This window comes from Polypterus senegalus, chromosome 10 (assembly GCF_016835505.1).
Source record: "Polypterus senegalus isolate Bchr_013 chromosome 10, ASM1683550v1, whole genome shotgun sequence".
Classification (NCBI taxonomy): domain Eukaryota; kingdom Metazoa; phylum Chordata; class Cladistia; order Polypteriformes; family Polypteridae; genus Polypterus; species Polypterus senegalus.
Window position 1 is genome coordinate 3,362,177 of NC_053163.1, and position 142,898 is coordinate 3,505,074.

General features: G+C 41.4%; 9 protein-coding genes and 1 long non-coding RNA gene across 16 annotated transcripts in view; 7 read left to right on the forward strand and 3 right to left on the reverse strand.

Annotated features, from left to right (window-relative positions):
- Positions 1–1,425: 1,425 nt before the first annotated feature.
- LOC120536517 (tripartite motif-containing protein 16-like) lies at positions 1,426–11,450 on the forward strand. The gene is made up of 6 exons (XM_039764912.1): positions 1,426–2,032; positions 4,120–4,215; positions 7,969–8,202; positions 8,296–8,449; positions 8,558–8,617; positions 9,012–11,450. Exons 1-6 carry the CDS (start codon positions 1,445–1,447, stop codon positions 9,620–9,622), a joined length of 1,743 nt encoding a protein of 580 aa, XP_039620846.1. The 5' UTR covers positions 1,426–1,444; the 3' UTR covers positions 9,623–11,450.
- Positions 11,451–13,454: 2,004 nt separating this feature from the next.
- LOC120536348 (tripartite motif-containing protein 65-like) lies at positions 13,455–21,445 on the reverse strand. Its single transcript, XM_039764674.1, has 6 exons — positions 21,416–21,445; positions 20,682–21,302; positions 17,381–17,521; positions 16,671–16,890; positions 16,403–16,462; positions 13,455–14,765 (listed from the first exon to the last, which is right to left on the reverse strand). The coding sequence occupies exons 1-6, from the start codon at positions 21,443–21,445 to the stop codon at positions 14,221–14,223; spliced, it is 1,617 nt and encodes a 538-aa protein (XP_039620608.1). The 3' UTR covers positions 13,455–14,220.
- A 2,871-nt stretch (positions 21,446–24,316) lies between these two features.
- On the forward strand, positions 24,317–34,874 carry LOC120536518 (tripartite motif-containing protein 16-like). The gene is made up of 6 exons (XM_039764913.1): positions 24,317–24,914; positions 27,479–27,574; positions 30,860–31,093; positions 31,186–31,354; positions 31,448–31,504; positions 32,570–34,874. Exons 1-6 carry the CDS (start codon positions 24,327–24,329, stop codon positions 33,082–33,084), a joined length of 1,659 nt encoding a protein of 552 aa, XP_039620847.1. The 5' UTR covers positions 24,317–24,326; the 3' UTR covers positions 33,085–34,874.
- Positions 34,875–35,889: 1,015 nt separating this feature from the next.
- Positions 35,890–44,722, forward strand: LOC120536524 (tripartite motif-containing protein 16-like). Its single transcript, XM_039764923.1, has 6 exons — positions 35,890–36,696; positions 38,921–39,016; positions 39,897–40,130; positions 40,216–40,375; positions 40,490–40,546; positions 43,234–44,722. Exons 1-6 carry the CDS (start codon positions 36,031–36,033, stop codon positions 43,746–43,748), a joined length of 1,728 nt encoding a protein of 575 aa, XP_039620857.1. The 5' UTR covers positions 35,890–36,030; the 3' UTR covers positions 43,749–44,722.
- Positions 44,723–45,513: 791 nt separating this feature from the next.
- Positions 45,514–62,127, forward strand: LOC120536521 (tripartite motif-containing protein 16-like). 5 transcript variants are annotated; one of them, XM_039764917.1, is made up of 6 exons: positions 45,514–46,517; positions 49,349–49,444; positions 50,338–50,571; positions 50,657–50,816; positions 50,931–50,987; positions 59,716–62,127. In XM_039764917.1, the coding sequence occupies exons 1-6, from the start codon at positions 45,852–45,854 to the stop codon at positions 60,294–60,296; spliced, it is 1,794 nt and encodes a 597-aa protein (XP_039620851.1). In that variant the 5' UTR covers positions 45,514–45,851; the 3' UTR covers positions 60,297–62,127. The 5 variants fall into 5 exon arrangements, with proteins under 5 accessions (XP_039620851.1, XP_039620852.1, XP_039620853.1 ...); XM_039764918.1 differs by having other exon boundaries at positions 50,934–50,987; XM_039764919.1 differs by lacking the exon at positions 59,716–62,127 and adding an exon at positions 55,639–56,593.
- A 1,935-nt stretch (positions 62,128–64,062) lies between these two features.
- Positions 64,063–81,725, forward strand: LOC120536530 (zinc finger protein 721-like). The gene is made up of 3 exons (XM_039764928.1): positions 64,063–64,401; positions 69,075–71,489; positions 80,095–81,725. The coding sequence occupies exons 1-3, from the start codon at positions 64,272–64,274 to the stop codon at positions 81,135–81,137; spliced, it is 3,588 nt and encodes a 1,195-aa protein (XP_039620862.1). The 5' UTR covers positions 64,063–64,271; the 3' UTR covers positions 81,138–81,725.
- A 706-nt stretch (positions 81,726–82,431) lies between these two features.
- LOC120536520 (zinc finger protein 665-like) lies at positions 82,432–91,463 on the reverse strand. Its single transcript, XM_039764916.1, has 2 exons — positions 91,115–91,463; positions 82,432–87,509 (listed from the first exon to the last, which is right to left on the reverse strand). The coding sequence occupies exons 1-2, from the start codon at positions 91,209–91,211 to the stop codon at positions 85,159–85,161; spliced, it is 2,448 nt and encodes an 815-aa protein (XP_039620850.1). The 5' UTR covers positions 91,212–91,463; the 3' UTR covers positions 82,432–85,158.
- A 1,564-nt stretch (positions 91,464–93,027) lies between these two features.
- LOC120536528 (zinc finger protein OZF-like) lies at positions 93,028–103,203 on the forward strand. Of its 2 annotated transcripts, none has more exons than XM_039764926.1 (2): positions 93,028–93,429; positions 101,319–103,203. In XM_039764926.1, the coding sequence occupies exons 1-2, from the start codon at positions 93,396–93,398 to the stop codon at positions 102,959–102,961; spliced, it is 1,677 nt and encodes a 558-aa protein (XP_039620860.1). In that variant the 5' UTR covers positions 93,028–93,395; the 3' UTR covers positions 102,962–103,203. The 2 variants fall into 2 exon arrangements, with proteins under 2 accessions (XP_039620860.1, XP_039620859.1); XM_039764925.1 differs by lacking the exon at positions 93,028–93,429 and adding an exon at positions 97,530–97,885.
- An 8,114-nt stretch (positions 103,204–111,317) lies between these two features.
- LOC120536519 (piggyBac transposable element-derived protein 4-like) lies at positions 111,318–121,978 on the forward strand. 2 transcript variants are annotated; one of them, XM_039764914.1, is made up of 2 exons: positions 111,318–111,721; positions 117,552–121,978. In XM_039764914.1, the coding sequence occupies exons 1-2, from the start codon at positions 111,502–111,504 to the stop codon at positions 120,335–120,337; spliced, it is 3,006 nt and encodes a 1,001-aa protein (XP_039620848.1). In that variant the 5' UTR covers positions 111,318–111,501; the 3' UTR covers positions 120,338–121,978. The 2 variants fall into 2 exon arrangements, with proteins under 2 accessions (XP_039620848.1, XP_039620849.1); XM_039764915.1 differs by having other exon boundaries at positions 111,318–111,715.
- A 10,420-nt stretch (positions 121,979–132,398) lies between these two features.
- Positions 132,399–142,898, reverse strand: part of LOC120536536 — an 11,766-nt gene continuing 1,266 nt past the window's right edge. Inside the window, exons 2-5 of the long non-coding RNA XR_005635129.1 lie at positions 137,671–137,754; positions 136,594–136,721; positions 136,204–136,354; positions 132,399–133,784 (exon numbers count right to left, since the gene is read on the reverse strand). This is a non-coding gene — a long non-coding RNA (uncharacterized LOC120536536). The remainder of the gene's footprint in view (positions 133,785–136,203; positions 136,355–136,593; positions 136,722–137,670; positions 137,755–142,898) is intronic.

Genomic DNA, 142,898 nt, shown 5'->3' on the forward strand with positions numbered 1-142,898 from the left:
GCTTGCGTCGTTCAACACTATGACACTGGAAATACTCCCAGGTCCTCCATAAAAGAAGCTGCTCCACTAAGGAATGGGAGCCAGTGCTGGGCGACCAGCGGGAGATCAGACGAAGAGGACGGTAACTGTGCTGCTGATTGTAAAGTTCAAAACCTGTACAAGGTATTCTGTTAAATAAAACGTCTTCTGAACCTGGGACTTGTGTCTACATCGCTGTGTCTGGAGTTTGGGATACTGTTAAACCCCCTAGTTGTCACAATTTATAAGGTAGGTACCTAAAGGGATGGGACTTCTGAGAAGGTCCTGAAGTGAAGTCAGTGCTCTTCCCTTGGCTTCTCCTCCACTCTGGGGCTGGAAGAGGTAAAGTGAGGGGAACAGAAAGGTTCAGATTGTAAGCAAAACAACAGAAACAGTTGCAAAAAGCAAACAGAAATGTCTTTTCAGATTTTATCTCAATTCAACTTGCGCCAAGACAGCGGCAGAGCCGGTTCTCACACTGGATGACAAGAAGAGGCGGGTTCAGGTGTTTGGGCATCAGATGTGACGTCATTGGGGACGCAACTGTCAATCACGGCTTTCTGCAGAGGGCAGAAGAGGAAAGGCATTAGGCAAGAGCGCCAAGCCCTGGATGGGAGTGTAATTACATTTATATGAGCCTTCCAAAGCGCTTGTGTGCGACACGATCAACATGCAGCATGTCTAATGGAAAGTAACCAGGAAGAACAGGAAGCAAAAGGAGCAGGCAAAGAAGGATTTGTTCAGATTTGTCTTTTTGTAAGTGAACACTAGTGGTTTTTCACATTTTATCACTTTTTGTCTGTGTCCCAGTCTATCTATCACTGGTCTCAATCATGAAGAACAAGATGTCCAGGGTTCAAGGTAGTGCTGTGGATTGTAAGGGACAGGATGTCACAGGAGGATGGGGACACATGTGTCTTCCCAGTCAAGACATCTTCCTATTCTGCTGTGGTCGGGAGCTGCCACAACGACGGCTCCTTCATGTTCTGATGTTTCTAAACTGACGTCAGCAGGTCTCAGATAAGGTGAGATCTGATCCACTGACGCTAACATGGCAGGTCCTCTTAGTTAACAAGTGAGAGCATCTCATGTGTTCCAATACTTTTACTCTTCTTTAAAACAAACCCTTTTCATTCATCCCATATATCAGTAATCCAGGACAAACGTCCACTCAGCTTTGATAGATCTGTGGGGAAATTAACAGCCAACAGGAAATAAAATGTCATTATTTATTTATACAGACTGTCAACCCTGCCAGCAATGTCAGAAAATGGAAGGAATGTTTTGGGACGCTTACTGCTTGAGACGCCCTTGACTGTAATGGACTGCACACGTCATGCAAACAGGCGTGTCGGCATTCTAGTCGAGTCGCGTTACTTTCACTTCCTGCCTTGAGAGTCAACGCCTGCGTGTCTGACTGTGCACAATGGCAGCGGCTAATCTCTCTGTGTCTGCCGATCAATACACCTGCTCGGTGTGCCTGGAGGTCCTGAAGGAGCCGGTCACCATCCCGTGTGGACACAGCTACTGTATGGACTGCATTGAGCACTACTGGAACCAGCTGGATACCACAAGGAGTTACAACTGCCCTCAGTGCAGACTGGAGTTTGAGCCTAGGCCAAAACTTTACAGAAATATAATACTTAAAGAGCTGATCGAAAATCTGAAGAAAATGCAAGTCAGCCCTACTGTGTCTGCCAGCTGTGCTGGACGTGACGATGTGCTCTGTGACTTCTGTATTCGGAGGAAAGTGAGAGCTGTGAAGACCTGTCTGACCTGCATGGCCTCTTACTGTGAGACTCACCTGCAGCCACACCGGCACTCAGAGGTTCTCAAAAGACACAAGCTGGAGAAGCCGACAAGAAATCTCGAAGAGAAACTCTGTACGACACATCAGGAAGTGCTTAAAATGTTCTGTAGGACGGATGGGACCTGCATCTGTTTAATGTGTGCGGCAGGCGAGCACAAGAACCATGACAGGGTGACACCTGAAGAAGAGACAGCTAGAAGACAGGTATGGCATGAGCCGAGAGCTTTGAAGAGATCGGTTGTCCTTGGATATTTCCAAATGTCCATAGATTTAAAACACTGGGCCATAAAGTGTGTATTCTAGTGGTCTCACAGCTCTGGGCACCTGGGTTCAAGTTCCTGCCAGTGGTTGTCTATATGAGTGCCATTCTTCCTTTATCCCTGTGCGTTTTCCTCTATGATTTTCTTCAACATCCACAAAACATGCAGGTCTCTTGTATGGGTAACTCTAAATTGGTGGTCTCTCAAGTTAATGGGAAAGTTGAGCATTTTTGAATTCAAAGTTATTTCTTCACATTCGTATTTGTCACATGAAATAGTCATCTAAAATGAAGCATTTTTAAAATCAATTTTAAACAAATGAAAGATGTTGATTTCACAATTTCTGAAATGCAAAGCTCACTGAATTTTCTTTCAATTGGTGTAGAAAGCAAGGAATTTTGCTCATTAAGGGATATTCTTCTGCCAAAACTATTGTTTCAGTTCTCAGCCACCTTCTAAGGCCGCTGCCACCACCATCTGACCCCATGCTGCTCCACATCTGCAACATTAATACCTCAGGCTCCACCTCACACTACTCATTTGGGGTCTGAGGTGACACTATCGTAACATCATGTCCCCCCAATTCCATAAGCTGATCCGAGCCAGGATCCATCCAGAGATTTTCCAGCAGCCACTCACCCAGTCCGATGGACTGTAAACAGAGAGGGGCACACCCAGAAGTGGTCTTTATTTCTATGCCACTCTCCAGTTTCTGCCAAAGAATAAATCTCCTCATGCTTGTGCACCTGGAGGGGGGAAAAGGTAGACGAGATGAGAAGAAATGGGCTAAGATATTTGTGATTGATTTTTGCCCAAAATGAAGCCAAAAGTTTTGGACTTCAGTTTCACTTATCACTAAACATTGTTATCCATCCATCCATTATCCAACCCGCTATATCCCAACCACAGGGTCACGGGGGTCTGCTGGAGCCAATCCCAGCCAACGCAGTGCACAAGGCAGGAAAGAAACCCCAGGCAGGGTGCCAGCCCACCGCTAAACATCATTATATCTCCTTCATAAGCATGTCTATGTGTCCTTCTTTCTGTGCTCTTGATCCTGTTACTGTCTAACACAATGCCCCTTACGTCATTGATCTTTTTTTTTGAGGGGAGGATTTTGGGGTCACCTTTCCTGAAGTGTAATTCCCCTTTGATTAAATTCATAGATTCCTTTTCTGTAGACTGCAGTTTTATGTCCCACCTCTGTCACTGCTCCCCTTCTCTATTCATACATTTACTAACTTTTAGGGGTGCACGGTTCACAGATACAATACTCTTGAGCCCAACACCGTAGTCAACTAACATCAGACTTCAACCAGGTATGACTGCCACTGTACACCCTTGAGTGACCTAACTGAGAAGTGAGCTCATACAGGCACAAATAGAACTAAAGGGCCACAAAGGTGTGAGAGATGTCTACATCAACAGGTGACTGAGGTTATAAGCAGTGTCATGGAACAACAGCATAAAGAGATGTGGCTCTTCACACCAGCTCAGCCTCGACCATCCTGTAGTTCTAAAAGCAGACGAAGATCAGCACACATTCAATTCCAGGGGCCCCCTTATAACCATAGTAGTTACACAAAGTCTCGGGTCAGGTCATCATCTCTGGCTAACTCTCTTTGTACCCGGATCATCATCTCATCTGATTTATATTCATCTCTCCCTTATATGCACTTTCATAATCCAGAAAATTCCAAAATGTCACATCTCCCCTTATTAATTAAAAAAACAAGAGCACACTGTGCAATCCCATAAATCACTTCATATATATTGTTATATAGTTGGCATATACTGTAAATCTGCATATCTGAATTTCAGAGAACTTTCTTATCTCTGTTTTTTCAGTGATCTACACCCACTTCAGGATTTTCTGGTCCTGTCATCTCCTTCAACATCCTGACTCTGATCCTTTCCTTCCATTCCTAATTCACTTTCTGATGTTTATTTTCAAATGATTCCTCACCAGCAACATCTTTTAATCTCTGACAGCTCCTTCTGAAGTTCCTCTACCCCTTTGTTTCCACACAGGATGAGTTGGAGAAAACCAAGGCTGAAATGAAAAACAGGATCAAGGAGAAAGAGAAGAAACTGGAGGAGATGAAGGAGGCCATCGTGAGAATTCAGGTGAGATTCATGCCACTTTCAGAGGGGAACCAAATGACAACCGTGTGTGGGCTGAGGTTGGTGTGAAAGAAGGAAAAAGAAAAGCCATCTTTCTGCTAACGCAACCATCTGTAGGTTGAGATAAGGAACCAAAATAACAGATTTGAATCCGCAAATGTCAAAACTTCACTTCAGTGTACTCCTTGAGGATAATGTGTGATGTTTAATGTGTCTTTCTACCATCTCATCCACTTGGTACATACTTATCTTTGTGTGTTTTGGCTGGAGAAAGTGTCCTTGTGGCGACTCTCCATATGTTCATACATGGCCCAAAGTATGTGGACACCCCTCCAAATTATTAAGTTTTGGTGTTTCATTGTTAAAAGATGCATACAATTAAGTGGATAGCCTTGTAATCTCTGTTGGCAGTAAAATCGGTGGCCATGAAGAGCACAGTGAGTTTAAACAAGCAACTGTCATAGACGTCACAGACGACATTACGTCCCACCAAAGGCAAAGGCACCTTTACCTTAAGTCAGAACGTGAAATCTCTGCTCTCCTAGTACCCCCCCACAACCCCATCTCTCAGCTCTAATTATATTATGAGATATTGTGAAGATGAAGCGTTGAGGAGCAACAGCAGTTCAGCCACACTTGGTAGACCTCACAAATGAGTATAAAAATGGCCTACGTCTGTGGTGTCACTCACAGGAAAATTTCAAAATACCCCTGGAAGCAACATTAGCACAACAACTGTGTGTTGGAAGCTTCATGAAATGGGTCTCCATGGCCAAACCTAAGATCACTGTGTTGGCCGGAGTGGTGTAATGCATGCCACCATTGGACAAGGGACCAGTGGAAACGTGGAGTGATGAACCACAATTCATTATATGGCAGTCTGATGGACCAATCAGGGTTTAGGAGATGCCAAGAGAATCCTACGTTGTTGGTCATTTATCTTTACAACCCAGAGCCTCCACCCTGGAGCTCCAAGTATCCTGGAGTTGACTTAATGGCCAGCTGTCATTATTTGAGTCAGATAACCCACCACAACTGTAACCTTGACCATAGTGTGACCAAGTGGAGCTCTGGAGGTCTGCAGCTGGACACCATTGATGCCCGTTGTAGTCAATGCCACCTACTTGGAGGTGCAGGGAGGAGGTTCCAGGACCTTCAGAGAAATGTACTTTTGTTATTTTCACTCTGTCTTGGTCTTACTAACTAACCCGTATCCTTCCTGATCTTATCCGGACAGTGAGTCATAAAAGCAGCCATCGAAAAGAAGCCATGCATGCTGGCATAGTGCTTCACTACTTTGGTTTTTAAGTTTGATTTTTGAAGCGCTTATGACCATGTTGATGTTTTGGCCTGTTTTGTAGAACTCATCTGACATCCTGCACGACAAATTTATTGTAACATGTCTTGCTAATGTAAGGACAGCTGTGAGGAATGGGAAGCAGGGTTGAGGTGGAGTCCAGCGGGATGCACTTTTTGTGAGAACTTAAGGCACCTCCATAGGAGGAGTTGAGTGACAGGGGTGAAGGATGAAGCTTTCATTCCAAACAGGCTGAGCAGCTTAAGACTTGAGCCCCCAACAGTCCTTGGACTGAAAACAAGATGGCTTGCAGATATTTCGCTCTTATAGGGTGCAGCTGCTCAGGATTTTTGGCTCTAATACTTAAATAACAGTTGTCTAACATTGTAAGAATTTATTCATTTATTTATTTATTTTTTCCATTGGTGTATATTCTTGCTGTGGACATTAATAATAATAAAAATAAATAAATAAAAATAATAATAATAATAATAATAATAATAATAATAATAATAATAATAATACATTTTATTTATATAGCACCTTTCCCATGCTCAAGGCACTTTTCAACAATTATAATAATAAAGTATCCAATATATTGGAATATTTAGTCATTAGCATAGCAAAATGCCCGTTTATTAAAACAGACTTATTAATACAATAGTAAGTCCATCTGTTTCATTTGTGTTGTGCGTTTCCGAACCCAATATGCCTCACATCCCTCTCTCTTTGTGCTTCTTGTTGCCTTTCTCTGTCATTATTCCAAAGCACTCCAGCTGCAGACCTCCAGAGCTCCACTCCACTTGTCACCTTACATCATACGTCAGTGACTGGCCTAATTACACTGTGGTTAAGATTAGGGTTTGAGTCAGGGTTATCTGAATCAAGTGAAGCATACCAGGTGACAAAAACCCGCAATCCAATTGGCTATCCAGTGGCGCTACTGAATCATGAAGCTGCGGAGGTCTGCAGCTGGACCAATCTCTATTATTCCAGCCCTGTGGTGGACATTGAATGACATGAAGCCCAGACGTACACCACAAAGTTTAATGTCTTTCACCAGCCACTTGACTTTGTTCATCGGACATTCATGCCCTCTTGTGGACACCAGATGACATTACAACCAGGCAAAGGCTCAGGTGCCAGACAGATGGATCGCTTATTAATCCATATTGAAAGAGATTTTTAATTTGAATATTCCATCCTTATTTTTTGGCCAATTTGACAGCTGCACTGTGATGTTGCTCCAACTCCCCTGGGAAAATATTGCCAGTCTGGCTCGCCCTATCAATCAATCAATCAATCAATCAACATTTATTTATATAGCACATATTCATACAAACATCCTGCCCAGGATTGGTTCCTGCCTTGTGCCCTGTGCTGGCTGGGATTGGCTCCAGCAGACCCCCATGACCCTGTATTCGGATTCAGCGGGTTAGAAAATGGATGGAAAATGGATGGATGGATATTCATACAAAAAAAATGTAGCTCAAAGTGCTTTACAAAATGAATAGAAAAATAGAAGACACAATAAAAAATAAACATAAGTCAACATTAATTAACATAGAATAAGAGTAAGGTCCGATGGCCAGGGTGGACAGAAAGAACAACAAAAAACAACTCCAAAAGCTGGAGAAAAAAAATAAAATCTGTAGGGGTTCAAGACCACGAGACCACCCAGTCCCCTCTGGGCAATCTACCTAACATAAGTCAAACAGTCCTCTTTGTAGTTAGGGTTTTCATGGAAGGACCTGATGATGATGGTCACGTAGACTTCTGGCTTTCAGTCCATCAATGTTGGTGCATCATGATGCTTTGAGTAGGTGGTGGTGGCTCAGGCCACTAAATTTGTGTGAATGAATGCAGGTCCATAAATGTTAATTAAAAGTCTTAATCCCAGCTGTGCACCACTTTTCAAAAGAATTGGCAGTCACTGCCCAGCGCCAAGTTTGCAATTAGGTGATGTTGTTTTATAATGAATGATTTTTAAAAACTACTAAAAATCACACAGACCTCTGGTCCTCGTAAGATGAAGGTTCCAGCGTCAGTAGTTGTATGCAGCTGATGCCGGCGCTGTCATTCTTCTTCATATTGCTAGTTGGTACTCTCCTTCACAATTTGCTTTACACTCAGCAGATGTTGCTGCTCTTCTTTATTTCTGCTTGATCAGTTTGCCTATGAAGTTTGCCATGGGAAAGGAGTACATGCTGATCATTTTGCCACATTTTTGCTCCACCATTGGGTATCATGTCCTTAGCTTTGATTAAGACCACAACGTCCTGGCCCCAGTGGTTCATGAGTTATCACGTGACAGACAGACATAACTCTTAGCATCTTATAGACAGAGATGAAGTGAGTAGCATTTGTTAATTCTGAAGGCAGTATGAGTGCCTCCATACTTTGAGCTCCTAAGTAGTATTGATGTTTGAAATGAACTCCTACCTTCCTCTTCTAATCAGAGCTCTGCAGACATAGAAGAGCAGGAACACGAGCAGACCTTCAGATGTCTAATTCAGTCCATTGAGAGGCTGAAGTCAGAGGTCACTGAAGCCATTAGAGACTACAAGCAAAAGGAAGTCAGAAGGACCGAAGAGCTCATCGAACAACTGGAGATGGAGATCCAGGAGCTGAAGAGGAGAGACGCTGAGCTGGCCGAGCTTTCACAAACAGACGACCACATCCACTTTCTAAAGGTGAGAGCCCCTAGCTGATGGAGTTCTGCAGGTTTATTTGACACACAAGTCTTTGTCTCTCATGTTCTGATTCCTTCTGTTCTCCTCATGCAGAAATTCCCCTTCCTGTGTGTCCCACCTGGCGATGGAGGTACACTCAACATTACTGTGGGTGACGATCTGAAAACTCTAAAGAAAAATCTCTCCGATCTGAAGATGAGTCTGGAGGAGATGAGAGGCTGGGAGTTGATGAAGACAAGTGAGACCGGTGGGTTGTGTGTCTTCATGTGACCGACCTGTGAATTCAGACAGACCCCAAAATGGGGGTACACGACTGCTTGGGGCTCACATTTTACTTTTCTCTTTATCTACCCAGAGGTCGACACGCCAGATTACATTCTGCAGAATGTCAGGAATAGAAATTATTTCGTAAAATGTAAGTTGTTCCTATTTATCATTGACTGTAAATGTTCCATTTACAATGTTACATGCAAAAAATATTTGACTAGTGATTGGCTGGTTAGCCTTGACTACTCTCATTGATTGGAAGAATGAAGCCCCGCCCTTACCTTGCTGCTCTCACTCTCAAATAATCAAGAACCCTGCCCAGAATCACGTGACCGCAAAACCCTTGCCAAGTACATCACTCGCACCCAACATGTGACTTGGGCTTGTTGAATTGTAACGTGGCACTCGGACAAGAACGCTTGGCAGTAATCTCACTCCATTGCAGTGAATGAAGCGCTTTGTGTTTGATGCCCTCTGCAAGTTCTTGTCAGTGAGTCTGAGGAGGCCCTCATGTGTTTTGCTTTATTTTTCTGTCTTTTCAGTTTCCTGTTCTGTCACATTGGACCTCAACACGGCAAACAGACACCTTATCTTCTCTGATGGGAACATGAAGGTGACACATCAAAAGACGGAGTCCCCGTATCCTGATCATCCGGACAGATTTGACTACTGGCCCCAGGTTCTGTGCAGAGAGGCGCTGAGCGGGACTCGCTGTTACTGGGAGGTCGAGTGGAGTGGGACGTGGGCTGTGATCGGAGTGACGTACAAAGGAATTAGCAGGAAAGAGAGCGACAGCCTCCTTGGATTCAATGACAGGTCTTGGCGATTGTTCTGCTGCGATTCCAGTTACTCTGCGTGGCACAATAAGAAAAAGACTGAAATTGACGTCCCTGCCAGTCATAAAATCGGTGTGTACCTGGACTGTCCTGCTGGCTTCCTGTCATTTTATAGTGTCTCAGACACCCTGACCCTCCTGCACAGATTTAAAGCATCACTCACTGAACCGGTTTATCTGGGCTTTGGGGTTGGACCCAACTCCATGGTCTCAGTCTGCCCCCTAAATCTCCTGTCCTCCGTGTCTCGGTTAAAACAAAACCTTCTTGGATTTTTGGGTGGAGTGGTAAAGAAGAACAATGCTGGAGGCAAACAGTAGGGCGGGGTACACACGGGACCCCACTAACCTGGACAGCGGAGATGCTGAGTCCTTATTAATTCAGTCCAATGTTCTCCACAGAATCGTTTTGTGCTGCAGTGTTGTAAAGCTGCTGACAGGCGGTAGTTGGGCTCAGCAAGGGTTAATGTTGAGAGGTGGTCTCACCGGCTGCAGGCAGAGACCTCACTAGCCTTTATGAGCACCATTTTGTGGAAACTACTGAGAGTGTGTCAGCTGCCCAATGTCTCTCTGGGTTTCTGCCCTTAAGAAGATGTTTTCTTATTGCACATTTGGAAGATCTGATCTTGTGAGGTGGTCAGTGGTGGGCACTGCTGATTCATTACTGAAGAGTTGCCTGGCTGGTTACTGATTTTGTTGTGGTTGCATTTGTGGGTCCTCACCCGAAGGACACAGAAGGTTAGATTGACTGGAAAGTCAAAATTGACCCAGTATGGGTAAGAGGGGGGCACCCTGTGATGTCTTGGCATCCCACCCAGAATGGCTTGCATCTGATGGGGATCTCTCACTGTTTCCATTTCTGGAAAGTTATTAGATACTGTGGATGGTGCAGCATGGTGGCACACTGGCTAACACTGCTGTGGCATGGATCCACATTCCTGGGTTTGAATCTTCCATCTGGATAACTCCTCGGTGGTGTCACATTTTCCTACTTTTTTCACAATTTTTTTTTTATTTTCAAAGGACAGAGTGGCAAAGTAACCACACTGATAATGGAAAAAGGAAAAATCCCCAAGCGTCTGGCACCAACATCCCCCAAGGTTTATGTTCTCCAAATGTCTGCATGGATTTTCCTCTAATATCCCAGTTTTCCCTCTCACATCCCATAGGACATGCAGGATAGGATAACTGGTCATTTCCTATCTAGTCCTGTGATGGACTGGCATCTCTCCAGGGGTGTTTCCTAGTTTGTGTAGAGTGCTGCCAGGATTGGTTGTGGACCCCCATATCCCTGTACAGGAAATGCTGGGACACTCTGGCTGGAGCTGCACGGTAATACTGGTGTTAGTACTGCTGCTTCCAGTATCCAGTGTTCTGTGTTCAAGTCGTACCTCCAGATGAAATCCCTGTACCCACATGAGTTTTCCTCCTACAACCTCAGCGATTTGCACATTTTAACTGGTAAGAACAAATTGACCTCTTAATTGACTTTAGTGCCACACTGTGCCACCAACAGAGGCTCTAGTAACCCTAAATTGTTTAAGAATGGATGACTGAGTGTGGAAGGACCTTTCAAAGTCCATCAGACTCTCTCTGCATTATTAACAAATCACCAAAGGACCCCAGCAGAGTCACGTGTAACCATGGCAACCCAGAGCTGAAATGAAGCTGTGCCTCCACTTTACCAGCAGGGGGCGCACCGTGATGATTGTTGCCATTTGTTGAATCTAACGTTTTGTAATCCTCTTTGTATCTTCTGTATGGTATACCAGAATTGGTTTTAAGCACTTTTTGAACATCACGGCTTTGTCTCTGTGGTTTGGGAAACTCTCATCCAATAAAGCTTTATGGAGAACAAAAGAAGTAATGAATGGAGAACTTAAGAGAAGAAGGAAGAGTGTCCTTCATAAAACACAAACAGATGTGAGGCCAGGAGAGACAGAAAGACTGCGAAGAAGTCCTACACATGGAAGAAAGAGCATAAAAACTGAGGGGATATACAGTATAAGGGTGGAAAGTCTTTATGAAAAATGTATTTTTATTGTGCTGTTTTTGCCTGGTATGATGGATTCCACTATTCCATGAGTTGATTGTCCTGGATTAAGGTGTCAGCTAAATACTAATAATAATAATAATAATAATAATAATCTCCTTGGTCTCCTTGTCTCTGCAGTTGTTTGTGAGTAATCACGTGACAGACAGACAGACTTTCACATTTTACAAGCAGTATATATAGGTAAGAATCAGCTGATGTGTCCTGTGGTGGGTTGGCGCCCTGCCCTGGATTGGTTCCTGCCTTGCACCCTGTGATGGCTGGGATTGGCTCCAGCAGACCCCCGTGACCCTGTGTTCGGATTCAACGGGTTGGGAGATGGATGGATGGATGGATCAGCTGATGTAGCACAATGAAAGCCCAGAAATAAAGGACAAGTTCTGTCATTAGCCAAAAAATAAAGAAATTATGAAAGAACAAATACGCCCGGCCACTGTGGCCCTGCAGGACCCCTGCACTAGTGAGGGTGTTCTCCTGAATGTCCGACATTATTTGCAGTGCCCGATGTTAACACCAGTTAAGTTAAATCTCTGGCCTCAAAGTCTGTAGGGGCCACACAAAACTCAAGTATTATTTTCTTATTAATAAATATTTTAGGACGGAATAATTAAAGGTCTGTTTTTAAAGTTCTAATGGAGAACTCCTTCCCTGACTCTGTGCAGGTACTTCACGTGTTTTTACTGCATTGTTGCCAACTTCAGTGGATTCAGAAAGTCTTCTGACCTTTCACTTTTTTCACACATTGTGTTATTGATTTCATTTTAAATGGATACATTTGCCATTTTTTCCCCCATCATTCTCCACTCAAAATTCCACAATGACATACTTGTTTCCAGAAAGGTTTGCAAATTCATTAAAATCAAACACTGAAATGTCTCATTCGTAGAAGCATTCAGGTAATTTGCTATCGCACTCCAGATTATGATCAGGTTCATTCCATTTGCTTTCATTCTCCTTGAGATGTTTCTAGAACATGATTGGAGTCCATCTGTGGCAAATGAATTGACTGGTCATCGTTTAGAAAGGCACACGTGTACCTGTAGTATAGAACATGTCACAATTCACTCCTCATGACAGGACAAAAGCGAAGCCGTGAAGTCCAAGAAACCCTCTGTGGACCTCTGCAATCAAGTTATGGTGAGGCAGGGATCAGGGCAAGGAGTTCAAACCATTTCTAAAATGTTAAATGTTCTGAGGAGCACACAATAATTGTGAAATAGGAGAAGTCTGGAACCATCAGGACTCTTCCTAAAGTTGGCCATCCAGCCAAACTGAGTAACCTGGCAAGCAGGGAAGGGTCAGGGAGGTGACCAAGAATTTAGTGGTCACCTAGCAGAGCTTTAGAAGTCCTCCACTGAGATGGGAGGACCACCTGGAAGGAAGACCATCTCAATCAGGCATTTATGGTAGAGTGTCCAGACAGAAAACACTATTGAGTGAAATGCATATGGCATCCCGCTTGGAGTTTGAGAACATGAGGAGAAAGATTCTCTGGTGTGATGAGGCAAAAATTGAACTCTTTAGGCAAATTCCAGGTGCTATGTCTGGTGAAGACCAGGCGCTACTCTTCTCCTGGATAAGACCATCCCTATAGTGAAACACGGTGGTGGCATCATCACACTATGTGGATGCTCCTCAGCAGCAGAAACAGGGAGACTGGCCTCGGTTTAATTTCTTAGCATTATCACGCATATTTCCGTTTAAATAAGTAAATATTCTTACTAATAAAGATTTTACTTTGAACTTGTAATTGCTAGCCAGAGGTGTTTCACTTCCTCACCCTAAAACGGTATTTTTGTATATTTTTCATATACTTTGAAATTATTCTAAACTTTAAAAAGCCAGAGTATCCTGTGGGGTTTGGGGTCAGACTGCCTTGGGAAGGTCTCATTTCTAGATGTTTTGGAGGCCTTCACCCCCTCCGTCCAAACTGTGCATTACAAACATAACTGTAGCGTTTGTCCAAAATTTCTAAGGTTCTGCAGCTTAACTTACTTCATAGAACAATTCAGGCAATAGTGTGAGGCACGGTCAAGTGATTCCACAATCCAAATATCTTCATTTTAAAGGCTTTATTAAAATTCAAAGGAAGGAGTTCACACAAAAATAGAGAAAAAAAAATTGATATTACAAAGGAAAGCAAATGAAAGTTCTGTTTAAAGACTTACATATCTTATCTTGTTACATCTCTCTCTATAGCCACACTTTCACATGTTCCTGTGCTCTTTAAAGGTTTTAGAAGCATCAGGAGACGATCAGAAAACTGCCGGCCAAAGTATTTGGTTTGTAAGTTAATCTAACAGTCCGCTCTTCTAGCAGTGAAACGATTTCCTAACTGGCTTAATTAACACTAAAAGGTGACACCATCATTTAAGTAAGTATGAGAAACTGATATCCTATTGAAATCAGCAGACATTTATGAGACTTTTGCATGAACTATAACTTTCTAAGATTGCCTCTTACACTAACAGTTGAAAGTTTAGATTGACTTTGTCATTTTGTCACCAACCAGACCTTCCTACCATTGCAAAAACAAAAATGGTGCCATGGGGATATGAAACGTGAATTTCTTCACATAAAATGAAAGCCAAAACTAAGAATTAATGATAAAAATGGATTCTCTTGCATACAAAGGCTGCAATGAATACAAAATATACTAGAGAAAAAAAACCACAGGAAGAGTGAACAGAATATACTGAATAAGAAAGCCAGATCATAACAGGAAAAAGCAGGATGGACAAATGAACGATAAAGCCGCAATCTGCACTCATTTTCAATTCTTATCTCTGAATGTGAACCTCATTCTGCCCTTCCTGCCCTCCTGGCATCTCAGACTTCACGAAGAAGACTCAGAAGACATCCCACGTTACGGGGTGATGGTGCGGTCAGCCAGGCAGATTGTTACACTCGAGTTTGGACCGATATAAAACCCCGGATAGAGCGGCTCCGTAAAAAAGGTGTTGAACTTGTGCAGGAGGACCATTCTGTCTGAGATGCTATAAAATGAGAGCGAGCCAGCAGGACAGTCCAGATACACGCCGATTCGGTGACTGCAAGGGTCACGAATTTCAGTTTTCATCTTATTGTGACATGCGGAGTTGACGGAATCAGAGCAGGACATACTCCAGGACTTCTCATTGCTCCCGAGGAGACACTCTTGACTCTCTCCTTTCCTTGCTATTTCTTTATATGCCACTCCAATTTCAATCCAGCCTCCACTCCACTCGACTTCCCAGTAACAGCAGGTATCGCTCAGAGCCTCTTGGCACAGAACTTGTTCCCAGAAGTCAAACCTGTCGGGATGATCAGGATGCGGGTTCTCGTTCTCCTCATATGTCACTTTGGTGTTTCCATCAGACAGGGAAAGACGTCTGTGTGCCGTGTTAGGGTCCATGGTGAGCAGGCGGGAGTCTGAAGGGAGAAAAGAGAAAACGAGTCAGGAAACCTGCTCTCCTCAAACGCAACAAATTTGAGCCTACAGAGGAACAGAACATCATCCATCCATCCATTATCCAACCCACTATATCCTAACTACAGGGTCACGGGGGTCTGCTGGAGCCAATCCCAGCCAGCACAGGGAGCAAGGCAGGAAACAAACCTCGGGCAGGGCGCCAGCCCACTGCAGAACAGAACATCAGACACAACAAATTTAATTCAGTACGTGATTTCTTGTCTTGCCTTTTGTCATTGTCTGCAGCATTTTTCACTTTCTCTTAACAACCCTAGCCTGTATGTCTGACTACTCATGATGATTACAAAGCCTGTCTGTCCATCTGCAGACAAAACAGTTTACGAGATTTCCATCTCCTGGTCTTATTTTTCCATTTGTCCTCATGGCCGGCCACTTCAATTTCTTTTCTTTTTCATAATACGTTCAGCCACTGCCATCTCGTAGTGGCATTAGTCCAACTCCTTTTCACTCTCTGTCCTTGGTTGAGTTTTACAGTCTTCCACCATTTAATTTTACTTTTAGATATTTGATTTTTTTGGCTTCATTTTATGATTTAAAAATAAGGATTACAGATTACGGCTAAGTTATTAGAAGATTTGTTACAGTTTACATTTTTTTTGGTGCATTACTTATCGTCATCATGTCTGTCTGTCTGTCCACAAGGAACAACTCCCTATAGACCAATTTACCTGAAATTTGGCCCATTTATTCCTCAAAGAAATTTTTCTGAAAAAACTCAGTCATTTTCATTGGAATATCGCAAATAATGCATGCTACGCATATTTTCAAAATTTCTAAAACTCCTCAAGACCTGAAATTGAACAAAGTCAATATCAAAATCAAATTCCTTTGCTTCAGAAACTCCTGAATAGCCACCAAGATGTAGAAGAGCCACAAAAAATAAATTAAAAGCACCAATCATAGCAACAACGGGTGATTCATTGTCCTGGATTCCTTTGCTTACCAAGATGTCTGCCTTCTTTGTCGATTCTGTGTTGACCCCTGTGAAAAGGTGCTATATAGGCACCCGACCTGACATGGAGGCACATGTAAAATAGATAAACTATTTTATTTTTCTTCGCCTGTGGGCGTACATCTTCCCCGTGTCCCACAGGCAGTACACAATCCCAAGCACAACACAGCAAAGCACTCTTTTCTTCCTCCACCACTCCTCCCAGGCAACCCTCGTCCTCGTCCTCCTCCTCCCGATTCTGGCTCCATGAGTGGTGGCTGCTGGTCCCTTTTATAGTCCACCCAGAAATGCTCCAGGTGCTTGATTGCCGAGTTCTGGCAGCACTTCCAGGTGTGGTGAAAACACTGTCCACAACGGCTCAGGAGTTCCAGCTGCAGCCCCCCCTAGCGTCACCTGTGGGACCCAACAGGGCCGCCCCCAACTCCAATTCCCATGGAGCCCTGCGGGAAACCGAGGCACCGGTCCAACCCAGGGGGGCGGCCATCTAGCGTCCAGGGGGAGGTTTTGCACTGTCCAGGGTGTGAAGGAGTGTCCCGGCCAGGGTCTGCCACACCCCTTACCTCCACATGAACAAAAACTAACATTCTGAATATTTAAACTTCACAAAACGAAGAGCAAACTTACATTTTATAAGCCCATTTCTAATTTTCAGATTCCGCTGGATGACAGGTGGAATGATGGCCTCTGTGGAGAGAAAAGCAGAATGAGAGTCACCAATAATTGAGCAGGATGGCTTCAACTTCCACCTCAAGGTCTCAGTGGGCGCTCTGGGGAGGTCACATGGAGACACTCCGCCTATAAGGCTCTTTGGTGCTCCAGACCCCCAGCCTCTTATCCAGTCTGCTGTTCAACATGGCCACATCATTTCTCATTGTCTCTTCTGGTACCTCACCTTGAATACTAACGTTGGGTTTGTCTCTGTCTGCGGTGGCTTGGCGCCCTGCCCGGAATTGCTTCCTGCCTTGTGCCCTGTGTTGGCTGGGATTGGTTCCAGCAGACCCCCGTGACCCTGTGTTCGGATTCAGCAGGTTGGAAATTGGATGGATGGATGGTTTGTCTCCGTCTCCATCTTTGGAGGCTCCCTCCAAAGAATGACATGGAGAGCGTGGAGCCTGTAATCAAAAATGAGAATTGAAATGATGCCCATGAGCTTTGAATTAATTGTGGTGGTCTTCAGTTATAACTGATATGCTTTGAGCCAGGAATGCATCTAATTAGCCCACACTTTGCTTTCTTGAATGGCAAGTTTGTTTTAAAACACTGAATTCCGGCTAAATTGACCTGATGTGACGCAGTGACAAGAGAGACTAACATTCCACCCCGGATTTGTTCCTGCATCATACTGAGCACACAAAATGTAAAAATACATTTAATTAAGTTATATTGTACTAGAAAATGAATGAATTTACAGATTGGTGAATTATTTGACTAACTAAAGTAAAGTTGTGTGGTCACTAAATGTAAATGTGTTCAAACTGAGTCATTTCTGAAAACAGATTTCATCTGGAATTTCTTCTCATTAAGTATAAATAGATGACGCTGTCTAAGTCCTGACTGTGGCTGATTTGTCGACTTTAGTTATTTCACGTCACGCACCCTTACCTCCCTTCTGTCATGTGTGGCCAGGAGAGAGGACTCAGCCTGACTCCTCTCTGCAGTCTCTTCCATCGTCGTGGCTCTTCTCCGTCCCCACCTATTTTGCTTTCTCCTCTTCTTCTTCGAATTTGTGTTCTGTGTCTGAATCTGCGTGGAAGGAAAAAGAATCACAGCCATAAGATGTAGTGAGCAGTAATGTGACTGTCGGTCGGGGAAAAGAGATCGAGGAAAAAGAAAAGAAAGATCAGAGAAGGAAACGGAGGTTGGAAGCAGTGTGGAGAGAGAAAGAGAACACGAACAAATCGGTGTAGCAGGCGAGCAAACGCTCGCAGGCAGCTGAAGGCAGCCTGGGTATTTGGCCAACACCTGGGAGAAGCGGTTGTGGTCGCCCCCGCAGAAGTTTGTTTTGTAGGGAGGGAGTGACCGGGAAGGTGCAGGACTCTCCGCAGTCGGGACTTGGGACGCGGTGTCCCTAACGTGAGAGCCTTGGCCGTTAAGGGATTCCCAAGTCGCTGTCTGGAGGAGCCAACCGGAGCCAAGGATCGGTGAGGCCACTGACAGCAGAAGCAGAAGTAGGCAATAAGAAGGTCGGCTGCATTGAGAGCGTCTCACCTGTTGCAAAGCCCAACCGGGAGAAGCAGGTGAGACGCCAACGTAAGACGCTAGATTTAAAAGAAGGCCCCGGGCTTGTTTTTAAAGTCTGTTTCCTGATCGTCTTTGGTTTTAAAGGATTGGTTTTTTTTTGTGTGTTTTAACCTCCACGTTTTTCTTTTACGGATTATTTATTTATTGAATAACTTTGATACTGCACTTTATTTTGAACACCTGTTTTGTTTGACTGTTTTTAATAAAAGCACTGTTGCACTTTTTGAACCACCCCTTGCTCAATTGTTATTTGCCTTCACTGACTAGCTCACTCGGTGACATTACCGACGGTGTTGGGTTCGAGTGCTTCCAAACAGCAATGGGAGTGTGGAGCCCGAACCCACATCGTCACAGTTGGATAATGACATGTCTGATTTTTCCATTTTTTTATATTATCACGTTGATAATTTTACTTACGGTATTTTGGAGAAGATCTCTGTAGCATCTGAAACCGCATTCTAATGAAGGCAACCCAACATTCAAAAATGAAACGGCTCAATTATTTCATTAAAAACTGAAATTAATATTATTAAAAAATAAGTACAAATATGATGCAACACTCCAGAAAACACAAACACCTATGAACAGCAAGTCTTTTTTAAAACACAGAGAATCATAATAAAAGCAGAATGAAATGAGAACGAAATAGTGGCAAAAAGAATTGTGATCAATACCAAGGCTATGAAGACGGATGTGTCCGCTAATTGTGTTTAACAGTAACCTGCTCCTCATTTCTTTTGAAAGCTAATCAGCATGCTGCCTGACAGCACTGGCGGCTGTGTGGATGTTTTCCAGGCATGGCGAGTTCATCCACAATCTCAGCCTTTCTTTTGCCTTTTCCCAGTCTGTCGTAGAACGACTGCAGAAAGACGAGCCTCTCTTCTGATTATCCAGTCCAAACATCCGCCTTCCTTCTTTGGTCCTGATCACAATGTATGCACCGTGCTTTCAACTGAGTACTCATTGGTTATCAACTCTCATACACATAAGAGCCCACTCAATATTAAATGCATTCACAAAATATGAAAAACGAAGACAAGCCTCGCAGATTTAGGCCCAGACTTAAAGTCTACTGTTCATAAAGGGCTTCCCCCGACTTTAAAGTAGGCTTTGGCCTACACAGGCACAAAAGTGGCCAGTCTTGTAACAAAATACCACTTTATCATCAGAAAATCCCAGGATCAATTAAAGACAGAGGAAGAAACATTCAAAAAGCTTTGCAAAATTAATCATTTGCTATAAGGAATAAAGAAATATGTAAATATATAAATAATGAGGAAATAAAGCTATGCCTAAGAATTGTTAAAACAAACAAAGCCAAATCCATAATCAAACATGAAAAACAGCAGAAGAAAATCCACAAAGCAAAATTCTTACAGTTAAATTCTCCAAAAGTACAATTCCAATCTGGAGGAACTGACCTTCTGCCTGTGATTTTATAAGCATAGGGAGGACCTCCCGGTGTATATTATGGTGGCCCCACCCCCTGAAGCTCAGATTTAAAGGGGCACAAATAATAACAAATAAAAAAATATTCAACACGCAAAACACAAAATATATAACAACACATAAAAATACCACTTGGAAAACTAATTTACATTAGCCAAGGTTATGACCGAAAAAACTATAAAACTCACCACCAGGACTGAGACAAACTCAAACCTACTTGTCTGTCATGTAGCACTATGACTGAAGTAGCTGGGGACGTCACAGTACCCAGCTTGTGGTCATGGACACGCACGTTGCCGGTCTCTGATTCGATAAGATTGTGTAAATGAAGACTACAACTCCAAGGCAAAATAGGTAGGAGGCTTCCAAAAACAAGCCAGGGAGCAAAACAGAATCCTACATGGTCTTCTCAAAAGAGGCTCACCTGAACTTCAGCCAAGCCCCTATGGTAGCCTGCTGGCTTCAATTGGAGAAGGGAATTGACAAAACAACTGCAAATATCCAAATGATGTAACTAAACCCAATAAGATTAGGGATAACCATAAACTCTTCCTTCTATTAAAAAGACAATATTTCATATGTCAAGGATCTTTTCAATGAAAACAGAAAAATACAAAGAAAGTCTCACAAGCAGTTGCCTAAAAAGAAATCCACAGCAAACAAAGTCCCAATTTGACATTCAAAAATCACAATCCTTAAAACAAAGTGAGATATAATCAAAAATCCAGAAAATATAATACACACTGAAACTCCTGATTCCCAACTCCTGAGCCTTCTCAGCCACTTTTAAATAGCCTGACGTAGGACTCAGCAGTGGTGATGTCAGAGGGCCCCTATCTCTATTGGCTCCACCCACAAAAAACAAGGACAGTAACTACATTGAAAGTGACAATACACAATTATAAAATCACAATGAAAGCCACAAAAACAACATAAAGATAAAAAAATAATAACAAGCGGTCATCCATCCATTATCCAACCCGCTACATCCCAACCACAGGGTCACGGGGGTCTGCTGGAGTCAATCCCAGTCAACACTGGGCGCAAGGCAGGAAACAAACCCCGGGCTGGGCGCCAGCCCACCGCAGACAACTGATCAGCATTACTATAATTAACTGAGGATTATTATTAATAATAATAATAATAATAATAATAATAACCCAGAATAACCAGTAGACTTCTTGCCCTACAAGCCCAATCCTCTCCTCCTTACCTGTCTCCCAGCCGTCTCCTCCTCAGGTGTTACCGTGTCATGGCTCTTACATTCGTTAGCTGCACACAGTAAGCAGACGCAGGTCTTGTCAGTCCGACATATCATTTCCAGGTCTCTCTGGTGTTTCCAGCAGAGTTTCTCTCTGAGGTCTCCAATCCCTTCTTCCCATTTATTTCCCTTCAGATCTTCAGGCTTCTTGTGCATTTGGATCGCATCTTCGCAGGACAAGGCCTCAAAGTTCAGGGAGCCCTTGCTTGCTGTCGGTTTTTGACAAGTTAAGATAAAACAGGTTGCATCATCGGCGCTTGTATAATTTGGAAACAAAGGATCTTCACCCATCACTTTTCCTAATTTCTCAAGGAGGTTTGAAAGTAAGGCATTTCTATGAAGTTTTAGCCGTGAAGGAAACTCCATTCTGCACTGAGGACATCTGTAGGCCTCCTCTGTATCCAGCTGATCCCAGTGGTCATTTATGCAAATCATACAGAAGTTGTGTCCACATGGGAGGCTGACCGGCTCATTCAGGACATTCAGACACAACAAGCAGGAGTAGCGATCCAAAAACATGGATGGTTTAGCTGCTGCCATCATGAGAGGAAAGCCTGCCTGATAGCACGAGGACTGTCGATGAAGAATAGAAAGAGAAACTGTTTTGGATTTGCTCTGTGAATGCCAAGGGCTTAAATCATCAATGTACCACCGTGCTGGCTGGAGTCCCAGGGAGATGGGCCTACACAGGCCTCAGCAGTAAACTCACTCTCCATGTCTCCATGTATAGCTGATACCTTCACGTATATTTCACTGTAAAATATCCCCTTTCTGTTTTGCTATAAATAAGCCCACTGCTTTGCACCAGTTCATCATAAGACGGTCCAAATGTCTGCCAAATCACACAGCAGTCACAAAAAGACAGGCAGTCACTTCCACACAGCAAAACCTTCATTAAAAGTTTACATGGCGTAATGGATGGATAATAACGCAAAGGTATGGGGACCAGCAGGGTGACCCTCTTTAATAACGAAGCTGAAAACAGTCAAAAAATAGTCAGCTGACCACAGCTCAACAATTCATTAATGGTGGATGTCTGGTTCAAACCAGGCCAGGGTAGCATGGCAGCTGGTGCCAATGGCAGCAGGCACCAGGCAGAAACAAAGCCTGTGTGTTAATCAGTTGCAGATACTTTTTCTTAATGTTCATTTAAACTGGGGGACTTCGCCTACCTGCACGCTTCGCTCGTACAATTTAAACAGATTTTTATTTTTGGGAATTGTTACATATGCATCAATGCAACATATAACTGCCTGTGATTGAATTTCGTTTCTTTCTCTCTATTAAATAAAATAACTTTTTCAAATGTTTGTCCCTGTGATTGTTAATTGTCTTTGAGAAAGCTATTCTAACTGGAAACTGTTAATGTTTTAATATGAATGGCATATCAAGATCTCCTTTGTTGTGCAATGTTATTCGCGGAAGATGCACTACATTACCTTTCTTGGATACATCCTTCTTTCTACAGTAATTTGTGCTTTGTAAGACCAGACGGTGTTAACGGTTGTAGATATTCTTCATGATATTGTAAGTTGTTGTTTTCATCTTCTGCACCATCACCAATTTGACTTCCTCGTTTCTCGGTGCTAGGATTGTGCGTGTGCTCATTTTTTATGTTGATAACCTTCATGGTGACATTCTTCAATAAGATTTGGACATAATACGTCTTCTTTAATTAGGAACTTAAAGTGAGGAAAACTTTAAAATGTATAAGAGCTGAGAGCGCAGGAAGTGTGTCTGACAAAAGCATTCATCCAATGAGAGGTGAGGTCCTCTTTGAAAATGTTTGAGAGGAGGGCAAAAGTCTCGTCTCGCGGGTCTTGAAAAAATCTCTCTTACAAAAAGTCTTGTCATGTCGAAGGATATATAATAGAGAGACAAGTCTGCATCTTTGTGTGTTCATTTAGTGTTAATGTTATTAAGATTCTGAATGGTTTTACATTTACATTTTGCATTTTTTTGCTTAGCAGACATTTTATCCAAAGCAATCTACAGAATGAAGTCAATATACTGGAGTAAAGATCAGTCTGGGGGCGTTTTAGGACCAAGTGTTACCAGACAAGGGTATAAAACTGATCATCACAAGTAAAGATCTCAGAACATTGCACCTGCTGCTAACCTATCAGCTGTTATCAATTAGACACAAAGTCAGCAAACTGAAGAATCTTCAGATGTTTCTTAAACACAACGAGGAAGTCAGAAAATGAATGGAGGTGGGCTAAATATTCCACCAGCTAGGAGCTTCACATGCAACAAGTCCGGACTGAAGTTTGATACCACGCAAGGATAACATCATCAGACGCCATTCACCACCATTCAGCAGAGCTGAGTAGGCAAGAAGTAGCAGAGGACCTCAGACGTGTCTCCAGATAATGTAAAATATGAGGTGCTGGGCCATTGACTACTCTGTAGGCAGACATCAAGGATTCAGACTTAATACGTGCCGCTACGGGGTTGTCGTGTAGTGACCTGGAAAGAGGACTGACACCAGAAGTGCCACCGTACTTTGAATTATCTGTAATGGCTTGGTGACACCTGACATGCTCCTTCCAGCATAGAGGTGCAGTAGTCCTGACATCACAAGACCAAAGTCTGGACCTGGAGTTGTACTGCATGCTCTGTCGGATACGATCTCATCGTGTAACAACAGTGCGTGAAAGACGTCGTCCATCACCAACCTAAGGTCATGTACAGACTTGGCGGGTGTTAGCGATAATGAGTCGAGCTGAACAGAAATGTGGTCTGGTCCACCCCGGGGGCTACAAAGATACGAAGGTATGTCAAAAATGATCCCCACGCATAACGCTACCAATATTAAGAAAAGAATTAAAGAGAGCGTTTTTTTTTTTTTGTTTTTTTTTCCTTGAAAAATCGTGCCTGTTTGTCACAGTATAAAAATATATCATGTTTGGGTGGAGTATTCAAGATTTTTAAACTGCCGCCTTTGGGTCGCAAATTAATGTTGTATTTAATGGTAATGGATCGCGGATGGTACGCGAATTGGGCCGTGGTGAGCCGCCGCGGGTTGATTGCTCCGACGATCGTCCTGGATTCTTCAACTGGGAACCGCACAAACGATCGCAATCACTAAAAATGGCAAGATTTGCAAGATTTGTTCGCAACAAACAAATAAAAGAAAAGGACTAAAGTGAAACTGCTTTAAGACCACCTTTAGTTCCATCTTGTGGTTAATAAAAGGTATTGCAGTACAAATGGAAACCAAACACCTGTTACAGGTATATCTGCAGTCACCTAATCTGTTAGGCGATGTGAAACTCTTCATGTTAATATTTCCCGGATCTTTCCTTTCTGTCTGCGTTCATGCCGGGATGTCTACTTTTTCACTGTAAAAATCTAAATTTCACACTCTTCAAACCAGCGCTGGCAAATCGTTATACTGTATAACGATTTATGACACTAACATCTGTAACGACAGACAAGGCGCATGTAACGTATTTCAGAATCGAAGGTTTTGTTTTAGCGACACAGCCGCGATGGAGTTTAGAACGTCCGCTGTTTCCGCATTCCTTAAACCGAATGAATTCCTTCTAAGTTTCGATTCCCGGCAGCGCTCGTCACTCGGCGTATCCGTTCGCTATGGCAGCAGCTTGTCCTTCTCTCTCCGCGGATCACTATGCCTGCTCGGTGTGTCTGGACGTCCTGAAGAAGCCCGTCACTATCCCGTGTGGACACAACTACTGCCTGGACTGTATTAATGACTACTGGGACCAGTCTGACACCGTGGGGGTCTACTTCTGCCCTCAGTGCAGACGATCATTTAACGTGAGGCCAGAGCTCAACAGAAACACCATATTGACGGAAATCATAGAGAAACTGAAGGCAGCAGGAAGCGATGTCGCTCCGTCTCAGAGTTACGCCGGACCTGACGATGTCCCCTGTGATGTTTGTCCGGGGAGAAAACGGAGAGCCGTGAAGACCTGCCTGACCTGCATGGCCTCTTACTGCGAAAGTCACCTGCAGTCACACAGAGAGTTTGAAGCTCTGAAGAAACACAAACTGGTGGAGCCGACTGGAAACCTCAAGGAGAAAATCTGCGAAAAACACCTGAGGGCCTTGGAAGTCTTCTGTCGGACCGACGAGACCTGCGTGTGCTTACTGTGCGTGGCGACCGAGCACAAGAGTCACGACACGGTGACACCTGAGGAGGAGAGAGCGGGGAAACAGGTGAGGAGGAGCAGGGAAAGGGTCGGGACACAGGGTCTTAATGCGTCCACCCGATGAATGACAGTATGAATGAATCAAAATGAGCGATGTTAAGTCAGTCAGTCAGTCATTTTCCAACCCGCTATATCCTAACACAGGATGATGGGGTCTGCTGGAGCCAATCCCAGCCAGCACAGTGCACCAGCCCACCGCATGGCACACACACACACCAAGCACAATTTTAGGATCGCCAGTGCACCTACCCTGCATGTCTTTGGACCGTGGGAGGAAACCGGAGAACCCTGAGGAAACCCACGCAGACACAGGGAGAACATGCAAACTCCACGCAGGGAGGACAAGGGAAGCGAACCCAGGTCTCCTTACTGTGAGGCAGCAGCGCTACCACTGCGCCAACATGCCGCCCGGTGATGCTTAGCACTTAATAAAATTAAAACGGTCCATTTCCATTGCCAGTACTGTTTGACGGTTAATCTCACATAGGTCTCTTACTGTTTACTTTCTGCTAACGAGCGCGGTGTGGTGTGGTAGTTAAAGCTTTGAACATCAAACCCTGAGGTTGTGGGTTCAAATGTCCTACTGACGCTGTGTGACCCTGAGCAAGCCACTTGACCGGCCTACACCCCAATTGGAAAACCTAAAGAACTGTCACCAATTGTGCCATAAATACTGTAAGCCCCCTTGGATGAAGGCATCAGCCAAACAAGTAAATGCAAATCTTTATGTAGCGTTATGACATCATTTGGCGTGTTTATGTGAATTAAAGCCCCAGTTTCAAAGAGCCCAGTGATGGGTGTGTTGGCTCAAGACTGGGGAGACCAAACGTCTGCTGTATGAGCGCACATCCAGTCAGGCATCTAATATACAAGCTGAAGCACCATACAGTTTGCACAAGTGTATATATATATATATATATATATATATATATATATATATATATATATTGTAACAAAGGTGCTATATTGGCTCCTGACCCGACACAGATGGACACGGAGGCACGAATAAAAAGCACAAAGACTTTATTTGTCTTCAGCTGTTAGACACGTCTTCCCCGTGCCACACAGTCCAAACACAGTCCCCAAAGCACAAACACAAAACAATTCTCTTCCCTTTCTTTACCACCACTCCTCCTCAAGCTTCGTCTCCTTCCTCCCAACTCTGGCTCCTCGAGTGGTGGTGGCTGGGCCCTTTTATAGCCCACCCGGAAGCATTCCAGGTGATTGACCACCTGGTTCTGATTGCACTTCCGGGTGGGGCTGAAGACTTGTCCAGCCGGGCTGTTGGAAGCAGACAGCCCCCCCTGGCGGCCAACCCGGGCCCCAACCAAGCTGTGGAGGACTCCATCTCCCATGGAGCCCTGCGGGTGGTTGAGGAATCACCGTCGGCCAGGAAGGCTGCCGCCAAGCATCCCAGGGGAGGTATTGGACCACCCATGTTGGCTCACCTGGAACATAAGCAGCAGGGGCATGGGACCCGGCTGTCCTTCACTATATATATATATATATATATATATATATATATATATATATATATATATATATATATATATATATTGATATGGCATCACTGTCAGACAAGTAGGAATCTCATTGCAGTTTGGATACATGGCAGTAAACCTAAATTTAGATTTATCACATTTCACAATTTGGAATGAAAGCAACACAAAAAACAAGTGAAGTAAATCACGATGAACGGTCACACAGGTAATACACAAACGCACACACTATGTGTTTATAAGAGGGACGTTCAAAAAGTTTCCGCACTTTTATATTTTTGTTGGAAACAATGAAGGCGGGAGGAGCAGTGATTGGTTGTGTCTGAGAGTGTCATGTGACTGGGAAAATTGCATCGCAAAGAAAGGTGACTGTAGAAAAATGATGTCATTTGTTTTTGAAATTCTTAATAAACAGAGTTAAAAAAAATTTTTTGAACGTCCCTCGTACATGAACTATATAAAATATATATGGACCTGGACATGGACCTTTACAATTAAACAAAATGACTGCTTTCTATATGGACCATTGACAAACCGCACATGCTAACCCTCAGGGCATCCACCACCAACACTTTACACACAACAGAAGTGCTCAAGGGAACAAATCCAAACTCCGTACATGGACCCCTAAATGGCCAAGATGTCCAAAGGCTGGATGTGATCGGCTCAAGAAAATTAAACCCATCCAGTCTCTGTAGAGTAGGACATCTGAGCTTTCACTTACTCTTCTCTGTGTCCTGTCCAGTTGTGTTTTCAGGCCTGGTGATGGGTGCTGCCACATATTGGTTGGTGGGGTGAGAATGTCAAACAGAGATAATACTGATGGCTGTAACATTATGGTCTGTTCCTCTGCCACATTGCTGAAGTACACTGCACTGCCATTACATCCTTCTTACTAAAACAACTTACATCCCTTGTGTGTGTCCATGTCCTCTAAACGTCTACACACTCTTGATCTCATTCCTCTTCCTTTCCTCGTCTCTCCTTTTGTTGTACGTAATCCCCTCTGGACTCTGTTTTTCCGTCTCTGCCCATTTCTCAGACGTCTCTCCTCCATTGTCTGTCCTCACAGTGTCAGCTGGCTAAAATAAATGAAAAACTGAGAAGAAGAATCAAGGAAAAGGAGAAGAGATTAGTGGATATCAAAGAGAGCATAGTGAAGATTCAGGTGAGTCTTGTGTCCCGTTCAACGGGAGCGGGCTTTACGTTTTATTTTTTTGTGATTTTAACCTTCTATGCAGTTTTACTTTATGAAAAATAGGCTCTGATGTTTTTCAGGTAAGTAAGAGAGAAATTTTGTCTTTCACTTCACAAATCTTTGCCCTGCAGAGTGCTCACCAGTGGCCTGGTCTCCCCATCTGCTGGGGTGGTGTAGCCAGTCATTACACTAATATAATGTGTAGACAATGATGTTCCTTATTATATGTAAAATTATGGGATTTCAATCAGTTTGCAAAATGTTTCTATTGTTGAATTGTTTAGTCAAGTCTGAATGTTTGTGACCTGATGGACTTTATCACACCAGGCTTTTCATATCCAAAACCGCCTCTCTGAGGTCCTCCAAGGTCATATGTAATGCTGTCTATCTGTCTTAGTCTTTGTCTTCCTCTTCTAATTTTGCCTTATACTTTCCCCACCAAAGTTCAAAATCATTGATTCTTTTATGTTCAGGGTTAGTGGGAGTCCAACTCTCAGAGTCATACGTACATTACTACTGGAAACCTGACAGCCTGAACGATACGGACCTTTACTGACAAAGTGATGTCTCTGATTTTCAGTGTCCTATTTTGAAATTTAATGTAAGTAAATGTAAAGTATGACTCGCTGGAATTAATAATGTTAATGGCAGGTCTGAAATTTGAAAATAAACCTTATGTGAAGGATTTAGGAGTCGTAGTGGACTCGACCCTATCAAGAGCCTGATAGTGTTTAGAAGCCATTAAGAAGGCTAACAGAATATCAGGTTATATAGCGCCTTGACATGTGGAGTACGAGTCCAAGGAGTTTCTGCTCAAGTTTTATAACACACTCGTGAGACCTCATCTGGTGTACTGGGTGCAGTTTTAGTCTCCAGGCTACAAAAATGACATAATAGCACAAGAGAAAGTCCAGAGAAGAGCAACGAGGCTGATTCAGGACTACAGGGGATGGAAAGAGTAAAGTTTAAGCAAAAGAAGATTAGGAGGAGACCTGACTGAAGTGTTTAAAATTATGAAGGGAATTAATCCAGTGGATCGAGACGGTGATTTTAAAACGAGTTCTACAAGAACAATGGGACACCATTGGAAACTTAAGGGTAAATTTTCAAATATTAGGAAATTTTTCTTCACATAAAGAAGCACAGACACATGGAGTAAGTGACCAAGTAGTGTGGTAGACAGCAGGACTTTAGGGACCTTCAAAATTCAACTTGATGTTATTTTGGAGAAATTAAGTGGATGGGATTGGTGAACTTTGTTGGGCTGAATGGCTTGTTCCCATCAAAAAATATTTTGAATGTTGTAGCCAAATCCCTGAGTATGCCTGTAATTTATACATTTGGATTGATTTCGGACAGACACATCATTAAACATAAATTAAAACAATCAGAACAAGTTCATTTAATTAAAAATGAACAAAGTAGTGGGCAAAAGACCCATGTTGATGAGCACATTCAAGTAAGAATTTCACTGAATTCTGTGCACATGATAATAAGGACCTATAAAGCTATAAATCCACGTGTTGACAGTGTAGTGAAAATAATAATGATAAAAAAGCAGGCTTTTTCTAACATTTCATTTCCCAATTTTAATTTGGTAAAATCCGAGGTTTATGGGTAGAACCGGACTGGAGTGAAATGTATTTATACCGAAACTACTGTAACAAATAAAGAGAGAAATCATGAAGGGTTGGATCCCCATATAACTGAAATCAAAATTAACAAAAACAGTTTGTACAACAGAATGCGATGAGTTTTTCCAAATATGACTCAAAATATTGACTTCCTCAAGATGATGGTAGAGCTCGGTAAAAGGTGGAAGAGACGTATTCTGGGGAGCTGAACCAGATCTGCAGGGGAAATGAGAGGAGAAGCATTAGGCAACAGCACCAACCCTCATCTTGGGGTGGAATTAGCATGAAACGAGCCCTGGAGTTGTCTTCCAAGTGCACATATGTGACAATAACTACATTAATATAATAGAAAATATAACAATATAACAAATATGTTTAAGGACTTATGAGGTGAGACACAAAAATAAATATATATTTATTGATGAGTTACAGCATTCTAAACATTGTCACCTTCTCTGTACTCCCCCTCCCAATCTCCACACCGCTCCATACGTGTCTTCCATTGATTGAGACAGAGCTGGAAGTCTTCTTGTTTGAGGCTCTTCAGCAGGCTCACCATTTCTATTTTACTTTATCCATTGAAGAAAAATGTGTTCCCTTCAGGTCACTTTGATTTTCGGGAACAAGTAAAAGTCACAGGGAGCTAAATCGGGAGAATAGGGAGGATGATCAAGGACTGGAATGTTTTTGTCAGTCAAAAACTGCTTTATGGAAAAATAGAAAATTTGAGAGTTGATTCACTGTTCGATTTTTTTCACCCGACATTTTCGCAGCTACTTGTGTAGCAATTGTCGTGCAAATACCGCGACAATTGACACACTTCACAGGATATACCTGACCGGTCGGCGGTTTGAGAGGGTGTGTTGGAGGGGATACAGTTCTATGATTCATGTTCGTCCAACCTCCAGACAGTTTTTCAGGAAAGCGACCAAGCCCAGTCCGGTTATTTTTGTGTCTCACCTCGTATTTAACCATCTCCAAAGTTAAAGCATTTTAAATCTTGGCTCATTAAAGAGATAGATATCACATTTTTGTGTATTAAATATTAAACTTAGAGTGTGTGAAGGAAATCAGGTGTTTTCCGCACAAATATAAAAGAGGATTGTCTTTCTGATGTCTTTTGTTTGCTGTACCACAAATGAATGGAAAAAGCAAAGAGATGAGCAGAGTCTATGGGTGAGCTCACCATACCAGAAAAACATTCATCCAGCCACCAGAGCTGTCTGGCAGAACATTAAATGGCTGACAAAATGGAGCAAACCCAAAATTTTTGAAACTATGAAACTGTGCTGAGAAGTCCTTAGGATGTTGTCTAATTTGTCATCCCTAAAATTCCTAGTCATATAATCCGACATCCTCAGGTCGATGAGAACCAGCAAGTGCAGTCATTACGTTTGATGTATACTAGAAGTCACATAATGTGACACTGCCTTACAACCAAAAATGGAGTAAAGCAAACTTCAATGGATGAATAAATGATTTGTTAGGATTGAGAGTTGAACCCAGAAGTATGAGGCAGCCTCTACTGTGACTCTAGTATTAATGTTTCATGTAATGTCTCCATGTTTCATAACTCCCTTAAACATGTGACTAAAGGAAATTTGCCCCTTCTTCTGCTTAGAGATCTGCAGAAAAAGAACTGCAGGAACATGAGGAGACCTTCACATTTCTGATCCAAACTATTGAGACTCTGAGGTCTGTGGTCATAGAAAAGGTCAGAGATCATGAGCGGAGAGAGCTGAGAAAAGCTGAAGAACTCATAGGGCAGCTGGAGAAGAAGATCAAGGAGCTGAAGAACAGAGACTGTGAGCTGGCTGAGCTTTCACAGACAGAAGACCACATCCACTTCCTGCAGGTGAGAAGATCCATCTAAAACACACCAGAAGTCCTGTTTGGCACACAAGTCCCTGGCTCCCATATTTATCTTCTTCTTTGTCTTCTCTATAGAATTACCCATCCCTCTGTGTCCCTCTGAGTGATGGAGTCTCAACTAACATTACTGTGAATTCAGATTTTCTCCCTGAGACTCTGAAGAAAAACCTGTGTGACTTAAAGAGGCAACTGAAGGAGATGAGTGGAGGGGAGTTTGTGAAGAGCAGTGAGACCAGTGGACTGGGTGAGTGAACAGAGGACTTCAGTCATTGAAGAAGCTGTCCTATCGGCTATTAGAATGTGGGTTCACATTCTGTTTTTCTCTTTCTCTTTGCAGGAGTCACAACTCCAAGTTACCTATTGATGAACATGAGCAGAAATTCTTTTTTACAATGTAAGTTGAGTTTCTTTGTTCCAAATGGAAAATTATTGGAATTTCATCCCTATAAGAATGTCTGAAGTGTTTTCATGTTTAGCATCAGTATCCTGCTCTAAATGCCTGATTGTAGTTTTGACATTAGGTCTCCAGGTGGCACTACTAGACAAGGAATATTCTACCCACCTTTGTTTTTCCAACCTATTTATTCAAATTTTGGGTCACATGGGAGGCTGGTGCAGTTTTGATCCTAGACGTAGTCAGACCACTGCTTAGCCCACCCACACACAAAATAATAAAACAACTCTTGTAGGCTTGCATGTACCGCTAGCCTTCCCAACACTAGATGGCGCTGCTCTTTTGTTTGCCTGCTTGACCTCAGGACTGCCACATCAATGGCTTAGAAGTTTTGAATTGGCCTTCACAAAGTCCTGACTTTAACCCAATAGAGATGACTGGAAACAGTCACAAACCGTTTGGCTTTTCACGTGGCCTTTTGTCTGATCTCTCTGGTTTTGACCACTTGACCGTTTTTCTACTTTCCACTCCTGGTCACTCTCAAATGCCAGCTGCTTTGCAATCCTAACCCTCCCTGTCTAATTCTATTCATGTTATTTTCCACCATGTTCTCTCATCTTTTTTTGGGTAGCTGGGCTGTTTTTGTATCTCTCCTTTCCACCACCATGTCTCCTGATCTGCTGGGGGTTATCTTTCCCATTCTTCTCGCATGTTATACCCACATGTCTCTATCCACCATTCATGTATGGAGGCCTCTGGCCATAACATTTTTTTCTTAAACTGCTTTAGAAGTCCTCTTTGTTTGAGTCACCATTACTTAATCTTTGGTGTTACCTCCTCCGGTTATTCTATTATCTAAATGTCTGAGGAATAAAACAGAGAGGTGATTAGGAAGGGGGCAAATATTTTTTCACAGCAGTGTCCACCCCAGTCTGACAGATGTGTTCAGTAACTTTCAGAAACTTCACTCATCCAGTGGATGACATCACAGCAGTCACATGACTCTCGCCATTTCATTAAATTCTCAGTTTCTGGTTTACTCTTTTGCTTTTTGTCTTCATCCAGATGCCTGTCAGATCACATTGGACCTGAACACGGTACACAGACGCATTCATCTGACAGAACAGGGTACAAGGGTGACGTGTAGTGAGATAGAGACCCCGTATCCTGATCATCCTGATAGATTTAATTGGTGCACTCAAGTCCTGTGCAGAGAGGCCCTGAGCGGCAGCCGCTACTACTGGGAGATCGAGTGGAGTGGAGATGGGGTGGCAATTGGGGTGACATATAAAGGAATCAAGAGGAAAGGAAAGAGTGACGAATGTTGCATTGGAAGCAATGACATATCCTGGCGTTTGCTCTGTTTTGCCCCCAACTGGGTCAAGGAAGGTCCCCCGCCCTATAGAGTCGGCGTGTTCCTGGACTGTCCTGCTGGCACTGTGTCATTTTACAAAGTGACAGACACAATGACCCTCCTACTCAAGCACAGAGCCTCCTTCAAAGAGCCCCTCTATCCAGGGTTTCGCATTAAGCTTAACTCCAATATGAAAATCTGCCCTCTGAACCCCTCTGGTCTGTAACTGGTATCCCTACAGATGACCTCTGAACTTTCACTGGAAACAAAAGAGAATACGTGTGTAGAAGATGACACCTGATTGAATTAATCTGGAGAAGAGACAACATAAGACATGTCCACACTACTACATCTTCTTTTAAAAACAGAATTTTTAAAGGCAAATGATCTCCATCCAATCTAGCAGTTTCACATCTTTTCGAACATCTTCACCAACACTGAAACAACTGGAAATGAATGTGGTGTAACTGCTCACCCACATGGGGCATTCACACAATGGTGGAAACAGACAGAAGAGGAGTCGTCGTTAAAGGGATGGTAACACCGTCGGCCACGGGATTTGTAATGACTGGTAAATTATTTGACATCTGTAATGTAGGAAACGTTCAGACTGAACAAAAGGCAATTTAGACGCATTCGAATAAGCAACACGACAAGCATCATGGAAAGCAGCTCCACTGTGGCTGCTGTGTTTTCAACTGTGAAGGATGACCAATCAGGGAACCAGCATTTTCAGAACATATCAGACGCTGGTGAGAGTTTTTAAGAGTCTCCATTTTCAGCGGTTAAAATTGTTGGAGTAATATGGATGAAATGTGAAACTAATGTCTACGTTTTTACACAAAATCATGGACATACAGTAGGCATAGTGTGAGCTGCTCTTCAGGCCACCATTATCATTCTGACTTTATATTTCAATCAAGTCTGTGAATTTCCATTCAAATGATGGAGGCGGGCAGGTCTAGTGAGAGCAAAATGAAATACTTTGTATAACGTATTAGTATAACTTTGCAAAAAAAAAATCCTGAATTAAATTGTATTTTAGTTCCAGCGAAATATCTGCTATTCACACAAAAAGAAAGGTGTATGATTCCTTTTCAAAAGCATTTTCAGGCATTAATTCCACATGAATTGCCTGTCATTAAGAATTTAAATTAATTTCACTGATGGAGAAAAAAAAAACACTTAAAGCTCAACTTGGCTAAGTAATGGCAGAAGGGCGCCAGAGTTGGAGACGTTTGACACCAGTGGATTTTTGTGTGGTACGTTTACTTGTGGAGAAAAAAAGTAAAGTGCACATTGGGCTGTTTTAATGGGTCTTCATATGGAAAATACGCATCTCGTCACATTTTCAGAAAAACGTACTGCAGTCCTCCACGGTGAAGCGAATGAAAGTTTAGTTACACATCTCCAGAAAAAGCGGGAGTGTGAATGAGACTTTTGGAAGAAATATTCCTTGTCCCCCAACCTCCCACAAAAACAGCTGTTAAAAAATCCATTAGAAAGTTTCATATTTTGCAATTGTGAAACAAATTTTCGTGCAGGTTTCTTGAAACTGAATGTGCGTTTTAATATGTTAACATGGTCACAGTTGAGAAAAAGCCACATTGTTACGCTTCAGACAAGGTTCTTCCCTCGATTTATGTTTTTTTGTTCATATTTTGTTGTTTAAATATTGTCATTTATGGTTATTATTTATAATGTAATTGTGGCAGTTTTAATTACTATCTACTTTCTATGTATGAGATTTTGTTCTGCTCGTTCCTTGTCACTTGTGGGTGTTTCCTCAAGAGGCGTGGCCACCTGTCAATCTCTGTTCACAGTACAGTAAAGGCTGATGGGAAATGCAGTCCATTGTGTGCCCTTGGTGTTAATGAATTCTCCGTCTGTATTGTTATTCATAGGATTTTCTGACATTTTTTGGTTCTGTTTAAGAGTTTTGACTTTTGATTACCATATTGGATCCTGGAAACTTTGGATTTCCTTTTTGGGCAACTTCTCATACCTCTTTTTTATTTTTTGTGCTTTTTTTCCTTTTGATATTTTTGTAAATAAATCTTTTATTTAAAAAGGTGTTTTGTTTACCATCTCTATTCATGCCATAGTTACGGTCACCAGTTCCTTTGTGGAGCTCTTGTGAGTTTTCTGAGACATTTACAGTTGTGTGAAGAAGTAAATAAACCCTGTGGAAATTGTTGACTTTTTCAACGTATCTGAACAGACAAACAATGAATATTTATGAACCTTCGTATAAAGATACAGTTTAAATGGAGATCAAATCTTGAAATGTACAAAAATATTTAATGGGATGTGCTTACTTTTTCACACGACTGGTTTCTCGCCTATGAAAGTCACCGCCTCTATTCTCGAATTTTCCTGGGTGCTCCCTGTCCCTGTGTGATTGGATACTGTCACTTAGCCGCGCCCATCTTCAAGACGGCCCACTGACTACACCACTTTTATCAAGTTACCACTAATCTACACCTATCTGTTTTCACAATTTTTTTTTTGTTTATATTTGTACATATGTTCTTTGAAATGAAAGTATTGATTGGTGTGCATTTAATTGATATATTTATGTATGTAGGTATGTATGTGTTTTTTATTTTATTTCTTTATTTAGAGCCAGCTCAGATCTATTTTTCCCCCAATTCCCTCAAAATCATTTGTCATCCCCGGGTTTAATAATGTAGATTTTGGTAAATAGTGGAGAGGCATTCATATGGGAAGAGGCAGCCCAGAATGTTTTTTAATTATAATTGACTAGAATTGTTTAATTCATTCATAATTAATTCCATCTTGTGGATGAAAAAGGTACCGCAATGAAAACTGCCCCAAAACGTCTGCGGCAGGAATTTGCACCACCTTGATTCCGTATTTGCGAAGCTCCCTGGTCCTGTTTTGTCAGTTTTTCTAATTCTCTCGCTCTTCTCATTTCATAAACCGCACGTTTTATTTACAGTTGAGTCTGAATTGCTACGGTGACGATCGTATTTACTTTTTCTTGCACGCTGCCTGTGATTTCGTCCAATCAGCGTGACACAAATAAGACACTGCAATGTCAGCTGAGACTGAAACGAGATGGAATGAAGGTCGAAGATGTTTTAGAGCCACACTCGTGACCGACCACACGCATTCTGAAGGGCACGTGGGCCCGCATTCCTTTACGTGAATGAAGCGACTTTCAGTTTCGATTCTTCAGAAGCACCGCTCGCTTGTCACAGTTTGTCACAGTGGATCTCCGTTCACGATGGCAGCAGCTCGCCCTTTGCTGTCCGCCGATCAGTTCACCTGCTCGGTGTGTCTGGAAGTCCTGAAGAAGCCCGTCACTATCCCGTGTGGACACAACTACTGCCTGGACTGTATTAATGACTACTGGGACCAGTCCGACACCATGGGGGTCAACATCTGCCCTCAGTGCAGGCGATCATTTAATGTGAGGCCCGAGCTGAACAGAAACACCGTACTGGCAGAAATAATAGAAAAACTGAATGAAATGCAAAGCGATGTCGCTCTGTCTCAGAGTTACGCCGGACCTGACGATGTCCCCTGTGATGTTTGCCCGGGGAGAAAATGGAGAGCCGTGAAGACCTGCCTGACCTGCATGGCCTCTTACTGCGAAAGTCACCTGCAGCCACACAGAGAGTTCGAAGCTCTGAAGAAACACAAACTGGGGGAGCCGACTGGAAACCTCGAGGAGAAAATCTGCCAAAAACACCTGAGAGTCCTGGAAATCTTCTGTAGGACCGACGAGACGTGCGTATGTTTACTATGTGTGGCGACCGAGCACAAGAGTCACGACACGGTGACACCTGAGGAGGAGAGAGCGGGGAGACAGGTGAGGAGTTGCAGGGGATAAGGGTCGGGGAAAGGAGCTGCAATGGTGGGTTATGAAACAAATAACAGGCTTCCACCATAAAGTCACCTGACTGAACAAATGAATAAACAGCAGCGGCGTCAAGAAGTCAGCTGACGCGTTAAAACTGAAGCGCTCCATTTCAGCATCTCCGTCCCTGTTTGACAGATTGTCGCTACACACTCAAGTCGTGCCTTACTGTTTTATTTCCCAGATAATCAAGACGGTTTCAAGTTTCACAGTAAATAACTTAATAGGTTCATTTTTATTCTTGCTGTTTTGTGCACTTGAATGACAGCCCAGTTTAAAAGAACTCAGTGACGGGTGTGTCACCGCGGGCGTAACGGAACAGGAAACGTCCGTCCAGACTGCATGGCCTCACATTATTAAAGTTCAGCACTGCGCCTTTTGTAAGAATTTAATACAAAACTGTGTACACATGTGTGTGTGTGTGCATTAATGTATTTGTGCGTGTGTACCAATGTGTGTGTGTTTGTGTGTAAATATGTGTATACATGTATGTGTATGGTGTAGGGTTAGGGTTGCATATATATGAATATATACATATACACTGTATGTACAGTATGTATGTGAGTGTGTCTGTAAATATATTTAAAAAAAAGGAGACAAAACAGTTCAGACACCATCTTGGTTACCTCATATTATTTGAAAGAATGCACAAAAATGAAACACGCATCAATTTTGAACTCAGAACAGAACTGAAAACAACACGGCAGTGTGACTACCCGATTTGAACTAGAGACTCGATTTGGACAATACACGCTCAGCAAAGGTGCATCATTTCCGTTATCATGTTACAGTATTCTTTTACGATGTATTTTTATGACTTTTTACGATGTATTTTTATGACTTTGACAAGTATGAAATGCTAATATAAAATTTCAAAAGTGTGAATGTAGAACTAAACAAATATTTTTGCTATTTAAAACCAAACACATAATTAAAGACACAACTGAACAAATTAAAAGATGCAGAGTGCCAGTTCTATTACTACGTTGTCATCATCTGCCAAGAGAAGAGATGAACAGTCCCGTTCAGTAAGGAAGACACACAAACCAGGCTACTTCTTTATTGCCACAAAACAATTTTGCAAACGTTACCTCCTGTATAAACAAACTTATGTGAACAGAATTACAACATTATTAAAATAATTCATTTTCACTAACTTAAAAACAATGTCACGCATGTGTTGTCCGTATCAGGCAGCTGCCATGAAACAGAGTAACGGAAATGACGTATTTTTGTGCATGTGACAGGCGGGTATAGAAGGGCAGACAAGAGAAGTGATGTTGGGGTGGAGTGGCAGCCAGTCTGCTCTTCTGCAGAGGGAGGAAGACAGATGGCATTAGGCCTGGTCTGGCATGGAGGTAATTATCATCACCAGAGCCCTTAAGTTGTGTCTCATACACACTTGTATGTGTGAGCTGTGTACACACATGTGTTTCAATACATATATACATCTACATATACATATACACAAATATATATGTACATACTGTATATATGCTTAAATATATATGTGTATATTTGCTATACTTTATAAACCATAGCATCAACAACAGCACCAATACAAAGATAATAAATCAAGACAGTCACACAGGTAATATGCACACCTGTGCAGGGGACCCTGTCTAAAACCCTTTATATATACAGTATACGGTGGCAAGAAAAAAATATATGAACCCTTTGGCCCAGGAGAGTAGGATCTCTTTTCACAGTGACAGGGATTCGGCCCGGCAACCTTCTAGATACCAGTGCAGATCCTTAGCCTTGGAGCCACCATTCTGCCCTTTCTTTATTAATTGGCCCTACAATGATCTTATCTTTATGTTTAAGCACAATTAACTTCTCATACTCCATTTAACAAAATGGAGGCCAAGTAGCTTTAATTGTTAACAACTTGAAATCCTTCTATATGGACCTTTGACAAATAGCACGCGTGGATCCCACAATTGCACAATGGGGTGTCTGAGCTGACAGGGTGCCACCCACCAACACTTCACCCACACAACAGAAATACTTACTAAAACAAAACCAAACTCCATACATGACTCATGGATCCTTGATCAGGCCCTAAATTCACAAGGACCCTCATTCTGGACCTTGCCACTCCATCCCTCTGGACTCCGTTCTTCCACCTCTGCCTGCTCCTCAGACGTTTCTCCTTCACTTTCTCTCCATGCAGAGTCAACTGGATAAAGAAAAGAAACGGCTGAGAAAGAGAATCCAGGAGACAGAGAAGAGACTGGCGGAAATCAAAGAGAGTGTAGTGAAGATTCAGGTGAGTTGGTCTTCTCTTACTGTTTTAGTGATCCTTCATGTACTTATTTCATACTTTATAACAAATGTGTTGTGAGCTTTTTCAGGTAAAGGAGAGCGACATTTCCAGGTCAGGTAGTTCTACTAACTAATAGTGGTGGCAAAGACTTGGTGACATGTGGCATGTTGATTAGCACTCAAGTGAGAATTCCACGACACTCTGTATACGAGACACTGAGGACCCGACACATCTGCTGTACTCGTGTTGAAAGTGTAGTGGAATTAATAAAAAAAAAAATACAAAAACAACGAGAGATTATTTCCTCACATTTCAAATCCAACTCCAAATCCTAGACATAGGTAAGGCCTTTACACAAATACTAACATATCAGAGAATGTCCACATGGCATAACATTCAGGTGTATTTGAAGACTCGGTTATCTGTTTTGAAAGTCAGAGCATTTTAAATTGGTTCATTAAGAAGTCAGATATCATAATTTGGTGTATCAAATACTAAACTTTGACTGTCCACACTAAAACGACGTTCGTCTCCATTTCCACGTACTCTGGCGTGTTCAAACCCTGGAAACAAAGACGTTTGCAGTCGCAGACTCTGATCCCGCTCTGATTGGTTTGTGCTTATTACATAGCCCTTCTCTGATTGGATCCTGCTCATTATGAAGCCTCATTCCTGGACTGGTCACTCTACACGAAGAAGCTCAAATCCAACATCATGGACACAGAGGAGTTGTTTCCATGGTGCTTGTTGTGTTGTATACCTGTATGCACCCAATTTACATTTTGTACACTTTGAACGCTGCATACATGCATGAAAGGCAAATTATTTACCCATCACTACAGTTCCAAGTAACTAAACTGAATTCCAGCCTTCATCTTTTCAGAGATCTGCACAGAAAGAGCTGCAGGATCATGAGGATACCTTCAACTTCCTGACTCAAATAATTGAGACGCTGAGGTCCAAGGTTACCGAGACAGTTAGAGATCATGAGTGGAAAGAGGTGAGAAAAGCTGAAGAGCTCATGGAGCAACTGGAGAATGAGATTAAGGAGCTGAAGAAGACCAGTGCCGAGTTGGCCCAGCTTTCCCATACTGATGACCACATCCACTTCCTAAAGGTGAGAGGGATGATCTAAAGGACATGAGCAGGCCCATTTAACGCATAAGTCTGTGCCTCTCATATTCTTCACCCTCCTCTTCTAGAAATTTCCATCCCTCTGTGTCCCTATGAGTGACGGAGTCTCACCTAAACTCACGGCCAATTCAGATTTCCTTCCTGAGACTCTGAAGAAAGACCTGTCCGAGCTGCAGAGGCATCTTCAGGAGATGAGTGGCTGGGAATTTGTGAAGAGCCGGCAGACAGGTGGGTTGAGTGTCCTCATGTGAATGCAGAGATGTCTGGAGGTGAGAGAAGAAGCTGTCCTGTTAGCCAGGAGTGAGGTGGACTCATGTTTTGCTTTTCTCTTTCTCTTCCCAGAAGTAAAAACCCCAAGTTGCTTCCAGCAGAATATGAGTAGGAATTCATTTCTACAATGTAAGCTTCCTTCAGCTTTCAATGTTTTTATTTTATTGGTTCCAAATGGAAAGCTTTCATAATTTTCTGTTATTAGGAGAAAGCTTGAAATTTTTTAGCAGCATCATGATACTCTCAACGCTCAGTTGTAGATTTAACATTAGGTCTCCAGGTGGCACTATTACACAAGGCATAGTTCACACACATATTTCATGATGTGGTTCTTTTTAATAGTCAACGGGGTGGAGCCTCGGCTCTGGTGTCATTTGGCCACACCCAGCTAGGCTGACCTATAAGTGCATGAGGCACACAGAATGCAGAATCAATAATATTAATCAGATAGATAGATAGATAGATAGATAGATAGATAGATAGATAGATAGATAGATATGAAAGGCACTATATAATAGATAGATAGATAGATATGAAAGGCACTATATAATTGATAGATAGATAGATAGATAGATAGATAGATAGATAGATAGATAGATAGATAGATAGATAGATAGATAGATAGATAGATAGATAGATAGATAGATAGATAGATAGATAGATTGCACTTTATTTATAGCTTTTTTCACAGAAGCTCAAAAATTGTGTAAAACAAGACCTTCCTCTCAAATACACACCAGAAAATAACTAAAGTGCAGAACCATCAGGGAATTTCTGCAAGTGACATGACCTGCTGTTTTACATTTTAGTCCGAAGTGGCAAACTGCCATGGGTCCAAGTGGTCTTTCATGAGAGGACTCTTATAGTCCAGGACCAGCCTCTCAAAGGTCTTCATGATGTGAGCCATATGTGCCACTGGTCTGTTGCCATTAGGTGAAGATCGGCCTGCCTTCTTTTGAAATGGAACAAAACAGAAGTACATTTTGTAGCCTTAGTGACAGACTGAACAGGTGACGGATGACACCACAAGCCTTAAGAACTTAAAGGACAGATTCCTTCTGGTCCTGCAGCTTTTCTGGTGTGTAGTTTTGTCAGTTGTCTCCTCACTTGGTGATTAGCTACGGGTAGCGCATGCTGATAGTCAAAGGAGGACTCATCACTGGCCCATTGCAGATGAAGTGGTAGTGGTTGATGATGTAGTAGGGATGGTGCCAAGAGGCTGGTCATTGTAAGAAGATGGTGCTGATGGAAGGAGGGAAAATCTTTTAGAAAATTGCTTCAGGGTGTTAGCTTTGTTCACATTCCCTTCTAGCACCTAAAGCTTGGGTTGCTTGAGTCCAGTAATTCTGCCCAGTCCATTCAAAGCACCTTCCATGTTGTTCTGACACAGTTTGTCTTTTATTTTAGCTCTGTAAGCTTCCTCAACTTTGCTCAGCATTATGTGGTTGCCCTTTAGAGTCTCTGTGTCACCAGATCTGAATTCTGCAGCACCCTCTGGCAGCATCACCAAAACCCAGCAGGGCTGAGGCAGCAAACTCCAATTCCCAGTGTGCCCTGTGGGAATCAGTGGTGCTGCAGTGACTCAGGGGGCTGCCACCTAATGATTTGGGAGAGATAATGCTCTGAGCATTTTCTCTCCTCTAGTCCATCCTTTATGAAAGTGTCCCAGTAGGGTAAGGGTCCCGGCCTTCCGCCACACCACACATTAGTTATTAGGTGGTGAAGGGGTGAAAGTGATAATTAGCCAGTTAGAGATGGAGATCAGAAGGACAGAATGACTAGATGGGCAGTTCAGACAGGACATTGTGAAACATTGTTGTCTTTATGAAAGATGTTCAGGGATCGTTTTATGAGAGTCCACAGAGAGTCAGGACCTTGGTTTTATGTCTCATTGCAGCACAGTGTCCCCGTCACTGCACTGGACAATTGGGATCCACATGCAGACCAGAAGGTCATTCAGGAATAATAAGATTTATCATGAGATCTATTTTATACCCCATTTTAAATTCTGTTACATCTCCATTTTGTGGAGTTTTGTGAGGGTGTTGCCAGGCAATTGACTGGGGACTGTTTGGGCTTCACTTCCAGAGTCAAAGGGATAAAGTTCTTCCCAAATATTTTCATCCTAGTCCAGTTTATAGAACAATAACATAAGAACTTCTACTTCTTTCGGCTGTTCCCATTTAGGGGTCTCCATCTATTCCTGTCTTTCGCATCATTTTCTGCCTTCATGTCCTCCCTCACCACATCCACATCCATTTCTATCCTCCACATTCTTTTCTCGATGTACCCCTCATCGCTCCTCTGCATGAGCCCAGGCCATCTCAATCTCGCCTCTCTCACTCTCAAATGCCAGCTGCTTTGCAGTCCCAACCCTCCCTGTCGAATTCTATTCTTGTTATTTTCCACCATCTTCTTTCATCTTTTTTTGGGTAGCTGAGCTGCTTGTATCTCTCCATTCCACCACCACGTCTCCTGATCTGCTGGGGGTTTTCTTCCCATTGACTTTCCCAACACTTCTTCTCCCATGTCATACCCACATGTCTCTACCCAACATTTATGTATGAAGGCCTCTGACCTTATATTCTCCATAACGTTTTTTTCTTAGCAGGTTATTCTTTTATCAGAATGTCTGAAGAATAAAACAGAGAGGTGATTAGGAAGAGGGTAAATATTTTTCCACAGCAGTGTCCATCCCAGTCTAACAGATGTGTTCAGTAACTTTCAGAAACTTCATTCACCAAGTCACATGACTCTCACCATTTCATGGAATTCTCAGTTTCTGGTTTACTCTTTTGCTTTTTGTCTTCATACAGATGCCTGTCAGATCACATTGGACCTGAACACGGCACAACAGCGCCTTCAGCTGACGGAACAGGGTACTAGGGTGACGTGTAGTGAGATAGAGATCCCATATCCTGATCACCCTGACAGATTTGATTGGTGGACTCAAGTCCTGTGCAGAGAGGCCCTGAGCAGCAGCCGCTACTACTGGGAGGTCGAGTGGAGTGGAGATGGGGTGGTAATTGGGGTGACATATAAAGGAATCGGCAGAAAAGGAAGGAGCAAAAAAAGTAGCCTTGGAGACAATGACATATCCTGGCATTTGCTCTGCTTTGCCTCCCATTGGGTCAAGGAAGGTCCCCCGCCCTATAGAGTCGGCGTGTTCCTGGACTGTCCTGCTGGCACTGTGTCATTTTACAAAGTGACAGACACAATGACTCTCCTACTCAAGCACAGAGCCTCCTTCAAAGAGCCCCTCTATCCAGGGTTTCGCATTAAGCTTAACTCCAATTTGAAAATCTGCCCTCTGAACCCCTCTGGCCAGTAACTGGTATCCCTACAGATGACCTTTGAACTTTAACTGGAAACAAAAGAGAATACGTGTGTGGAAGATGACACCTGACTGAGTGAATCTGGAGAAGAGACAACATAAGACATGTCCACACTACTACATCTTCTCTTAAAAAATAATTACTTAAAGGCAAATGATCTCCATCCCATCTAGCAGTTTCACATCTTTTCGAACATCTTCACCTACACTGAAACAACTGGAAATGAATGTGGTGTAACTGCTCACCCACATGGGGCATTCACACAATGGCGGAAACAGACAGAGGAGGAGCCCTCCATAAAGGGATGGTAACACCGTCGGCCACGGGATTGGTGACGACTGGTAAGTTATTGGACTTCTGTGCATGTAAGAAACATTCAGACTGAACAAAAGGCAATTGAGACGCATTCGGATAAGCAACACGACAAGCGTCATGGAAAGCAGCTCCTCTGTGGCCGCAGTGTTTTCAACTGTGAAGGGTGACCAATCAGGGAATGAGATGTAATGTGCAGGATCCAATCAGGGAAGGGTGGTGTAATAAGTGCAAAGCAATGGTTTGTGTTTACAAAGTTCTCCATTTTCATCCATCAACAATGAAACAGCGAACCAGCATTTTCAGAACATATGACACTCTGGCGAGAGTTTTTAAAAGTCTCAATTTTCAGCAGTTAAAATCACCAGAGTAATGTGGATGAAATGTGAAACTAATGTCTAAGTTTTTACACAAAATCATAGCAGCCTGGACATACAGTAGGCATAGTGTGAGCTGCTCTTCAGGCCGCCATTACCATTCTGACTTTATATTTCAATCAAGTCTTTGAATTGTTATTCAAATGATGGAGGAGGTGGGGGCGTGTTGGGGGGGTCTAGTGAGGAGCAAAATGAAATTCAATTTTCAGCATAACTTTGCCAAAAAAATCCTGAATTAAATTTTATTTTGGTTCCAGCAAAATGTCTGCTATTCACACAAGAAGAAAGGTGTATGATTCTGTTTCAAAAGCATTTTTAGGCATTAATTCCACATGCATTGCCTGTCATTAAGAATTTAAATTAATTTCACTAATGGAGAAAAAAAAACACTTAAAGCTCAACTTGGTTAAGTAATAGCGGAGGGGTGCCGGAGTCGGAGACGTTTGACACCAGTGACTTTTTGTGTGGTACGTTTACTTGTGGAGAAAATAAGTAAAGTGCACATTGGGTGGTTTTAATGGGTCTTCATATGGAAAATACGCATCTCGTCACATTTTCAGAAAAACGTACTGCAGTCCTCCACGGTGAAGCGAATGAAAGTTTAGTTACACATCTCCAGAAAAAGCGGGAGTGTGAATGAAACTTTTGGAAGAAATATTCCTTGTCCCCCAACCTCCCACAACAACAACTTTTAAAAAATCCATTAGAAAGTTTCATGTTTTGCAATTGTGAAACATATTTTAGTGCAGGTTTCTTGAAACTGAATGTGCGTTTTAATATGTTAACATGGTCACAGTTGAGAAAAAGCCACATTGTTACGCTTCAGACAAGGTTCTTCACTCGATATATGTTTAAAAAATTTTTTGTTCATGTTTTTTCCTCTGCGGTGGGCTGGCACCCTGCCGGGGTTTGTTTTCTGCCTTGAGCCCTGTGTTGGCTGGGATTGGCTCCAGCAGACCCCCGTGACCCTGTAAATTTATTATTATTATTATTATTATTATTATTATTATTATTATTATTATTATTATTATTAGTTAGGATATAGCGGGTTGGATAATGGATGGATGGATAATTACTCCATCTTGTGGATGAAAAAGGTACCGCAATGAAAACTGCCCCAAAACGTCTGCGGCAGGAATTTGCACCACCTTGATTCCGTATTTGCGAAGCTCCCTGGTCCTGTGTTGTCCGCTCTTCTCATTTCATAAACCGCACATTTTATTTACAGTTGAGTTTGAATTGCTACGGCGACGATCGTATTTATTTTTTTCTTGCGCGCTCCCTGTGATTTCGTCCAATCAGCGCAACAAAAATAAGACGCTGCAATGTCAGCTGAGTCTGAAACGAGATGGAATGAAGGTCGAAGATGTTTTAGAGCCACACTCGTGACCGACCGATTCCTTTACGTGAATGAAGCGACTTTCAGTTTCGATTCTTCACAAGCACCGCTCGCTTGTCACAGTTTGTCACAGTGGATCTCCGTTCACGATGGCAGCAGCTCGCCCTTTGCTGTCCGCCGATCAGTTCACCTGCTCGGTGTGTCTGGACGTTCTGAAGAAGCCCGTCACTATTCCGTGTGGACACAACTACTGCCTGGACTGTATTAATGACTACTGGGACCAGTCCGACACCGTGGAGGTCTACCTCTGCCCTCAGTGCAGGCGATCATTTAACGTGAGACCCGAGCTTAACAGAAACACCGTACTGGCAGAAATAATAGAAAAACTGAATGAAATGCAAAGCGATGTCGCTCCGTCTCAGAGTTACGCCGGACCTGACGATGTCCCCTGTGATGTTTGCCCGGGCAGAAAATGGAGAGCCGTGAAGACCTGCCTGACCTGCATGGCCTCTTACTGTGAAAGTCACCTGCAGCCACACAGAGAATTCGAAGCTCTGAAGAAACACAAACTGGGGGACCCGACTGGAAACCTCGAGGAGAAAATCTGCGAAAAACACCAGAGAGTCCTGGAAATCTTCTGTAGGACCGACGAGACGTGCGTGTGCTTACTGTGTGTGGCGACCGAGCACAAGAGTCACGACACGGTGACACCTGAGGAGGAGAGAGCGGGGAGACAGGTGAGGAGGAGCGGGGGATAAGGGTCGGGGAAAGGAGCTGCAATGGTGGGTTATGAAACAAACAACAGGCTTCCACCATAAAGTCACCTGACTGAACAAATGAATAAACAGCAGCGGCGTCAAGAAGTCAGCTGACGCGTTAAAACTGAAGCGCTCCATTTCAGCATCTCCGTCCCTGTTTGACAGATTGTCGCTACACACTCAAGTCGTGCCTTACTGTTTTATTTCCCAGATAATCAAGACGGTTTCAAGTTTCACAGTAAATAACGTAATAGGTTCATTTTTTTTCTTGCGGTTTTGTGCACTTGAATGACAGCCCAGTTTAAAAGAACTCAGTGACGGGTGTGTCACCGCGGGCGTAACGGAACAGGAAACGTCCGTCCAGACTGCATGGCCTCACATTATTAAAGTTCAGCACTGCGCCTTTTGTAAGAATTTAATACAAAACTGTGTACACATGTGTGTGTGTGTGCATTAATGTATTTGTGCGTGTGTACCAATGTGTGTGTGTTTGTGTGTAAATATGTGTATACATGTATGTGTATGGTGTAGGGTTAGAGTTGCATATACTGTATATCAATATATACATATATACTGTATGTATGTGAGTGTGTCTGTAAATATATTTTAAAAAAGGAGACACAACATATTGAAACAGTTCAGACACCATCTTGGTTACCTCATATTATTTGAAAGAATGCACAAAAATGCAACACGCATCAATTTTGAACTCAGAACAGAACTGAAAACAACACGGCAGTGTGACTACCCGATTTGAACTAGAGACTCGATTTGGACAATACACGCTCAGCAAAGGTGCATCATTTCCGTTATCATGTTACAGTATTCTTTTTCGATGTATTTTTATGACTTTGACAAGTATGAAATGCTAATATAAAATTTCAAAAGAGTGAATGTGGAACTAAACAAATATTTTTGCTATTTAAAACCAAACACATAATTAAAGATACAACTGAACAGTCAACGTGCAAATTAAAAGATGCAGAGTGCCAGTTCTATTACTACGTTGTCATCATCTGCCAAGAGAACAGAGATGAACAGTACCGTTCAATAAGGAAGACACACAAACCAGGCTACTTCTTTAATGCCACAAAACAATTTTGCAAACGATTACTCGTGTATAAACAAACTTATGTGAACAGAATTACAATAACATTATTAAAATAATAAATTTTTCACTAACTTAAAAACAATGTCATGCATGTGTTGTCCGTATCAGGCAGCTGCCATGAAACAGAGTAACGGAAATGACGTATTTTTGTGCATGTGACAGGCGGGTATAGGAGGGCAGACAAGAGAAGTGATGTTGGGGTGGAGTGGCAGCCAGTCTGCTCTTCTGCAGAGGGAGGAAGACAGATGGCATTAGGCCTGGTCTGGCATGGAGGTAATTATCATCACCAGAGCCCTTAAGTTGTCTCCCTAACACACGTGTATGTGTAAGCTGTGTACACACATGTGTTTCAATACATAAATACATCTACATATATAGGGAGGTCCAGATCTAATTATACAATTTTCATTATTCTATAACTTATTAAGTTTATTACATAGAAAATAACCTGAAAAATCCCGGACCATCGAGAAGTGTGTGAACTGACAACATGAAGAATTGTCTTTGTGCCGAACTGGAATCATCACAATAAATCAAAGTCATCCAGTTGATCTGGATCTGCATAATTAGATCTGGACCACCCTGTACATAAACACAAATATATTTGTACATACTGTATACAGTATATACTTAAATATATATGTCTATATTTGCTATACTGTATATACAGTATGAATCAACAAGAGCACCAATACAAAGATAGTAAATCAAGACAAACAGTCACACAGGTAATATGCACACCTGTGCAGAGGACCCGGTCTAAAACCCTTTATATATACAGTAGCAAGAAAAAAATATGTGAACCCTTTGGAATGACTTGGATTTTTTTTTTTTTTTTTTGTTCTTTATTTCACCTTATACAATTTCTAGTATTAGGAATTTGTTAGTTTTCACATACCACTTGTGGTCAGAGCGCAGGGTCAGCCATTGTACAGCACCCCTGGAGCAATTACAGGTTAAGGGACTTGCTCAAGGGCCCAGCAGAGGACGATCTCTTTTGGCAGTGATGGGGATTCGACCTGGCAACCTTCTGGATACCAGCGCAGATCCTTAGCCTCAGAGCCACCACTCCGCCCTTTCTTTATTAATTGGCCATATAATGATCTGATCTTCATGTATAACCACAATTAACATCTCATACTCCATTTAACAAAATGGAGGCCAAGTAACTTTAATTGTTAACAACTTGAAATCCTTCTATATGGACCTTTGACAAATAGCACGCGTGGATCCCACAATTGCACAATGGGGTGTCTGAGCTGACTGGGATCCAGCCACACAACAGAAATGCTCACTAAAACAAAGCCAAACTCCATACATGACTCATTGATCCCTGGACTGGAAATTCAAATCTGGACCTCTGATTTCTGCGTTGTTCTTTTTCTATGTCCCACCTAGCTATGTTTTACTGTATTTAGAGCTGGTGATGGGTGTTGCCACATATTTGTCAGTCACATTAGAGTATTGAAAGACGTAATGTCTGTGGTCTGCAGCTCTGAAGAATCGCTCGAGTGCACCTCACTGTCATTTCACCCCACTCACTACAAGAACACACTTTCTCTCAGCTTCTTCACACTCCTGCTGTCACTCCTCTTTCTTTCCTCGCCGCTCCGTTTCTTCCTCATAACCCTCTCTGGACTCCGTTCTTCCACCTCTGCCCGCTTCTCAGACGTCTCTCCTTCACTTTCTCTCCATGCAGAGTCAACTGGATAAAGAAAAGAAAGGGCTGAGAAAGAGAATCCAGGAGACAGAGAAGAGACTGGTGGAAATCAAAGAGAGTGTAGTGAAGATTCAGGTGAGTTGGTCTTCTCTTACTGCTTTAGTGATTCTTCATGTACTTATTTCATACTTTATGACAAATGTGTTGTGAGTTCTTTCAGGTAAAGGAGAGCGAAGTTTCCAGGTCAGGTAGTTCTACTAACTAATAGCAGTGGCAAAGAGTGGTGACATGTGGCAGGTTGATTAGCACTCAAGTGAGAATTCCACGACACATCTGTTGTACTCGTGTTGAAAGTGTAGTGGAATTAATAAAAAAAAAAAAAGAAAAATAGAAAAACAACGAGAGATTATTCCTCACATTTGATTTCCAGCTCCAAATCCTAGATGTACGTGGAGATCCTACAAGGGTGAAAGGCCTTTACACAAATATTAACATATCAGAGAATGTCCACATGGCATAACATTCAGGTGTATTTGAGGACTCGGTTACCTGTTTTGAAAGTTAGAGCATTTTAAATTGGTTCATTAAGAAGTCACATATCATAATTTGGTGTATCAAATACTAAACTTTGACTGTCCACACTATGTTGTCATTTAAAAAAAAACGACATTCGTCTCCATTTCCACGTACCCTGGCGTGTTCAACCCCTGGAAACAAAGACGTTTGCAGTTGCAGACTCTGATCCCACTTTGATTGGTTTGTGCTTATTACATAGCCCTTCTCTGATTGGATCCTGCTCATTATGAAGCCTCATTCCTGGACTGGTCACTCTTCACGAAGAAGCCCAAATCCAACATCATGGACACAAAGGAGTTGTTTTCCATGGTGCTTGTTGTGTTGCATACCTGTATGCACCCAAATTACATTTTGTACACTTTGAACGCTGCATACATGCATGAAAGGCAAATTATTTACACATCACTACAGTTCCAAGTAACTAAACTGAATTCCAGCCTTTTTCCTTTCAGAAATCTGCAAAGAAAGAGCTGCAGAATCATGAGGATACCTTCAACTTCCTGACTCAAATAATTCAGTCCCTGAGGTCCAAGGTTACTGAGACAGTTAGAGATCATGAGCAGAAAGAGGTGAGAAAAGCTGAAGAGCTCATGGAGCAACTGGAGAAGGAGATTAAGAAACTGAAGAAGACCAGTGCCGAGTTGGCCCAGCTTTCCCATACTGATGACCACATCCACTTCCTAAAGGTGAGAGGGATGATCTAAAGGACATGAGCAGGCCCATTTAACGCACAAGTCTGTGCCTCTCATATTCTTCACCCTCCTCTTCTAGAAATTTCCATCCCTCTGTGTCCCTATGAGTGACGGAGTCTCACCTAAACTCACGGCCAATTCAGATTTCCTTCCTGAGACTCTGAAGAAAGACCTGTCTGAGCTGCAGAGGCATCTTCAGGAGATGAGTGGCTGGGAATTTGTGAAGAGCCGGCAGACAGGTGGGTTGGGTGTCCTCATGTGAATGCAGAGATGTCTGGAGGTGAGAGAAGAAGCTGTCCTGTTAGTCAGGAGTGAGGTGGACTCATCTTTTGCTTTTCTCTTTCTCTTCCCAGAAGTAAAAACCCCAAGTTGCTTCCAGCAGAATATGAGTAGGAATTCATTTCTACAATGTAAGCTTCCTTCAGCTTTCAATGTTTTTATTTTATTAGTTCCAAATGGAAAGCTTTCATAATTTTCTGTTATTAGGAGAAAGCTTGAAATTTTTTAGCAGCATCATGATACTCTGAAAGCCCAGTTGTAGTTTTAACATTAGGTCTCCAGGTGGCACTATTACACAAGGCATAGTTCACACACATATTTCATGATGTGGTTCTTCTTAATAGGCAACGGGGTGGAGCCTCGGCTCTGGTGTCATTTGGCCACACCCAGCTAGGCTGACCTATAAGTGCATGAGGCACACAGAATGCAGAATCAATAATATTAATCAGATAGATAGATAGATAGATAGATAGATAGATAGATAGATAGATAGATAGATAGATAGATAGATAGATAGATAGATAGCAATTTATTTATAGCTTTTTTCACAGAAGCTCAAAAATTGTGTAAAACAAGACCTTCCTCTCAAATACACACCAGAAAATAACTAAAGTGCAGAATCATCAGGGAATTTCTGCAAGTGACATGACCTGCTGTTTTACGTTTTAGTCCAAAGTGGCAAACTGCCATGGGTCCAAGTGGTCTTTCATAAGAGGACTCTTATAGTCCAGGAACAGCCTCTCAAAGGTCTCCATGATGTGAGGCATATGTGCCACTGGTCTGTTGCCATTAGGTGAAGATCGGCCTGCCTTCTTTTCAACTGGAACAAAACAGAAATACATTTTGCAGCCTTAGTGATAGACTGAACAGGTGACAGAGGACACCACAAGCCTTAAGAACTTAAAGGACAGACCTTCTGGTCCTGCAGCTTTTCTGGTGTGTAGTTTTATCAGTTGTCTCCTCACTTGGTCATCAGCTATGGGTACCCATGCTGATGGTCAAAGGTGGACTCATCACTGGCCATTGCAGGTGAAGTGGTATTGATTGATGATGTAGTAGGGATGGTGCCAAGAGGCTGGTCATTGTAAGAAGATCGTGGTGATGGAAGGAGAGAAAATCTTTTAGAAAATTGCTTCACATTGTTCACATTCCCTTGTAGCACCTGAATCCTGGGTTGCTTGAGTCCAGTAATTCTGCCCAGTCCATTCCAAACACCTTTCATGTTATTCTGACACAGTTTGTCTTCTATTTTAGCTCTGTAAGCTTCCTCCCCTTCGCTCAGCAATACGTGGTTGCCCTTTAGAGTCTCTGTGTCACCAGATCTGAATTCTGCAGCACCCCCTGTCAGCATCACCAAAACCCAGCAGGGCTGAGCCAGCAAACTCCAATTCCCAGTGTGTCCTGTGGGAATCCGTTGTGCTGTAGCGACCCAGGGGGCTGCCACCTAGTGATCTGGGAGAGATAATGCCCTGAGCATTTTCTCTCCTCCAGTCCTTCCTTTATGAAAGCGTACCAGTAGGGTAAGGGTCCCGGCCTTCCGCCACACCACACATTAGATATTAGGTGGTGAAGGGGTGAATGAGATAATTAGCCAGTTAGAGATGGAGATCAGATGGACAGAATGACTAGATGGGCAGTTCAGACAGGACATTGTGAAACATTGTTGTCTTTATGAAAGATGTTCAGGGATCATTTTATGAGAGTCTACAGAGAGTCAGGACCTCGGTTTTATGTCTCATTGCAGCACAGTGTCCCCGTCACTGCACTGGACAATTGGGATCCACATGCAGACCAGAAGGTCATTCAGGAATAATAAGATTTATCATGAGATCTATTTTATACCCCATTTTGAATTCTGTTATATCTCCATTTTGTGGAGTTTTGTGAGGGTGTTGCCAGGCAATTGACTGAGAACTGTTTGGGCTTCACTTCCAGAGTCAAAGGGATAAAATCCTTTATTTTCATCCTACTCCAGTTTGCAGAACAATAAGATAAGAACTTCTTCTTCTTTTGGCAGCTCCCATTTAGGGGTCTCCATCTATTCCTGCCTTTCACATCATTTTCTGCCTTAATGTCCTCCCTCACCACATCCACATCCATTTCTATCCTCCACATTCTTTTCTTGATGTACCCCTCATCTCAATCTCGCCTCTCTCACGTGGTCACCAAACTGCCGTGTCTGTGGGGTTTTATTTGGTTTTTGCTCCTAGCAAACGACTGATCTACGAATTTCTGATTATGATTTGGGGTTTTTCATTTTGACTTTGCAATAGTGTTCATTTGATTTCACAGTTCAGAAGCTTTGCTTGGTTTTATGGCTCACGTCTATTCTTCCAATCCTTTTATTTAAAACTCACTTTTGCGGTGCCAGAACAGAAACAAAAAAACAAAGAACGTAACTGAGTGAACAAAAATGCAGGAGCAAAACGAAAATCAAAGTCAAAGTCAAAAATGAAATCAACTCCAAAATGAAACCCAGCATTTGGTCTGCTAAATAAGACGCTAGCCGCCACTAAAGATTTGTCATTTTTCTAATTTCAAAAGGATCTGTAGCCAGTAATGTCAAAATGTGAGTTTAGAGATCACGTGATGCATCTGCTGTGTCGCATAAGCAAAGAAGGGGACAGAATTAAACCATTTTTAAACTTCCTGAATAAAGTCTCAAACTGTCAAAAATCTTCAAAACTGAGTTATAAATAAGGAAAAACCTTAAAATACTCCAGCAATTGTGTGTATTCTGACATTTATCTTATATATAAACATCTACACGTGAAAGTGTGTGTGTGTGTCTGTCTGGCCGGCCCGGAAGTGTGAGGGTACAGCATGAATCTCAAAGAAAAGTGACTCTAATGCCGAAGTGAAACTGCCAAGGAAATACAAATTCGCTGATGCACGAGTGAGGTGAACACGTCGGCAAAACAAAATTTCCAATGAGAGACAAACTCGCTTAGCCGCTAATACACAAGCGAGGCAACCACATCGGCAAAACGAAACCTCCGAGGAGAGTGAAACTCACTTAGCCATTGATAGACAACAGAGACGAGCACGTCGTCAAAACGAAACCACAGAGGAGAGAGAACCTCGCTCAGCCACTAATGCACAAGCGAGGCAAGCACATCATCAAAACGAAACCTCCGAGGATAGAGAACCTCGCTTAGCCGCTAACGCACAACCAATGTGACTGACTGATTGAAGTGCTAGAATCCACGGTTTCTAGGAGCCCAGGCCTTTTATAGCACAGGTTTACACAACTAATATAATATATAAACATCTACGCATGGAATTGTGTGTGTCTGTCTGTCCGGTCTGGAAGTGCGAGGCTGCAGCATTAAGCTTAAAGAAAGTGACTCTAACGCCGAAGTGAAACCGCCAAGGTAATACAAACTCGCTTAGCTGCTGATACATGAGTGAGGCGAACACGTCGGCAAAACGAAACCTCCAAGGACAGACAAACTCGCTTAGCCGCTGAAACACAAGCGAGGCAAGCACATCGGCAAAACGAAACCTCTGTGGAGAGAGAACCTCACTTAGCAGCTAATGCACAACCGATGCGACTGACTGATTGAAGTGCTAGAATCCACGGTTTCTAGGAGCCCAGGTCTTTTATAGCACAGGTTTACACAGCTACTATAATATATAAACATCTACGCATGGAAATGTGTGTGTCTGTCTGTCCAGCCTGGAAGTGCAAAGCTGCAGCATGAAACTCAAACAGCCGGCAAGGTGGCCCCAAGTTAACGAGTCAAAAGAAGAAAGAAGTACAAGGCGACAGAATGAAGCTTAAAGAAAGCGACTCCATCGCCAAAGTGAAACCGCTAAGGAAAGACAAACTCGCTTAGCTGCTGATACACAAGAGAGGCGAGCACATCGGCAAAACGAAACCTCAGAGGAGAGAGACGCCCAGAGAAGTTCCTTTCAATTACCTGACATCTCTAAATTTCAATTTTTTTTCTGACGATTTCAATAGTTTCTAGGATTCCAGGCTTTTTACAGCTCGGGCTTACACAGCTGGACTTATATATAAACGTCTACACGTGGAAGTTTGGGAGTCTGTTCAGCCCGGAAGTGAGAGAGGTAGTCGGTCCAAGGGCTCCACCTCCGATGATACCCAAACAAGGCCAGCACGTCAGCAAAACGAAACATATTAAGAAAGTCACTCGCTTATCCAGTATTACCGAAGTGTGGCGAGCACATCGGCAAAAAGGCATCCCTTTTACTTTTCCTCCTGCCACTAATACACAAGCGAGGCGAGGACATTGGCAAAACGAAACCTCTGAAGAAAGACAGTTGCTTAGCTGCTAATACACAAGCGATGCAAGCAGGTCGGCAAAGCAAATCCTCCGAGGAGAGAGACACCCAGAGTGGCTCCTTTCAATTACCTGACATCTCTACATTTCAATTTCTCTGACAATTTTAATAGTTTCTAGGACTCCGGGCTTTTTACAGCACTGGCTTACACAGCTCGTCTTTTATAATAATCTAAAATAAGCAGTAGAATTGAACCAGATTTCTTCAGACTAAATCTACAGTATAAGTATACAAAGACTTGTGACATGATCGAATTTTAATTAATTTAATTACAAAAATAAATAAAACAAAACAAGAAGGCAGTGGCTTGATATCATACTGGGGATGATGAATAACTCCTGTCTGTTCATCCGAATCTCACAAAGATGTTTTTCGGTTAAACTCAGTAGACTTGACTCTCATCGTGGATAATTCGCCACAGTCACGTGAAATTCTTTATCTTTAATTCTCACATTTCCTTGTGCCTTTTTCCAGACTCCTGTCACCTCTCGATGGACCCCAACACGGCACACAGACGCCTTCAGCTGACAGAATGGGGCGCAAAGGTGACATGTAGCGAGACGTTGACCCCGTATCCTGATCACCCTGACAGATTTGACTGGTGGACTCAAGTCCTGTGCAAACAGCCCCTGAGTGGGTCCCGCTTTTACTGGGAGATCGAGTGGAGCGGAGACGGAGCTGAGGTTGGGGTTGCATATAAAGGAATCAGCAGGAAAGGAAAAGGTAAAGACTGTGGCCTTGGAAGCAATGACAAATCATGGAGTCTGCTCTGCTCTGACTCCTCCTGGCAAAACAAGAAGGAGAAGGCCGAAGGTCACCCACCCCTCAGCCACAGGATCGGCGTGTACCTGGACTGTCCTGCTGGCTCGCTGTCAATTTACAGGGTCTCGGACACAATGAGCCTCCTGCTCAGGTACAGATCCACCTTCACGGAGCCGCTCTATCCTGGGTTTCGGGTTCGGCCCAACTCCAGTGTCAAAATCTGCCCTCTGGACCCGTCTGACCAGTGACCAGTATGGGGCTAACGTGGAATAAAGAAATCATCAGTCAGAGACAAAATCATGTAAAGATTGGGTAATCACATGACAGTAACTGGCTAAATTACAAGTCTGTTACTTATGTCACACATTCTGTGTCTTCATTAGAAAATAACGTGTGAATTTCACAAACGTCTTGAAGGACAGGCGTTAGAGCTCAGTCAGATCTGCACTGGAGATGTGCTTTTTGATTTTATGACATTACGTGACAGTTTGCTTTTCTTCAGGATTGTCAGTCTGTGCACAAGTAATGTAACTGAATCTTTAACTAAATAGTCAGTGACTGTTATAAAACACAAAGGTCTTCTCTGTCATCACCACATCCATCCATCCATCCTCCAACCCGCCATATCCTAACTACAGGGTCACAGAGGTCTGCTGGAGCCCATCCCAGTCAACACAGGGCGCAAGGCAGGAAACAAACCCCGGGCAGGGCGCCAGCCCACCGCAGGGCACACACACACACACACTAGGGACCAATTTAGAATCGCCAATGCACCTAACCTGCATGGCTTTGGACTTTGGGAGGATCATCACCACATGCCCTTTTTAAAAGTGTAAAGAGCACCAAGATACTCGCTTAGTGATCGAGTTACACAAACAACACTGTCGGCCTCTGGCCATCGATTAGTTAGTACTAAGGGCTCCTGTCCACACATTAGTTTACCATTTACTGATTCTGCGCTGGAGAGCTTACAGCAACTTCATTTTTATTTATTAGGATATATAACTTTATTAGGAATAGCTGCTTCAGCATTGATGCAATGTCTGTTCTTTGGCTGTCTTGGATTCTGGATTTATCTGTATTACAAAAGGACATATTAATTCATTCTTATTTACTAGTTGTGCTACACGTCGGGTTGAAATCTAAATAATCGATGTAGAGCTCAGCATTAACATTTGCAGTGCACCATCTATGGGAATGTATTTTGTAACATATGTAGTAATAAACTGCATTGCAGTTGCCATTCCAACAGATGGAGCATCACAAGCATTTGTTGCAATAAAATGCATTAATAAAAATATGTGTGATGTGCCACCTGTTGGAATGATAAATGTGATACACTTGTCTGTTACTTGCCATTTGGGATTTGTAAAAGTGGTGTTAATGTTTGTGATGCGCCATCTATTGGAATGACAGAGACACAGCAAGCAGACGGGCACACAGGCACATCCTTTAATGAAGGTGGATTATTTTTAGTGTTTCATGTATTTATTCATTTTTCTCTTTGACATCTTGTAAGACGCTTTGAGCGACATGTTTTTTTATGAACACGTGCTATAGAAATAATTTACTTCACTGTTACTCAAATATTATTGAATTCCCCAGCTTATGAACTTCTTGCTGTTGCTTAACAGTACAGCTCTTTTGACTTTGAGTGGCTTACCTTGAGTTGGTTTGTCATTTTAGCATTCTCTTTATTAAAGTACATTATTGCTTTAGTTCTCATTTCTCTTCTTAAATGTATATGTTTGTCAGCAAATCTTTAATTCTAAAATGTAACTTTTTTTCGTGTGGCCAGAGGTTTTACAGACCTCCTCTCTCATCTGAAGCTGCTATGATTTTTGTTTGCATTTAATTTTCCTCTGGCTTTCCTGAAGCTACACAAGTAATCCATACATGCTTTATTTACAGTCTTCATTTTGAAGTTGATCATTTTTTTCCTGTCTTTTTCAACACCATTTTGAACTTGTTAAAGACATGGCTATGTTAAGGTTTGCATGTCACCCGCTGCCATTAGAATCCTTTTATGATGCACCAGGACTGTGAGACGGTGATGCAATCGGTGCAACTGAGATTAAATCGATTATTTGTGCACTACATGTCTCATTTTGACATTTTTTGGAGGATTGACATTTGCTCTGACTTTAGACTTTGGATTTTGGGTCATCACTTCTGATTTTAAGTCATTTGTTTAATTTTCTGACCATGCCCTTTATCCCAGTCTTTCATCATAACATTTTTCTGACTTTTTCCTGAGAAAAGGAGCCCAACTGTATGTCCACGCCTATGAAGTAAGTTTTTTTTTTTTGTCAGTGGGCAAATCATAAAAGGCCTTCAGGACTGATGTCTGAGCACAACATCTGTCTCTGGGACTGGAGATCAGCAGCACAAGGAGCAACAATGTTTAGAACCCAACCGTAAGGACTGTATGTCATCCTCCATGACACAAGGCTACGTGCAGTGACATTCAGCCCTGTGAGCGACACTGCCGCCTTAGGTGTTGGAGGAACACGTGGTCCTGAGTCGCAGTCTCCTTTCGTGCTCCCGTTATAAACGCCTTCTATGAATTTCACATTTCCTTCCCTCTACCCCAGCGTTTCTCATCCTTTAAGTATCTGCGACCCGAGTTTTCATAACAGTTTTAATCGCACCCCCCTAACGTTTTTTTTTTTTAAAGGAGCCCACTAATACCAATTTGTTCTTTTTTAATTAATGATATATCATAGATGCATATCGACATTTATCTAACTCTGTATTTATTTTTATAGTATCAAAATGTAGTTTAAGTTAATTTGTTTCGGTTTCAATAGATGTATTTTTCATATTTTCGATTTTTCTTTTCTTTTTTTTCACATCTTCGCGCCCCCATTTTGTTACTTCGCGCCCCCTAGGGGTCCCACCCGACAGTTTGAGAACCACTGCTCTACCCAAAGAAATCTCACAACGGCGTGTTGTTCAGCAATGGTACAATACTGTAGCGGAGCGTCCATGTTCAACGAGACTAACGGCAGGCCGCTGCGCTGTGCGTGTTGTGTTGCGTCCGCTTCCATCCTTGCGTTCACCGCGAAATTTTCAAATTGTCTTTCTGAGACACCCTCCTATATTTTGTCTCCGGTGGCAGTGGGGTGTCGTAACTTTTATTTTGATACAAGAAGGTGTATTACAGGGTAGGAAGTCTCTCTTGAAGCTGCTCACCTGCAGGTTCGAATTCACAGACAAAGCGACTTGTCGGAGCCCCCGATTCCAGCGCGATGAGGTGAGCGGCGAGTGTCAAATTTTAGGAGCACAACACACCCGCGGCTCCCGGGGCTGAGGACGAGCTCGCTATGCATCCTCGGGCAGCAGGGTGGAAACCGTAGGCGATTAGAGCTGCAACGGCGAGAGCAGACGGTGACTGCAGTTCAGCCCAATGCGACAGTCGGAGTGAAGTGTCACCTCAAGCAGGAATGAAGCCGCGACGCGGAAAAAAAGGTGAGTGCGTGCATCGTGTGCGAAATGACGGTGATGATGGCAGAGAAGAAATCAACATTGTATGAGGGAGCTGCTTAGAGAAAGGTCTGCCAGAAAGAAAGAAAGAAAGAAAGAAAGAAAGAAAGAAAGAAAGAAAGAAAGAAAGAAAGAAGTTGTGCGACCAAACATCAATGTCAGTGTTAGTCACCGGCCCTTTTATTTATTCATTCCTTTTCCACCTACAAGCCGCCATTATAGCAGCAGGTCTGATTGTAGTGCCTCAGTTCGGGGCAGTGGTACACTCACGTGATGATCTTCTTCTCCTGTCTTTGCACACAGGTCCAGTTATGAACTTTTCTCAAGTTACAAAAGAAATGAATCACTTCAACCACAAACTCTTGGAGACGGGCACTGAAGCTGTGCAGAATTTTCCAGACACTGGCACTTTAAAAACTGAAGATGGAGACTTGGACCCCGGCCATGAACATGGAGATCCTGCCTACATTAAAGAAGAAGATACCCGAGGAGACACAGCTGAACGGTCATACTGTGGTATTGAGCAGGAATCTGTAATTGTTAAAGTGGAAGGGGAACTGTGTCTCATTAAAGAAGAGGTCTCTGACATGGATTTATCTTCTGTCCTTAAAATGCAGATGTTTGTTTCAGAAAGTGCTGATGAAGGCATATTGACTGAAATTGAGCTTATGGAAAGCCGTCTGGAGGCAGCTCCTCAGAGAAGTCTGTATGCCGCTCAGCAGGAAGGTGAGCCTAAAGGGAACAATGGAATTACCAATGTACAGGGTGCGGGAAGACCTTCACACAGGCGGGCAATCTACAACAGCACCAGAAAATCCACACAGGGGAAAAGCCATACCAGCGTACCGAATGTGGGAAGACTTTTAGACAGGCTACCGGTCTAAAACAACACCAAGGAACACACATACGAAAAACGGAGTACCAGTGTGCTCGATGTGGGAAGACGTTCAGCCAGACTGTGGATGCTCAGCCTCACAATGGTATACCCAGTTTCAGTGAAAGTAAGAAGAGCCATGGAGAGGGAACTGTGCAGGAAAGCCCATCCTTTGCCCAACAGGAGTGTGGGTATGGAGGTGAAGACACAGATAGTAAAAATGTAGGAAGAATGTCCAGTCCTAGCAAAAATATGGTCCATGCTGTAGGAAGCCTGCAAAGTGAAGGCGAAAGCTCTAAGAACTTCAGCAATCTACTGCAACTCACATACCAATGTGCTGAATGTGTAAAGACTCCCACACAGACCACACATCTTCAAGAATATCAGAAAATTGACACAAGAGGAAAAATATTTCAATGCAGTTATTGCAGAAAGAGTTTTAAACACAACCCAAGCCTTATACACCATCGGTAAATTCACACAGGAGAGAAACCGTACCAGTGCACCGAATGTGAAAAGTCGTTCACGTGGCGGGCCACCCTTAGACCACCCTTAGACATCACTTGAACCTGCACAGAGGAATACAGGAGGAAGTTAACTGTCGAGGAAGAAAGTACCCATGTACCGAATGTGGAAAGAGCTTTAGGCAAAGTATAGACCTCCGAAATCATCTGAGGATTCATACTGGAGAAAAACCCTAGTACTATCGTCAATGTGAAAAGAATTTCAGAACCAGTACTGCTTTTCGACAGCATCAGATAATTCATATGGGACAAAAACCGTACCAGTGCGCAGAATGTAAACAGATGTTCATGCGGCGGGACCACCTTAGACAACATATGAGCAAACACGGGGGGACAGTCGAAGAAAAACTGTACCCTTGTGCCATTTGTGCAAAGAGTTTCAGGCGAAATGTACACCTTCATCATCATCAGAGGATTCATACGGGAGAAGACACATACCAGTGTGGTGGATGCAGAAAGACGTTTCCCCAGATTCAAATTCTAAAACTCCACCAGAGTGTTCACACAAGAGAAAAACCCTACCAGTGTGCTGAATGTGGAAAGACGTTTACCCTTTCTAAAAGTCTTAAAAAGCACCAGAGGAGTCACTTGAACCAAGGAAAGTTGAAAAGCAATGGAGAATGGTGGAACGGTTCTCGCGTGATATCTGAACGAAACTTGGACTCATTAAGTAGTCCTTATCGATGGAAGTTAATACACAAAAAAATGAATCAGGACAAGAAGAAAGCTGTAGACAACTGGGGATTAATTGAGGGTATGGAGATAAGCCTCAAGAATCTAAGGGAGACAATGTGAGGAGCAAAAAAGATCTTCTGGAACTTGCAGTGTGAAAGAACCAACCTCGACACACAGAGAAAGGTTTGGGGCAGCCACCCGTATATTATCCCAGGATGCAACAGGGTTTCGAAAATCGCACTGGTTTGCATAGATTGGAGTCCAAGAGCGAACTAAGGATGATGGAAGTTGACTGTTCTTTTGAGGCAGGGAACTGGAAGTGATGTCATCAGGGTCCAGAACCGGAGGTGATGTCATCAAGGTCCGGAACTAGAAGTGACCTCTTCACTGGGGCCAGAACTGGAGGTGACATCATCCTTGGGCCTAGAACCAGAAGTGCTGTTCTTAGGGCCAGAAAAGAGTGGTGTCGTTAGGGTTGAATCAGGTAGAAGTTCCCATATTTGGTCTGCAGAAATAACAGAGGAAGGTTTAGTGCACCCTGCCACCCCCTGGCCTGACGTGGAATTCAAAGTCAAAGGAAACGCTGACTGGAGGGGGCAAAAACAGCCATTACAGCAAAGGGGGGGCTGACAAGATGGAAATGGCACATCTGCTTTTTTTTTGTTGAATAAATTATTCTAAAGTTAAATTTTCATTGGCTTGTGCTCAATGAATTCATCTTTATCTACAGATACTGCTTAGAGGATCAAATCTTGATATGTCCACATATTAAAAAAACATTAGTGGGGTCAACCTTGTCACGACACTGTATATGCTTGATATTTCTTATTCAAGACAAGCATCGTTTAATTGGATTAAATTTACATGAGCACTGGAGCTCATCAAACTTTAATGAAACTCTTGAACTTGACTTATTAAAACAGGTGATTGCATCCCTTCAAATGTACATCTGGACAGGTCTGGCCATCTTCCTACCAGCTCTCCAGTACTTTTTTAATGTGTGTTTTGTGGTTTTTTGTTTGATATGTATACTTATATACTTAAGTGCCATGTGGAATTGTCTAGCAACCCAGCCAGGATGGATGATAACTCTTTACCAGGAAGGAAGGCCATAATAATGGCAGGTATGAGGGAGAAAGTCCTTTCAGAATGCAACTCCCCAGACAGAACAGAGGGCAGTGTGCCTATGTCACTGTTCGTGGGGCATGCTGGGAAATGCAATTGGAACAGACCTGCTAGGTTTCATAGGTACCACCAGGGGGAGCCAAAGGGATTGGATCTTCCCCACTTTAAGAAACTTCCATCAGGCCCAGAAGTGCCTCTTCCGAACCTGGTTCAAACACCAGAAGAACTTCCAGGGTCCTGCTAAAAAAGGAAACACCACTGCCTCACCACAGGGAGTCGGAGTTGGGAGAAGGTGACACTCAGCAGGGGGAGCAGAAGGAGTAAGAAAACTGTTACTGAATACAACAACTGTATTGATTCTGCTCATCCTAACAGTGCTGGTGATCAGTTAAAACCCCTTATATGAACCCAGGTTCATGTTGGGTGATATTGCATGAGGTTGGGAGGGCTTGGTAGTGCCACCTGCTGGTTTTGCTCTCTCTCGCTTCTGTAAAGTTTTAATCCACCCAGAGGACAAAGTATCTATCTATCTAGTGCCTTTGGTATCTATCTTTCCATTTAGGCTACGGTATTTTAAAACTCGTCAAGTCCTCTAAAACAAACCCCTGACTCATGTAAAGGTAGGAATACATGATGAAGAAGAAGAGGTGTATATTACATACACCATATTGAATTGGTGAGACATTTAATTTGATATGAAAGTGCAATTCCATTCATATGTGGAGTGGTAAAGTAGATTGGCACCTTTATGGTTCTTTTGCTGAATTTTACAGATTGAACTCTAACGTTCTCAATGTCCAAACTCTGCGTTACATTGATGGAAATTTGAGCCAAGATGTTTCACTTCTGACACACTGCATTATTCTGTGAATGTAGAAGAAGTTCTCATTATAAACTGAACCTGGGCATCCTGATAGCAAAGTGGTGAGCGCTGTTGGCTCCGTAGTCCAAATCCCTCGCCTGGTTATTTCTGTGTGGAGTCTGTATGTTCTCCCCGTGTGTGAATAATTGTTCTTATCACATCCTCATAGACATGAAGGTTATGTTAACTTTACCTATATACATGTGTGAATGGGTGTCGTGCGTCCAGGGCTGAGGAAATACGCTTCACGACCTTAAAATGAATTCGCCGAATAATTTTCTGAGGTAAAATTAGGCAGGCAGTGTGGCGGTTTTCGGATTGTGGATTCACATCCCGCTATTGCCACACTGTGTGACCATAAGCATGTCACTTAACCTGCCTGTGCTCCAATTGTATCTCAGATGTTGTGAGTCGCATCAGATAAAGTAGTCAGCCGAATAATACACCCTTGAATAATAATAAAAAGAAGGAAAAAAAAACTCACCTGGAGTGTTTCGCACTAGATTCTTCGGCTTTAGCGCTTAGATGACTTTTATTTTGACACACGGGGGGTGCCACTCCGGACCGGAAGTTGCTCGTGTTCCGTCCATGGCTTCCCCGTGCTGACTGTCGCCGCCTGTCATACACTTGGATACTCGATGACGGACTGAAGTTCACAGTACCGTGCAGCCTTTCGGAGCGCCTAGTTCAAATCTAGAAAGAGCAGAAGGCGGACACAAGCGACCTTCAACTAAGGTTCACTCGACACCATCACGAGAAGAGAAAGTCGGGGCTCTTCGGCGCGGAGGACGAGCTCATCATGCAGCAGCTCACCACAGTGTGGCAGCCGGAGGCGATTCGGACTCACTCGACGGGAACAGACGGGGACTGGCGGGCAAGCGAGAGCGACCGTGCGAGCGCAGAAGTGATGGAGCAACGCGGAGATCGAAGTGAGTGCACGAATTGATATACTAATGGTGGGAGAGGTGAAATCTCCGCTTAGTGTAAGGGAGCTGATTTGAGAAAGGTCTGACTGATCACAAGAGCATCAGAAAAAGAGAGCGGGGAACACCGACGACCCCCGGCGAATAGCGAGCAGACTCCGCGTGATTTGATGAAGAGCAAAACTAATCGATGGCACCTGAAGAGAAAACACATGCGTTCATGGCTACTGAAATCGCACACACTGTAACGGATTGGACGTTCGTCTTCATTTCCTATCGTTTGCTGATTATATTAACTTCCAGATCACATTTCTTTTAATACTTTTAAAAGTTTGAACAAGCCCGTTGTTAGGGAAATGCTTGATAACGTGAAAGTGGCCATCCAGGCTCCAGCGCTCATTTGTGTTTTTCTTGCCGCTAAGTGATTATCGGGATGGGCGGGGCGGAACAATCGAGCGCCGGGATTGGAGAATCTCAGAAGGGAGGCGTGTCCATGGGGTAGGAAGAAGACGTGTGTGGTAACTTGAAACTTATTCAGGTGTTGTACATTAGCTTTGTGTTTTCTGCGGCCACCCTGCCTAATCCGTTCAGTTTAAAGGCAGTTCGTTGTCAATGAAGCAAAGAGCAATTAGCTTTTTGTAAGTAGGTGGACTTTTATATTTCCATACATCCCATCCGTGAGAGTGGGCTTGTCATCATGGTGAAAATAGCAGATCCGTTGAAATAAAAACAATTAAGAATAATCCTTTCAGTTTTCTGGTCCTATAACGTAACTAGTACAAGTGCAGGTCATGAATTTGCCTAATATGGACAGGCTATGAACTCAACTGGTTGACATTTCCATCTTTCATTTAAGGCTGGTAATATGTGCAGCTCATATGCAAAGCAAGGCAATAATACAAAATATCAAAATACAAAATAAGTAGCTGAAGCTGGTTGATGTTTTTAAACTGTTGGAAGTGCAGTTTCAAATGTGCAGCAGCGTGCGTTTACCTGTTTGCAGGACGCCTTTCTCTTCCTTCTATTTTTGCTCTCTGAAGGGGTGCTCACTCACTTTATCTCTCTCTACCCACCACGCTGAGAGAATCAACAGCAGCGCAGAAACAAAGAGTGCTTTAAAGTGGCTGGAATGTAAACTGATGAATTGAAATGATGATGGTCATAAATGATTAATTACAATCATGAGTTTCATAATTGTGATGGCATGGCTTATTGTATGTGTGTGTGTATATAATGGGCAGAGTCCGCTCTAGCATTTTTGCTGCCCTAGGTGAAGTTGTTAAATAGCACTCTGCCACCCCCTTTGCTTTGAGTGAATCATCACTGCCAGTCCCAATACAGTAAAACCGGGGACACAAAGGATGAGCCAGGACCGGGGAGAGTGAAGTAAGCAAGTTTTGGATACAAACCAGATAATTTTCAATTTGAGAATGACGAGTGGGGCATCTGATTAGATAGATAGATACTTTATTAATCCCTAGGGGAAATTCACGTAATCCAGCAGCAGCATACTGATACAAAAAAAAAAAAAAACAATATTAAATTAAAGAGTAATAAAAATGCAAGTAAAAACAGACAATAACTTTGAATAATGTTAATGTTTACCCCCCACCCGGGTGGTCTGTATTATTAGGCTTACTTACTAGCTGTGCTACCCGTCTAAGAAATCAATGCAGACCTCCGCATTAACGTTTGTAGTAGAGCATGTCCGCCCAGTTACTACGACTCTGTTACACACCATTTAGTACATGATTTGTAAAAGCAGTGCTCATGTTTGTGATGCACCACCTGTTGGATAACTGAAACACAGCGACCAGCCAGACACACACACACACACACACACACACTCTTGTCCTTTTATTAAGATGGATTTATTTATTGCATTTTATGTTTCTCTAAAGGAAAAAAAAAAAAAAAACACGTTTTTACATAAGCCTGGTATCACTTAAACTGTAATTATTACCCCCCTAGGAAAAAAAGGCTTACTGAAAATCAGAAATGTCCTGGTCGGCTTTTAATTCACCTTTCCGTGTTGTTCATAGGTTACATTTTCTGACGTCCAAATCAGGTGGCACTTCTTATGTCATTGCCCTTTTGTTGTCTTCTCTTTGTTCTCTGGGATGAGCCACATTTATATTGAAACGCTCACATGGGATTCTAGGACACGTCACATTGCACACATTTGATTGCCTATCTTGTCCTGATGACAGATGACTCTGATCAGAGTGTATCATTTTTTAAGTAGCTCTGTACTTCTTCCTATCTTAAGCCATAAATTATGTCATTCCTAGTCCTGTAGAGTCCATTTGTTCCCAGATTATAAATTGCAGAGAGAAAGAGGCTGTCATTGACTGTGCATTCACTAGATGCCAAGTCACAAATCCTTAACAGTGTTGCACAGATTAGGATTGTGTGTTATACCAAAAAAAAAAAGCAATTTTAAAACTGTATGGTAGTAACATTTTGGGATTTTTGATCTTGGAAATAAACAACAGCTTTCCTCTCAATCCCCAACCCCTCCACATACCCCTTGACATTAATCATTACAATTGTGGAAAAACATCCATTTTGTAAAATTCAAACAATGACACTAAATGTTACAATGTGATTGGGACATCACAATGATCCCAAACAATCCCACCCAACCAATTGATTTGATGTAATTGAAGTTTTACTGGAAGCCCATTGCATCGATGCAATCAGAAGTTCATGGGGACCCCTCTCCCTTGTTGCTTCAACACGATCAGAACTTCATGGCTATCATGAGGGAAGCATTGTGTAGTTCAGTATGATGGCACAGTGCATCAGGGGCGGTGGCTGTTTGGAGTAACCAGTTATTTGCTTCTGAACTGTTTTGGTATCGGTGCTGAGGTCCAAAAGCTGGTATCAATACCAGAGTCAAACCTTTCCAGACGTCCAGCTACAGCCACAGCCACGACCACAAGGAATGAAGGCAGGACCCTGGAACTGATTCACTTCAGTGGCTACGCGCTCAACCAAAAACATTTTTTGCTGATGGCATTAAAAAGTTGGTATGACGCTGGGAAAATTGCATCGAAGAGGAAGGTGACTACATAGAAAAGTGATGTCATTTATTTTTGAAATTCTTAATAGAGTTTTTAAAAAGTGTGGAAACTTTTTGAACCTCCCTCGTAAATATATATATATTACTTTCTTGTATTCATTATGGAAACTGTGAGGAAATACAAAAAAGCAAGAGATACACTTGGAGGAGAGAGACTGAGCAGCCAGCCATAAGGGTTGTATTGTTCTACGGGTCTAATGAACTCCTCAGAGCTTCTGGGAACCTGTGATCTGTGAATTGTTTTTATTTATCCAGATTGGTTTGGCTTTTGTTTGAGAGTTGCTTTTTCTAGAATAACTTCCAGGAATGAAGAAAGAAGCAAATCAGATTCAGTTTTTCTTCCTTTTATAGATTGCTTGGCCCAGAATTCTGATTGTGGCCCTGTTGCTCTTGGAATGAACACTTTTAATATTTTTCCCACTGCTGCTGTGTTTCTGTTTTTCCTCTTTTTCCCCGGTTATCCTCGGTCATGAACTACAAAATACCCCCAGTTATAATCGTGCTGGGGTCCTTGGAGCACGGGGCGTCGCTGATGATCACTGTGATGGTTTTTATGTTAAACATGTTGGGTTTGATTCTTTTCTGTATTAATAAGTTAGCTAAAATATTTTGATGAGTGGTGTATTTAATGAGGGTAAATGCAAATCAAGTGTAATTAAATGAAATTGATATTTTGACCGCTTTTGTCATTTTAGAGCGCCACTTTGTATTAAGATACTTAGGAAGTGGCTACACTATCATTCCTTATAAACACCCATTCCTTATCTTGTTTGGGATGTGATTGGATGAGAATTTCCAGGAGTGAATGATGGAGTGTGTCTGTTAAAGTGTGTGAGGTATGGGGGTGTTTCCTTTAGAAGCAAAAGCTCCCTGTTGGAATAAGTTCTTTTAAATTGCGGCATTTTAAGTAACCAAAAATATAGAAATATAATATTAAAAGGCAATATCCCTCCCATAGTGATTACGGTGGTACAATAATCACATAAGAGAATTATACTTCGCTTTCTTTAATAACAATTTACACGGTATAACAGACGAAAGGAAGCTATAGCAGACACTACCAAGGTCGGATCTTAATCTATAGAGTCTGCCATTTTCGTCACTGCGCTGAAAGGATTTTCGGGGCGGATGAAGACAACATCATCCGGCCGTCAGCTTCAATGTGTCTTGGCAGCAGTCCAAGCCTTATATACTGTCTGCTCCATGTGCTGGTCCTCTCTGGTCTCCAAACAAGGACAGAATAGACTCAACCCCACCTCCAAAATATACAAGAATAGCACAATGCCTACACTGCAGCTTGTTCATTCTTCAAACTGCTAAAGTAATGGTTTTCTAAATGCTGGCAGACTAGCCCCTGTGTGCCAAACTTAGCCTGCACATGTGAATGAATCCTTTAAAAGTGTTTTACAGAGACAGTGACATTAACCTTAATATTATAGCAAAATGTATTATAACAGGGGGTCTTTATTATGGTGAGAATTTGGACTCAAGTCAAATCTACTTGATTGAGTTGTAAATAATTGAAATTCCTGTTAGAAAAGTCTTTCCATTAACTATACTTAAGATGGTCTCATTCTCTTATCGTTTCATGCAGGTCCACTTGTAAACGCTTCCCAAGGATCACAAGAAATAAAACACTTCATTCAGGAGATCCTGCAGTCAAGTGGTGAAACTCTGCAGTCATCTACAGACACTGGAACTGTGAAAACTGAAGATGGAAAGCCCAGTCAGATACCTACTTACATTAAACAAGAAGACATGGCCGAAAGGTTGTACTCCGGCACTGAACAGGAATGTGTAACTGTGAAAGTGGAGGAAGAGCAGCAGTGCGTCACTAAACAGGAGCTCTCAGATGTGGATTTCCCTTCTGCTCTTAAAACGGAGATGTTTCCTTCAGGGTGTATAGATGAAGGTGCGTTGAATGATACTGAATGTAAGGAAAGCCATCTGGAAGGTAGTCTGTATGTGACTCAGCAAGAGAGCGAGCTGGAAGGCGAGGAGAAATTTGGAAAGATCTTGAGCAGGAGTACAGAAAAGAGAGACGGTGAAAGTTCTACAACCTCCAGTAAATTGCAAAACTTTTTATACCAAAGTGCTGATTGTGAAAACTCTTTGCAACAGAATACACGTCCCAGTGCCCTTCCAAGAAATAGCATGGTAGAAAAACCATTCCAGTGTGTCGATTGTGGGAAGCATTTCAGAAATCGTTCAAACTTCAAACGTCATCAGAGAATTCACACGGGAGAAAAACCTTATCAGTGTATGGAGTGCGGAAAGACATTTACACAGACTACAAATCTTCAACAGCACCAGAGGATTCACACGGGGGAAAAGCCATACCAGTGTGCCGAATGTGGGAAGACATTTAGACAGGCTACCGGTCTAAAACAACACCAGAGAACACACATAAGAAAAATATTGTACCAGTGCGCTCGATGTGGAAAGACATTCAGCCAGACTTTGGATGTTCAGCCTCGCGAGAGTTTGCCGGGTTACAATGACAGTAAGCAGATCCATTTGGAAGGGACCCTGGAAAGAACTCTGTCCATCACTCAACAGGAACGCAAGTCTGAGGATACAAATAGTGAGAAATTAAAAACAATGTTCAATCAGGACACAAGTGCAGAAAAGACGCACCTGGTCAATGCTGTAGGACGCCTGCAAAGCAATGATGAAAGCTCTATCCCATCTTTCAGCAATATCCCGCAACTTCTATACCAATGTCCTGAATGTGAAAAGTCGCCCACGCAGAGCTCAGTTGTTCTGCAACATCAGAGGATTGACCAAGGAGGGAAAATGTATGAATGTAATTATTGCGGAAAGAATTTTAAGCAGAGTACACACCTTACACGTCATCGCAGAATTCACACAGGAGAAAAACCGTACCAGTGCACTGAATGTGGAAAGAATTTCAGGGCCAGTAGTGCCCTTCGCCAACACCAGAGAATTCATACAGGAGAAAAACCGTACCACTGTACCGAATGCGAAAAGACGTTCACGCGGCGGGCCACTCTGAGACAACACTTGAACCTGCACAGAGGAATACGAGAGGAAGTTAACCATCGAGGAAAAACTTACCCATGTACTGAATGCGGAAAGAGCTTTAGGCGAAATATAGACCTTCGACATCATTTGAGAATTCATACTGGAGAAAAACCATACCCCTGTACCGAATGTGGAAAAAGTTTCAGATGCAGTAGTGCACTTCGACAACACGAGAAAATTCATACAGGTCAAAAGCCGTTTCAGTGCACTGAATGCGAAAAGACGTTCACACGACGCGCCACCCTTAGGCAGCACTTGCGCATACACAAAAGAACACACGAAGATGTTAACCATCGAGAAAAGCCGTACTCTTGTACTTTATGTCCAAAGAGTTTTAGACGACACTTGCACCTTCGATATCATCAGAGAGTTCATACTGGAGAAAAACCGTACCAGTGTACTGAATGTAAAAAGAGGTTTTCCCAGGTTACAACTCTTAAACTCCACCAGAGGATTCATACTGGAGAAAAACCTTACCAGTGTGCTGAATGTGGGAAGAAGTTCCATCTGTCTGGACACCTTAAAGTCCACGAGAGAATTCATACAGGAGAAAAACCTTACCAATGTACGGAATGTGGGAAGACTTTTACACGGGCTATCCATGTTAAATACCACCAGAGGATTCACACAGGAGAGAAGCCATACCAATGCATGGAATGTGGGAGGTCTTTTAATCGGAATACAACCCTTAAGTTTCACCAGAGAATGCACACCGGTGAAAAGCCATTTCAGTGTACTCAGTGCGGGAAGACTTTCACCCGGGGTACAAACCTTAAATTCCACCAGAGAATTCACACTGGAGAAAAGCCGTTTCAGTGTACTGAATGTGGAAAGGCTTTCAGCCGGGCTTCGGACCTTAAATTCCACCAGAGAGTTCACACAGGAGAAAAACCGTTCCAGTGCACTGAATGCGGAAAGTGCTTCAGCCTCTCTAAAAGCCTTAAATCCCATCAGAGAATCCACATGGATGAGAAACCACAGAAAGGCAACAGCAAACGGTGAAATGATTCTTGCGTGTCGTCAGAATGAAATTTTGGTTCAACAGGTGTGGCAAAGTAACCTTTATCAGTGGAAAGTTGTATGTGAAAAATATCATCCTTGATGAAAGATCAAATGAGAAATTCAGATGAAGATGAAATTGGTGCACTCCTGAAGATTATTGGGGATGAAGAGAATGCAGAAAATAAGAGGAACAAAAAGATCTTCTGGAATTCTGTTAACAGCTCACAGTACAATCCCAACTGGAAGAATCCATCTTATCCTACAATCTTGTTATAATGAACTGATCACACAAGATTTGAATTAACCAGACAAAAAAAGAAAGTCACTGCAAGTTCCTACGGTGGTACAGGCTTGATAGAAACAGACAGTGTGTCCTGATAGCAATCAAACGTGTGAAAGGACTTGTCAAGACCAACGGGTCTTCATGGTACTCCAGCATGAAGCATAAACCTGAAAGTAAGGTCCATCACGAGCTCATTTCCCATATAAATGAAGACAAGTCTGAAGCCCCTCCTATTCCTTGTGAGTAGGCGAGGTGCACAATTTGCAAGATTTTATAAATAATTTTGACCAGGCATAAAAAAACAACAATAAATAGGCTGACCTTCTGCTCCAAACCCTTTGTACCAAAAGTTGACATAGTAGAGATGAACTGAAAGGAATCAACCCCTGACCATAACTGCACAATATAATGGGCTACATATGGAGAAGTTCCAAGCCTCAACAGAAAGAAAAAGGAGGAAAAACTAGGCGAGTGCTGATTTGGCCAGAACCAAAAATTGTCACAGTAATAGCCGAGGGCTTCTGTGTAGAAAGACCCAACAAACTCAGACTCCTCCATTGAAAATGCTTAGAAAATATAACTTAACCTTGGACCTGCAATCAAAAGCAGTGATGGGGATTACCAATTCCAATGATTTGGAAAATCATCACCAGAAATACCCATTAAATAATGGTGGAGTGTTGATGTATCAGTCCGTAATGACTACTCAGTCCCAAGGCTAAGAAGATAAATACAATATAGCAAGTAAAATAAGCAAGATGTGAAACTGACCTCAAATAATCCTATTGGCTATTAGACCTTCAGAACTTATCAACAGAAACTTTCAGACTCATCCTGATGTTCTCTGCTGGGATTTGTGATCATGCGGATACGTCTTAGTCTTTACAAAAAACAGACTGTGACATAAAGAGAAAGGTTCACACCCGCCACATCACAGCTGAAAAACTCCAACATGAAGAAATCACCCTAAAGACAAAAGCAATGACAAGAAATGATGGAAAAGATGAACACTTTTTATTTTTTTTTTTAGAATAAGGGCGGTATGGCCTACTAGCTGCTGTTTTCAGACTTTGTGGCTGCCATTTCAACCTCTGCCTTGAACTCATTGTGTGCTTCCAAATGAATCACTTGACTTGCTTTTAAGCACCTGTACTGTAACCGAGTTTCAGCAAAGTGCCTTATGGTGGAGGTCACCATAGCGAGGAAGTCTATAAAATAAAGATCTTTTGTTAGAAATCTATCCTGTGTCTTATTAAACTGACACCCTGCCCCAAGTTTTAAGGTCTTGAATTTTAATGGAACTGATCTGTAATATAATCTTATGAAGGGGAGTTATTTGAACATTCTTGAAAAAATGTCCAAACAGGCTGTACTTGGTGATAAATGTCTTTATTGGGGCCCAAAATGGTGCGCTAGAGCTCAGTAGCTGTTGGTTTATGTGCTAGCTGGGCACACGGAGAGTTGAAGTTACAGCTGAAGGAAAGTTTGAACCTTGAAAGTATGAGAAGGGCACTTTTCATCAATCAATAAAATCTTAGCAAAAGCACCCACGCTTTTCTTTTACGAGTGATGAATGAGAGACCTATTTTTAACTTTTTAGTACACATTTAATGTAATATAAGTGTGGTTTTTAAAATATATATAAATATATATATACAGTATATATATATATATATATATATATATATATATATATATATATATATATATATATATATATAATATTTAATATAATTTAATAAAATACTTTTTAAAAACCACACTTATATTATGTTAAATGTATATATTTACTAAACATATATATTTCTATTATTCTTTCCTGAGGGGATTTCTGAATATACAGCAGATTGGGGATCACTTTCTGCACATTTCCATGTGTTGAAAATTTAATTTAAAATGACTACCTTTTCCATTTTTGCTTATCAATCAATTCTCAATAACCCAAAGCAAGTTTTTAGAAAGGTTTGCAAATTTATGAAAAATGTAAAAAAATTCTGTAGCAGCAATTCCAGCTTTGAGTCATCTTGGGGAAGCCTCTACAAGTTTTGCACAGCACCACTTGGGCAGTTTATCTTCCAGGCAGATCCTCTCAGGCTCCGTTAGATTGGATGGGACGCGTCATCTTCAGGTCACTCCACACATGTTCTATGGGGTTTAGTCCTGGGCCGCCCAAACTCTCGTCCCAAAGCCACTCCAGCGCTGTCTTGCTCATGCACTCTGAAGCAGGCCTTCTTCAAGAATCTCTCTGGACTTGGCTGCATTCATCCTTCCCTCAATTGTGACCCGTCTCTCTGTCCCTGCACATTTGTGTGTGTGATTACATTATACAGTGGACTACAAAATGTAGCCTGGCATGATGTTTGTTATCCTACATGAACTTTATCTACTGATTACTATTTAAATGAAGATCAAATCTTACATCTTACATACATCCACATATGGTAGAAAAAAAAATCTCATGGGGTGTACTTACTTTTTCACATGATTGTAAAACAGCTGGGATGAATCATGTTTAGTAAGTTTTCCATTTTATTGGCTTAAGGGGTCCTTATTGTCAGGTATACAAGGTATAGTGAAATTCTTTACTGTATTTTTCAGGTAAGGAAACACTTTTCACTGTGAGGTATTTCTACACACTAATTAGGGTGTCGGTGATGTTCTGCATGTCGATGAGCACAAGCAAGTAAGAATTTTACAAGATTGTGTACATGTGACAATAATGGACCTATAAAGCTGTAACATTATCCAGCCTCACCAAGCCTGCTGCCATTGAGGTCTCTAACCCCACCCAATCAACTCCCAGTCAAAGATTTTGCCCCACCCAGCCTCCTCCCACTCCAGCACTGAACTCTGAATTACTGTTCTGTTACTCTTCTCCTCATAACTGACTGCACTTTATGCTGCTTGCATTGATGACAATCGTGTTCTTAGACTTTTCAGGTAAGGAAGACAGAGGTTTTAAGGTCAGATATTAAATTTGGTGCCAGAGGGCTGTGGCAGGTTGCATGTTGATTGGCGCTTGCAAGTAAGAACTTCATAAGCCTATGATGACCCTATCAGTTGAATTTATTTTAAACATCCACATAATAGAGCACACCCTTAACACTATGTGTTTACACCATATCCATAGTCTGAAGAAGGTCTACGGCCTGATGTTTAGCTGAAGGGTTTCCTTTTTTCCATTCAGTGCACCATAAGTTTCTCTTTGCTTTGAAATCTTCTGTTGGTTCTTTTGAGCCCCAGCCAAGCTTATTAGTGTACCAACCGACTGTTTGGTAGCTAACCTGTGTGGCTGGATTTTGCCCCCCTATGATCCGCGTCCTAGGCATTTCCCATAATGGTGACGCCGGCCCTGAACATAAAATGAATTCAATAAACTGGCTACGCATTGCATTATTTGAGCAGATCCGGGACATTAGATTGGATATTGATGATTCAGTAATGGGTACATGATATAATATTAATGAATTGTCCAATGATTTATCAGCATAACTATAATACCCCTACCCCATAAACACCATTTTGCAAAGCAAGAACTTGCAGTCAGACCAGTATATAACATGTAACAATATGAGAGAGGTTTAGAGCAGGCGTTGATACGGCGCATTGCCGCACCCACTACATGACAAACCAACTCAGGATCCAAGATTAGGACCCGAGTGCAGCCATGAAACGGGTGACACCTCAGCACCACACTAGTTCAGATGGAGTGGAACCAGTGGGAGGTTTTTATGGTGGCCGGAGTACCAGTTCTGCCACCAACCCCAGGTTTTTCCTTACATGCAGGGCTGGATGCAGATTAACGTCATTCCCAGGATGGGGCAATTGCAGGTAAAGGGCCCAACGGAGTAGAGTCACTTTTGGCATTTACGGGATTCGAACTGGCGACCTTCCGATTGCCAGCGCAGAACCCTGGCCTCAGAGCCATTACTCCACCTTATATAACAATATAAATAACAATATATATATATATATATAGTTATAATAAATAATATATTATTATATATGTAATATAATATATGTAATTATATAATATAATTACATTAATTATAATTTATATAATTATGTCATATATATAACAATATATATATAGTAAAAAATGGCATTTCAAAGTGAAACTTTTTTTTCTATTCATTATAAGTCACTTCATAAACTTTTACTGAAGCATAAATAGAAGAACAAACACTGATGGAAATTTTACAAGCCCAGAAACTTACATTAAGGACATTCACAGGTAACGGATTACATATTGCAACCAAATAATTTGGGTACAAAATTAAAAACATTAGCATTTTTCAAGTCTTTTACAGACTAAATAATATTTAAAATTCACCTTTAGAGTTCAAAACGAAACGACTCCGAGCCTTGACGTTTTGCTACGTTACTTGGGAAATGAAGTCCTTAGCGGCTTGCCGAGAGACGCCTGCGCAGAAAATGCTGCCGTTTTGACAGCACATGCGTACTGTGGCAGAAGAGTACCTTACGCGAAGATGACGTAGGCGGAAATGGAAGTGGGTATGCCGCGGAATCTGAAACGGGCCAATCGAAAGCTTCCGTGAAGTGGCTGCATGCAGATTTTGTATCCTTCGGAGAGCAAAATAAATCAAAACACTGGCGATCTGTGAAGACGGGAGTCTCATTTGTGCCTTCCCGCTTGCCGATGACTCGCTGTTTAACACAGCAGGGATTGTTCAGTATTAATACGCAAGATGAACGACATGAGTAGGAGAAGCGGTGACGAAGGTTCGTTTACACTTTTTAAAGACGGTGTCAGATGTCAAATCTCCGCCTTCTGTCAGGGAGCACGAATGGATAAAAGTGGGAACACAGTTCGTGGTGGCAGTGTATACGACGGCGAAGCAGGTGTGCTTGTTCTGGAAAATTTGCAGTTCATCACGAATTGCAAGAAACGTGTTGAATTCAGCATTCTGGGGGTCGATTTTACAGATGTCGACCGCCGGTAATGTCCGCTCTCATTTAAAAGTACATTCTTCTACTGTAGGCCGTGTGGCATTCAGTTTTTTCAACTCTGCGTGCAGTTGCACAGGGGGTCGCGTTTGTGTCCATTTGTTACACCTGCTAGGTTTCGATCATGGCCTAGCGTGTTATGTAAAAAGAGAGCTCAAGTGACAGATCGCTGCAGTTATAGGAAAAATCCAGACTTAATTTGTCAAAATATCTAACAGTTATATAGAATATTTAGCACAGGGGTGAGCAACGTCATTCCTGGTGGGCCTCGGAGAGTGCAGGGTTTTGTTTCAACCCAGTTTCTTAATCCCGAGTCAGTTCATGCTATTTCTTAAGCTGCATTTTTAATGTTCATTTTCACTGTTTCGCCTTTTAAGATGCTTCACACTTAACTGCTTGTTTTACAATTAAACATGCATTTGCTGTTTTAATTGTTACTTATTAGCAAGAGATGCAAATGACAAAGGAACTAGCAGCTGTCCATGTAACATCTTTCCATTGACATCATTGTGTCTTCATCAGGAACTGCTTGGTTTAATAAAATATCTGGAAGGAAGCTGAAGAGAAAAACCCTCAGGACTGAAAATTACTTACCCGTTTTAGACTTCAAATTGTTTCGATGATATCATTGGAAATGAAAAAATTCTATGAGCTAGGAATGACCTGCCATGGCACAATTCAAACAGTAACAAGTCTCAGAATTAAATAAGATCTGTTTTTGGCAAGGATTTATTTCTAATTAAGTAACTGGGTTGGAACAAAAACCGGCAGACACTGCAGCACTTGAAGAACAATGTCACTCACCCCTGATCTGGCAAATAAATATATGGAGACCGTCTGCAAAATTGTTACAGACACAGCCAAATAAATTGGCCATATTTAAAAAAGAATGACAATTTTGTGTGAAATAAGTTGAAATTGACTAAAGTCATTGTCAAGTCATTCTTTATTTCATAGAGCAGACACTTGGCTTTTGATTTAGGACTTTTAACGTATTGTAAAACAAAACATATGAAAATAGCATGGTTAAAATCTTGGGGACCCTTACCATAATCAGAGGTGGACAAATCTGGACAATGGGGAGCATACACTGGTACAGAGCGTTGCTGCACCCACTACATGACGAAACTCGGGATCCTGATTGGCAACCCCCCCAGGCAGACATGTGGTCCAGTCCCACCCTCCGGAAATGACCCTCTATCTGCCGCAGCCAGGTGTTACGTGGGTGACCCCTTGGCTTGGTCCAGCCACTCGTGTCCCCAACAATGAGGATCTTACGAGCTGGATCATCCTCGGGGAAACGCACCACATGGCCGTAGTGTCATAACTGACGCTCCCTCACAGTGCAGGTCATGTGCTTCATTCGGGACTCCACGAGCAGACGCTCATTTGACACAAAGTCTTGATTTCCAGACAGACAGTACCAAAGGAGTCCAGTCTTCGTCTCTGGTCACTGGATAGCAACCATGTCTCGCAACCATATATAGCAAGACAGGAAGCACCAGGACTCTAAAGACTTGGACTTTCGTCCTTTTGCATAGATATCAGGAGAACCACACCCCACAATACTCGTCATTAACCTCCTTGACTTAATCTTGAGCATGACTTGGTCTCGGAATTTCATGCAAGTACAGTTAATCACGAGTCAGACTTGGGGTAATGTGTAATGATTGACTTTACATTTGAAAGCCCGAATGACACTTGGGACAGTGTTTTGCTGCCAATTAGTGGATGAAATAACATCATGCTGGAAGAAATTAGGGGAATTTCTATGTATTTTGCCACTCTAACTCATCAATATTCCTAAGTGGGATGGAGCCTTCAAGCACAGTGGCATTGAAACAAGAGGCTATAAAGTCAAGCTGAAACTAAACTGTTGCTCACATCAAGCGGTACTGATGGCAATGTGAATTGGTCATCAGACGTTGACATGGAATATGAAACCAATACATGATATGGCACTGTACAGCCAAACTGCTATGATATGCCCAATGAATTTGGTCACATGAAGCTCCATCATGGTGCGACAGTAGCTGTGTGACAAGATGGAAAAATAATTGCAATCAAGTGCAAGGTCAAGCAAGATGTTAACTCCCTAAGCAGTGTGGCAATTGTCAGTGTTCATGTCAGGGGAAATGTGGAAGTCGCTAAGCTGTGCACTATGGTAGCCTACAATAACACAAAGGACACATTGATAGTGCAGATCAGGAACTGACATTCTACCCTTGTGTGCAAGCAAAAGAAAATTACAGTAAAAGTAGGCAAAGAAACATGCTTGTACTGTCCAGATTGTGACATTGGGCTGTGCATTGGTGACTATTTCAGGACATGTCACACAAAGCACTAAATGTTGAAAAGCTGAATTATGTTGAGATGTAGCTGTTTGGGGAATTTCAAAAAAGTTACAAATCTGTCGATCTTAGAATGTTCAGAAAATAAGGTGAACTGCAAGAGGTCAGAATGTCAAAGCATTTGTTTAGGCCCCAGTTTGTTCATTGTGGTTACAGGTATCCTGTAGAACAGATTGTCTCAAACTACGGGTCATGACTGAAAATGGTTCTTGTGGTTGCCATATCTTTGGTCGAGCACGGTTGTTACTCGCTATTGTATTTAATGGGAAAGGGTTGTGTATGCAGTAGGTTGTCATGAGTTGTTTAAGCAATCCACATTGCACTGCTATGACTGTCAGCATCAAGGGGACTCCCCCTCCTATGGTCGTCATGGACTGGATCTTGAGGACACCAAGAACGGCAGGATTAGGTTGTGAGAATAAGAAGTTTAAGAAACCCTGCTTTGGAAAGTCTTTTTCTTGCCACCAACAGTTAAATATTTCTTATTTTCTTTTGTTTGCTTCACACAGGATTTTCTAAAGGCGTTGAACTGGGCGTGCTGGAGTGCAACAGTCAGAATGCAGCGATTGTAGCTGACGCTGACTCTTTGAGAACTAAAGAGGGAATCCCTCAACCTGTTGTAAGTTACATTAAGCAAGAAGAAGTACAGGATGACTTGCCTGGGATTTCAGATAGTATTGGCCCACTGGAATCCATTGGCATTAAGGTGGAATTCAGTCCTATTAAAGAAGAGGCATCAGAGGCCGAAGTTTCTCCTACTATTAAAAAAGAAATACAAATTGTGCAGAGTGTGGATGAAAATGAACTCCTTTATAAAGTTAAAGAAAACAACACTGGAGGATCTGTTCAGGGAATCCTGTCCTCTGTTAAGCAACCACATGGGCCCAGACGTGGACGTGCAGGCAACATAAAATTAGAAATGAATTTAATGCAGCAGGCTTCCGGAGAGCACCATGCAGTTGTTGCAGGTGAAAAACCAAACAAATGTACGGTATGTAAGAAAACATTCAAACGTGACAGGAGCCTCAGAGATCACCTGAGAATTCACACTGGAGAGAAACCCTACCAATGCGCTGAATGTGGAATGAGTTTCGGACGGTGTTCACACCTCAAACAGCATCAGAGGATTCATACGGGTGAAAAACCTTACCACTGTACTGTGTGCGGCAAGACTTTCAGCCAAGCCGCGCACATTAAATATCATCAGAAAATCCACACGGGAGAAAAACCATACCAATGTACTGCATGTGGGAAGACGTTCAGAGAGGTGACAGGTCTTAGAAGACATCAGAGAATCCATACGGGAGAAAAACCATACCAGTGTACTGAATGCGGAAAGAGTTTCACTTGGGCTTCAAACTTAGAACTCCATCAAACAATTCACACAGGTGAAAGACCGTACCACTGTACTGAATGTGGAAAGACCTTCAGGGAGATTACAGGACTTCGACAACATCAGACAGTCCACACAAGAGATACTCCATACCAGTGTACTGAATGTGGGAAGAATTTCAACTGGGCTGTCAGCCTGAAAGTCCACCAGAGAATTCATACTGGAGAAAAGCCATACCAGTGTAATGAATGTGGAAAGGCCTTTACCCAAGCTTCGGTACTTAAACGACACGAGAGAATTCACACTGGAGAAAAACCATACCAATGCCCTGAATGTGGAAAGACTTTTAATAAAATGTTCAACCTCAAGTGTCACAGGATAATTCACACTCAGAAAAAACCGTACCAGTGTACTGAATGCGAAAAGAGTTTCAGCTGGGCATCAAGCCTCCGAGATCACAAGATAGTTCACACAGGAGAAAAGCCGTACCACTGTACCGACTGTGGAAAGTCATTCCGCTGGTCTTCAAACCTTAGGCATCACCAGAGAACTCATACAGGGGAACTTTTTGCTCTGGATACACCAAAGTCGCCAGACTCTTCCACTGGAAACTTTGAAAAAAATACAATCTGCCGGTACGAGAGTGACACAGGGGCCACAAGTCAGAAAGAATGATGGAGAAAAATGGAGAATTAACAGGTACTGATTGGGAAATACCCATCTCTAAAGAGCAGCAAACTGATGCCAGCAAACCAATGGGTTTGCATTAATGGGCACCAACAGACTCTGGTTAATTGAGGTATCAGTCCCAAATGATTACTTAAAAATCAGAATGACAAGAACAGACAGTAAGTAAATATTAAGAAATATGGAATAAAGGAAGTGAAAGTAATTTGATTGTTCTTGGATTCACAGAACTAGCAAGAAAAACTTTCTATGCCCTTCTGGACCCTGACAATTACCAGCACCCTGATGCTCAGCTACAAAAGGAGGAATATCTGGAGTAATACAGGTATAACACAGAGCCTCCATCATTAATTTGAGTGCTAACAACACAATTCACTCATGAGGTGGTGGAGCAGAACCAAAGCCTTACAGAAAAATGTATCTCATCGAAAAATTGAATGCGTGTTCAAGCCATGGCAAAATCCCAGGAGAACACCCAAGAATTCATAGCTGAAGCTCAGTTGGTGGCGTAAAGTGTTGTTATCCCAGAGCCTCACTAAGCCACCTGACTAGGTGAGGTTTGCAAAATTTTTGCTTCAATGTCATGTACAATATGGGAAATTCTAAAGAAGTGATCCTCTCTACTAGAGTGGGCAAAGACTGCAAAATATGTGGGATGAAAAGATCTCCATTGTGGATGAAGCCCAGCTACGTTAGTACTTCCTGGTTGGAGACCTTGATACCGAACAGTTGAAGATGAAAAGATTGTATGCTGCGTGTTTGTAAAATATAAGCCAAACATTGGACTGACAACTAAAGCATACAACTGAAGAACCTCTACAAATTAAGAACAGCAAAACATACAAGAACGGTTACCTAGTTGTGATCTTTTGAGTGCTGAAGCAAGATCAGATCTTACAACTGGGAAGGTCACGGAAATAGGACAACATCAAGAAAAATAAATGAGCCATCTGCTATAGAAGGCCTTAGAATTGCATAAAAGAAAATTGTTTGTAAGAAGGTGGACAATTGTGGTCTTGGTCACAAGTAATTGAGAAAAATGCAGTGATAGAAAACTAGCTGGCCCGGTTCACATTGGTCTAGTACTGAGATCTAACTGCAGAAGCGTCATTAATTGAAACCCTAAACCATCGATCCCTGTGGCCCCAACAGCATTTTCATGCCCATTACAGGTCAGCGTATGCATGCACCTTAATGAGACTGAAAGAGCTTTTACTGTTTTATCACTGCTTCTTGTGCAGTACAATGTCATTTAGAAATACATTACAGAAAAACACGTGAATTCAAGAAAAGTTGTGTTTATTTGTATAACCATAACAGTAAGATGCAAAAAAACAAATTATGTAAAGATGACAACTGTGTTTAACTGCTCAAACAATCTACTCCAATGCGAAACTCAAATCTCCTGGAAAAGCCTAAAAACAGTACAATGAAATGCTCATTTTAAGACAAAAGAATGTCAGACTGTCACATAAGTGTGTCGGGGGCTCTAATCTGGAGGTGATCTATGCCGACGTGCATGTAAGCATTTTATTTGAACCGGGAAGTCAGAATTTCCGAGTTGCTACAGTGTTTGGATGTGCAGAATAGTACGCAATGCATTGTTATCAGTTTGTTCAGTAATTGTCTATATTCCAAAAGAGGAGCTGTCCATATTGGTCTTCCAAACATTTTACTGGAACGGGGTGAGTCAACTCGAGTGTAACGTCGCTCCCAGCATCGACTTCCAAAGTGTATGAAACGCAGCATGACTTTGCTTCATCTTCAAGCTCAACACTGCAGGAGGAGCCTGAAGAGGACTTGTGTGGGTTAACTAGATTGTTCACAATGAGATTTGTAGGCAATCGTAAAGTTCCTTTCATACTGAATGGCTAACACTTTAGATTACAATATACTTGAAATGTGTCTATAAGTCATATACTGCTTTGTGATAGCACCTTAGCAAACATTTCTTGAGGTCTTCATAACACTTACAAGGCATCAATAAAGTGTCAAATTACGAGCTTTTGATATTCTGGTAAAGTAAGTGGTGACTACAAGAGCTTCATTTAGTCTTACTAAACATTAATTCACGATTCACAAGGCTTACTCTCAAGTATGCAGTAGTAGTGAGTGGTGATACTGGTCGATCTGGGATGACGGATTACATTTTTCTTCTGGTATGGGTTCTACGGGTATGCTACAAATTTGTGGGGAACCTGTCAACCCATTTAAAACTAAAACACAAACCCCACAAGCAAAAAGAAACAACAAATGTGATTTTACATCAGAGACTTAAAGACTTGTATGTTAACAGCGTGGGGAAAGCCAGCCTCTCTCTTTAAAAATATTACCCACAGTGCTGTGTGGTTCAAGCTCACTGGTCAGTCAATACAAACAGGAAGACAGGAATGGAAGACGCTGCATCTTATGCTGCATTTGGTTGAGAAGGGTCCAGCTGCAGACCTCCGGAGTGCGGTGATTTAAAAGCTCTACTCCGATTACACGATAAGGCCACAGGATTTGCACAGTGCAGCCGAAGAGTAGAGTCTGGCTGGGGCTCACGGCACAACAAGACTGGGTGCCCAAAGACATTCTGAGTTGAAGACAAGACTCTAGACCAAGGAATATGGGGGAACGTTGGGTCTTAAACTTAAAAAGTTTTTCCCATAAGGCTTTATAGTTCCCATTTATAATTTTTCCAAAACTACCGAACATTGTTTTAGCTTGTGTTATGAATAATTTGATTAAACGACTGGATAACTGACACATAGATTATGCGATTCAAGAAACACAATTTTTATGGACTTTTTTCACATTGTTTGCCCACTGTAGCATGTTGGTCATTATTGACCTCTATTGTACCAAATTTTTTTTCCCCATTCCGCAGGAAAACATGAGTTTGTTTTTCTTTCTTGGACATCCCTTTACAGTGCATGGCATCAATAACAAAGAAACCAAATATAATTTTTCGGTGGGATATTCTTTAAGTGCTATGCCTGGCAATGGTCTGGTATGCCACTTCTTTCAGAAGACAAGCAGACAGAAAAATCACTGCTGGGACTGAGCTGAAAATATAATTTCCACACAAGTTTCAATGTACACGATTCACAAAACCCAGTGAGTTCCCTTTGGCTTATCCTGGCTGGCATCTCACGTCATTTTCGGATCATTCTTATTTTTACCACAAACAGGACTGACTAGTTTATTGCAATTAAGACCTTGGTTTGCAAGTGTTCTTTCTCCCAATGTCTGCACTCCATGATGCATCATTCTGCAGGTTCTTCCTCATTTGACTGTACTCTTACTACTTTTCCTCAACCTCTGCTACAAATGAAATACCATGATTAAAAATCAGTGATCTTACTTTATTTACTGCTCCATAATTTACACCAAGTTCCACTCTTAGTGGGTTCTTCTGGCATATTATTTAGTAAGAAATTCACTACCTTATGCAAGATGTGCTTAGTTCTTCCACTGCTTTCTATCAAGTCATAGATGAACATCTTCCATCTTGATCTAACAGGACACTGGATTCTCTACTCACCTTTGTTAACTGCTGTTATTCAAGTGGACACACTTTACCCACATTTCAGCTTCTGTCTTGGTCTGTGCTCACATTGTACATCAAGTCTTACATTGATGATAACTGGCATGAATATAATTCAGCCCCCCCACATGAAGACTACAGTCATGGCTGTCAAGTGATACTGTGAAACCTAATCATTAGATTACTTTAATCCTCCTACTGGACGTCAAAATAGGCCTTAGGTGTGCATTTTTAGATGTCCATCTTCCATACAACACATTACTGGGGTTTGCCTGCATGCATACTCCAGTGGGGCTTACAGCTTGAACTCCAATAAAAGTTCTTCCGGTACACTGGTATACATGTATGAATTCTCTGGAGGTCCTCTGGGTTTCCTGCATCGATTAGAGTCTTTTCAAATTCAGTTCACTTCTATGGCTTTTCTCCATGTGTGAATTAATTGATGGTATCTGGTTTCTGTAGACTGTCTGAAAATGTCTTTCAGCTTTCATTACACTGATATGGTTTTTCTCCGTTGTGCATTTTCTGGTGTTGCCTGAGGCCTATGACTTGCCGGAAAGTCTTCTCACATTCTGTACATTGGTACGGTTTTTGCCCAGTATGTGTTATCTGGTGACACTTCAGATTGGACGCTTTACTAAATTTCTTTGCACAGTGAGCACACTGGTATGGCTTCTCTCCCGTGTGAATTACCAGGTGACACTTCAGGTTGGACGCCTTACTAAAGCTCTTTCCGCAGTCACCACACTGGTAAGGTTTCTCTCCCGTGTGAACCCTTTGATGTTGTTTCAGAATTGAGGCTTGTCTGAAGGTCTTTCCACATTCGTTACAAAGGTAGGGTTTTTCTTTGGTGTGGATTCTCTGATGTTGTCTAAGGCCCACGACTTGTCGGAAACTTTTCCCACATTCAGTACACGGATACGGTTTTTCACCGGTGTGAATTCTCCGGTGACACTTCAGGTTTCCCGAGTCACTAAAAGTCTTTCCACATTCGGTACATTTGTAGGGTTTTTCTCCCGTATGAATGACCTGGTGACTCTTCAGGTTCGACTCTTTGCTAAAACTCTTCCCACATTCGGTGCACTGAAAAGGTTTTTCTCTGGTGTGACTTTTCAGGTGTTGCCTAAGGCCTATGACTTGCCTAAAAGTCTTCTCACACTCCTTACACTGGTACGGTTTTTCATCTGTGTGGATGATCTGGTGGCTCTTAAGGTTTGATGCTTTACTAAAATTCTTTCCGCACTCGGCACACTGGAACGGTTTCTCCCCCGTGTGAATCACCTGATGACATTTCAGGTTGGACGCTTTACTAAAAGTCTTTCCGCATTCATTACACTGGTAAGGTTTTTCCCCCGTGTGAACTCTATGATGCTGTTTAAGAATCGAAGCCTGCCTGAAAGTCTTTCCGCATTCGTCGCACTGGTAAGGTTTTTCTCTGGTGTGTATTCTCCGATGTTGTTTAAGACCCACGACTTGCCGGAAAGCCCTCCCACACTCGGTACATGGGTATGGCTTTTCTCCCGTGTGAATCCTCTGGTGACACTTCAGGTTTGCTGCATCACCGAAGGTCTTTCCACATTCAGTGCATTTGTACGGCTTCTCTCCGGTGTGAATGACCAGGTGACACTTGAGGTTGGACGCTTTGCCAAAACTCTTTCCACATTCGTCACATTGGTATTTTTTCCCACAGGTATGAATTTTCTGGTGTTGCCCCAGGGCTACAACTTGTCTGAACGTCTTTCCACATTCTGTGCACTGGTACGGTTTCTCACCTGTATGAATTACCTGGTGACACTTCAGGTTTGATGCTTTACTAAAATTCCTTCCACATTCAGCACACTGATATGGCTTTTCCCCAGTGTGGATAACCCTGTGACACTTCAAGTTTGATGCTTTACTAAAACGCTTTCCGCATTCGGTACACTGGTAAGGTTTTTCCCCCGTGTGAATTCTCTGATGTTGTTTAAGGATTGACGCTTGCCTGAAAGTCTTTCCACATTCGTGACACTGGTAAGGTTTTTCTTTGGTGTGAATTCTCAGGTGTTGTTTGAGGCCCACAATCTGTCGGAAACTCCTTCCACACACGGTACACGGGTAAGGCTTTTCCCCCGTGTGAATCCTCTGGTGACACTTCAGGTTTGTTGCGTCACTGAAAGTCTTTCCGCATTCACTACACTTGTGCAGTTTTTGTCCCGTGTGAATCATACGATGACACTTAAGGTTTGACGCTTTGTTAAAAGTCTTTCCACATTCATTACACTGGATGGTTTTCCCACTTGTGTGTATTCTCTGGTGCTGTCGAAGCTTCACAGCCTGACCATAAAACACCTTTGCACTTTCATTATGTAGATGAAGCTTACTGAATACCTGGAGCTGCTGCAGACTTTCCATACTTTCTCTCTGTATAAAATAATTGTCTAAACTTGCTTCACCTGCATGCCCACATGTTTGCTGAATAAAGGATGTATTTCCGTTAAGAGATCCTTCTGGGATATTGTCCATTTCAGTGAATTTACCTTCCTCTGCAGACTCCAGCTCAAGCACTTCCTTTTTAATAATTGCAGAAAGTTCAACTTCCGCGGCCTCCTCTTTAACACTGAGGAACGCCTCCTCCTTGGCGTTGAGGAATCCCTGTCCCATTTTAATGGCAGAAATCCTAGGAGAATCCAACTGACTATCCTCTTGCTTAATGTAACTGGAAAGATGCTCATGGATACCCTCCTCTGTTTTCAAAATGGCTGCAAACGCAACTGTCGGCGTATCCTCATTGTCCAGCTCTAACCGACCCAAGTCAACATGGCCCATCTCTTGGAAAGTGAGCTCAGAGTGACCTGTGTGGGAAAAGAGTTTCACAAGTGAATACATTTAAGAGAGATTTGAAAAGGAATTTTAACATCTAAATATGCAAAACTTCATGTAGTGTCACTGTGGTCATCATCCACTTTGACAGGCCAAAATTTACAAAGTGAATGTTAGATCTCACTTAATTCTGACGAACATGACAGTGAAATTAATTTTAATTTCAATTCGTCATTGTCATGTGTAAAAGTACAAGTACCATGAACAATTAAATGCTTGCTTGCATGTGCCTCTGCAGACAGTGAACATAGACAAGACAAAAAAAAAATCAAACAAAATAAATAAATGAATATAAATAAGTAAATAAATAAAACCAGAATCTTAATTCAATAAACAGAGACAGTGGCAGAAGTATATGTGCAGGAAGCAGTGGAGGTGACACAAGGTTACTGATTGTTCCTGAACCTGGAGGTGTGCATCTGAATGGACTTTAGTCGCTTCCCAGATAGGAGGAGGGTGAAACGTGACAGTGCAGGGTGGCTGGGGTCCCGCCTGATACGGTTCACTTTCCTGAGACAGCGTGTAGTGTGGATGTCATGGATCGCAGGGAGCTGTGTGCCCGTGATCTGCTGTACTGTATTCACCACACGCTGCAGAGCTCTGCAGTCCTGAATTGAGCAGTTGCTGTACCAGGATGTGATGCCCTCTGTCAGGATGGGCTCCACAGTACACCTGTAGAATCTGCACAGGGTTGTGGGGGGCATCAAGGCTTTACTCAGTCTCCTGAGGAAGTAGAGGCATTGTTGGGCTTTCTTGAGTACTGCCACAGTGTGACTTGACCATTTAAGGTCATCAGTGAGGGTGACTCCGAGGAACCTAAAGCTGCTGATCTGCTCCACAGCCTCACCTCTAATGTAGATGGGGCAGTACTCTGTTGCCTGTTTGTGGAAATCCACAATCATCTCCTTAGTTTTTCTAGCGTTGAGGGTGAGATTGTTGTCCTGACACCATTCTGCCAGGAGTCTGACCTCCTCCCTGATCAGACCTATTTCAGTGGTATGATCAGTAAACTTGAGGATGGTGTGAGAGCTGTACTTATCTATGCAGTCGTGGGTGTACATAGAGTAAAGCAGGGGACTCAGCACACTGCCCTGTGGGGTGCCAGTGTTGATGGTGATGATGGAGGAGGTTTTTCCACCAATACGCACTTGCTGAGATCTGTTGGTGAGGAAGTCCAGTACCCAGTTGCACAGTGAAGAGTTAAGCCCCAGATCCAGGAGTTTAGCGATGAGCTGGGATGGAATGACGGTGTTAAATGCAAGGCTGTAGTATACTAACAGCAGCCTGGCATAAGAGTTCTTGTTCTCCAGATGAGACAGGGTGGTGTGAAGTGTTATGGAGATGGCATCCTCAGTGGATCTGTTGCAACGGTAGACAAATTGGAGGGGGTCCAGACTGTCAGGGATGGTGTCCTTGATGTGTTCTAACGCCAGCCTCTCAAAGCAGTTCATGGCTATGGGAGTAAGTGCTTTCATTTGAAAGGATTCTTTAATAACAACGACTCATCTGAAGTTTTTGTTTTCTTCTCATTCGCTGCCCACTAACCGCTTAATCTGGTGTAATGGAAGGCAAGGATGGGATGACATCCTGGCTGCAATGGATGATTAGTTACCTTCATAATGGACTGAGAACACTGGTGGGTGGGCAACCCAGCTGGAATGGCTAGTGTTTCCAGTGGAAATGACAGTAGAGACAATCTTATTGGGCCCTCTGCTCCAATAATATGCCGAAGTGGCTTCACCACTATACCTGTGTGAACACTCGTAGGGCTGCCTGGGAGTTACAGTTCTAACGGGATACCCTGCATTAGGGAGAATTGCCAGCAAAGGACTTCTCCAATTTAAGGAAGTTCTACCTGACCTGGATGTTCTTCCTGGATACATTGCTTTGGCACCAGAAGTACTCCCAGGTCTGGCATAAAGGAAGTTGCTCTGCCTCACCCAAGTGATTCAGAAATGGTAAAGGAGAAGGAGAAAAAAAAAAGGAAAGAATTGTGTTTGTGCTGATTTTAAAGGAGAAACCGTAATGGAGGTATTTTGTCAAACAAAATATTTGAAAAGGGTCTTGAAGTTCTTCTTACACATGGCCATGGAAAGCATACAAACAGGATGCATCACCGCCTGGTATGGAAACAATTCAGAAAAGGACCGAACTGTGCTGAAGAGACTTGAGCACATCATGAGAATACATCACTAACATCCTTACAGAAAAAAAAAGCCTGTATATACAAAACAGTGCACTACCAAGGTAGTCGGGATCATGAAGGACTCCTCTCACCTTTCTTACAGACACTTTAAATGGCTAAGATGTGGCAGGTGCCTGTCAAGAACAGAAAGACTGAGAAAATAACAGTCACCTTGTCTGGGATTCCTCAGAATTGTAAAAATAGTCCAATACTTAGCTATTTTTATTATCTAATAACTAACAATTATTACACCTCAGATTTGTATATGTTTTGTACAATTCCAATTTTTTAAGCATCTTCAGTCTGCTCATATTTATTTTTAAAGTATACTTCATAATTGAATTGCACAGTGCTGGCTGCTCACTAAGCTACATTTCACTGTGTAACCCTGTGTGTGTATCAGTAACAAATAAAATCTAAATGTAACCTAATATCAGTCCAATTACAAACTAAGGAGTAGGAGTCAGGGGTACGATATACTGAGGAGTTGAAGGTTTTGTATTCCTGTTCCACAGCCCTGGTCCCCTCCGACTTCCATTCTGGACCATTTTCCAAAAACGCTGGATTTGCAGGGTTCCCTACATTGTGGGTGACGTCTCCTATCCCTCCCATAAACTGTCTGCTCTCCGGCCGTCTGGTAGAAGGCACTGGAGTATCTGGACCAGCTCTACCAGACTATGTAATGGCTTCTTGTCCCAGGCTGTTACACAACTGGACAGCTTTCTTCCTTCAAATTTGACTTAAATCATTGCACAGCCCCGATTACTGCTGCTGCCTCCTGATAAATCTGTGTATTGTCTGTAGCCCTCCAAATAGTACATCTATACAGAGCATTGAGGTTGCAGCGTGCTCCTGGGGAATGACATTTCACATCACTGTTTAACCATCTTATGACAACACAAGCTGCATGTTTGCTCTCAGGACTTATTGTCTGTTTCCTCACAACCAACATAACTCAATGCCCACACATGTCCTGTCTTTGTGTATTGCAAGTCGCACTGTTAAAAATGCACAGAATTCTTTAATTGCACATTGTAGATTTATTTATATGTATAATCTTCCTTGCATGTAGCTTTCCCATTGACATCTGTATACAACATGTTTAACCTTACACAATGGCTCTGGGGATGACACATCATGTCACTGTACTGCCCATGTACAGAGGATATGACAATAAAGTTGTAAAAAGTATATTAAGACCGTTTGAAAACCGATAGGATTTGTACAGTTTTGCATGTGTTCCTGCAATATCCTCTAATGTGCAGCTAGCAATTGATTGTTGTGCGTTTTTTTCTGTAACTGTAACGTCAAATACATAATATAAATCGTAAAAGAAATGCCGACGCCTGGGACTCACAAATTTTAAAAGAAATGCAGACGCCTCGGACTCACCGCTTCTTCTGCTCGTTGTGTCCTCTTCCCCGTGCGGTGGCGACGAGGCCGCTGCGCTCAGACACTCGGGGCTGCTTAAAGTCCAGTCGCGGTCCATTCCCGTGCAGTCGCCTTGATTCAGCTCCTGTTACAATTTACGTTCGGCCACCACTACCAAGTGCTTCATGTTGAGCCAGTCCTTCGCTCGAGAAGCTGCCGGGGTCTCCTTTCGTCTTCGATCCCCGCCACGGCTGCTCGCCCCGACGTATCGCTGTCTGCTATGTCAAGTTCTCCAGCTTCTCCAGATAGTCCGACTGTACAGCATGTAAACACCGTCTATGCCCACAGAAGTTTCGGATTCGGCGGTTCAGCCCCCTCGGATTTCCGGTTCCGGCACCACTGATGACGTGTCTCACGTCAATTGCACTGCGCGTGCGCCTTCACGGATTGGCGTCGGACGGAGGATGGATAGATAGACATGAAAGGCACTATATAGATTGGAGATTATTTATTCATAAAAGCACATTTAAAACAACAGAGGTTGCGCCAAAGTGCTGTACAAAAACGCATTAAAATAAACACAATACAATCATGCAAAAGCAGATTAATAAAACAACCAATTGTAACATCCACCACAGTCCCATCATACACAATGAAAGACAAAAGAAAACAAGTAGGTCTTAAGCCGACTTTATATATAATATAATTATATGATAGATAGATAGATAGATAGATAGATAGACAGATGTGAAAGGCACTGCCTAAAACATAGATAGATAGAACATTATTTGTCCCCAAGGGAACATTTGGCGATTAGTAATTATTATTTTATTTAAAGATACAAAAAAAAAAAAACAGAGAAAACCTAAAATAGATAATGAATTGAAAAAATAGTAAAGAGAAATATGACATTATAAATCTACATTAAAATATTCAGCATATTCTAGTGTTGCAATGACTATGGATGAGCTCAGTGGAAAACTGGAGACGGAAGAAGAAAAGAGAACGGTGTTTAGAATAGTAAATGCTAGTCAAAAGGCTGAAAGAATTTAATCAGATAAAACAAATAAAAGATGAGCAGAGGGAGGTCTTGTGTGAGCATCATAGGGCCAGGAATAGATGGATGAGGTACTTTGAAAAGCTGTTGAATGAAGAAAGTCCAAGGATAGTATTTGGGGATGGAGTCCCAAATGAAGGGCTGTCACAAGAATAAGGAGGGGGGGAAGTAAAGGCAGCACTGAACACAATGATGAATGGCAAGGTAACAGGATCAGCATGGAAATGTGGAAGAGATTAGGATAAAAGGGAGTAGATGTGTTGTGGGCTTTAATACAGAACATCTATGAACATGGGGTGTGTTTTTTATTCTTACATATTCTAATACCACACTCAATATGAAGATTTTAATAGCATACTGCCATAAAATAAGACACGAATGTTTCATATAAAACATTTAAGACGAGAGAAAACAATACTGCTAATTAGTGCATTCATAGAACGTTAATTTTATATAAGTTAGGTACCAGGACAAGATACTGTAAAGGAGGCTCAGCCCAGTCGTGGAGCCTCAGATCCAGGGGAAGCAATGTGGATTCTGTCCAGGAAGTCCGTGGAACAGTTGACCAGCTCTTTACTCTCATGAGGATCCTGGAGAGGGCATAAGAAGCCCGGTCGGACTATAAGTACAGCGTGTTCCTCGAGGGACTATGTGTGTGGTGGGGGGGTCTGGAGGAGGTGCTAGAAAAGTACAACACAATTAAAAGAAAAGTGCCAAAACTGAATACAACACATGCATATGCATTGCAAGGTATTTAACACGTTGGACTGCATTTAATTTAGCCACGAAAAATACCGCATCTGGAAGAGCTGCAATAAATTCCCTCTTCCAAACACTAGGTGACAGTAAAACACTGCACGATAAGAAAGAAAACGTCTGACGACGAAAGCGGAAAATATGCGATGCTAACATGCGGTGGGAAGTTTCGCACTTACAACTTTACTTATGAGCCTAAGTACGTGCGCCTAAATTATTGATGATAGGAACAAAAAACGAAGCACTAATCTAAGGCACTTCCACAATAAGTGAGCTGTACGGAAGGGACCCTCATTCGATTCCCATCCATTCTTGATCCGCTATCCAGCTGACAGTGGGCTCGGCATGGACCGCAGTGCAACGGAAGAATTGAAATGGAAGGTGGACGAAACTAAAGTTACTAAAGGTGACTGTGACTGGAGTTTAGTCCTCTCTGAATTTGTGAGCGCTTGAGAATCGGAGGAGTTCGACACCCGTGAGGAACCAGAAATGACAATGAAGAGCGAGAGCAGCGAGAAGCAGGGTGAGTGCGCAGTTGTCCAGTGTGAACGGTCGGACTCAATGAGTTTAGGTTACCATCATTTCAAAAGTCACTAAGCTCAGTTGCGTGAGGGCTAAACATGTAAAATTAGACCAAAAAGAAAGGACTGCGCGAGAAACACCTCCAGCAGGAACTGTCGGTGCACCGCAGCCATTCATTCATTCATGAGTTTCAAAAAGTCGCGGATTTTAGTACTGCGTCGCTGTGGACAGAATGGAAAATGGAAAGTCAGGTTCAATTCGAGAAGAAGGGGTTGATGAAAAGTGAAAAGTACACGTTAACAAAGGGGTTAATACTGAACTAATTAGGAGAGACTATAGCACTGATGCATTTCAATTGACAATATATTCAAAGTTATTGTCTGTTTTTACCTGCATTTTTATTACTCTTTAATTTAATATTGTTTTTTGTATCAGTATACTGCTGCTGGATTATGTGAATTTCCCCTTGGGATTAATAAAGTATCTATCTAATAATACAAATTATTATATTTTCCTATTGGCTTATCAGGTTGAGGAATTCAGGGAACCAAACTTTCAAACTTCTTCCATCTAAAAATTATGAAGGCAACGGTGGTCTTGGGAACTTTCAATGCTGCAGACATATTTTTATATTCTTCTGCCGATCTTTGCATTAACACAACCATGCCTTCAACTCTCTGAGGGCTATATATCTTTTCCAAAAAACTCAATTTTCTAAAAAGCAAAGCAATGGTTTGACACATAAATTAACTTAAAACGTTTGTTGCTCCGTGCTGTGGCTGCTGTTAGATTAGATACTTTATTAATCCCAAGGAGAAATTCACATACTCCAGCAGCAGCATACTGATAAAAAACAATATTAAAGATTGATAAAAATGTTGGCGCATGTTCGGCATCTCTAGCAACAGTGGTCAGCAGGAGTGCACAGTGGGCTGGAGGTCTTCACACAGCAGGTGGGCGGCGTTTGTACCTCTTGTCATCATAAGTGGTGGTCCTACCAGACGAATGCTGCTGTAGGCACATCAGCTACACAAAAGTGTTCAGCACGCGATCAGCTGGAGACCGATCTGCAGATGATGCTGGTACCTCACTTTCGTTTTCGATCTCCATCTCCAGATCACTTGCATTGAACTCTGACTCTCTACCCACAATTCCTTTTCACTCTATGGCTTGGGTTCTGCTCAACTGTGGGACCTCCTATAGACATATTTGTGCCTTTCCTAATGAATCCAATCAATTGAATTGACCACAGATGGACCTTAAACAAGGTGGGCAAATATCTCAATGGCGATTAATAGAACGGGGTGCACCCGAGGCACATTTCAATCGTCATAAAGGGTCTGAATACTTGTGTCACTGTGACATTTCAGTTTGTATTTTTAATCAATTTCCTAAAATTCTATTTTCACTTGGCCATTCTGAGTTATTGAGTGTTGTTTAATGAGAGAAAAACAAAATCAATTTAATTGCGTTTGAACACGAGGTTGCAACATAGTGAAGGGATCTGAACACTTTCGGAGCCCACTATGATAGATAGATAGATAGATACTTTATTAATCCCAAGGGGAAATTCACATAATCCAGCAGCAGTATACTGATACAAAGAAACAATATTAAATTAAATAGTAATAAAAATGAAAAGAACTAAAATAAAATTAATGTTTGCATTTACTCCCCCGGGTGGAAAATATATTATTATATATATTTTATATATAATATATTCTTATGTAACTAAGTATTTAACGGGCAACTTTAACTACACTCGTGTATTAACAATGGAGTTTTTTTTTCAGGTGGTGCGTCTTACAATTCTTTCAACCCCCTTCACACATACGTCTCATTCTGTCAATTTCCTTTCTTCTCACAGGACCCATCAATGTCTCTTTCCAAACTGTGGACAGTTAATTTAAAAAAAAAAACACACACAGGCACAAGTCTTTTTATGATTTAACCCACTAACGTGCATTAAGACATATAATGCTTGTTCTCATACATACTTTATGATTCTCTTCGGGTATGTGTAAATCATCAGTTTTAAAATACGTTTCTATAGTACCGAGACGATCTTGTTTGTCTGCAGCTCATAGACAACAGCAGAGAGAAGTGCTGAACTGTTTTGAAACCCACCACAGCAAAACATGACCAGAGCACAAACGTGAAGAAAGACAAAGTGAGACTGACGTCTTCATGCAGCCTTCGTAACACAGAAATGAGGCCTTCACGTTACAAGTCAAGGTTTCATAATCATCTCCCTGTGAAATCCTCACTGAATGCTGCATGGCTTGACAGGAGGCTCTTCTGCTTTCAGTAACATCTGGGCAGCAAAAGATTAAGACGATGGTCGTCAATATGATGAATTCAGATATCTGTGCCATTTATGCCTACTTTGTGTTCCTTTCGCGTATTGAGTTAGATACTAGTGATACTGCAGCAAGTAGATTACCATTCATTTTGCACAGACGGCACTTTTTTTGCATTTGCTGTAACTATAAATAAATCTCAGAGCCACAGTTTTGATGGTGAGTGAAGCGAGCGGTCAACAACAACAACATTTATTTCAACAGCACATTTTCATACAAATAATGAGCTCAAACTGCTTTACATGATGAAGAAAAGAGAAAAAAAAAGACAAAGTAAGAATTAAAATAAGAGCTACCGATGGGGGATTGGGCTGCCATAGGTCGGGGCACACCCCCAGTAATAATATAAATGTAAATATTATAACTAGGTAAATGCTTATACTAATTTCACATAATATTAACTTACTAGAAGAGCTTTTGCACAGGGCTCAAAAGATTCACAACAATCATGAAGTCCTAATATAAGGCTGCCATCTCCTTGATTGGGGTGTTGGATATTAAAAAGTCTCACCTTTCTAATGAAATCATGAAAAAAAGTAATAAGTTAAACCACGATAAAATATACTATATAGAAATAAATCTACATCAATATGTGGGAAGAACTTTACCAGGGCCGCACAGGTTAGAGTCCATCAGAGAATTCACAGTGGAGGAAAAAACATACCAGTGCGCCACTCGAGAAAAAGTGGACAAACCAAATGAAAAAACGAGAGAAGTTCTATGTAAGTCTATGATTAGGAATTGTTTTCTTTACATACATTTTTATAAAACAGTTTGAATAAATATTTTCATGTTAAATTGATTTAGAACAATACTGAAGACATCAAAAAAAAAATATTTATTCAATTTTGTACTTAAATGTGAAGTAATAGAAACATTATTTTTTCACTTTGTCCTTGAATGCAAGTAAAATTAATTTCACAATTAAAACACTTAATGAGTTTCATGTTGCGCACACCTGGTATTGATTTTTTATCAGTAAGATTGATGTTAAATAAATACGTAGCACATGCCTGATGTTCTCAATTGAAAATGGGGTTAGTTTAACATTTTTTAATTAAATGTAACCTTATAGGTAGAAGACGGAACTTTCAAATAAACGACAATAAGTTTCAAATCAGAATCCCTTTTATTAGCCAGAACTTAAGGTAAGGGAATTTAACATGGTAGCTTCGGAGCTGCTAATAAGAGAACACAACCTCACGTACAAGTAACATAAATGACACAGGTTAAATAACATGCACTATAAACAGTTGCAGAATAGTACAGTTATGAAGGAGATGCGCAGATAAAGACGAGAGTGTAAAGTGTGTAAAAGCGAGGAAGGCGGCCTAAAAGACACTCAAACTCGAAGCGGACAGCATCAAGCGCTGAATTGGACAAGAAGGACAGCGGACAGGTGAAAGTGCACCGCAACTCACTACACATTATAACCACAAAATTCAACGGAACCGAAAAGCTTTGTTTACATAAGGAAAAAGCACAGGGCGCAAATCTAGTGCAGCGTTTATTACAGTATGTATTACGATGTTAAGACGTTTACACAAAATCCATATTCTTGCGAAAAATACTATTTCAGAAATCAAATATACCTTTTCACGCTAATAGTATCCCATGTAATTTACGTATTCGTAATATTAGACGAATAAAGTAGCGGCAGGCATTGTGGGCTGCCGTCCATCTTTTCCAAGGGCTCCTGGGAATTGAACTCTGAACTTGTCACAGATTGCGCATGTGCAAACGCGGGATATGCCTTGCGGCGTAATCTTGGTGAAGATTACCGCGGAATCTGAAACTTTTGTGAAGCAAATCTATGACGGTTCTTAATCCGATGGACCAAATATGAGAATGTGAACTGAAATCGAACAGGCAGGTTCAATCAATCGCAAGAGAATCGAGACAAGTGAGCCTGTAGATGATGACATGCAGGGTTTACCGTAGAACAATGGACGGCACTCGAGTCATGTGAATTGAAGTAGCACTTGCAACGAGCAGATATCGGTGGCACACAAAGTCCTGACTCTGTGAGTTCGGGGGCACTGAAATCATTTAATACCTGCGACATGAACGGAAAGAGCCGGAGGCACGAGGATCAAGGTGCGTTTATTTACACGAGATGAATGATGGCTGATTTGTACGAGGAAGCTTACATGAAAAAAGCAAATAAATATATATTTTGCAAAAGTATGATTTTGCGGTGATTATTACGTTATTTGACAAGGCTAGTGTAACATCACCTTCGTTCATCCTTCGACTTCGTCGCATATACCATGCAACTGACAAGAACTGTGCAGCCCTTCTAGACATACATGTAATTTTCATTATGGTGATGTTTAGTAATCCTAGTACAGTTGGTTTAACATAAGACACAGCAGTAGAGCAGGGCTGCCATTCCCTGCCTTACAGCGCCAGGGTCTGGATGAGGTTTGCATATTCTGTCTGTCTGTGTCTTTGTGTGTTGATTGGCATCAATGATTGTGATTAACTGTTTTAACACTGAATGCTGGAAATGTGACAGTAATACTTCTCAGTCCATGTTTAATCTTTCATCATATGCAGGAAGGTACTTGAAGATTTGGGGTACCAACATTGGCCGATGCACCACCAGATCACACTGTTTCAAAATATCTGCAACAAATAACTGAGTTAAAAAAAAAAAAAAGTACTATTTATAGGTTTCTGTTAGTGAAAGGCGTGCAGCACACTCTTTTCTGATTGGCTGTTCCCCATAAAGGACTGCCCACCATATGTGCTTCTTGCCCTATACTGGGCAGATTAAATGTATCCCTCAGCACAGGACTAATCTTTACTTTTTACACATTTTGTTGAGTTGTAGCCTTGTGCTAAAAAAAGAGAAAAATAAATATTTACCTTATCAATGAGGAAATCATGATTTTAGCATATTTATTAAATATTAAAAAAACCTATAATATTCCATTGATACGAGCATTTAGACTCTTTACTCAGTAATTAGTTGAAGTGCCTTTGGCAGTGATTCCTGCCTGGAGTCTTCTTGGTCTGATACAATAATCTTCACATACTTCGATTTTCATGAGTATCTGCCATTCTTCTCTGCAGATCCTCTCAAGCTCAGTCAGGTTGGATGGAGACCCTCAGTGGATATCTCTACAGGTATATTCAGGTCTCTCAAGAGATCTTGTGTTGGGTTCAGGTCTGGGGTTTGGCTGGGACTCCCTTGGACATTCACAGAGTTGACCTTAAGCCACTCTTGTGCTGTCTTTCCTTTGTCCTGCTGGAAAGTGAACCTTCATTTCAGTCTGAAGTCAGTCAGAGAGCCCTGAGGAGGTTTTCATTAAAGGCAGCTCTGTATTTTGTTCCATTCATCTTTCCCACAAATTCATCCCTGCTGCTGACTGCTGAAAAACAAACCCCAAGGCATGACGCTGTCACCAGCAAGCTTCACCGCTGGAATGGAATTGCATGGGTGATGAGCTGTGCCTGGTGTCCTGCAGACGTGATGCATAGAATTGTGGACAAACAGGTCAATCTTGGTTTAATCAGACCAGGGAATCTTACTTCTTATAGCTGGAGGAGAGTGGTGCCTTTTCAAACTCCAAGTGGGCTTTCATGAGTCATCTGGCCATTCTGCTGTAAGGATCAGATTGGTGGAGTGTTGCAGCGATGGCTGCCCTTCTAGAAGTTTTTCCATCTCCATACAGGTTTTCTAAAGCAAACTCAACCGGAGTAACCATCAAGTTTTTGGCTGGTTCTCTTTTACCAAGGCCATTCTCCTCCTATTGCTCAGTTTAGCCAGGCAGCAAGATCTAAAAAGGGCCATGGTCATTCCAAAGGTCTTTCATTTAAGAATTATTTTGGCCACTTTAATTTTCACAACTTTCAATACTGTGAGAAACATTTTTGTAGCCTTCCCAGATCTGTGGGCCAACACAGTACTGTCTCTAAGCTCTATGGGCATTGCCAGGCTTAACTTTTGACCTTCAATAGACAGGTGTGTGTGCTTTTCCTGTTCATGTGCCATCACTATGTGTGTTAACTCAGTTTCCCAGAGACTAATATTACAGTTTCTCTATTTGGGATTAAGGTTTACATGGCTTTTTTAAAACCAGGGCACTCTGTGACAGTGCAGAAACGGCACAAATTACTAATGACCTCCTTATGGCAGCTGATTCTGGTTTAATTCCTATTCTCATCCTCCTTGATCTGAGTGCAGCCTTTGACACTATTTGTAACACGACTCTTCTCAATAGATTGTCTTCGATTGGCATTACCCACGCTCCACTAGATTGGTTCAGAGCCTACCTCTCAGTTTGTTCAGCTTAAAACTCTCACATCCCAAGCCACTGCTGTTACTTCAGGTGGGCTCTGTCCTGGTCCCTCCTTTTCATTATTGACCTCCTTTCCCTTTCGTAAATATAACATTAACTTCCACGGTTATGCTGATGACCCCCAGCTCTATCTCACTAGCAAACCTACTGCTTCCTTTCCACCCTCCTCACTTACTGATTGCATAGCAGAAATCAAATCCTGGTTTTCTTCAAATTTTCTTAAATTAAATAGTGAGAAAATTGATGTTCTCCTCATTGGTACAAAATCAGCCTTATCCAAAACGGATCATTTTTCATTTGTTGTTGATAATTCCTCTGTCTCCCCTTCACCACAGGTGTCATCCTTGACAGTACTTTATCCTTTCAGTCCCACATCAATAACATCTCCCGGTCTGCATATTTCCACTTGCGTAACGTTAATCGTATTCTCCCCCCGCCCCTCACTCCTCTCACCACTGCTATCCTTGTTCTTAGCCTTCTCACTTCTCGTCTCCATTATTGCAATTCCCTTTTCTTTGGTCTTTCTCGCAAATCTCTTTATAAGCTTCAACTGGTCCAGAATTCAGCTGCCCACCCTCATCATTACTAGATCCCCTCTATTCACCATATCACTCCCGTCCTGCAGCAGCTTCATTGGCTTCCAGTTCACTTCCGAATTTAATTCAAATTCTCCTACTAACTTTTAAGGTTCTCCACAACCTCTGCCCTCCACATCTGTCTGACTTCCTCCATGTTGCTGTTCCCTCCCGTACCCTCAGATCCTCTTCCTCCATCCACTTGACTGTCCACTTCATCCGTCTTACCACCATGGGGGGCACAGCATTCCGTTGCTCTGCTCCCCAGCTTTGGAACTCACTACCATCTGATCTTAGAAATATTGAATCATTTTCACTTTTCAAATCTAAACTTTAAAACTCATTTATTTAAGACTGCTTTTTCTCTTTGATTGCAATTGCTCCGTCTGATTTTAACTTTTGTATTTTACTTTTGTTTATAACCTGTTTTTTGTCAATTGTTCTGTGTCCTTAAGTGTTTAGAAAAGTGCCTACAAATATAATGTATTATTATTACTATTTAAAACTGGGTTATTAATGCACTGTAGTTCACTCCACAATGGTGGAGTTATTTTTGATTTAGACACTAATGAATTAAGTATATCCTCACCCCTAATAACTATTTTCATACATGAATGTCTTGTTCTTTTATTATTTCTCCCTACACAGATAAAGGACACCCTGGAGTCTTAGTTCATGTAGCTGAAGGGCTGGATCAGGACAGCAAGAGTTCATGGAGAGTTGCAGATACCACTTTATTCAAAACTGAAGAAACAACCTCTGAGCACATTTCAAGTTACATTAAACAAGAAGATCCTCAAGCCGAATCTCCTGGGGTTTTCCATGATGGCCTGGAGCAGGAGTTCCTTGGCATGAAGGAAGAAGAGGATCTTGTTGGTGTTAAGGATGAGGTGTCACATGTGGAAATATTTTCTACTGTTAAAAAAGAAGAGTGGGCAGATAAAGTGAACAAAATCGATCTGGAAGGGCCTGTGCAGGAAACTCTGTCCTGGAATGAGCCGCCATCTGAGCCTTGCAGTCGGTATGCGGAGGAGGAGGTCAGGAAAAGGAATTTATGGAAAGGAAGAAGTATTCAAAAGCTGACAGTGGAGCAGGACATCGATAAGCCTCACACTGCTAATGAATTCTCAAAGAAACTAAATAAATTAAACCCCAATAAAATATGCCAGAAACTGTGCCCAGAAAGAAATTGTCATCCTTGTGCTGAATGTGGGAAGACCTTTAGCAGAAATGATCATCTTAGAGTCCATCAGAGAATTCACAGGGGAGAAAAACCATACGGGTGTACTGAATGTGGAAAGAATTTCCGTTCCAAATCCCATCTGAATTCTCACTGGAGAATTCACACTGGAGAAAGACCTCATCGATGTACCGATTGTGGAAAGACTTTCTCTCGCTTTAATTATCTCATAATCCACCAGAGAATTCATACAGGAGAAAGTCCATTCCAATGTACCGAATGTGGGAAGAGTTTCAAACGAGGTTCAGACCTTACGAGGCACCAGAAAATTCACGGTGGAGAAAAACCGTATAAATGTGCCGAATGTGACAAAACTTTCTTCCACAAATCAGCCCTGAAAGAACACCACAGAATTCACACAGGAGTTAAACCTCACCAGTGCAACGAGTGTTTAAAATATTTCCGACGAAGTTCAGATGTCAAACGACACCAAAAGGTTCACACCGGAGAGAAACCGTATCAATGTAATGAGTGTGGTAGGAGCTTTAGTCAGGCTACGGGCCTTAAATTCCACCAGACAATTCACACTGGACAAAAGACATACCGGTGCTCTGAATGTGGAAAGACTGTTACACAGGCTTCTTACCTGAAGATCCATCAGAGACTTCATACGGGAGAACGACCGTATCAGTGTACTGAATGTGGAAAGGGTTTCAGGCAGGGTTCAGACCTTGGACGACACAAGCGAATTCACAAGAGCGAAAAACCGTTCCAGTGCAACAAATGTGAAAAGGCTTTCAGATGGATTGCGGATCTTCGACGCCACCAGATGACTCACGACAGAGGGAAAGTTTTCAAATGTCCCGTTTGTGGAAAATTTTTTAAACAGGTTGCCTGCCTCATTCAACACCAGATGACTCACACGGGTGAGAAACCTTACCAGTGTGCAGAATGTGGCAAAAATTTCAGCCGGTCCACACTCCTGAAAAGGCACCAGAGGATTCACGCAGGAGAAAAGCCGCACGGGTGTACTGAATGTGGAAAGACCTTCGCCTGGGGTTCGAAACTTAAGCGCCACCAAAGAATTCATAAGGGAGAAAAAACAAATTAGTTTTGGTGAGAGTTTAAACCTGAAAAGACATGAGGGAATTCACAAAAGATTGAATAAGACCAAGAGGAGTGAAGGAGGAGATGAGGACTCCTGTCAAGCTTAAGTTTGAGTGAGATTTCAACGAACTGCCAGGTTTCTTAGGTCATCGGCACTAATGTCAGACCGAGGACCCTACCCTCATTACATACAGGTGCCGGTCATAAAATTAGAATATCATGACAACGTTGATTTATTTCAGTAATTCCATTCAAAAAGTGAAACTTGTATATTAGATTCATTCATTACACACAGACTGATGTATTTCAGATGTTTATTTCTTTTAATTTTGATGATTATAACTGACAACTAATCAAAGTCCCAAATTCAGTATCTCGGAAAATTAGAATATTGTGAAAAGGTTCAATATTGAAGACACCTGGTGCCACACTCTAATCAGCTAATTAACTCAAAACACCTGCAAAAGCCTTTAAATGGTCTCTCAGTCTAGTTCTGTAGGCTACACAATCATGGGGAAGACTGCTGACTTGACAGTTGTCCAAAAGACGACCATTGACACCTTGCACAAGGAGGGCAAGACACAAAAGGTCATTGCTAAAGAGGCTGGCTGTTCACAGAGCTCTGTGTCCAAGCACATTAATAGAGAGGCGAAGGGAAGGACAAGATGTGGTAGAAAAAAAGTGTACAAGCAATAGGGATAACCGCACCCTGGAGAGGATTGTGAAACAAAACTGTGGGGGAGATTCACAAAGAGTGGACTGCAGCTGGAGTCAGTGCTTCAAGAACCACCACACACAGACGTATGCAAGACATGGGTTTCAGCTGTCGCATTCCTTGTGTCAAGCCACTCTTGAACAAGAGACAGCATCAGAAACGTCTCGCCTGGGCTAAAGACAAAAAGGACTGGACTGCTGCCTAGTGGTCCAAAGTTATGTTCTCTGATGAAAGTAAATTTTGCATTTCCTTTGGAAATCAAGGTCCCAGAGTCTGGAGGAAGAGAGGAGAGGCACAGAATCCACATTGCTTGAGGTCCAGTGTAAAGTTTCCACAGTCAGTGATGGTTTGGGGTGCCATGTCATCTGCTGGTGTTGGTCCATTGTGTTTTCTGAGGTCCAAGGTCAACGCAGCCGTCTACCAGGAAGTTTTAGAGCACTTCATGCTTCCTGCTGCTGACGAACTTTATGGAGATGCAGATTTCATTTTCCAACAGGACCTGGCACCTGCACACAGTGCCAAAGCTACCAGTACCTGGTTTAAGGACCATGGTATCCCTGTTCTTGATTGGCCAGCAAACTCGCCTGACCTTAACCCCATAGAAAATCTACAGGGTATTGTGAAGAGGAAGATGCAATATGCCAGACCCAACAATTCAGAAGAGCTGAAGGCCACTATCAGAGCAACATGGGCTCTCATAACACCTGAGCAGTGCCACAGACTGATCGACTCCATGCCACGCCGCATTGCTGCAGTAATCCAGGCCAAAGGAGCCCCAACTAAATATTGAGTGCTGTACATGCTCATACTTTTCATGTTCATACCTTTCAGTTGGCCAACATTTCTAAAAATCTTTTTTTTGCATTGGTCTTAATTGATATTCTAAGTTTCCAAGATACTGAATTTGGGACTTTCATTAGTTGTCAGTTATAATCATCAAAATTAAAAGAAATAAACATTTGAAATACATCAGTCTGTGTGTAATGAATGAATCTAATATACAAGTTTCACTTTTTGAATGGAATTACTGAAATAAATCAACGTTGTCATGATATTCTAATTTTATGACCGGCACCTGTATAGTCTGCTAAACACATTTACCCCGGTACAATGAACAATTCCTAATGAAGAAATGAGTGGTCATCAGACCTACAGATTGTAATCTTCCCTTTAACCATTGCCCCTTGAAGTTTATTTTTGGTAGATTCTGTTATAAAGCAGAATTTTTTTTTGTTTCTCCCAAGATAGTGAGGTGGTCTTAATGCATGGAGGAAGTAAAAGGTCTACACTGTGTGCACAATTATTAGGCAAGTGAGTATTTTGACCATATCATCATTTTTAATGCGTATATTCCAACTCCAAGCTGTATTAACTTGAATGCTTATTGGATTTAAGCACGTCAGGTGATGTGTATTTGTGTAATGAGGGAGGGTGTGGCCTAAGGAGATCAACACCCTATATCAAGGTGTGCAGAATTATTAGGCAGCTAGTTTTCCTCAGGCAAAATGGGCCAAAAAAGAGATTTAACTGACTCTGAAAAGTCAAAAATTGTAAAAAGTCTTTCAGAGGGATGCAGCACTTTTGGAATTGCTAAGATATTGGTGTGTGATCACAGAACCATCAAACATTTTGTTGCAAATAGTCAACAGGGTCGCAAGAAACGTGTTGAGAACAAAAGACGCAAATTAGCTGCCAAAGATTTGAGAAGAATCAAACGTGAAGCTACCAGGAACCCATTATCCTCCAGTACTTTCATATTCCAGAGCTGCAACCTACCTGGAGTGCCCAGAAGTACAAGGTGTTCAGTGCTCAAAGACATGGCCAAGGTAAGGAGGGCTGAAACCCAACCACCACTGAACAAGAAACATAAGTTGAAACGTCAAAACTGGGCCAAGAAATATCTGAAGACAGATTTTTTCGAAGGTTTTATGGACCGATGAGATGAGAGTGACTCTTGATGGACCAGATGGATGGACCTGTGGATCAGTAATGGGCACAGAGCTCCACTCCAACGTGGAGGTGGGGTACTGGTATGAGCTGGTATTTTTAAAGATGAGCTAGTTGGACCTTTTGCATTGAAGATGAACTCAAAATCAACTCCCAAACCTACTGCCAGTTTTTGAAGACACTTTCTTCAAACAGTGATACAGGAAAAAGACCAGGATTTTTATGCAGGCCAATGCTCCATCACTTGCATCGAAGTTCTCCACTGTGTGGCCAGCCAGTAAAGGCCTTAAAGATGAAGGAATAATGACATGGCCCCCCTTCCTCATCTGACCTAAACCCTATCGAGAACTTGTGGGCACTTCTTAAACGCTAGATTTACGGGGAGAAAAACAATACACCTCTCTGAAGAGTGTCTGGGAGGCTGTAGTCACTGCTCCACAAAAAGCTGATCGTCAACAGATCAAGAAACTGACAGACTCCATGAATGGAAAGGCTTATGACTGTTATTGGAAAGAAGGGTGGCTATATTGGTCATTGATTGATTGATTGATTTTTTTTTAAATGTCAGAGATGTTTATTTGTAAATTTTGAGGTGTTTGTTTATTATTCTCACTATAACAGATGAAAATAAACAAGTGAGATGGGAAAATTTTCATTTTTCCTTTAGTTGCATAATAAATCTGCACACTAATAGTTGCCTAATAATTGTGCGCACATATGTATTCCCCTGATGATGTTCACACTCACATTTCCGTTGTGAAACATTCAGGTTTCAGGTTTATTAACATTTTGGATTGACTGATAGCACTGTGTTTGTTCCATATTAAAATTAATCCTCAAAAATACAACTTGCCTAATAATTCTGCACTCCATGTAGAGCAGTTCTGCTTGTACCGACTCACAACAAGACAATGAACGTTTTTAATCACCAAGATCAAAAGACAGGAAACAAGTCACAAATCAGAATCCAAAAGTCAAACTGATCAGTCATCAAGTTTAAAAACACTAATCAAAGGTTGAAGTACCGGAACGAGAGAAGAGCCTCAAAGCCAGGGAGTTAATTATCACTAAAAGCTGATAAATGTACACACACTACACACACACTACAATGGATTCAGAAAGTATTCAGCATGGAGTTTGATTAGAGCCAAAAGTCTGTGTGCGAACAAAATGCGTTTTGTAAGCATAAGTTACATTTTGAGCACACGTCGTGAGAGCGAGTTATGTTTTGTGTGCATACACTTGGCATGTGGTTTTCAGTCATGTGACTTTTGGCAATATTGTTATGTGGCATTAGTGTGACTAATCTAATCTGTGACTGTAGGAAAACACATCCCACAAGCACAAGTTGCATTCTGAGCATGGAGACATGGTTTGTAAGCACACGCAAGCAGAAAATGTAACTTGCACTAAGAACACTGGCAAAAGTCACATGACCACAGAGCTCTTGCTTAGTGTATCACACGCAGTCGAAATGAGACTCGTGTGTACAAAATGCACTCAAAATGTAACGCTTGGACTTAGAAAATGCATGGTGCGGACACGCAGGCTTCTTAGCAGTAATCCAGCTCCATAATGCGGATCCCATCACATTCTGCACACTTCATTGTGTTGATAATTTAATTTAATTTTTGCTCATTAGTCTACACTCAGTAACGCATAATGACAAAGTGAAAATGTTTTCAGAAAGGTTTGAAAATGTCTAAAACAAAAAAGCAAAAACTGAAATCTCCCATTTTTATAAGAATTCACACCCTTTGTTGTGATACTTGTAATTCTGGTCAAGTGAATCCTGTTAGCTTTAATTCTCCTTGAGATGTTTTTAGAACTAGATTGTGTGTGTGGTGTAATGCTGGCGTTACATGGAGACCTTGGAATACGCTTGTGTCGTTCAATAATGAACATGTTAAGCACAGATGTTTAGTACATTTATCATCTACTGAGTAGACTTTTTTTTTTTTTTAATGGTTGGCACAGTGGTGCAGTAGTAGCACTGCTGCTTTGCAACAAGGAGATCGGGGTTTGCATCACGACTGCTCCCTGTGTATGCTCAAAACATGCTAAAGTATTGCTAAATAGTTACGGCTGGCACACCAGAAACACAAAACTAAAGCCTCATGAGGATTGAGTTTTTGAACTGAAGACCCGCCTCTCCTTCTCATTCATTGGTCTAGGATCCTGTCCTCAGTTCAAAAGGTCAGTCCCATGAGGCTTTAGCCTGGCACCGATTATGCCAGAAGCAGTTGTCAATATTTTAGCAGAAAAGCGTGAATCTTGTACATTTGGAGCATACAACTGGGTAACTGACATGAGGCTTATGCGACAAGATTTCATTTTCTGTTTTTGCGTGGACATTTTCCACATCATTTGCTGTTGTACAGCATTGGCTACCATTGTGTTCTCTTACAGTGTATCATAAATTGTTTCTTTACATTTTCTGTGAAAACATGATGTTAACATTTTTCACACCCACCATAACAAAATACATAGGATAAGTAAAATTAAAAAAATGTCATTTTTGGCTGGAGTATTCCTTTAAAGAGTTAATCGGAAAATTGTAAGCAACGACAAAAATGTGTTTCCAAAAAATATTTTCTTTGACTATTTTCATTTAAAAATTATATTTTTAAAGACTAGTTTTGATAAAAAAAAGTATGAAGCTTTAAAATATTAATTTAAATAGTGAAAATAAAAAATATTTAAATTGTTAATCAATCAATCAACATTTATTTATATAGCACATATTCATACAAAAAAATGTAGCTTAAAGTGCTTTACAAAATGAATAGAAAAATCGAAGACACAATAAAAAATAAACATAAGTCAACATTAATTAACATAGAATAAGAGTAAGGTCCGATGGCCAGGGTGGACAGAAAAAACAAAAAAACTCCAAAGGCTGGAGAAAAAAATAAAATCTGTAGGGGTTCCAGACCACGAGACCGCCTGACCAGTCCCCTCTGGGCAATCTACCTAACATAAATCAAACAGTCCTCTTTGTATTTAGGGTTTTCATGGAAGGACCTGATGATGATGGTCACGTAGACTTCTGGCTTTCAGTCCATCAATGTTGGACCATCAGGATGCTTTGAGTAGGTGGTGGTGGCGCAGGTCGCCACCACAAAGAAACCGAAAAAAGAAACAGAAGAGAGAGTTGGGGTCAGTATGGATTTTAGAGCCACCATGAGTAGTTATTATGATGAATTGAACATACAGAGTATCAGGATTAAGTTAAAGTGAAGTTATGAGAAGGCCATGTTACAGTAATGTGTTTTCAGCAGTGTGTTAAACTGCTCTACTGTATCAGCCTGGTGAATTCCTACTGGCAGGCTATTCCAGATTTTAGGTGCATAGCAGCAGAAGGCCGCCTGCCCGCCTCACCACTTCTTTTAAGTTTAGCTTTTAGAATTCTAAGGAGACACTCATTTGATGATCTAAGGTTACGATTTGGAATATAACGTGTCAGACATTCCGATATATAAGATGGAGCAGATTATTTAAGGCTTTATAAACCATAAGCAGTATTTTAAAGTCAATCCTGAATGACACAGGTAACCAGTGTAGTGACATCAAAACTGGAGAAATGTGTTTGGATTTTCTTTTCCCAGTTAGGATTCTAGCAGCTGCATTCTGCACTCGTTGCAAGTGATTTATGTCTTTATGTTAATAAAATATGTAGAATGAAAATGGTTATTAAATAAAAATGTTATACTTTTTTGTTTAGATTTTCTAAATACAAATCATCTTATTTAATGCATTTTTATAAAAAAATCTCTTTATAGCAAAATATTTGGTTGTTACAGTTAATGAAAATTTATAAAAATTGAGAGCTTTTTCTAGTATTGCATAAAACACATTTTAATTAAACGGTTGACTTTTTCATGTACTTATTTATTCATATGACTGTAATCACCTACTACTCTCTCCAGCTTGTCCTGTTACCCCAACGTTCCCAGTACCTTTCCACGCTATCTTCTCATATACCCGTCACTACAAACTCCTCTGTGTACACTACCAGTCAAAAGTCTGAAAACACCAAGACATTTTCATGTTTTTGATAGAAATTGATACTTTTTTAAATCAAGATGTAATTAAATTGATTTAAAAATGCAGCCATTACTAGTGTTACTAATGGCCATAACTGCTGGAAATGACAGATTTTTAATTTATTATTCACATAAGAATGCTTTTTCAGCAGCCATTCCTTCAGTGTCCTAATGGTCAACTCTCTTGGCTTACACTTATTAATAATGTTAAAGAGCTAATTGGTTATTAGAGTAACCTTTATAATTGCATATCCACCTCTCACACCTCTTATTCTGTTCACTTGTATGGTAAGGTACTGGCACTCCTAACATTCAGTTTGGGGTTAAAAAATGGCCACAATGAAACAGCTACCTCAAGAAAACACGCCGGTCTATTGTTTGTTATTCCATGTGAGACAAACTGGCAAAAAATCTGAAGATTTCATATAAAGGTGCCTGTCACGGTCTTTGGAAACGTTGGCGAGCTGATCTCATAACCAGCATAGAAAAACAAGGGGAAGGACCCAGATGGACAACTGCATAAGATGATAAGGACATCAGCGTGTGTAGAATGAGAAGCAAAACCCTTAACCGCCCTTATTTGGCTTCTTTGTTAATTATACATGCCAAATAGATGTGTCAGCCATAATATGATTTTCCAGTCTTCTTTCATCCAATTTTTGTTTGCTCATTTTAATCATTTTTTTTTTCTTGCCAATTTAGATACGGCTTTTTCTTTCATAATCTCTTTGTAAGGACAGCAACCTGGTGTTGGACAACACTGGTATTTGGCTTTTATGACCGTTCCAATTTATTATATCAAAGAGTACTAGGGTGTTGTGCCGTGTTAGCCATTCTGAATGTAGTGAAAAGTGAAGCGGTCCTCCCTGCGTGGTGTTTGCATGTTCTCCCCGTGTCTGCATGGGTTTCCTCCTACACTCCAAATACATGCAGGTTAGGTGCACTGGCGATTCTAAATTGTCCCAAGTGTGTGCTTGGTGTGTGTGTGTGTGTCCTGCGGTGGGCTAACGCCCTGCCCGGGGTTTGTTTCCTGCCTTGCGTCCTGTGTTGGCCGGGATTGGTTCCAGCAGACCCCCGTGACCCTGTAGTTAGCATATAGCGGGTTGGATAATGATGGATGAAAAGTGAAACAACCTGACACCTTTTATTGGCTAACTAAAAAGATTACAATATGCAAACTATCGAGGCATCTCAGGCCCCTTCTTCAGACAAGATAATCTTTTCGTATCCAAACCTTCGAAATTAGTTCCTCTGCAATACGTTCCTAATTTTAATACATTACATAAATAAAGAGACACACATTTTCGCTGTAACCATTGTCTCCCCCAGCGATGCATTTACTGTCATGAATAATAAAAGTTGAGAATTGCCTAAATAATTGATATGCAACGTCTAAAAAAATCTCAAAGACGTTTCTTGTCTTAAAAAAGAAAACGCGTTTTAAATTCAACGTGGAAGCAATATGATAATTCCAATTAAACTTACCGAAAAAGCGCTCGTGTTGTGAAGTGTGGCATTTGATATTACGAAAACTCAGTACCAAGTGCGTCTGGGAAATGAAGTCTTTAATGAGTCTTGAGGCACGCTTTTTATGGGGGCGGGGGCGCGCATGCCTAATTAGAAATCTATTCGGCCTTTTTCGTGTCGGAAGCGGAAATTAAAGTGGCTTGTACCGCGCAATCTGAAACTCTTTATAAACAAACCCGCCTGCCGATTCCACGGGCAGGGTATTGGGATAGTTAAAAGAATTTAAAAGCAGTAGATGGGAATACTTGGAGGACGAGTAAGACCAGGAAGTGGTAAAGACGTGATCGCTTCCGAACGACTACTGCTAAGATGAGGCGAGAAGCTGGGGCTCCTGTCGCCGAGGACGGGCTCGCTACGCAGGCGGTGGCTTCAGAATGGAAACACGAGGCGAATGAAGCAGCGTCATCGGGAACGAGCAATGACTGGATTTTAACCGACTGTGTGAGTTTAGCGGCCATCGAGGCAAGTCACACCCGGGATGAAACTGAAATGAATGACAGGAGCGAGACAGGTGGAGGTGAGGGTGAGGGTGAGTTAACACTTCTAATTCGAAGTAATAGTAATGATAATAATACGTTGTATTCATATAGCATTGACGGAATAGCCATGGTTTCTGCTGTAACGGTCTATTTTTTTAAGTAAAGTTGTCCATAATCGGTGTGCAACCCGTAATAGTATTGGATTGCGAGTTTGAAACCTGAAATAGTGCCTGAAATTTCTTTTAGCTATTTTTGTTAGTAAATGCATTTTTAATGTAATAAAATGTAGTAATCAATTTAACCACTTGTCATTTTGTTGTTTATGGGGCTGGTGTGCAGCACCCACGACAGTACACTTCACCTTGCAGAGCTAATGGGATTTGTCAGTAAAATGAGCCAGGTTGGTCAAGACTGAGAGCAGTGCGTTCACTGTGGGCACCGCAGTTGGTGTGATTGTTTGGAGGCCCCCGGTGACTGCCTGGTCATTGTTTCCTAAGGATTCATTCTTACCCTCTCTGGCGTTAGGCCCGATGGTTACTCGGGTAACGGTATAGGCGTGTCTTACTTAAGCGTTAGGCCCGAGCGTTACCTTGGCAACTGAATAGAGGCATCTCACGTTAGACTCAGGCCGTTAAAGTGGTTACCCTGGCAACGGTGTGAGCGAGTCTAAGTAATAACATAATGGCGTCTGGTAAGAAACGTTGTGCAGTCGACCAGGTGTTGCACGCTCTTCAGCGTGTTAGGAGCAGTGATGTGGAGGAGCCTTTCATCATCACCGATGACAAAGTGAATCTGTCTTAAGGCAGTGAAATTGAAACGGACAGTGAAAGCGATTCTAATGAATCCGAAAATGACACTTAATCGCGTTTGGGTTTCTGTTCACCCAGCTTCAAACAAATCAGCACCACCTCGTTTTTGATTTTGTGGAGCAGCCAGGAATAAAAGTGAACGTTGTCAGCCATGATCCACTTACTTAAGTTAACTTATTTCTTGATGATGACGTGATGGAAAGAATTTTTGAGACAAGTCGTTCTGCTGAACCATGTGGCGTAAATACACCTAAGCAGTTTTCAAATCAAACAAATGGGAACTGGTAGCTGTTGATGATATCTGGTATTAACATAGTCATTATAGTAGTACTAGCAAAATACCCGCGCTTCGCAGCAGAGAAGTAGTGTGTTAAAGAAGCAATGAAAAAGAAAAGGAAACATTTTGAAAATAACGTAACATGATTGTCAATGTAATTGTTTTGTCACTGTTGTGAGTGATGAGTGTTGCTGTCATATATATACACACACACACATATAAACATATATACACATATATATATATATATATATATATATATATATATATATATATATATATATATATATATATATATATATATATATATATATAGTATACACACACACACACACACACACACATATATATATATATATATATATACTATATATATATATATATATATATATACATTGTGAACCTTGCCCCGGACACAGACAGGCAGACATGTTAATATCACCCACAAACACACGTTTATTTTCCATTTCTTCTTTACAATTCAGCTCACTAATCCCCAATACCCCTCAGTCCAGGCCACTCCAATGCCTTCTCTTTCTTCTTTTCCTCTCTATCTCTCTTTTCTTCTTACTGCCTCCTCCCTTCTCGCAGACGCACCCCAGTGAGGCAGAAGTGCCGGCTGCGCACCCTGAAGCCGTCCGGGTGTCCCCTGTCATTTTCCCCCCAGCACTTCCTGGTGTGGCAGAAGTGCTGGGCTCCCGGGATATTCAGGCACCGGGGCGCCACCTGGCAGTGGCCACAGGTCCCTACAGGGCTGGGCTTCCAAGCCCTTTACCCGAGGCCCCCTACATAACCAGGACGGGCGCCCCCTCACGGTCTGGAGGAGGCACAAGCCCTTCTTCGGTCCTCCTGGGCGTCCCGACTGGGCTCCAGCCCCGGCTGGGTCCCACACGGGATATTACGCCACCGGGGCGGCGCCTGGTGGTGGCCACGGGTCCCTACAGGGCTGGGCTTCCAAGCCCTGTACCCGAGACCCCCAACATAACCAGGATGGACGCCCCCTCGCGGTCTGGAGGAGGCACAAGCCCTCCTCCGGTCCTCCTGGGCGTCCCGGCCGGTGACCACAACATACATATATACACATACATCCACATATCTATCTATCTATATATATATATATATATATATATATATATATATATATATATATAATATACACTCTTTGGGGTGCGAGCAGCTGTTGCTGGGGGTGCCAGAATCCATGAAGGAAGAAAAATGAAAAACATTATTTGTACAAAATGTTAATTTATTTATCCATTCCTAAATAATTCAATGGGCAGGCTATTTCGTATCAGTGCAATACGCTGTTTGTTAAAACGGATGACTCCCGCTCTTACGTGCAAGTCTGCGTGGATATTATGAACTATCGTTTCTGTTCAAGTTCTATTTAAATTTTAGAGGCATGCGGTTTGTCAATTTGAGCGTAGCAGTGTAATTCGGTTTTTGTTCAGCACTCTTTGGAACTGTTGCTTTTTGTCTGAGCACTGCATCAGTTCACGTGAGCCGCTGAATATGGTTGTATATGTCACTCGCTTGCTTCTAATTGTTTCGCTGCCTTCTTAATTATATAATGCATGTTTTCTTCAGCGCTTTTTGTAGCTCTTCCTGGTTTTCTACGTAATGCGTGATTATGTGAGAGGCGTGATGATGTCACACGAAACTCCGCCCCCACGGCTTTCGAGCTCAACTCCATTACATTAAATGGAGAAAAATAGCTTCTAGTTATGACCGTTATGCGTAGAGTTTCAAAATGAAACCTGCCCAACTTTTGTAAGGAAGCTGTAAGGAATGAGCCTGCCAAATTTCAGCCTTCTACCTACACGGGAAGTTGGAGAATTAGTGATGAGTCAGTCAGTGAGGGCTTTGCCTTTTATTAGTATAGATTAGTAATAAATAAATTTGGCTTAAAAAATTGTTTTTTTATTGAGAAAAATGTAACACTAGGGACTGTGATTTTATTTCAATAAACTTCACTGCCCACAAGAAAAGTGGCCCCCAGGTTGCTGCAACCTTTTTTTTTATATTTTTTAATTTCCAGAACATATCTATATTCAGTCAGTCAGACTGACTAATGATGATCTATATTCAGGACTACTCCTTGCTTGTCTATTTTCTTTAGCATTCCATCTGCTTATTCTTTCTCAGTCTTTGTCACGTAAATCGCCTTCTGCTTCACACTCGGCAGATATCGCTGCCCTTCTTTGTGTTTCTTCCTTTTATTGTGTGACTCTTCACATAATCTTACTGGACGCTCAGCTCAGCACGTGCCATTGCCGTTCTTTTTTTTTTCTGCCGCGGCTCTTGGTCTGTCAAGCACTTTACTATACTAAATGCATGAACACCGGTCACTCTTCCAAGTGTTACCTATTTTTTTATATTCTTCTATATAATTTGATACTGACCGTATGTATGGTGTTCACGTCAATACCTCGACTCAATACAAGTTAGAACCATGCAATGGGACTCTGCCTCTGTAGTTGGAACATAAACGTGGCAAACGTGGACGCAGTATTGCATGATTGGCTAAGAATGTTCGAATGCTTCAGTGACGCCGCTGGACTGCCGAGTATAGTAAGTCGGTGTTGGTTCGAGCAGATAACAGTAAGATTGGTTGGTTTTTTGGAACGTTGGTTTGATAGGGGTGTACTTTCCAGGACTAACATCGTCGACTGACTTAAACCCTTTGACAGCTCTCTTTCCGTAATTAATTTAGAACGTATCGCCATTGGTTTGGTAAGTCGAAATCTATCTTTGGGCATTTCGGTTTTGGCATCCATCCTTCTGACATCTATTAGCAATCTGAGTAATGACGGCTGGATATTAACAACGGTCATTGTTTAAATTTTAGCCGATCTCAGATCTAAAATGACCACGCCAACATAATTATTACTCCGTCTCTGATTAGAGTCGTAAAATATGGTTTGTTTTGAAAATTTGTTTGCCGGAAAAAATCAAATGAGTTGCGCCGAAGAGCTGAGTTTACATCTTGCAGCCCCGTATAAACAGGAAGCTCTTCATTACATCGGCCGAAAAGGTCTATTTTAAGCACAAATCAGTGCCATGATAACAAAATCATTTCAAGGACTTAAAAAAACAAATAATTATTTGCAGAGAAATTATGGATTTCACAAAATGTAGAATTTGTAGCCCGATTCGATCGGGATCCCAATCGCTACTATATATATTGTCGCAGATGGCTGTGGGGGTGACCCGGCGCGGACGCCTTGGAGGACCAGAGGAGGGCTTAAGCCTCCCTCAGAACATGTCTGGGCGACCACCCTGGTGCCTTTGGTGGCCATGGGTACAGGGCTTTGAAGTTCAACCCTGTAGGGGCCCATGGTCACCACCAGGGGGCGCCCCAATGCCTTGGGGACCCTGGACCTCCGTACTTCCGCCACACCCAGAAGTGCTGGGGGGAAAACGAGCAGGGACACCCGGAGTGCTTCCGGGGATGTAGCGGCACTTCCGCCACACTGGGGCGTGTCGGTGGGAGATTGCCGGAGCACACCTGGAGCACATCCAGGTGTGGATAAAAGGGTCCTCCTCCCTTCATTCAGGGCTGAAGTCGGGTGGAAGATGGACGAAGCTGGAAGGTGAGGAGTGGAGGTGACCTGAAGAGACAAGGCAAGAGTGTGAGGCCAGGACTTTGGGGTTGTGTGGCATTTAACCTGTAAAAAGTACTTTGTAAATAAACGTGTGGTGGTGATTTACAACATGTCTGCCTGACTGTGTCCGGGGCTTAGTCCACTAAAATATATGTCTCGGGTCATACGCTTTTTGATTAAGGTCCTAGCCCCGGTAATTCACGAGTAATCACGTGGCTGATAGCATTCACCTTATAATTTTATATACAGTTTTGCACCTTTTAACTACCATACAGTATGTATACATTTTGTTAAGCCGCGAGACTTGCACTGTGCTTGTTCTGGCACTTCAGTGCCCACTTGAATGACCGCCGTGGTGATCACAATTTTAATGATGCTTTGGAGAGAGAAATGATACCCGGTCCATTCCTTCATGACGCTCATGCGTGTGCTCTTCTTAGTCTTGTGTAGGGCGTTTGCCAGGTGCCAGTTTCTCTAGAGTGAGAGAACAGTAATGGTGCATTTTGAGGCATCCTTATGTGGAAAGTGAATAAATACACTGCACTTCTCTGTGATGACGTGAATGAATGTCATAGCTGAGAAATCAGTTTGGTTTGCCCTACAGATTACCTGGAAAAAAAAAAACAAGGAAAATGCAGAATTATTAATAAGACTTTAGTGAGCAATTTTAATTTTGGCATTTTGTGATCGTGAAATTGTATATGGAAGTCCTCAGTGTGATTTGTCTATACTGTGGTGTGCTGGGTTAGCAGCATTTGTTCTAAAGAGGACCGCTGAATTAACAAGCTGATCAACAAGGCGATTCAGTTATGTGGTGCTCTCTGGACCTGCTGGTGGTAGAGAGAATGAAGGCAAAACCGATGGCTGTTATGAACAAAGCTACGCATCTTCTCTCTGACACACCTGCATTAAGGAACCTTAGCGAATTAATTACTCCGCTGAAGTGTGTCCAGAAACACCACATCATCTTCATCCTCCTCCCAGCAGCCCCAGGTGTGAACAGCAGAAGCAGCCTAGTGGTACAGAGACCCAGAAGCTGCTAGGAGTTGAAGCCCTTTTAGACAGCATGGCTACCCTGTATTTACAGCATACATTTTGTTTATTTTCATTGTAAGGTTGTACTTCAGATGGAAAGTTAATTGAAAAAAGACTTTTACCAACCTTCTCGTTTTGCTGTTTCTTCACACAGGTCTTCCTGAAGTTTCTATCCATTGTGCACAAGGATCCTGTCCCTTCAGCCTTGACCTGTTGAAAACGGAGGCTGCGACTGTCCATAGAACTGAAGATGGCGTTGTTTTGAAATGTGAAGAGGACGCTACTGAGAATATTTCTTGTGATATTAAGCAAGAAGATAGTAAGTCTGAATTAATTTTAGACGGTGATATGGGAAAGGAATCCATCAACACCAAGGTGAAAGCGTTCATCAGCGTTAAAGAGGAGACCTCTGAAGTTGAAGTTTCCCCTCCTATTAAAAAACAAAGGCTGACTGTAGACTTCATAGATGAAGATAAAGCCACCATTTTAAAAAGTAAAGAACTGTGTGGGTTTGGAAGTGAATATGCAGAGGAGGAGGAGGAGTCAAAAGATTTTTTGCCGATGCACAGTGTGCCAGCGCAGCAGTCACTTGTGGCTAATGGTGAGCTTCATGTTTCTGATGAAAATTCGGAGCAGCTCAATAAATTAAACAATTGTAAATCGTACCAGGAATCCGACTCCACAGGAAACCTGTCCCCAAGTGCAGATTTCATAGAGGAGGTTAGGTCCGCTTCATTCATTAGAGAGCAGCAGGGAGTTCACGCAGAAGAAACGCCCAACATCTCCACTGCCGATGGGAAGATTTTCAGTAATTCAGAGTGGTTGTCCTGTAGTTCAGAGCTTGGACAACACCGACAAATACATAAGGGTGAAAAAACAAACTGTTGTACTAAATATCGAAGGCGTTTAATCCGTGGCTCAGGCCTGAGGTGGCACAGGTCTGTTCACCTATCAGTAAAGCCTCACCAGTGTAACCAGTGTGTGAAAACTTTCAAATGGAATTGCAAGCATAGATGGCGTTGTAGCAACTGCAGCGGAGGAAGACCATACCAGTGTAGAGAATGTGAGCGGACTGTTAGCCGGGCTGAACTCCTTAAAATGCACCAAATAACTCCTACAGGAGGAACGCTGTACAAATGTACTAAATGTGGAAAGAGTTACAGGAGGAGGGCGTGTCTTAAACTACACCTGAGAAGGCATACGGGACAAAAACCATATAAATGTACTGCATGTGGAAAGAATTTCCGCCAGACAAGGCACCTTAAAGTCTTTGGCGTTAATTCCAACTCTGACTTGGGCTCAGAATTGATGAATCAGTCATCAGACATCGACATGGACAGTGACAGTGAAAGCGACTCCTGTTCAGTCGATTCCGACCCGCCAAGTTTCAGCGATGCTCGTGTTTGGTGTCGGCTTGATGCTACTGTTGACCATCCTGCACCTTCCCGTTTCCCATTTACGGGCAACCCTGGCCTGAAGGTGTCTGTTGGTCACGATTATCTGGACTATTTACGACTGTTTATTGACGATCGTCTGATGGAACAAATAGTTAATGAAACGAACCGCTATGCCGACCAGTGTCAGAAAAGTCACGGTAAACCATTTGCTCGTCCCAATCGCTGGTATCCTGTCACTGCAGATGACATGTGGGTGTTTTTCGGTCTCCTGATACTGCAGGGTATTTTGGGTAAACCAGTACAGAGATGGTACTGGTCCACAAACCGGTTGTTGCAGACACCCATTTTCAGTGAAGTTATGAGCGAGTGTCGTTTTTCACTTATTATGAAATACCTGCACTTCACTAATAACGAGGACTATGATGAAGCCAATCACCCAGCACCCAGACTGTTTAAACTGTGGGAAATTTATCAGGCAATCGTCAAAAATATGCAAAAGGTGTATGTTCCTGAGCGGGACGTAAGCATTCATGAAAGTCTGATGGATTTCAAGGGAAGGCTGTCGTGGATACAGTACATCTCCTCCAAGCGAGCAAGATTTGGGATCAAGTTCTACATGCTGTGTGAAGCAAGTTCTGGATACATCTGGAACTCGATCCTTCACACAGGTAAAGGGACCCGGTGGGAGGACAAGTACAGTCAGTACAATGTTGCTACATCATCTGTGCTCTCACTGGCAGACCCTTTGCTTGACCAAGGTTACTGCATAACAATGGACAGTTTCTGTACCTCACCTGCACTGCTTGAAATTTTAATTCAAAGAAAAACGGATGCATACGGCAGTGTACGACCGAATCGCCGTGATATGCCTGGTGACTTCAGTCTCGTGGAGCTGCAGCGTGGTACAGTAGCTGCATGGCAAAAAGGCAAAATGATTGCCATCAAGTGGAATGACAGGAAAGACATCTGCCTCCTAAGCACAGTTCACAATGGCGACACTGTCCATGTTCGTGTCAGGGGAAATGAGGGAGTCGCTAAGCCGTGTGCCGTGGTCGCCTACAATAACACAATGGGCGGTTTCGACCGTGTGGATCGGGCACTGATGTTCTACCCTGTCATGTACAAGAGACAGAAAAAATATTACAAGAAAATCTTTCGACATCTGCTCGAACAGTGCCTATGGAACGCATTTGTCCTATACAAAAAGACCACCGACAAAGCCCTAAGTCATGCGGACTTCACGTGGAAGGTGGTGGAAAGCATTCTGAAGAAGCACCAGCCGTCGACTTCGTCTGGAATGGTGGGTCGTCGTCGCACAACCTGTGTGAATCCCGAACGTCTGATCGGTCGCCATTTCATCGACCACTGCCCTCCAACGGCGAAGAAGAAGAATCCTACACGAATGTGTGTTATTTGTTGCTCGAAACGTGATGAGACGGGCAAGAAAGTGCGCAAAGAAACACGCTTCTACTGTCCCGATTGTAACGTCGGGCTGTGCGTCGGTAAATGTTTTAAAACATATCACACAAAAGATGTGTACTAACTCATCATCAGTACGGCAGCGAACATTCGATAGACCTTTCCTATTGTAATTATGTTGATGTTTTTGCATTTTTCTGTTACACGTAACATTTTTTCTTGTGTTTTCAACAATTTTAGCTTGTTTTACGAGGAGAAACAAACACTAAAGACTTCATTAAAAGATTCACAAGAGACAAAAGGACATAGAAACGCACCAAATGTTGATAGGCTTTCCATTTGGGAATTCACACTGTAATCAAAACTGACGGCCATTATGAACAATGCTGCATATCCTGTTTGTGACACACTAATATTGTTGACTCAAAATAAGTGTACCAGGCAAGGCTACTGGCATCGGGATCACTTAAGGAAAGGCCCACCGAATCAATAAGCTGAGAAAGAAGGCAGACTCAGTTATGGGATGCTCCCTGGACCTGCTGGTGGTTGTAGTGGAGGAGAGAATGAAGACTAAACTGAATGCTATCATGAACAATGCTGCATGTATGCTGTCTGTCACACACAAGCATTCAGGGTTTCAACAGAAATGTGTCAAGAAATGCTACTGGGGCTCCTTCAAACTTACAGCAGTGCATCTTAACCTAACCTTGTGCCTCACCGGGGACTCCTCTGATCTTCTAATGTCTGTTTAAAAGGGCATGTTGTTTGTTATAACATTTCTTGATTTTCTGTAAAAAGTTACTGTAAAGTTACCTCTTGGAATAAGTAAAATTCTATCCATCATTTAGTTTTAGCATCACTTTTGTGAACTGGTATGCAAAACCAACTTTGGCTTTTTCGCTCATCGTTAAAGACGTTGCAGTAAGGTGTTGAATTTCAGATGAACTTGTATAAACTTTTGTGTTTCTCATTGTATTCTGTAGGTATTGAACACCTCCAGCCATTATTTGTCATAGCCTTTCCTGTACTGTATATCATTTTCAGCTTTAATTGGAACAATCAAAAATTTGAAGCAGCTCCTGAAAAGCTTAGTTAGCCAATAAAAGGCGTCATTTCACAAGGCTGTTACTTAAGTAGAAAAAAAATGCTGCGTATAATCATTAGATGGCGCTACCGTATTGTGTATAACAATTCTAATGACATCCATGAGAACATTATACAATGCATTTAATTACTACAAATATTAGTAATGTGTGCCTTCTGTTGGCATGAAAGACGGATAGGAGCCGGTCAGACACATAAACGGTTATCCTTCTATTAAGGTGTTATAATAAGTTTGTTATAAGTTTCATGTCACTGTCTCTGTGCAGACATTTTAAATCAGTTTTTCTTTTCTTTGTACATGCGTAACTGAGCCAGATTTAATACAAATGAGATCAGCATTTAGAATTGCTGGGCCAAGCATAGGACAAGCTGGACAAAGACAGCTGGAGGAATGTAGTCAGCCTAAACATAGGTGTATATTATTTTGTCCTCTGCCTAATGTCAGCATAAAATCTTCTTTCCTTGTTTGAAAATGGACTATTTACCTAAGTAAGGGGGCCTGCACGTGGATGAACCAGTATAAAAGACTAGTATAAAAGAAGGCCAAACACTTTGAAACCGACGTACGAATGGATGGAAGATTACGTCATCCATCCTGAAAATCCTTTCAGCGCAGCAACGAAAATGACAAACTATACACAAAGTGTTGTCATGGCTTCCTCGTCTGCAATGCCGCGTAAATCGTCATTAAAGAAAGCGAAGTTATTTTCTCTTATGTGATTTTTACCGCTGTATCACTATGGGAGGGATATCACCTTTTTTACATTATATAGTTTTCAGTTACTTGAAATGCCACAATTACAAAAGAACTTATTCCAACTAGGGAGCTATATCGCCCCTAAAATGAAATGTAAGGTGGATATCATCTCCCCAAGCAGTCTAAACCTGATTATCCAGATTAAAGTCGCGAAGAAACTGCGGCCTGTCCTAACAAGCATTGGACACAAAGCAGGAACCATCAATCCCTAGTTCTAAACACTTTTCCAATTACATGGTCACTTATGTATAAACACACCTTATCTCCTCATAAATGTACTATTTGGAACAACTGACATGTTAAAAATTAGAAATAAAACTTATTTTTTAATTGGGTATATGATTTTGATTAAATACTAAATGATATTGGTGTTTTAAATAATTGCTAGCAAATAAGATTAATGTTAATCTTAATGAATATTGTAGTGTAATAAATACAATTCTTAGAGAAATGTTGACATAAGGAGTTGTGGTGATAGTCCACACAAACCAGAGGATCATCAGGTAGACTTCTGGCTGGATAAAGCAAGAATCCATGAGCCTGATGGAGGAGTTTGTTAGTATTAAAGAGGAGACATCAGAAGTGGGACTTTCCTCTTCTGTTACAGAGAGATAGAGAGGTTAGGAGCACACACTGATACATGAAAAGCTTATAAATCTCACCATCTGCAAAGTTAAGGAGGACAGACTCAGAGTGTCTCTGCATGGAGATCGATCACCTGCTCACCAGGCATGTAGACCTGAAAGTGAGTGCGATGGTAATGGATAACCGAGAGGTGATTTATTAAAGAGAGTTAACATGCAAAAGCATCGTCTGATCCCAAGTGTAAATGAGAATATTATCTGTGATAAAAGCTCCAAGACATTTAGTGAATTACACCAGATATACACCAGACAAAATACACGAGAATCCTCAAGCAGGAGGTGGTGTGTCCTGAGGTGTTGAAAATCGAAGGACGTTCAGATGTGGCTCCGACCTCCAGCAGTGTGACACGGGAGCAAACGCTCTTCAATGTGCCAAATGTAGAAGGAGATGCCAAAATGATTCAGACCTTCAACAGCACCAGCTGATTCACATGGATAATAAACCTTACCAACGTAACATAAGTGGACAGTGCCTTTAAAATGAAGGCGGTCCTGAAACGGCATGAAAAAATTCGCACGCGGATAAAACCTCAGGAGTGTACCAAATACAGAAAGAGTTTCACAAATCATTCTAACCTGACATGGCACCAAATAATTCAAATGGAAAAGAAACCTTACCAGTTTCTTGAATGTGAGAAGAGCTTTGTGCGCACCTCATGCCTTAAAACACACCGCCAAGTTCACACCTGAGAAAAGCCCTCCCAGTGTACTGAATGCGGGAGGACATTTGGCCTGGCTAAGCGACTTAAACTGTACTGGAGGACTCGTACTCAAGAAAAACCGTACCGGTGTACAGAGGGTGGAAAGATTATCCGACAGACTTCATTATTTAGAGGCCATCAGAGGATACACGCTGTGGGAGAAGCCATACCAGTGCACTGAATGTGTTTCACCAGGCTGATGGGTCTCAAAAGCCACCACAGAATTCACTCAAAAGAAACCCCAGATCTGTGTAATGAATACGGGAAGAGCTTCTTCTAGGCTATGAGCCTTAAAAGGCATCAAAGAATTCACACCGGAGGAAACATTCATCAGTATAATGAGTGTGGGAAGACTTTCAGTCATTCGACGTATCTTGAGAGGTGACTCAGAGCTCACACAGGAGAAAAGCCTTTCCAATGTGTGGAATGTGGACGTGTGTTCAGCTGGGCTGATACCCTTAAAAAGCACCACAGAATCACTCCAGTGAGAGGCCACACCAGTGCATGATGGAGTGTGGTGAGACTTTCCAGCAGACTTTATCACTGAAGCAACATCAGAAGATTCACATTGGGGAGAAGAGTGTGGAAAGACTTACTGTGTGGCACAGGGCCTCAGATGGCAGCAAAGGACCCATTGGGCCGAACAACCCTTTAAGTGTACGGAGTGTGGAAAATCCTTCAGCTGGAGTTCAGCCTTTAATAAGCTCCTGAAAATTCACACCGGAGGAGAGAAGACGCCCAAAGATTCTGAAAAGGTCCCCACAGGCAGCCTGCATGCCCAATCTGTGATGTGCATTCCTGAGTGATGGGACTTGTTCGGTGTGTTTGCATGTGATGTGAAGTAGTGATGGGCATTTTGATTCATTTTAGTGGTTTGATTCTTTCAAACTACCCAATTAAGTTAAGTTATTTGACTCATCAATAATAAAAAGCAAAACCTTTCAGGTGAGTGGTCCTTGAATCTATACTAATAAAAGGCAAAGCCCTCACTGACTGATTCACTGACTGACTGACTCATTCATCACTAATTCTCCAACTTCCCGTATTGGTAGAAGGCTGAAATTTGGCAGGCTCATTCCTTACAGCTTACTTACAAAAGTTGGGCAGGTTTCATTTCGAAATTCTACGCGTAATGGTCATAACTGGAAGCTATTTTTCTGCATATACTGTAATAATGGAGTTGAGCTCGAAAGCCGTGGAGGGGCGGAGTTTCGTGTGACATCATCACGCCTCCCACGTAATCACGCAGTACGTAGAAAACCAGGAAGAACTCCAAAAACCGATGAAGAAAACATACATTATATAATTAAGAAGGCAGCGAAACAATTAGAAGCGAGCGAGTGACATATAAAACCATATTCAGCGGCTCACGTGAACTGACGCAGTGCACAGACAAAAAGCAACAGTTCCAAAGAGTGCTGAACAAAAACCGAATTACACTGCTACGCTCAAATTGACAAACTACACGCTGTGGCGCAATAGTAGACCCTTCGCCTCTAGCGGCGGCGTCCGAAGTTCGATTCCCGAGAGGGGATGTACTGAGTATGTATGTGTGCTTCCCGATTCATTTTAGCCTCACATCCCCTTGGTTTAGATAGATAGATGGATACTTTATTAATCCCAAGGGTAGCAGAGCCAGTACAACCAGCACACATTAGTTATTAGGGGGTGATGAGAGAGAGACAATTAGGCACTGCGGATGATTAAGGCATGCTGTCAATTAACCTCTTGGCCAAATCCTGACTGATGTGACACATACACAGAGTTGGGTCCATAAATATTTAGACAGAGACAACTTTTTTCTCATTTTGGTTCTGTACATTACCGCAATGAATTTTAAATGAAACAACTCAGATGCAGATGAAGTGCAGACTTTCAGCTTTAATTCAGTGGGGTGAACAAAACGATTGCATAAAAATGTGAGGCAACTAAAGCATTTTTTGAACACAATCCCTTCATTTCAGGGGCTCAAAAGTAACTGGACACATTAAATAACTGGAAATAAAATGTTCATTTCTAATACTTGATTGAAAAGCCTTTGCTGGCAATGCCAGCCTGAAGTCTTGAACTCCTGGACATCACCAGATGCTGGGTTTCCTCCTTTTTAATGCTCTGCCAGGCCTTTACTGCAGCGGCTTTACTTTCAGTTGCTGTTTGTTTGTGGGCCTTTCTGTCTGAAGTTTAGTCTTCAACAAGTGAAATTCACGCTCAGTTGGGTTAAGATCAGGTGACTGACTTGACCTTTCAAGAATTTTTCACTTCTTTGCTTTAATAAACTCCTGGGTTGCTTTGGCTGTGTGTTTTGGGTCATTGTCCATCTGTATCATGAAACGCCCGCCGCCCAATCAATTTGACTGCATTTAGCTGGATTTGAGCAGACAGTATGTCTCTGAACACCTCAGAATTCATTCGGCTGCTTCTGTCCTGTGTCACATCATCAATAAACACTAGTGTCCCAGTGCCACTGGCAGCCATCACACTGCCTCCCTCCACCGTGTTTTACAGATGATGTGCTATACTTTGGATAATGAGCTGTTCCACGCCTACTCCATACTTTTTTCTTGCCTTCATTCTGGTAGAGGTTGATCTTGGTTTCATCTGTCCAAAGAATGTTTTTCCAGAACTCTGCTGGCCTTTTTAGATGTTCTTTAGCAAAGTCCAATCTAGCCTTTCTATTCTTGAGGCTTATGAGTGGCTGGCACCTTGCAGTGCACCCTCTGGATTTACTGTCATGCAGTCTTCTCTTTATGGTAGACTTAGATATCGATACGCCTACCAAGCCCTGGAGAGTGTTGTTCACTTGGTTGGCTGTTGTGAAGGGGTTTCTCTTCACCATAGAAATGATTCTGCGCTCATCCACCACTGTTGTCTTCCGTGGATGTCCTGGGGCCTCATGTATAAACGGTGCGTACGCACAGAAATATTGCGTAAGAACTTTTCCACGTTCAAATTGTGATGTATAAAACCTACACTTGGCGTAAAGCCATGCACTTTTCCACGATACCTCATACATTGTCGTACGCAAGTTCTCCGCTTGGTTTTGCAGACTGGCGGCACCCAGCGTCAAAGCAGTGCTACTGTTCCTGTGTGATTACTCATTATTTTCCTGACGCGGCTTTATAAATACACAGAAACTAACCGCATATTGTTTATTAGTGTAACACATCTGATTGTAATTAACTTGTAACAATATAATGGTCCAGGGAACAGCCATAGTATTCCAAATACCATAACTGCTTTAGCGTTGTTACTCTCACTGCACCTTCTTCTTCTTCTTTCAGCTCCTCCCGTTAGGAGTTGCCACAGCGGATCATCTTTTTCCATATTACTCTCACTGCACCACTCAGAGTATTTATATCACTGTATCTGAGTGTGAATCACAGCAGCAGCTGATCGGAAAGAGAATTATCGGTATACGGCATTAAGCACACGCTGTCTCAGCCACTGCAAAACGTTTCAAAGCCTTTCCTGTACGGACCTCGTGGTTCACAAACAGTTTCATCCCAAGAACTTTAAATGCACTCAATCAATTGCTCCTTGTAGAACTGTTAGGACTTATAAGTACAATCACCTCACTGTAAACTTGCACTACAGTTATAATATCGCACAACCTGAGCCACTTTATAAAGCGCGTATTTACATATGATGACGATATAATTTTTAAGGTGAAATGCAGCAAAATATGTTTATTAAATTATACAGATAAAACTTTAACTTCATTTAAATAATCTATATTCTTCACTGGGAGTGTCGTGAAGGATAGAATAATTAAACATGTACTACGAAGATATTTCAATGTTCTTTAAACGTTTTGAAGAATCGGCGCTAAGCTTACAGATGGCTTAACTTCTATTACAGAGCTGATTGTGTGGCGATCGGTTACTTGGGGAAAGAAAAGCAAGGACTGCAGTGACGGCTACACCAATATATATTGAATATAAAACAGAAAGAGAAAATAACAACACAGCAAAAAATGCAGCGACAAATTTAGGCAAAATTTAAATGCTTGTGTCATGAGCACGAGGCGGCTATGCAGTGTCAGCAACGGACGTGGCCATCCACCGTGCATAAGATACCTTACTGACGGGCGGGCGAAGGAACCACCGATTCTTCCTCTGCCCAGTGCCACCACAAGCCTAGAGCCACCCCTGACTATACTGCTGCAATAAATTATTTCTTTGAAGTGAAACCCATGTTTAATAACGTGCTTTAACTCCTATCATCATGAAAATGACATCACGTATACATCTCAGTATTTTAGTTATTCAGAGAGCTGTAATATCACGAATGTAATGGACTCTGTGTCCAGTTGGAGGAAGAGAGCCGGTTTAAGAAGCAAGTAGTGATTCACACGCACAGAGCACATACGAGTAGAAGATCAAATACAAAACAAAGCATTTAACATGCTACTTTAATTACGATGTGATTTGAGAAACTGGTTAATTAAACGATTTTAAGATGAAGTTTATAATATTCTACTAAATGACAAAATAAACTACGTGATTAAAGTGGAAATGTCGAGATTGAAGTTGACATTTCGTACTTTTTCCCCACTGTGTGCCTTTTTTCTCTGTACCCTAATAAACTTTCATATGACACTCAGACGGTGGGCTTACAACTCGGCTTTTCACGGCGACTTTGATATGTGATTTCTTTTTTATTTCCGGCACTGTGTGATTTTGTGAACGTGAGCATTTAAGTTTCTCAAACACACTATGTCACTCGATCAACTTCCTTTTGTTGATTATTCCACGGTTTATTTGAACAAATAGTATGTTTTTCCTTCGCTGAAATTCTTATATTTTCCCCCGTGCTTTTCCCATTGTCTTTTCACAGAAGGCTGCGCTTAAGGGCGATTTATATTGATTTGCATATTCAAAGAGGCGTAATTCTGGGAGGAGTTGGGGCATTACATAATGCGCGTGCACGTGCGTTAGTTTTCCCGCTGATCGGGATTTATGTAACGGAAGAACGTGGAAGTTGGAGTACGCACAGATTCCTGCATCTGGATTTGTCTGTGCGTAAGCACATTTCGGCTTTTGTGCGTACGCCATGTTATAGCGCGAGTTCTACGCACGGCGTTATACATGAGGCCCCAGGTCTGTTTGCGTTACTGAGTTCACCAGTGCTTGCTTTCTTTCTCAGGATGTACCAAACAGTAGATTTTGCCACTCGTAATATTGTAGTAATTTCTCAGATGGGTTTTTTCTGTTTTCGCAGCTTAAGGATGGCTTCTGTCACCTGCATGGAGATCTCCTTTGAGCGCATGTTGTCTGTTCACAGCAAAATCTTCAACATGCAAGCACCACACCTCAAATCAACTCCAGGCCTTTTATCTGCTTAATCGATAAGACATAACGACGGACTTGAACACACCTGCCATGAAATAGCCTTTGAGTCAATTGTCCAGTTACTTTTGAGCCCCTGAAATGAAGGGATTGTGTTAAAAAAAAGTTGCCTCACATTTTTATGCAATCTTTTTGTTCAACCCACTGAATTAAAGCTGAAAATCTGCATTTTAACTGAATCTGAGTTGTTTCATTTAAATGTCATTGTGGTGATGTACAGAACCAAAATGAGAAAAAAGTTGTCTCTGTCCAAATATTTATGGACCTAACTATATATATATATATATATATATATATATATATATATATATATATATATATATATATATATATATATATATATATATAAACTGCTCAAAAAATTAAAGGAACACTTTGAAAACACATCAGATCTCAATGGGAAAAAGAAATCCTCCTGGATATCTATACTGATATAGACTGGGTAATGTGTTAGGAACGAAAGGATGCCACATCGTTTGATGGAAATGAAAATGATCAACCTACAGAGCCCTGAATTCAAAGACGCCCCAAAAATCTCATTTTTTTCTCATTTTGGTTTTGTACATCACCACAATGACATTTAAATGAAACAACTCAGATTCAGTTAAAATGCAGACTTTCTACTTTAATTCAGTGGGTTGAACAAAAAGATTGCATAAAAATGTGAGGCAACTTTTTTTTAACACAATCCCTTCATTTCAGGGGCTCAAAAGTAACTGGACAATTGACTCAAAGGCTATTTCATGGCAGGTGTGTTCAAGTCCGTTGTTATGTCTTATCGATTCTGGAGGATTAAGTGTGTAGAAACTCTAGAGACAGCGTGTGTATCAACTTGTGGATTTTTCTGTTTGGTGGCAGCATCACAAAGTCACTTCTGTAACATTGCGTTAGCCGCGGAGCTCAGCTCAGAGCGAAATGAGGTAAATGGGAGGGGAGATGATGACGTGACTCCCCCACCCGCCTTAACTGTCAATCCCCCACAAACACAGTCTCTCGGAATTTGCATAAGCACACCCCTTCACTTGCAATTTTAACTTAGTTACAAAGTGATCAAAACTCTCGTTTATATCCTGCGTCCTCTCATTAAACTTGTATCCCGCATTACCCGTGGGCATGAGAAACGCCAGCGGCAGCCTGTCTATGAACTTAATTTAAACTTTAGGTTTACACCGTGCTTTGTTTCCGAAGTAGCAGCACTCATGAATATGGTTGTATGTGTCACTCGCTCGCTTCTTATTGTTTCGCTGCCTTCTGAATTGTGTAATGCATGTTTTCTTCAGCGCTTTTTTGAGCTCTTCCTGGTTTTCTACATACTGTGTTGACAGTCAGTTCACGTGATTACGTGGGAAACGTGATGATGTCAAACGAAACTCCGCCCCCCACGGCTTTTGAGCTCAACTCCATTACAGTAAATGGAGAAAAATAGCTTCCAGTTATGACCATTACGCGTAGAATTTCTAAATGAAACCTGCCCAACTTTTGTAAGTAAGCTGTAAGGAATAAGCCTGCCAAATTTCAGCCTTCTACCTACACGGGAAGTTGGAGAATTAGTGATGAGTCAGTCAGTCAGTCAGTCAGTGAGGGCTTTGCCTTTTATTAGTATAGATTACCATATCTATTTTTTAATATTCCAAAATATTTCTACATACATATGTTCAAATTCTTGTCCCTACCAGGTCTGCTATCACAAACTGAAACCCCTTCATCAGTGCTTTTCTATGGTGTGCCAATGCGCCTTACATGCACAGGCCTGTAGGACGCCACCTTCACATGCATTTTTAACAGGAGCTGCACAGACTTGACAGAGAGAAAAGGAAAACTGAATACTTCAGTCTGTTTAGCTGTAAACAAGTATGAAACAACCTAAAGGACTAAACAAGAAGTTAAAATAAAGAGCTAAAACAGATGCATAAAATGTTGTCCAGAAGAAGGGATTACAGAAAAAGTGAAGGAAGGTGCCAGAAGAAAGCAGGAGCTGTTGAGTGCCACTACCTGGCTTACCCACTTCATGCCTTGTTCTAGCATGTCTTCACTTCTGTGCTTCCCATTCTGCTTTATCTTTGCCTTGCTGATAAGAGCCTTGGCCCCTCAGTCATTAATGTTCAGAATGAAGTTAACTTATCTGCATGACATGTCTATGCTGGCTCTGCACTTCACAGGTTCCGACAACTTGCCTGACACCCTCATTGGAACAGACATGTTTTAGAAACTCTGTTGCCTTCCAGGCTCATCTAAGGTATTTTGAACTAGCCTGGGATGAGGGGGGCACTGTCGGCCTTGTCTCCTTTTTCCCTCAGATTCCCAAGAATCCACAACTTGAGCACAACGAAACAAAGGAGCCTCCTTCCAGTCTGCCTGGTATAAAAGAGAGAATCTCATGGAAAGTGGAATCTCATTTGGGACCTGACCATGATAGCAAATACTCAGAAGAGAAAGTGCAACCAGGAGAGAGCACTGATAGAATGAATTGTCACTTTCAAAGAATGCCTGCAAGCACATATTTCTTTTGTTATTTCTCTAATGTCTTTGTTTGAATTAAATAGGGTTTTGCCCAGTTGGCCCCCCAAACATTTGGCTTTTGCCCTGCCTCATCATTTACACCGCTGCACTGTTTTTAACAAAAGTAACAAATTCAAAATCCATGGGAGCAGTAGAAACAAATAAGAAATTACAAGAATAGTATCATAAAATGTAAATGTGAACTTGCTGCACAGTGTCAGTGATTCATGGAGGTATTAGCTTTCTTACATTTGTTTATTGGCTCCTTTCCTTGGTTTCAGCCTCTCTAATTTTCATATTTTTTCTATTTTCCTTCTTTGGTTAATGGACTTGATGCTTGTTCTTTAGATTTTACATTAATTTTTGGTGGTTTCTTCTTTGAGGAAACTTCCTGTTTCTGTGCCTTTTTTAAAAATCGTATTGCTAAATAAACTTCTTAAAAGATTACTGCTTTTGTTTTTTGAGATTCCTATTTTTAATTTTTTAAACTTTTTTTTTTGTGGGAGTAACATGTGAGACCGTTTAGTAGTTTCAGAGCCAGGCCTACTTTCTGCTTAGAGGTCTTCTCAGAAGTTTTGAGGCCCAGTTTTGAAGAAGCAGCACTTTTATTTGGATCAATGAGAGGTCTTATCAAAAGCTTTCTGAAACTCAATAATACCCCTGAACACATTCCTTTGTTTTTGTTTTGAGGTCTCCCACCGGAGGATTTCACGACTCTCTGTCATTAATGCAAACCTGCCTCTCAATCTCCTTAATAACCAAGTGCTCAACTAAAACTTCTTACCTCTTTCAAATTTTGAGCAATCCCATTCAACCTCCTCGTTCTTACCTATTATTTCCGAGTTATCAGAGTCACTAACCAGCTCCCTGAGGTGCTAGAAACAGTTGGACACCTCCTTTAGATAGTGTGTATCTCTTACTTTTTGCCTCTGTCTGACTGTGACCCAAATGACTCTACCTTTTTTAAATGGATTCACGCCCTGCACTCTTTGTAATAGAAACCTAGGAAAATTAATAGAGCTTTTGACAGTAAAGTACTGTTTAGGATAAAGTTCTTATGTCTGTTTAGATCAGATTGAAAGATTCTGTTAATTAATATTCACTTCACAATGGCTGTATAAAGACAAAGGTATTCTCGTGCAATAGTAAAGTATTTATTTTAGCTAAAATTTACATTGTTGTAAAAGGAAAAACAGGAAAAATAAATAAATAAATAATACATAAAGGAATTCACCATTCTGGGTACTTCATGTTGGTTACATCACAATAATTCATAGTACCGTTGGTAACCCGTTCAGGAATCCAACCCATTGCAAGTACTTGCTTTTCAACTGATGTTTTCAAATTAAGTTCTGAACACCTTCTGCTTAATTGCAGCTTTAAAATACTCAGTGTGTAACAGCAGATGAATACAAACATAGGATAATTCAAGTACATACAGTGCATCTGAAATATTTTCATTTCAGAATTCAGATAACTTTTTAATCTCACTTCTTTTCTTTCAAATTGTCCCTGCAGCATTTCCCACCTGTTTAATGCTGAGCTCTGTATTAGAGTTTACACAGAACTGGTGATTTAAGGAATCACTTTCTGAACCAAATAATGAAGTGAGAGATGTCTATGTACCAAATGTCTGTCACTAGGGACACATCACAAAAATTACTTAAAAAATTAACAAACAAACAGCTAAAGTGACACTAAGGAATGGGCTGTTCCAGAAGCAAAATGAAAAGAAATTGTACCGTGCATGAAAACAGCAGCTGAATGGACCATTTCGGTGAAAATGCTATACTCAGAGCACATTGGCAGAAATACTCTTCAAACATTTGAGTTAATATGGCATGGGGCAAAGTCTTCAAACCCTGAGATGTCACGTCTGCTATTCAAGCCCCAGTAGTCTGCCATTCTGAACACACCTGTCCCAATATAAAGCACATGTGTGTATTTTTTTTACCTTGTTTACCACATTTGAGTTGATTATAAAAGAAACAAAGTAAAGAAATATAAACTTGTATATAAGAAATATAAAGTATTTACTTTTTATAAAAATAAAATTACAATGTTAAATATGTAAAATGACAAAAAATAATTACAACCACAACAGTACTGTGCACGCACATCCACACACACAAACAAACACACATATATGTTTTGAGGCACCAGGTAACCAACTCTGCATAAGTTTTACCAACATAGTTGGAACTTGAAGCAGCAGCATAGACAACCCATATAGACACAAAGAAAAATTGCAGACATCATACAGGCAATGACCAGGCATAGGATTCAAATCCAGGATGCTAAATCCACATTACAGCAGTGCTAAAAACTGTTACACCATAGTATCCAACTAAAAACTACACATCTTTCAGATTATAATTGTAATTTTGCATGATGAAAAGCTGAAAATTAAAAGTGTATAACAAACTAGCAATATTTTTCAAAACTACAGTATCTTCATTTTATCTTGAATACTGCTTGAGTGTAATCACAGAATCCTCCAGTCTCTTGTGAGGTCACCCTGTAAAAAAACACAGAGCAGTAAGTCAGGGTGATGACAATAAAATAAGCAGCAAGGGCTGACAAGTGGAAAAGTTAAGTGACCTAGAATGGAATTATTGTAACATTCTAATAACAAAATACTTTCTTATATAAGAAATATATTTTATTTCTATAATTCAAATTAATACATAATGTAACAGAAAGATTTGCTTACCCAGTCTGTAGTGGTTTTTTTATATACTATTACAAAATCAGTAAATCCAATCAGCAATCATTAATAGAGCATTTGCATGCAAAGCAAAAAGGAAGACAAATGGTGAAGAAGGAGCTTCCCTACTGCTTTCAATGACACTCAATGTAATGTCACACACTCACACTATGCCAATTTACAAATTCCATTTAGTCAAAACTACACATCTTTGGAATTTGAGAGAAAAACCCACACAGGCATATGAACAAAATACAAACCCCATATGGACAACAATCAGGCAGGGCAATCAAACCCAGAATGTGGGATAAATAAAATCAACAGCCCTAACCATCCTGCCAGCACGTTCCACTTTTTTACCTAAATTTGACCCAAGTTTGTCAAATGTTAAAGAAATTTAAAAGGCAGAGATTGTATGTGATTCAATGTGAATTATTGGAATAATGTTTTGAATATTAAATTAAAAATGTCATTCTTGATGTTTTGCTAAAGTTGAAATGTAATCAGATCATTTTCATGTGTTACTCCTATCATATACTGGTTGCATATATTAGAGTACACATTTAACTGATTTTATCTAATTTTTTATCTAATATATCAGACAAGTACATCTATCTATCTACTTTATAAAGCTGAATATGTATTTGTCTGGTATTCCAAACCACGCCATTGAATCCAAATTTTTAGAGGTGAAGACCACAGGATCTATTTTGTTACAACATTTCCCTATTGGGTTATTTTACTTGATGACTGCACCTGCACTTTATTAGGGATGTGCTCATAGGAATAATATGTGAGACTTAACACAGGTAGGCAAAGTTGTTCCCATGGTCATTTTAAAATATTGTTTTGGGAACATTTTTTTTTTCTCCTGAGGAATTTATTTATTGACCGCATCTGCATTTTATTTCAACCCGGGCAACACCCTGCTAGCGTTTACATGTAATATAAGATCTGCTTTAAGCCAATGTGAGGGTAACACGGTCAGTAAAGAAGCTCTCCACATGGTGCTTTTCCTCCTATCAGCTCTATAATAAACAGTTTAACATGTCTTTTTAAAGAACATTTGCCTGTTCATGTGTTTTCCAACCACAAACAGTACAAGTTGAAACAAGAATTCTGAATTAAGGCCCATTAGGAGGTCCACACTGCACATCATAGAAATGTGGATGCTCTTTTGGGTACTCAGGCTGAGGCGTCTGGACCATGTCACAAAGGAAGATATGATGGAAATGATGGGGGGTAGCATTGACCATTGAGAAGATGTGAGAGGCATGCTTACGATGGTATGGCCATGTGCTCAAAAGCAATGAAAATTCAGTGGCTAAGACTGCCTTACATCTCAGTTTGGATGGAAGACAACATCGCGGCCAGCCAAAGAAGCTTCAGATATATGAACAGGTTAGGAGAAAACATGCAGCATGTCAACGTCGACCCTGAGGATGCTTTTAATCTGGTCAAATGGATAAAGGAGAGCAAACCCTGCACCTACATGGAACAAACATTAGGACAAAGAAGAAAAAGAAGTGGAGGTCCACAAAAATGACTTGTCATCAACAGACATCAATTCTTTATGGGAAATGGGACCACAAATGTATCTAAATTGGTCCAGAAAAACTATTAGAAAAACTCAAATTTATGATAACCAGGCAATTTGGCAGATATTTTAATTTAAAACAACAACACTAAAGTGGAACAGCCAGAGCAGTGGACAAATGGGTAGCTAAACACCTGAACTAACTTAAAGAACTCTGGTACTCAGTGCGTTTATTCCAAGCAGAACAGAACAGTGACAATAGACAAGGTCAGGGTAGAAGTTAAATGACAGCTACCATCATTATCGACACTTCAGGCTTCATTCAGGTAACATACAAAAGGACTGAAATGGATGGTGGCATTCAGTGAACATCTCAGCTTTCAAGCATGTCTCCTTATTTACCTTTCATTGTTTCTTATGAAATGCATCAAATTCACTGACAGCTTGCAGGAATTTCATGTGTCTGATGGTAACAGAATGCTAGAACATTTTCAGTTTTGTGGGTATTGTAAATTAATTTCTCCCCTGCCACTTATTCAAACAGCTCCCCATTCGTTTTACCTCACAGATTCTGTACCTTCCCTGGTTTATAAACTCCATTTATAATGGACTTGAAATCCCAGATTTGTTCCCTAGAATTCATGATCCAAGTTTATTTTAGTCAATTTGGACTGTAATGGAAATAAACCTTACTGTGCCAGTGGTGAAGGAGTAAACAGCATACAGCTGGTCTTGGCTCAGGTTTCTAAGTTTTTCCATGCTGGATGTTCTTAGGTGGAGAGCAAAGGACACACTTGAGGTTTGTTTCATTATCTTCTTTGTGCTCACTGCCAGATCAAGATCCCTGCCAAAATTCAGCATTAGAATGAGCCAGTGATTCAAACAATAAAATCAGTAATACTTTCAAGAGTTCAGTGAACCTGAAGAATTACAGGAGTATCTACTGTATACCGCATGACACAAGGCACTACATAAAAGCCACATTCCTCCTGTGAGTCATAACTTAAGTTTAAAAAAATAACTACAAAATAAAATGGCACCATGCACATGAATGAAAAAGAAACAATACAAAAAGAGTCTTACTTTGTTAATTGTGAAGGAGTCAATAGGGTTTGGCTTTGTATTACAAGAGATTCCATGATTGAGCTCTTCGGGTGGAGAACAACAGGGACACCAGAGGTTTCCTTCACTGTTTTCTATGTACACCACACCTGGTCAGAATATGTACCAAACTTTAGTATAAGAATGAGCCAGTAATGGACGCATAACAAAATCAACAACATGTCAATGAACATAACATCCACACCCCTCCTGTGGTCCATAAATTAAGATGAGTGAATAAGCACGGAATAAAGAGAACTTCAATAGAGACTCAGCCTGATTTGTGAAGTAAATCAGACCACAATAAAGAAAATAAAAAAGGCCAAGCACTCCGTGGGTGATTAGAGACAGTCCTGCTTTGAATAGATTATACTGTAATGTAGTATCACATTCTAAGACCCCATTAATTCAGTTCAGGGTGCTACAAGTGCTTTACCAGATCATTTGGTATAAAATAGGAACTAACCCTGCATGGGGTGCCAGCCTTTTGCAGGGTCCAGTCACCCACATAGAGCCAGTCTTGAAACACCAATTAACCTAAAATGTATGTGTTTAGAGATGTGACATTAAATTAAAACACTCAGAGGATAACCCATGTAAACAGAAAATGACTGGGCATAGATTTGATACTCCTATTTGATTAAAGGCATTTAAAATGTAATAGAAATTCACAAATTAGATATTTTTGTAAAGAATAGTCCTCATATAAAGGGCTTTTCATGTCCTTACTTAATGATCACAGTTATGCAGGAATTTCTATCCCAACTCCTTTTCCATTTAATAAAACAAAAGGACTGACACCCCAACACTGAGGATTTTCAGCCAGCGAATTATTCAGCAGAAGTGTATTTAAGAAACACAACTGGGTGCCCTTTATACCAAGAGCAATATGCCTTTATAGTGCCTTGCTGGGACTGTTATCCTATTATTAATAAAGACAGAAGTTTTTTCTTTTTTTTTTTTTTGGCATTTCTTGTGCATATTTTTGAGGAGGGTGGGTGTGTTATAATTTTTCATGAACATGTGTACCAAGAAGGTAAATGAAAGGATTCCACTCACTCTGATAGGTCTTCAGATGTTTTTGTGTTGATAGCATCCATTACCATATATGAATAGAGCTGTTATTCCAATAAAATATTAAGCCTTTAAGACAAAATGAAAAAACAACAACTAAATGCAAGCATTTTAAGACCTGTGTCTTTACCTAATTACTCTAAAAAAAAAATACAGGAAACAAGTTCAGAAAAAAGTTAAAACTACAAACTCTGTTCTACAACATAATCATTACAATGATAAATAAATAAATGAATGAGTATCTTTGACTTTGCTGAGTACCTAAATGCTACAATATCAGTTTTATTTTAAATAATTAACAGCATCTTACTATGTTTAAAATATGCAACTGAAAAAGAAATAAAGAAAACTTATCTCTTCTGTTGTTACATATTTAGTACATTCTTCAGAAGAATATTTTGGTTAAGTGCACAATTCCAGGTTCCTTCTATAATGGCAAGTCTTTAAAGTATTCTGACACAATCACAAGATAACCGTCATGTTTTATTGTAAGTCTCATGTTCTTGCTGTCAAACACCAAACTTAGTGCCCCTGTCTTCAGTAAAGATCTCTACTTTTGACACACCTCTTAATTTTTCAAAAGGCTTGTTTAGTTGATCATTGCTGTGCTTTTTGGTGCTGATGTTACGAAGAAATTAGATCTCCACCTCATTTCTCTCCTGCGACTCCAATTTTTCCTCAGTGTCTTTCTTATCATGGAGTCCTTAACACTGACTTCAGCTGAAGGTACAGTTCTTTGGATGTTCTTCTAGAATTCTCTGTGAGGTGTTGAATGAGTTGTCACTGTGCCCTTAAGGTCATTTTGGAAGATTTCCCCCTGTTCTAAATGTTTTTCATTTTTAATAATGGCTGTCACTGTGGTGTCCTAGAGTCACACAGCATTAGAAGTGACTTTATCACCTTTTCCTAACTGGTAAGTTTTAAAACCGTTTTTTGTTCATCTCTTCTGGACTTTACTTTGATTGAGGCCTAGTATTCTTATACAAACATTTTGGTGATGACTTCACTGACATGCTGACAATCAACATATAATGAAGTTTAGATTAAGAGGGTTGGCTGTGTTCAGTCAGTGAAGTCAAACTATTAGTGAATTTTGGTCAGCTGTTGAAATGAGTAACTAAGGGGACATTTACTTTTTCACATTGGCAATCCAGCATTTGGATAACATTATTACTTAAATAAATAAAGTAGCAATTTAGAAATCGTATTCTATGCTTCTCTTGGTTTTCTATAACTAAAATTACATTTTGTGTAAAGATCTAAAGCCATTCATTGTGGCAAACATGCAAAAATATAGGAGATCAGTAAGGAGCAGATATTCCAGTGTGCTGGAAATAATAAAATAAAAAGGCATTGCCTACACTTTACTTTTTTCAAAGAAAATCGTCTATATCTAACAGAAGATAAAACGTTGTTCACCACAAAACCTCATTCATTATTCCTAAAGTCCACCATTATGTGGCTGTTGGGTTGTAGAGACTGGAGGCTGTCCCAGTGAGTATGGCAGTAACTGTGTCTATGCTTGAGCTTTCCTGTTGTTTTAAAATGAGAAAGAACATTAGGCTATTGATTTAATTGATTGATTGATTTAGCTATCAACAATAAAATACTTTAATATGGTAGGGGAAGGAGCTTGTGTGTGTTTCTAACTCAATAAAATATTCTGTATTTTTTTAAACACAATGACTGTACTGCTATATTGCTTATGGTGGTGTCCTCGGAACTGTTTATTATTATGATTGGTTTGATCTTCTAAATAAAAATAGATTGGGCACCAGTATGTCACCGTCACTCGTGTACATGTAGCTTCACCGGTTAGCTTCACCTGCGTGCCTTTGACATGTGACATGTAGCATCTCGTTCTGACTGGTTAGGTTGGAAAATGAAAATTTAATTCAAAATGGCCAACTACCACCAGAAACTTAGATATACTGGGTGCATAGAAGTGGAAGTCAACACTTTAAAAAGAAGAACAGAAAAACAGAGAATTGGTTCGGAAAAAAAAAATCTGAGGTAAATTTTCTTCCAGATCATCTGGTTGGGCAAGATAACAGTGCTTTGGAAAATGAATGAAGTTAGGACCAATCAGAAAGTCAGCAGATGGTACTGCATGATGGATAAAAATCTACATGTACAGTACTTTTTATCAGTGAGGGGCTGACAGTTTTGATAAAGTCTCTAGCTGTGCCTGCCTACAACCTTTACAGTAATTGCAGTTATTTTGTGTTTATTTATTTATTACATTTCATATGCAACACAGGTCTGTGCTGCATTTCAAAGGATTACTCAGATATTCCTGAAGGAAACATTCCTGTCATTCGTGTCTTCTACTCCTCCACCTTAATCAAGCTGTGCTAAGCAAAAGGTGGCAAAGTGGGAGGGAAATGAAGAGCTGAGCGGAGGCATTGGAAAAACAGCTTAGTTAAAAATGTAACTCACAATCAGTTTGATTACAACATCTGTTTATTACCTCTGATTGGAGATTTTTTTACCAATACAGTATTAATACAATTCTAAATTTATGATTTTTTAACCTACACAGATTACACATATTGCTGCCTACAGAAAGTTAACAACTCTTTGAGGTCTTCTATACTATTTGAAGGATCATGCACCAATATCAAAGCCTGGACTTGTAGGCACTTACTGATTTTAAGCATTTATTTATTGTAAAATGAAACTGCTCAAAAATCCTCTAAACTGTATCTAAACAGGTTTACTTGATTTAGCTACGTGTATAGGGATTAGCTAAATTGGTTCTGAATGGCCGGTTCTTTTTATATACCTTAAGAAGAAAGTTAAAGCAAAATATATGAACATCACTCAGACTTATGAGTAAATGTATACAATTAGTAAATGATGAGTGCTTGTATTGAGAAAAAATAAAATGTTTAGCAGTTCATTTAAATGCCATGTGAAAGAATTTCTGCCTAAAACAGATTCATTAACCTCTGCATTTGTTCTGTTTTTTCAGGAGATTGACTCCCTTCATATACAAGCCAAAGAAATGAAGATGAGAATTGTAGAAGTAATAAAATACCATGATGATCAAACCAATTTGTCCATCCTGCTGGTGAATGTCACAGTAGTATTGGGAGAAGGGCTTGTTATGGACTGACATGACAAATGTATTTCTTGTGCTAGTTGGTCTTCGATATACGTTAAACATTGAATACCATAAGGCACTCAAGTAAACATTTGAAGGTGTTCTTCAAACTGGGAAATCCATGCTCAAATAGACTGCTTTCCCAAAACAATGCACTTTTTAAAATGTGTGGCAGATGGCAGCCAGGATGCCTGGAAGGACCAGGAGAGGGACAATACCTCCCCTTGACCATGAGAGGGCAGCGACCCTGGTCTACATGGGAGCCACGGGATCAAAGCTTGAAAGCTCATCCTTGTTGGGGCCCGTGGCCACTGCCAGGGGGCGCTTGGACAATTATGGAGCCCTGGACACCAGCACTTCTACCACACCAGGAAGTCCTGTCAGAAGATCATCAGGAAGCACCTGGAGCACATCTGGGTGAAGTATAAAAGAGGCCACCTCACTCCATTTGGGGAGTCAGAGTCGGGAGGCACAGGACGGAGCTTGTGACTGGAAGAGCAGTGGAGGTGGCAGAAGGAAAGAAAAGGAAAAGAAAGAGAAGAACTGTGAGTTGTATTTATTGTGGGGGTTCGTGTACTGTGAGAAGAAGAAAATAAAAGTGTGTGTTTTGGACATTTGATGTCTGTCTGTCTGTGTATGGAGGACTGTCTTTCCACAAATGTAACTTGCACCAGCCACTATAATTTGTTTATAAACTGTTTTTCTGATTTAAACACCCCCTCCAAAAAAAGGCACACAAACCTTTGACTTGTAAGTGTTTGAAATAAAAATCTGTAAGTGAGATGAAATCATTCACAGAATGATTCTGTTACATTTGCATTTTAGTGAGTATAAAAGAGTCATATAAAACCATGACACATTTCATGTACACAGGTTATAATGTGTTGCTTTGATTTTATTAAAAGAACGTAATTGGTGTCTGCAAAAGTGTTGTAAAATAAAAAAATAACAAAACACAATTACTCAATTGGGCTGAGGCCCAGTCACGAGAAAGCCAACAAAGTGTTGAATGTACATGTGAGATTTGCAGGTGTGCAGCATGAAAGCCTAAATTATTCGAGCCACTAAAGAAAGTTTTAAGCTTGTGTGTTTGTTGACTAAACATAACTTAATGTAAGTTCTTATGTACAAGTTCACAGGGAGAAAACTATTCTGAACCAACACTCATGTTAATAGTTTAAATTACTTAGTGTTTATTATTGCAGTAAATACAATGCTTGTATTAATTAGTAGGATATTGCAGTAAATATTTGAGAGATGTTATGTAGTAATATGGCTGTAAACCTGTCACGTGGTAGCATTGAGTTTGCCATTGCAAGTTCCTTACGTCAATAGTGTATAACTACAGTGCCATCTGTCAGAAATGTCTTGCATTACACAGTGAAACAACATTAGAGTATTGTAGAATAACGTTTATATATACTGTATGTTAAATGTTCTATTTTAGCTGTTTGCCTTGTTAGAACCCCAAATACCTAAACCTACCTGTACAATTGTTCTACCTCATGTGTACTTCTGACATTTCAACATTAATAAAACCTTTCTGCAATGGTTGGAATAATTCCTGTGTTCTATCTGACACCCTTACAGCAACTTTGCTTCAAATGCTTTCACATTCACACACTAAAATATACTTATTAGTATGTTACATATAAGTATGATGACATTACAGAGCATAAGAATATAATAGTGGATAAAAAGTATTAAAACAAAATGTTGGTGATTTTTAATTTATTTAAAAGTTAAATTGCTGGGACACAAAGTGGGGAAATACACAAGTCAATTCTGTCCTATTTTGGATAAACTTATATTTTATGCCAAGTACTGCCAAAATACCCTCGAAAAAGATGATTATTTATGTCATAAGAAAGACGATATTCCTTAGTAACTAACTGTAATGAAAATTTAGAGTTCTTCCAATCTGATAATATTAATCATTCTGTTGAATACCCTTTTGTTAGCTCAACTAATATGTTTTTCCAGCAAAATTTACTTTGTCAAAAAAGCTTATAAATTCAAGTTTGTTTGATCTGCTCATGTTACACAAACTAAAAAGTATTAAAGTAGTTTTCCAAAAAAAATGTTCTTAAAAAAAAAAAATCTAGTC

What these genes read in the sequence shown, in the direction of transcription:
- LOC120536517 (XM_039764912.1), top strand. Translation starts at nt 1,445, where the DNA reads ATGGCAGCGGCTAATCTCTCTGTGTCTGCCGATCAATACACCTGCTCG. An exon ending in AGGCCATCGTGAGAATTCAG is followed by an intron (nt 4,216 to 7,968) that starts GTGAGATTCATG and finishes TCTTCTAATCAG; the next exon opens with AGCTCTGCAGACATAGAAGA. An exon ending in ACCACATCCACTTTCTAAAG is followed by an intron (nt 8,203 to 8,295) that starts GTGAGAGCCCCT and finishes CTCCTCATGCAG; the next exon opens with AAATTCCCCTTCCTGTGTGT.
- LOC120536348 (XM_039764674.1), bottom strand. Translation starts at nt 21,445, where the DNA reads ATGGAGAGTGAGTTTACTGCTGAGGCCTGT. An exon ending in AGGAGACGGCTGGGAGACAG is followed by an intron (nt 17,522 to 20,681) that starts GTAAGGAGGAGA and finishes CCTTCCACGCAG; the next exon opens with ATTCAGACACAGAACACAAA. An exon ending in CCACACATGACAGAAGGGAG is followed by an intron (nt 16,891 to 17,380) that starts GTAAGGGTGCGT and finishes TTTTGATTACAG; the next exon opens with GCTCCACGCTCTCCATGTCA.
- LOC120536518 (XM_039764913.1), top strand. Translation starts at nt 24,327, where the DNA reads ATGGCAGCAGCTTGTCCTTCTCTCTCCGCGGATCACTATGCCTGCTCG. An exon ending in AGGAGAGAGCGGGGAAACAG is followed by an intron (nt 24,915 to 27,478) that starts GTGAGGAGGAGC and finishes CTGTCCTCACAG; the next exon opens with TGTCAGCTGGCTAAAATAAA. An exon ending in AGAGCATAGTGAAGATTCAG is followed by an intron (nt 27,575 to 30,859) that starts GTGAGTCTTGTG and finishes TCTTCTGCTTAG; the next exon opens with AGATCTGCAGAAAAAGAACT.
- LOC120536524 (XM_039764923.1), top strand. Translation starts at nt 36,031, where the DNA reads ATGAAGCGACTTTCAGTTTCGATTCTTCAGAAGCACCGCTCGCTTGTC. An exon ending in AGAGTGTAGTGAAGATTCAG is followed by an intron (nt 39,017 to 39,896) that starts GTGAGTTGGTCT and finishes TCATCTTTTCAG; the next exon opens with AGATCTGCACAGAAAGAGCT. An exon ending in TGTGAAGAGCCGGCAGACAG is followed by an intron (nt 40,376 to 40,489) that starts GTGGGTTGAGTG and finishes TTCTCTTCCCAG; the next exon opens with AAGTAAAAACCCCAAGTTGC.
- LOC120536521 (XM_039764917.1), top strand. Translation starts at nt 45,852, where the DNA reads ATGAAGCGACTTTCAGTTTCGATTCTTCACAAGCACCGCTCGCTTGTC. An exon ending in AGGAGAGAGCGGGGAGACAG is followed by an intron (nt 46,518 to 49,348) that starts GTGAGGAGGAGC and finishes CTCTCCATGCAG; the next exon opens with AGTCAACTGGATAAAGAAAA. An exon ending in TGTGAAGAGCCGGCAGACAG is followed by an intron (nt 50,817 to 50,930) that starts GTGGGTTGGGTG and finishes TTCTCTTCCCAG; the next exon opens with AAGTAAAAACCCCAAGTTGC.
- LOC120536530 (XM_039764928.1), top strand. Translation starts at nt 64,272, where the DNA reads ATGCAGCAGCTCACCACAGTGTGGCAGCCGGAGGCGATTCGGACTCAC. An exon ending in GGAGCAACGCGGAGATCGAA is followed by an intron (nt 64,402 to 69,074) that starts GTGAGTGCACGA and finishes CGTTTCATGCAG; the next exon opens with GTCCACTTGTAAACGCTTCC. An exon ending in ATCCCATCAGAGAATCCACA is followed by an intron (nt 71,490 to 80,094) that starts TGGATGAGAAAC and finishes ATGCAGTTGTTG; the next exon opens with CAGGTGAAAAACCAAACAAA.
- LOC120536520 (XM_039764916.1), bottom strand. Translation starts at nt 91,211, where the DNA reads ATGGACCGCGACTGGACTTTAAGCAGCCCCGAGTGTCTGAGCGCAGCG. An exon ending in CACAACGAGCAGAAGAAGCG is followed by an intron (nt 87,510 to 91,114) that starts GTGAGTCCGAGG and finishes TTTCCCACACAG; the next exon opens with GTCACTCTGAGCTCACTTTC.
- LOC120536528 (XM_039764926.1), top strand. Translation starts at nt 93,396, where the DNA reads ATGACAATGAAGAGCGAGAGCAGCGAGAAGCAGG. An exon ending in CGAGAGCAGCGAGAAGCAGG is followed by an intron (nt 93,430 to 101,318) that starts GTGAGTGCGCAG and finishes CTCCCTACACAG; the next exon opens with ATAAAGGACACCCTGGAGTC.
- LOC120536519 (XM_039764914.1), top strand. Translation starts at nt 111,502, where the DNA reads ATGAGGCGAGAAGCTGGGGCTCCTGTCGCCGAGGACGGGCTCGCTACG. An exon ending in AGGTGGAGGTGAGGGTGAGG is followed by an intron (nt 111,722 to 117,551) that starts GTGAGTTAACAC and finishes TTCTTCACACAG; the next exon opens with GTCTTCCTGAAGTTTCTATC.